Source organism: Camelus dromedarius, unplaced genomic scaffold, assembly GCF_036321535.1.
Source record: "Camelus dromedarius isolate mCamDro1 unplaced genomic scaffold, mCamDro1.pat HAP1_SCAFFOLD_121, whole genome shotgun sequence".
NCBI lineage: Eukaryota > Metazoa > Chordata > Mammalia > Artiodactyla > Camelidae > Camelus > Camelus dromedarius.
In genome coordinates, this window is record NW_026989801.1 from 1233622 (window position 1) to 1377800 (window position 144179).

The 144179-nt window shown below is 37.7% G+C and overlaps 3 long non-coding RNA genes across 5 annotated transcripts; 1 reads left to right on the plus strand and 2 right to left on the minus strand.

Annotated features, from left to right (window-relative positions):
• Positions 1 to 41192: 41192 nt before the first annotated feature.
• LOC135320789 (uncharacterized) lies at positions 41193 to 43580 on the minus strand. The gene is made up of 2 exons (XR_010380119.1): positions 43313 to 43580; positions 41193 to 42734 (listed from the first exon to the last, which is right to left on the minus strand). It is a non-coding gene; the product is annotated as an uncharacterized LOC135320789 (long non-coding RNA).
• A 10403-nt stretch (positions 43581 to 53983) lies between these two features.
• On the minus strand, positions 53984 to 100752 carry LOC135320782 (uncharacterized). 3 transcript variants are annotated; one of them, XR_010380114.1, is made up of 3 exons: positions 100506 to 100752; positions 63200 to 63249; positions 53984 to 55698 (listed from the first exon to the last, which is right to left on the minus strand). It is a non-coding gene; the product is annotated as an uncharacterized LOC135320782 (long non-coding RNA). The 3 variants fall into 3 exon arrangements; XR_010380113.1 differs by lacking the exon at positions 100506 to 100752 and having other exon boundaries at positions 63200 to 64120; XR_010380115.1 differs by lacking the exons at positions 63200 to 63249; positions 100506 to 100752 and adding an exon at positions 63109 to 63193.
• A 10362-nt stretch (positions 100753 to 111114) lies between these two features.
• Positions 111115 to 130056, plus strand: LOC135320774 (uncharacterized). The gene is made up of 4 exons (XR_010380104.1): positions 111115 to 111393; positions 112151 to 112258; positions 128578 to 128650; positions 130024 to 130056. It is a non-coding gene; the product is annotated as an uncharacterized LOC135320774 (long non-coding RNA).
• Positions 130057 to 144179: the final 14123 nt, after the last annotated feature.

The following is a 144179-nucleotide window of genomic DNA, read 5'->3' on the forward strand; positions in this document are numbered from 1 at the left end:
TTTTAAGAAGATAGAAATTATCTCAAGCATCTTTACTGACCACAATGCCATGAAACTGGAAATCAACAGCAGAGAAACAAAGGAGAAAAAAAGGGAAGCATGGAGATTAAACAATATGTTATAGAAAAAACAATGGATCAATGAGGAAATCAATGCTGAAATTGAAAAATACCTTGAGACAAATGATAATGAAAGCACAACCACTCAAAACCTATGGGACACAGCGAAGGCAGTGCTAAGAGGGAAGTTTATAGCGATATAGGCCTTCCTCAAAAAAGAAGAACATTCTCAAATAAACAATTTAACCCACCACCTGAATGAAATAGAAAAAGAAGGACAAAAAGCCCCAAAAAGCAGCAGAAGGAAGGAAATAATAAAGATCAGAGAGGAATTAAATACAATAGAGATTAACAAGACCATAGAAAAAATCAACCAAACCAAAAGCTGGTTTTTTGAAAAAGTAAATAAAATCGACAAAACTCTGGCCAAAGTCACAAAGAAGAAAAAAGAGAGAGCACAAATTAGCAAAATAAGAAAGGAAAATGGAGAAATTACAACAAACAAAATAGAATTACAGAATATCATATGAGAATATTATGAAAAACTATATGGAACCAAACTGGATAACCTAGAGGAGATGGACAAGTTTCTGGAAACATACTGTCCACCAAAACTGAATCAAGAAGAATCTGAACACTTGAACAATCCGATCACTAGGAAGGAAATAGAAACAGCAATTAAAAACCTCCCTACAAATAAAAGTCCAGTACCGGACGGCTTCACCGGGGAATTCTACCAAACATACAAAGAACTCATACCAGTCCTTCTCAAACTCTTCCAGATGATTGAAAAGGAGGGAATACTCCCAAACTCATTCTATGAAGCCAAAATCACCCTGATACCAAAACCAGGCAAAGACACTACAAAAAAAGAGAATTATAGCCCAATATCACTGATGAACATAGACGCCAAAATCCTCACCAAAATTTTAGCAAATAGAATCCAACAACACATAAAAAAGATTATACATCATGACCAAGTGGGGTTCATCCCAGGGATACAAGGCTGGTTCAACATACACAAATCAATCAGTGTAATACACCACATCAACAAGAGAAAGGACAAAAACCACATGATCATCGCAATCGATGCAGAAAAAGCATTTGATAAAATTCAACACCCATTTATGATAAAAGCTCTCGCCAAAGTGGGTATAGAGGGAACGTATCTCAACATAATAAAAGCTATATATGACAAACCTACAGCCAGCTTAGTACTCAACGGTGAAAAACTCAAATGCTTCCCACTAAAATCTGGGACAAGACAAGGATGCCCACTATCACCACTCCTATTCAACATAGTCCTGGAAGTCCTAGCCACAGCAGTCAGGCAAGAGAAAGAAATAAAAGGGATCCAAATTGGAAAAGAAGAGGTAAAAGTGTCATTATATGCTGATGACATGTTACTATATATAGAAAACCCTAAAAGGTCCCCACAAAAGCTACTACAGCTGATTGAAGAATTCAGCAAGGTAGCAGGTTACAAAATTAACATTCAAAATTCAGTTGCATTTCTTTGCACTAACGATAAATCAACAGAAGAAGAAAGTAAAAAAACAATCCCCTTTAAAATAGCACCCAAAGTAATAAAATATCTGGGAATAAATCTAACCAAGGAGGTGAAAGAATTATACACAGAAAACTATAAACCATTGATGAAGGAAATTAAAGAAGACTTTAAAAATTGGAAAGATATTCCATGCTCTTGGATTGGAATAGTCAATATTGTTAAAATGGTCACACTGCCCAAGGCAATCTACAGATTTAATGCAATCCCTATCCAATTACCCAGGGCATATTTCACAGAACTAGAAAAAATCATCATAAAATTCATATGGAACCATCAAAGACCTAGAATTGCCAAAGAATTACTGAAGACAATGAAAGAGGCTGGAGGAATAACTCTCCCAGACTTCAGACAATACTATAGAGCTACAGTCATCAAGACAGCATTGTATTGGTACCAAAACAGACATATAGACCAATGGAACAGAATAGAGAGCCCAGAAATGAACCCACAAACTTTTGGTCAACTCATCTTTGACAAAGGAGGCAAGAATATACATTGGAATAAAGACAGTCTCTTCAGCAAATTGTGTTGGGAAAACTGGACAGCAGCATGTAAAACAATGAAGCTAGAACACTCCCTTACACCATGTACAAAAATCAACTCAAAATGGATTAAAGACTTAATCATGAGACAAGATACAATAAACCTCCTAGAGGAAAACATAGGGAAAACATTATCTGATATACATTTAAAAACTTTCCCCTAGAAGAAATAAAAGCAAGAATAAACAAATGGGACCTAATGAAACTTACAAGCTTCTGCACAGCAAAGGAAACCAGAAATAAAACAAGAAGAAAACCTATAGAATGGGAGAAAATTTTTGCAAGTGAAACCGACAAAGGCTTGATCTCCAGAATATATAAGCAGCTCATACGACTCAATAAGAAAAAAATAAACAACCCAATCCAAAAATGGGCAGAAGACCTAAACAAGCAATTCTCCAAGGAAGACATACAAATGATCAAAAAGCACATGAAAAAATGTTCAATATCGGTAATTATCAGAGAAATGCAAATCAAAACTACAATGAGGTATCACCTCACACCAGTCAGAATGGCTGTCATTCAAAAATCCACAAATGACATCGTATATTTTTAAATGATTATTAATTCTACAGTTATCAGAGTATTATTTTACTTTAAGTCGTATGTAGCTTATAGATACCCTCATGTGTGCAATACGTATAAAAAATTCAATAAAAATTGTCACATATTTCAAAGTACATAGGTTCCCCTAAGTATACATAGAAATCCCACATCTCTTTCTTATTGCTTTAAATAGACAGGAACTGTATTTTTTAATTTAATGGAATAAAAATAAAACATTTAGATTTTAAGCTATATTTTGGCATATTTCAAAGGAGAACGCATTTTTATTTTGGTTTCATAATGAAATATTAATAACATAATAACCAAAAATACCTGGAATCTTGGTAACCATGAATAATTAGTGATTTAATCACATGTATTACAGAGACCTGGTTCCATCTAAGGATAGACACATGGAAAGAGTGTCATACTTATCAAAACATAAGAAAAAGCTGGGAAATCTGCAAAATCACACTGCTGCTGAACCCATCAGAGTGCTGACTTTGAACGGCTACCATCAGGGTAAAATTTGAGGAACGCTGGCATGAGCCTCCAGACAGACAAGACACTGGCAATCCCTCACCTGTCCCAGAGCACTGAAAGTGTTAGGTAGTTAGATAAGGGGGGAACCAGGCAGACAGGTGGAGGAGAGAGAGGATGGTGTGTATGATGGTGGCATGCCAGCCACCAGCATAAAGGGGCTTTACTTCTTTTATGTGAGTGCCAGCAAGAAACCAGTTAGAACTAAAAGGCTGGAACTTCATGGTAGTGACAAGGACCTAACCGGACATGACCCAGTTCTCATTCTAATATAATTAGCATTGAGGTTCTGGCCCCTCCATGGGTTTTTCTGTGTTCATCATGGATAAGGGCATTCACAAAAGGGAACAAACATGACTGAGCACTCCAGGGGTCAAGAGCCATCAATCAATCAAAAGACCACCTCTAAGTGAGGGTACAAGAGGAAGGAGCAAAGACCATTGCCGTCTGCACTTGGATCAGCCTGCCTCCTGTTCTTGGAGGGGTACTTCACCTTTCCTAATAAAATCTTTCACTGCACAATTCTTTCTTCTCCCATGTGAATTCTTATCTTTTGAGTAAGTCAAGAACTGTGGCCTTTTCCTTCCTCCTTTTAGGGTAACAGAAGGAGACAAGGTGGCTATGCAAACAGATACAAAAGTATCAACTAACTCCTTAATGAACTGCTCAAAGCTGAGCACTCCCAGTTGGGAGAGTATGGAGTCCTGGGATCACAGATGGTCGCAGCCCCTTCTCCATGGACCTCACTTTTTGCTTTTGAAAAAGCCTGGGGGCAGGAAAGAGTGGAGAAAGCCTCCCACAGTTGGTGTGTTCCTGTTGCCCTGGGATGGCACTGCTGAGGGAGAAAACAATTCTTACCTGGATGCTTTCCCCAGTGGAAAAATGTATTAAGATGCTGAAAATAAAGGGTAGTAAATCCTGTTACTTTCAGCGGTTGAAAACTCAGAGTTTGTTTAATGGAGACAGGCAGAAATCCTCCTAGTTTCAGAAAATTAAAGATTTCTTTTTACCATGGAGGGCAGGGCAGGATCACCAAGGAAACTTGGATCCAAAAACTCAGAGACACGTGAGATACCTAAGACTGATGCTAAATGAGGAAAATGTGGAAAGCCTCTTTGTTCCTCACCACCTGGAGTAACCAGGACCAAGAAAAAGCAACAGAAGACCAACCCCCAGCAGAGGGATAAGAGCACACAGGGACCAAGATACTGGGTCACAGGGAACATCTACAACTGAAGGTGGACCAAGCACATTCCAGAATAAAACTCAGATAGTCTATCAGTCTAGCTCCCACCCTAACCACAAGGTGACACTGAAGGAACCTGAGGTTGGCCACATATGGCAGGTAATTGAAACTACCAGCAAAACAGATACACAGCTCAGCTCTTCAATGAAAGCCTAGCAGGAAAAGAGGCATGCCTATTTCCAGCCTTAAACATTATTTACTTAGGCTTCTGACCCCCTACATGGAATATGTAGATTTCAACTAAAAGTTATGAGACCTATGAAATGGAAAGAAAAAAGAATCCACTGTTGAGAGATAAAACAAATAATAGAAGTGAAAATCAGACAGGGGATATAAAATCACTATGATTAATACATCACCTGCTCCAGTGAAAAGACTTGAAGACATTCATGAATAGATGTGTCATTTCAGCAGAGAAATGGAAACAATAAGAAAATGTCAAAGAGCAGGCTAGGAATAAATTTAAACACATGCCCAGCAAAGGGGATGAAGAATGTCTTTGACAGGCTCATCAGTAGGCCTGACAAATTCAAGGAAAGCCTTGGTGGACTTGAATATAGGTCAACAGACATTACTCAAATGAAAACAAAAGAGGAAATTCTTGGAAAATTTTAATAATTTAAATTTAAAAGAACAGAGTATCCAAGAGATGTAGGCCAATCAGTCTGAAATATATTTAATTGAAGTCCCAGAAGGAAAAGAAAGTAAAAGAATGAGGAAAAAAATTGCAAAATGAATGGTCAAGAATTTTCAACAAATAATGAATTAAAAAACAACCTAGAAATAAATTCATAATGCTAAAGGCCAAAGATGAAGGGAAGCAATAAACTCTGTCAGAGAAAAGTACATGATCATCTTTAGGAAATGGGGTGTCTCCCAGGTGTTTGAGACCAGGTGGAACCAGAATAAAGTTATCAACGTGCTTAAAAAAATGATGTATAATTTAGAGGAGTGAATGATCCGCTAAAGGGGTTAAGAGAAATCAGAGAAGGGAGGTGACAAGGTCAGTTATCCCATGTAAAGTATGCTTTTCCTGGCTAGAAGTTGGATCACCCAGTCATATATACTGTACAAATCAATGAATCAATTAATTAACTGTATGAACATATATAAATAATGAATAAAGACAATTTAAAATTATATTCTGATGATATATATTCAAATGATAAAACAAAATGTCTCGGGATTTGTACTGAAATAATATACATTTCTGATGATTTTTTTTAATGTAAGTATAGTCAGTTTACAATGTATCAATTTCTGGTGTACAGCATAATATTTCAATCAGACATATACATACATATATCCCTTTTCATATTCTTTTTATTATAGGTCACTGAAAAATATTGAACATAGTTCCCTGTGCTAAACAGTATAAGCTTGTTGTTTATCTATCTTATACATAGTAGTGTCAGCAAATCTCAAACTCCCAATTTATTCCTTCCCACTCGCTTTTGATTTGCTTTTCAATAACATTTGCTTCTTTCTTTCAATGTAATTTCAATAATTACTTTTCCAATATCTCAAGTTGATTTTAATATTTTACTAAGTTGAGCTTAATATTCATTGACAGATATTTTAAATTTCATAGATTCAACTGACAAATAATACTATGCAAAATGCACCCAACTTTACTACTGTGAATCATGTCTTGAATCAGAAGAGCTCTGGGACCCTGAAGGAAGCAAGCACATCAGTCAAGCACTAATCCAGAGGCAGGAACCATGTGGTACCTTGAATGTGGACATTTTAATTAAAAGTATTATCTATAACAGGGAAACATCTACTAAAATGTAAAGGGTCCTATAAAAAATCTAGAAATAACAGATAAAATAACACCCAGATCTCCTAGAGATGAGATCATGAACCACAGGGAGAGACACATTTCCTGAAGTGTGGAGAACACCCAGACTTCTTTTTAGAGGGTGGGTATATCTATGGCTCATGAGAGAGTGGAGAAGTTCACCGAGGCCACAAGCCTCCCAGGGAGTAAAGGAAGAAATTTTTAATAGGAGGTACCCTGCTGGAAAATCCCCACTAAGAAGCCACTGTGGATTTGGTGGAGAAATCTACCCCCCAGGAAAATCCTGAGCTGCTTATAAGTCAGGTACTTCTGGAGTCAAGGGACTGGAGGAGCTATGCCCTCTGCTGAGCTTGGAAGTTGACATGGTGCAGGAGCCAGCCTAGGAAAACACAGCAGACTTTGAAGAGAAACCCCTTTCTTACTCTAGTGTCTCTCTGTTACTCTACTAACAAAGCATGCCATCTGCCACAGGAGAAACATCTACAGGGTCCAAATATATTATTTCAGAGCAGTCATTTAAGGGTGGTTTGCAGCAGAGAGGCAATATACTGATAACAAGTATATTACATTTTAATGTCTCTCAAGAAAAATGCATCTGGAAAAAAAAACATGGTCAGCTATCTGGTGTAGTGTGAGCCACACATTTTGCAATACACGCACTTGCTATTCTAAGTATTTGCCAATAATAAGGGGAAAGAAATAGACAACACAGAGAAAACATTCAAAAGCATCCCAGAGCTGGTTATGTCAGTGTTTTCAATTTGTGAAATCTCATCAAGCTGTAAAGTTAAGTTTTATGCACTTGTCTTATCATTTATATATTTCAATAAAGACTTTTAGAGTAAAGCATATATGTGGCAAAGTTTAGTTTTTGATTATGTAGCACTCCATAGAATTCATGTATTTAGCTCTATTGGCACATGGATTTCTTTATATTTCAATTGCCAATTCAATTGCAAGGACTCTGAATTGAACATAATTTTATTTCCAGGCTCTCAATAAAGATTTTTTTTTTTTAAATTGAAGTATGAGTGTATTTTGGAAGGAAAGACTTATCAATCATGCAAAATATGTATTTTCCTTGACTTCTTAGAGGCTCCTAGTTTGCCTCTAACTGAAAGTTATAGTAATTATAAATGCCATCAGGAAGCTAGTAATTATTGTATGGTTATTATTTTATAGTAAAAAGCCAAATGACCCTCATTTCATTCACTAAGTTCTTTTATTTTAAACTGAAGTATTTTTGACTTACAATATATTAGTTCTGGTGTACAGCATGGAAATTTTATATTTTTATAGATTATACTGCATACAAAGCTATTATAAAATAGTGACTATTTTCCTTGTGCTATCCATTAGGTCTTTTTGTATCTTGTTTTATGCATAGTAGCTTGTATTCCATATTCCTGTATAATATATTTGCCCCACCCCACACCCCTCTCTCCTGACAACCAACAGTCCATTCTCTGTATCTGTGAGTCTGTTTCTGCTTTGTTGTATCTGTTCTAATTATTATTATTATTATTATTATTATTATTATTATTATTATTATTATTATTATTATTATTATTATTAATTACTGTCTTCACCCTTTAATGGAGAGTCAGTCCCTGTCTTAGAAGACAGGTCTTCAACAGTGTTATTAACAAGCGAATCACCTTTTGTGGTAGGCTAATTCCATTCATGGTCTCATTAATTCTTTTCTAAATCCTGTCATTTACTTTGTAATTTTCTGCTCTTCCCTTTGACAATGGACTTTTCTATGTTGCAAGCTCTGGTCAAAGCAATGTTAACAATTGTGATATAAGCTGAAAATTAATTGAAGATAGAAGAGTGCACTTTTGATTGTCCTGTTCATGACATGACCTACGCTCTCTTGAATCCTCACCATCAACCTGAGAATGAGCTGAGACTAGCTTCCTGGCAGCTAAGAGACCCCATCAAGCAGGGTTAAGTCACCCCAGCTGAAGCCAGCCAAGACTGGTCAGTTCATTACTGACTCATAAGCTTATTATACAGGAGAAAGAACCTTCAGCAATGTCAGTCCAACTCAATTCAGATTAGCAAGACCTCCAAACTGAGTCAAAACCTTGCAAAAAAAAAAAAAAACAGGTAGATGTGATTTTAAGTCACTATATTTTGTTATGTCATGGGAAAATATCTACATAGCATAACTTTTCACTTCTGGCAGAAGTTTTCTCTCTCTCTCAATGTTTTAAAATTTAAAAACAATGTTTTTTGTTTCCTTAGGAAATATTATTCATAGCACTCCTCTCGAGTTTTATGCATTGACAAGGAATTAAGAACCAGAAAAAGCACTGATATTCTTATATGAGATGGTCATGTGAATTTATTATAGTTCGAAAACATTTTTCTTCATCTCAGCAAGAGAAATTATGAATCTAAATTTCACTATAACTAAGATACAAAATATTACATACTATGAACTTGTAGGGTTCCTTGGGAAGAGTTAAAAGTTTAAAGTTAAAATCTACAAGTGTTGAGTCCACCAAATGAGAGAATTGATTAGAAACTAAGAATGGTTTTTATTAATTATTTTTGGATCTAGAGATTATCATATTATCTGAAGTCAGAGAAAATCAAATATCATATTACTTACATGCTGAATCTAAAAATGATACAAATGGACATATTTACAAACTAAACCAGACTTACAGACATAGAAAACATACTATGGTTACAAAAGGGGAAGAGGCAGTGGAGGGATAAATTAGGAGTCTGGGATCAACAGACACACAAGGTATAGCACAGGGAACTATATTCAATCTCTTGTAATAACCAATAATGGGAAGGAGTCTGAAAAATAATATATATATACTAAATCACTATGCTGTACAGCTGAAATTAACACAACATTGTAAATCAACTATACTTCAATTTAAGAAAATAAAACCAGCAACCTCTTGGTGCTGGTCATTGGCAAAACAAAAACAAACAAACAAAAATAAAACCAAAAAGACAATACTGGTGATCTGATTCCCTCATTAAGAGATGTTGCAAGAGTTAAGTGAATTTCTTTTCAAAATTATTTAGAAATATTTTACAATAAAAAAGTGATAATTGAATAAGTGTAGGCTTAATCATTGTTACACCAAGTGTGCGTGAACCCATAGGTTATTAAAAAAAACAGGGCAAATTTAATGACTGACAATCAGGCAATTATGAGAACAGCTGCCAAAACCAAACTGTCCCAAGTCCTGAATCATTGTGAAAACTAAGGGAAAGAACCTGTGACTTGACGAATAGCCAGTAAATATAATTTATGTGAGAAATGTATTGCTATATTTTATGAAGATTTGTGTGTGTGTCACTAGGTGATGCCACGTTTGGTCTCAGCTGTGATTCATGAGTCAAGAGAGAATGGGGAGCGTTGTTCTGCTAATTGCACACACCACAGCTAAAACATACATCATATTCCAAAACAATGACTCTTTTTTTTATTATTATTTTTATGTTGTCTATCTGTTTTGGAGACAAGAATAAACAAGAATTTTAAAAATGAAGAGCACTAAAAACATTCTGTAGGACTATTTTTTTGAGAAATGTTTATTGAGCACCTCATCTTTACCAGCTACTATGAGTCACAGGCAAAGACTGCCTAACTCTCCTTTCAGAAGTTGAATGGGAAGAAATAGTTTCCTTTTAACTAATCACAAAGAAAAAGATATAATTGATGTTGAGGACCTGAAAAAAGCCATCTGATTCTTATTCTACTTCTAATCTTAAATAATTTCAACTCTCCAATTTTATGTTTGTTTATATAGCTAAGAAGATACTTACAGTATTCTTGGATGATGATTATTTATCATCTCTAAATGTTTTTTTCTTTTGACCTATCCTTTCTTCTTCTTTGAGCTACATTGGATGATATTACCTACCCACATGTGTGCAATAATTTTCCCATGAAAATTAAGCTTCTTAGAGGAAATCTATTGTTGCTTGGGTTAACTTTACAGCACTTCAGATCCAATTATTTATTTAGGCCATTAAGTGTTTGAAAAATGAAGACTTAGATTTGAAACCCAATTTGGTCACTGACTGGTTTCAAGAAATTGGAGAAAATTATTTCCTTTCTCTCTGTTTTGATTTCCATATGTACAAAATTTGAATTAAAATATTTGCTCACTTTATCTCACAGATAGTTGTAAGGAGAACATGAAATGCAGTTTCAGAAAGAACTTAGTAAATTACAGTGAAACGTGAAGCATATTCTCTTAATGATAAGGAATTAAAAGTTCATAAATTGACATATTTGATTTCTCATGCACTGGAGATTTCTAAATGGGAGTAAACATGTTAGGGTTGTAAGGATGAAAGTTTTGTAATTACTTCTATCCATTCATTCCAATATCACATCCCTGTATTCTTTGTGAGGTTGGTAAATTTAAGATGTTCTGGGTTCCCTTATAAGTGAAGCTGCATATTCTTGCTTTCTCAGGGAAGGACTACTTTTCTAAGGGTCTCTTTCATTTTGGCTGTGAGGGATCAGACAGCTTCATTGTTCAGATGATAGCTTCACATTCAGAGAAAAATAGGAAGGAAAAGAATAACTGGAAATCAAGCTATTTTCACAATTTGGAAAATTTAGACACATTTCTAAATTCATGAAAAATCATACAATAAAAAGTCATGAGTATAAATCTTAAAAGAGCAATTCTAATGGGTTTCTAGACTGAATATATTATAATGCCTTTCTAGGAAATCATTAGTACATATCACTAAAAAATATTTCATATCTTAGGTTAACAGTTATAAGGGGGGAGACATATGGTACAATAAAAGAAAATGTCATGAGTGGTTTTTTTTCTGAGAGTTTTAAATTTTATATTAAAAAGAATATCTTATTGCCTCTCCAATTTTATCATCTGCCATCAGAGTTGGCCCAGGGAGGCCTCATCCAGAACCTCCAGCAGCCCAGGATCCTTGGTACCTTGTGGTCCACATATTTGTCAACTGGGATACACTTTTCAGAATATCTCCTACATATCCTTGAGACATTAAGTCTCTTCTGGGATAACATAAATTAGGTTCCCTTTGTAAAATCTATCACTTGGCATGTTGTTAAATAATTAAAAAAAAAAGTCCTGTGTTTGTGGTGAACATGAGTTTGTAAAATTCTGCTGAATACAATCCTCACAGGTATATTTTTATAGTTGTATAATGGGTATATTTTTGCTGAATATCTTTCAGGTTAAGAAATATTATGTTGCTTTAATTTCCTTAAATCAAATCACTTGTATATTAACAACTCTTCCTTATGTGGTGAGAAATATTTATTCTATTCAGCCAAGTTACAATAGGGAGCTGTTTCCTCCTCACTGGCATTTTTATATTTGACCCTTTGGGACTTTCACTGGCTGGTATGTTAGACAATGCACTCCCCTATACACAGAATCCCTCCCTGACATGATCTATTCAGCACATCAATCTTAGGTCTCTGCTCTTTTTGAAAGCATCCAAACAAGTTGGCTAATGTCCTATCACTACTATCATTCACATAGACAGAATTGAGTTTGTCAGGCTCCAGGCCAAAAGCCTATGTCTAATTTAAGTCCAACCATAGGCAATTGCAAAGGATTTACTTGAGGAAATTCACAGGGGAAAGCTGCTCAGCCCACCCAGACTCAGTGCCCAGCCAATGAATTGCAGTCTCAGAACCCAGGGCCCCTAGTCATGCATGTCTTTACACTTACCTCATTTCCTGGCCCAGGCCCTCCTCTTGGAGGCTTCATCATAAGCGTCTCACTGCAGAGGAGGCTCTCAGGCACCTCTGCCCAGAAAACCTTATCAGGGACCCTTGAAAATATTTTTCTCTGTGCTATCCTAGCCCTTACCCTTTGGCTCCCCACAGACCTCAGATCCAACGTGACAGGAGCATTTGGTTTGGAGGCTCCCGGGAAAGTAAGACAAATATTTTCATTGATCCACCTGACCATTGTCTTGGGCAATATCCTGGGGGAAAGCGAACCACCATGGGAGCTGGCACTTTCTCCTGTTTAACCTCTAACTGTGTCATCTCAACAAGTGATAGAAGGCTTTACTGTTACATTCATCTGGCCTTTTGTCTTGATCAACTACTTCAACATCTGACAGCTTATCTCTCTTTAGCTCAGCAGGCTCTGGGCAAGACACAGAGACAGTGCACAGCAACAAATGCAGCATGTAGTAATAGAGCCAGAGCTTAGGAAAATACTCTATGAAAATCAACATTTGGGGCCATGCAGCTGTCTTTCAGTTATACTCTTTTTGCGTTTACACATTTTGGAATACTCTAATTCTAAAATTTGAATATTCAAATTAGTTTCTCACCATTGTCCATTTAAGTCCAGAATAGCCACAATTCCCAGGACACAATGCTTCTCTGACTTTGAGGAGGAGGGTTACCATGGTCTCTCACTCTTTGCTGTGTAGGATACAGTTGTAAGAATAAAACAGGAATTAACATGTATTAAACAATCCTGTCAAATCTGTGACAGGAAAATCTTCTTTCTGTGTTATCCTTCCAAGGCTTAATTTCTCCTGTATCTTAAGTCAATTGCTCTCTTTCTGGGTCACACCTGCTACATTGCTTCTGTTTCCTGTGTGTTTAATATTTATGCTAATGGGTTTTTGACAGCATTCTCTCTTATGATCTTCCCCTCCCCTCTACTCCTCTTCTCTTTCCCTATTTTTTGGGGTTTGTGTTTTACAATTGTACTTGTTTGTTTCTTTGTTTATGCATGTATGCTTTCTGATGGAAAGGATAGTTCACCAACTTCTGTCCATTCTGCAATGTTACATAGTGTGAGAACTTAATGACAATACAATGGGGAAATGGAGAATGTGCACACAATCAGAAAAGTGAATCTTGTATCACTCTTGTTGTCATGCTTTATTCCTCTTGACACTATATTTTTTTATTCTGGAATTTGCCATGCATCAGTGTTTCATGTAGATTGATTGGGTGGGAGCGGTGCAGGGAAAAAGACACCATTTGTACCCTTGACTCATACAGCATGGTTCCTTGACTCTGTTGAGAAATTCCAGATACTGTTTTAAAATATAAACATTTTTCCCTAAGGGAAAAACTAGATTTTGAAAGGAATAAAATCAGAAGAATATATGTCCTATGGAAAAACATGATTGGCAGCTTCAGGTTTAAAACAAGAAAGAAAAGAAAATGGTAGAACAAAATGTATGGTTATCCATATTTTTTTTTCTAAAACTGAGTTTCATACTTGCTTCTATTTATTTACAATCCCCAAGTTTGAAATGGAGAATATAACTAGTCTCTTAAAATATTAATTCTCAAACAGTATTTTAATATTTTAAAGAAGAAAACATTTTGAGTTTATTCCTTTAATAATCTTACAACAATTAATTTTTGAATGTCCTAAAAATAGCTTTTAAATGCATCTGAAACTATATATATCAGATGTGTTATTAGGATCTGATAGACAGCATAATATCAATAGATGAGAAAGATCATCTGCAACCCTTCTTGTCTCCCTTTATGAGTATGGAAATGAGATACTGTCAAATATCTCTTTTCAATTATCTATTTTCAAATATCCATTGTCAATTGCTCAAAATTTTCACATTTTCCGGGTTTTTTTTGACTTGTAATAAATCACAATTGTAACAGATCCAAATTTTTCAAAAAGCAACTTCCTTAGAAAAAAGTGTTCCCAAACTTGTATTATAACCAAATAAATTAAACTGACTTTTTAATTTTCTTTGATGTAGGGTAGCTCTTAGAGGGTATTATGTCCCTTTGGAGAATTACTGAGGAACAACACTGATAGAAATTGAATACTGTTTGGAAGAAATCTGTGAGAATCAGATTTGTAAGAGGACAATAAAACATGTTTTACTACTGTATTATTCAGTAACCGTTTGGTTTAAAGTGACATTGATTCAAACTAGTTTAAGCCATAAAAAATTACTTATCAGTCCATACATTGAGAAGGATAGATACTGTGATAAGGGAAATAAGAATTATTATGGTTCTTAGTGAACTGAAAAAAAAAATTAATGAGAGACAGAAAGTGTGATATAAGCAAGGTTTTTATTAGTAAAGTAAAAAGGTACTAAAAGAGAGTACACTTCTGAGAATCGGGAGCAGGACAACCGAGGGGAAAAATGCTCATTTCAGGTAAGAATGGATTCCAGGCCTCAAATATGTAACTAGCAAACTTTATCATTTTCTGCACCTCATTTCTGACTTCTTTCTGAGACACCATCTCTTCATCATTATGAATGCTGCTCAGAGTTCCAGTTTAACAAAGAACTTATTTTTCAGGACCTCACATGCAGAGATATCCTCCTTTCCAAATTCCACGTTGAAAACTCCACATATGTCTACTTCTACCACCCAGAAAAAAGAATCAATCAAGATAAATCAAATTAATCAAGCAATCAGGCAAACAAGCAATCCCAATTCTGTCTTGCATAGCTTAAACCACATAATCATCCTTAAACCAATTGCAATCTGTGGAAGATACATTCAAACTGAAATGTTGGACTCTGTGTTTTGCAGTGACTGCTTCTTGACAAATTATCAAAACTTTTGTTGTGAAAATTCATTTTGCTTGTTGGTTCTGTGGGTCAGTGCTTCAGACAGGGAATGGTGGGGAAGCCTTTTCTGCTTCACTTGACATCTGCCAGGGCATCTCAGAGGCAGGGTTCTGAAGTAATCTGAAGTCTCTCTCACTCATATGTCTGCAGGTTGAAGTTAGAGGGAGTTGGACAGCTTAGGGGCAGAATAGACAGGAATCCTATGGCATCTCTTCCTTACTCCATGTGGTCTCATAACCTGACCTCAGTATGAAGCTTAGGGTAATCAGGATTTTAATGTGTCAGCTCAAAAGTTCCAGAACAAGAGATTCAGGTGGAAGGAAGTTGCATTTCCTTTTTCTTAGAGTCAGAAGTTATACAATGTAACTTCTGACACATTATATTCATTAGAAATGAGTCAATAAACCAGTCCATATTCCAAAGACTCATATGTCTTGTGAGAATTTGAGAACATGTTTGAAACAACCTCAATGTGCCTAATTTTGGGAATGGTAAATGACACATTTTGGTAGAAATTTCCACAAAGTAGAATAATAGATATCCAAAAAAAGGGGGTATATGTGTTTGTTACAACCATGTAAGAAATAAATACATAATAATCACAATCAATTTTAGTTTTAAAGGTCCAATATGCTATAGATATTATCTTATTAATTATAATTTGCTATTACAGTTGTAATAAAGTTAACAATTATTTATATCATCTCTGAATTATCACTAAGCATTGTTCATTGTTAGACATTTATTCAATCTTTCTATTTAAGAGTATTGATTTTCCTTTTTCTATCAATTGGTTAAAATAGATTTTTTTTTTTTTTAGGCAAAGTAAACAGGTTTAAATTCTTCTTGAGTCCTGTTTACTTTAAGTGGATTTTATCTTGAAAAGGAATATCTGATCATGAGCTTTTATTTTCAATATTAATCTATGGATGATGCTGTGAGTTTATTTTTTCTTCTATCATTTTGTGTTTCAAAAGAAAATGTGAGGAATATGACTTTGTTTATTTGCTATTTTTAGTATGAAGCTAACCTTTATCTTTGACTTTTCTGTTATATATTTTATGGGATGATTTTCCTTCCTCTCTCCTCTGTGTTTACATGTAGGTGTCTTAAGAATTATATTACATGTAATATAGGGAGCATTTCATTGCACATGCAATGATTTTTAAACATTTTTATTTGTCTAGAAAACATATCCACACTACAAATTTGGCTACCACTTCTTCCCTTTTTGTTCTGTTCTATCAGTAATCACCAGTAATCTGCATTTTAGAATCACCAGTTTACAGCTTCTATAGATACTTGCATATTTTTTCTTGTCCTGTGAATTCAGGGAAACCTTTTCAAATTGTTCCCCATGTCACTTAATCAATAACATTCTTCTGAGAATTCAAAACAATTTCCCAAACATTTTCCAAATTATGGAACAGATCATTTTCAGAATTAATACCCTCCTTTAAGTGTTTTGTATTTTGTTCAATATATTTGATTCTGCACTATACTTTCATGGCTCACAAGTTGTTAGTAACTATGTTTTTCTTTTAATATCATTTGAATTGTAATCCCTCCAACATTGTTTATCAAGAGGTGGGTTATGTTAACTTGATCTCTATCCTTCTGACAGTGCCACACCATCTTAAATAATGTAATTTATAGAAAGTTTTGAAATTGGGAAATGTGAGTCTTCTACCTTTGTTTTTCTTTTCCATTTTTGTGGTATCCTGGACCCTTGAATTTCCATATAAATTTTACAGTCAGCTTATCAATTTCTGTGAAAAAGTTAGGTAGAATTTCAATAGGGAATTCACTGAATCTAAATCAGTCTGGGAACTACTGATCCCCCCAAAATATTGTTTGCCAATGTATGAATATAAGATTCCTTTCCACTTATGTAAGTTTATCTTAATTTCTTTAAAAGAGGTTTTACAGTTTTCAGTGTACAAGTCTTATAGTTCTTTTGATAAATAGATTTTAAACATTTTATTCTTTTATATGCAAGATCATAAATGTATGAAATTTATCCACTGCTATTGTATAGAATTACAACTAATATTTTATACTGATTTGATATCCAACAATCTTGCTAAACTCATTTGTTACTTGTAATTGTGTTTGAGTGTGTGTGAAATACTTTGTAATTTCTGTATCCACTCACATGTCATCTGTAAGTATATGGAAACATTTTTATATTTGGCAAGGCATAACTCTTATGTTTTCCTTTAGTTCATTAAACATGATTTAATTTGATTCTTGGGAGATATTTGTAGAAGTTGATATAAAGTCTTTGTAAAGTGTATCCCACATCTAAGTTTTCTCAGGGACAGTTTCTTTACTCTTTTTTCCCTATTGTGTAGCATAGTTTCGTGATTCTTTGCATGTCTCATAAATTTGTTTGTTTTTTTTTTTTTTGAAAACTGAACATTTAAAGTAATATAATGTGGCAATTGTGGAAATAAGATTTTTTTCTTACTGCTTATTTATTTTTTTGGTACATTTCCTGAACAAATCTGTAAAGTCTGTGTTCAATATCACTTGTCACCAGAACTACCTCTTTTATTAGCTTAGCAGTCACCTAATAAGTGCATACATTTTACTTAAATGCAATGTTCCAATAAGTCTCCTGGATATTGCTGAGTGGTTTTATGTGCATGTTAGACACATCTTTAATGTTCCTTCAGTTTACACTATGCTTCATCTCTCACTTTGAAGTTTCAATATCAGCCAGAAGTGACATATTAAGATCTTCTTAGTTCCTCCTGGGCTTAAAAACTGCACTATACATGACCTTCTACATTCTCAGGAATATATCAGAGCTATTTAAAACCCCCTATGGATGTCCTATTTTCCAATTTTTCCTTTAAAGTCTTTTGGTCATCTTCCCATTTGCTCCAGGTGTTGTTATTGGCTCAAGCAGTTGTGGTACTAAACAATTATGGCTGATGGTCTTTAACATGTGTCCTGGGGTAAACATTTCCACTTTACATGCTGACTCATATCAAATAAAAAGCAGCTGTTGAATTTGGGTTTACAGGGGGCTGCCATGCCAAATAATAATAAAAGATATCTGTAGGAATAAGGCTCTATGGGGTAGTCCAAATCTATTCTACCCTATTGGGACACCAACTTCAGGAAGTGCTTTATATTTGTTTATATTTAAATAGATACATAAAAGTACTTAAAGAATATTATCCTATTAATGCAATGAACAGAGGGTAGCTATTTTAAGATTGTAAATGATATATAGCTTTCTGTAAAAGTTAAATGTACTAGAAAATTTTATATGGGTTTTTTTGGTATTAGTTTCAGGTATGCAGCATAGTGATTCAGTATTTTTGCAGATTTTATTCCAGTATATGTTATTACAAGATATTAGGTATAATTCCCCATGTTATACAGTAAATCCTTATTGCTTATCTATTTTATATATTGTAATCTGCATTTGCTCATTCCATATTTTCTTAAGATTGACAATAAGATCAGATCAACAACTATCACTACCCAAACCATCATAACTTCAGTGAAGTTTAAATTATAATTCCTGGCAAATTATTTTTAGTAAATACTCAGCATACATACACAAGAGCATCTATTTAATAATAGTTCAATCATTAAAAAAAAAAAAAGAACCTGGAAGACTTTTCCTACCCAAGAAGATGTCATATTTTAAAGAAACAAAACAATGTAGTACAAACATCACAGTAAACAAAGCAGCTTCTTGGAATAAAATGGAAATTTTTAAAATAGAAATAAAACACATATGAATGAATCTATTCTGTGATAAAATTATCACAAAAATTGGACAAAGTGCAGCTTGTTTAAAGGAAGGTATTGGAAAAACTGAATCATGGAGAAGATTATAACTTTGGATCTCTACATATCAATATACACAAAGAAATATATGGGAATAGTAAAATTGTAAAGGTAATAGAATAAAACCAAGGAAACTATATTCACCATTGTGTTCAGTAAGGGATTTTAATAAAGCATTTGAAAGCACATATACAAGGCCAAAAATTAAAAATTCTGGTTCAGTATTGGCAAATTTAATATTGTTGTTCAATCAAAGGCACAACTGAAAAATAAGCTGAGATAATAGAGATATGAAGGTATTTGCAAAATTAGTATCTGAAAAATATTTCACATCTACACTATACAAGTTTATATCAACATAATAAAAAATAGTAGAGACCAAATGCGAAGAGGACAAAGCTCACTAATAAGCAAAGGAAAGAGGGGCCTCTGTACATGATATGTCCTTTAGTGTATATTTTCAAGATGTTTATTACAGCATTCTATGTGGAAGCAAACAATTGGAACCATCCTTGTTACTGATTACTAAAAATAACAATGTAAATGTAGGATATGTGTAATACATACGATGCCATAAAAGGTAGCAAAACAAATATGTATAAACTAGAGGCCCTCAGAGCATTTTGATGGATCTTAAAACATGAAGTTGAGCACAAACAAGAATAAAAATAAAATGTCATTGTATTATCATTTCTCAATCACATTTATGCATGTAAACAATGAAGATATGCAAGAAAAATACATTATACTTAAAAGCATACATATATATTCAACATATGTGTGTAGACACATATATTCAATTTTTCATGCCCAAAGCATTAGAATATCTCTGTTGGGGGAACTGGGGATATTGAAAGCATGTATAAAGTAGAATGGGGAAATATGTACTTAATTCTTGTACTACAAGTCTGCAATAGTGAGAGGAAAAACAAAAATAGAGCTATTCTAACCTAATGGGTGAAACTTAAATCTTAACCTGTGATACACTGGTTTTATACTTTACCTCCTACAATCTCTTTTCACAATCAACCTATTATTTATATAATAAATAAACGTTAATTTCCTGGATGCTGATGCCCAATATCTTGGATGAGTTTTCCTATAATATCAAGATAATAAAGAAACCTAATTCATGGTGTTGTTTTAAAGATTACATGATTTAATATGTGAAAATATTTAGAACTATGTTTGAGACATATTAAACGCTCAGCAAAATTGCCTTCTTGAAATATTTGATTGTTTATATATATATAAACAAAATTTTAAAATAAATAAAAATATATGTATGCTATAATATGTACAATTTTTAGAATAAATGATATTGCAATGTTATTTCTTCATTATTAAGTGATTAGAAATCTGAATTCAGTATTGTTTCACTTACTTCTAAGGCTTATTGGTAGTCTCAATTTTGAAATTGGTCTTTGAAAAATTTGAGTTTTATAGTTAAATATAACTATATACATAATATATTTAATATATGAAATATTTGTAAATGTATATATACTCATTTAAATAAAAAGGTAACTGTTTAGATCACAGAGCAGAAAAGCTTAAAAGAGCCTTGGATTCTTTTGAATTTTAATTTCCACATTCACACATCCTCAGAAATTTTGCTTTATTTCTGTGTATTCTGTGATGTTTTGGGCATTTTTCTCCTTTGTGAGCCACTTTCACCATTAGGACAGCTCGTCTGATGAGTAAAATATATATAGGAGTTCCTAAAATCCCTATGCTACTCCAACCAGTCCAATATTCTGTTGTTCTCAAGGAGTTAGACAAAGCTTCTTTCCTTACTGCCTTAGCTAAGTGTTCTCAATGTCACATGACCTGGATTAGGTCTTGTGGTCATCTCAGAACTGAATTCTGTGGCTAGGAGAATAGGAGTCCTTCACGGAGCTTAAGATTAATCATTCCCATCGAACTCAAGGAGAGAGTGAAATGGGAATGCCATTTCACAAAAGAAAAACTGAGTGCTCTAGTTAGAATTCTAGGGAGTGAGCCTTAAGCAAAGAACCAACAAATAGAACCTTTAAAATGAATACACAATAGTTCCATGCATTCCCTCTAGAGTCTTTTATTTTTCTTATTATAAAGGATTATTCAAGATGAGTGTCTCCATTTAATCTGTTTTCCTCATGTTTTTAAAGACTTTCCCAATATGTCTAAGTTCTTGGCTTCTCCTTATGACAACATTTCAGATATTGACAAATCCATTGGTTTCATTTGTTCATATTGTTTGTGGAGTATTTAGAGGCTCTGCTGTAAAAGGCAAAAAAAGAAGAAGCAGCACATATATTTTCCTGAAAAAAAAAATTGTCCTACAAAGATATTCAATATTGTATTTCTTTGTTATTCTTTAGCTTTAGACGAACAAAACCAAGTGCGTATAGTTTGATGAAGTCTAACTGAAATTATCATGGTCAAGCTAAAGAATATAGGTTGGTTGCATCATCTAACTACATATTCAGTTTTCCCTACAGTGCAAGCATAAAATCACAGATGCTGACACTCTGAAAAGGCCCATCAACATGATGCTGAAGATGTGTCTGGTGAGGGAACCAGGATAATTTCAGAGGATGTATTATGCTTTTATTTAGAGGCATGATATATATTTGAGAATGCTTTCAGAGAATGTGTATAAAGAAAGAAATGGGTGTAGGGCTTTTCTCTCTCACCTAAAGGTGTCAGATTGCAGAAAAAACACAAGCAAAAGACCTCACATTTGGGGGATTGAAAGATTGTTTAGATAAAATAAAACATAACAACATAAATAACCATAATAAATTTATCTCTGACCACTGAATGGCAAGGATTATATTTTATCCAAGAAACTTGGATTTTTTTTCATGATTAGTCTAAGCTGCAAGTGAATATTTTACTTGATGTTGCAACATGTAGCATGAAAATCACTAATTCAGCTTGTTTTTCTCCTTTCACTAAGTATTTAATAAATAAAGAAGGTACAAAAATTAGAGGAGCATATCTCAGTGCTGCAAATTTTGCTATTTGAAAATAAAAGTTAGAATATATTAAGGTACAGATTTTAAGCCTTAGGCCATAGTTTATAAAATTCAAGTGTTAGATACAAACCTTCTACATCCCAGAAACAATGTTGTAAGGCAATAAAGTCCATCAGGAAATTTTCTAGAGAATCAAGCACAACAGGCCAGTACATATTGTTAGATTTCAAATAACAAGACTCCAAAACAATTTGCATTTAACTGTATGTATATTGTTTGAATACAGGACATTTAGAGGCAGGACATCATGAAACTGTATTTGTTGACATGCAGTGACATCAACAAAGACCCAGTTCTTCTCATCTTTCTCCTCTGCCATCCTGAGGGTGTTTGATTTGTCCAGCCCTCAGATGAGGCTAATGGCTGATGAACAGGAAGGAAGTTGCTGCATACTGATGTAGCCAAGGTGGGTAAATTCATCCTGCTGTAAAAATTTCTTTTTCTGAAGACAAAGTCATTGAATGTATCTAGAACAAAGTCCACAAGCTGGGATTAATAGCCCAGTGGCCTGCATTATCAAAAACTCATGAAAATGATCCCATAGTTCCTTACACAGCCAAATAAGCATATGAAAGACTGGGCTAGACTAACAATTTCAATGAGATTTGTGTCCTGAATGGATGAATTTTTTTTCTGCACCCAGCAGGGATTCCTACAGAAGTGAGAATTTTCTTAATAAATCTGAATAAGAATAATAAGCTTTCTCATCTAGTGTGATAATGGAGGCCATGAATGTGGTCATTCTTTGATCCCTATGTGTTCAATTCTGCTTTACAGATTTTTTGCTTGGCAAATTTTTGAAGCTGGCTTTATTTGTTTTTGTCTGGGAATAATTTTTCAAATGTCAAATCTGTGAGTAAATTTTAATCTATTTTGCTGATAGAAAATTTTAATTATTTTATATGTCTTGATGATTTCATTAGAAATGTAGGAGACTAATCTTGTGGGGGGGAAAAACATCCAATTTCAATTTGTTTTACTCTTTACATTATACCATGTGAGCGTTTCTATTTTATGCATATGGACATTAATATATTAAAAATATTTTGCATCAATATGAATATTTTGATCAGCTGTTTTATCTTAAATTACTTTATAGAAAAAAAGAACTGTCATTGATGGTAGTACTATAGGATATGTAATTACTGCTATTCATATAATTCATTAAGAGGAATCGATAACAATTTATTTTAATGAGTCTCCCAGACATAAATTTGTTTCAATCTACAAACTCACTTATGTTTTTGTGGTATATCCAAGTTAAATAGTCACTCTCTGATATTCTCAGAATTGTTCTTTCTTATAAAGTAATAAATAGAGCACATAGATCAAAACAATTTCTTTACTCAAGTTTTATAGCACTTTCAGGAAATTATTAACACTTCCGGCAAGCCTTCTACTTATGATTTTAAAAAACAATATTATTAGTTTCCATTCAATATGGTAAACTCAGACATCACTTTATGATGATGTGTAGTAGAACCATGAAAAGCCACTTATCTAAAGAGTCTTATTTAAAATATTTCATAATTATTTTACCCAAACAATTGCAGCTATCACTACATAAATGTACAAATGTTTAAACTAGTAAACTCTAGAGTAAACTGCGTGGATTGGAATTCTGGCTCAGGTATGTTCTATATATAATCAAGTAACTTAAAGCCTTTATGCTTTAGTTTCCTTATCTGTAAAACTAAGGATTAAAATAGTACTTTCCAAGTGAGTGATAATGGCAATTGATATTACAATATAGGTAAAATGCTCATTTAAGGCATATTATTTTAATTATTAAATATAATTCCTTATCTTGAATATATGAATATATGTGAAACATAGGATATATATTTGGTCTTTGCTGCCAGTTTCTGACACAGAGCTTCTAAGTCTCTTGTAACTTTCTGGATGATGAGAATATCTTTTGTTCTAATGGGTAAATTCTTGGTGGGCTTTTGGATAGCTTCAGCATCAGAGCTGGTCACGAGAAAGAACAAGCCATTATCAGAAGTTTGGAACTTTCAGCCTCATCCCCTGTTCTCCAGGGAGGAGAGATAGGCCAAAATTGAGTTAATAATCAGTCATTTCTACCTGTATCTCAGCAACTCCCTGTGTCTCAGGGCTGACAGCTTTTCCTTTTCTATGTGAAAAGAAGTGTTTCCTATGTTCTGTGCATTCTCTGAAAGGCAGAGAAGGGCTCCTTGTTTCCTTTTTTTCTGGACCACTACATATTTTCTGCTTCTAAGCAAAGATCACTCATGCTATTTAAACTTGAAAAGATTCAGTACCACTATCTTTAAGGTGTTAATAAGAAAGAAAAAAAAAGAAAAAAGAAAAAGATGGAGAGGACAAAAGAGAAATAAGCAAAGAGAATAAAAGGAAGGAAAGGAAAGGAAGGAAGGAAGAATGATATAGGGAAAATAATAGGCAACAAAAATAACACTTAACATTGTTTTGTTAGATAAACTATAGAATATAGGATGCAACAGAAACATCAGAATTCTTTGATATGACCCTTTAACATCAGATGAGAAAACTGAAGAACTGCTGTGCTTGTATCCTTGAGTTCATTCATCAGTGTTTATTTAGTGCTAATGAAAGTCAGGCTTTGGTCTAGATGCTAGAACAAAGCAGTAAATAAAAGAAAGTCCCTTTTCTGGCGATCTTCTTAGCAGAATTAAAATTCTTGTTCTGATTTCCCAATTCCCAATTATTCTGCCTACCTCAATACACTCATGCCATAGTGAAAGTGACCTCAATGATGTCATGAGCCTGGTGTGTATTTTTGGAAGAAGTGGCTACATTTAGCATTTTAACATGCTAAGAATCTCTGGTCCTAAAAGTAATTATTTAAAACACCAAATTATTAATTAGAAAATTATTTCCATAACATGTATTCAACTGAATGTGTGCTGGCCTCACTAAAAAAAGAATAAATGACTTGTGGTTGGTAGATAAAAGCAGCAAAGGGATCATTCTTAGAAAGTTACATTATTCTTTGTTTATGTTTCCAGTCTTTTAGTGTGCCACTTATTCTGGCAAACAAACAAGCAGCCCTAAAATACTGTTACAACACAGAAAACTTGCTTAGGAAAAGATAAAGTCTATATTAGGGAGGATTTTAAAATACTTGGAAATATTGCATATGCAAAACAGATAGAGGAGTTGCAGAAAATGCTACATTTTTACTTGTCTTGATTGGCATAGATAGGGGAATGTAAATTGCTTGTCGTCCATCAAAACATGGCAGGTGACTCAAAGATGCCCAATATGACATTGTACAAGCTAGACAATTTGTCACTAGAAACCTCTCCATTTTTGAGTGTGTCTTTGTTTGGAATCATATTGTTGAATTATCACATTTTATAGTGCATTCAGTATGCATTTATGTAAAAAATAAACATTATTCTGCAAAAAATATTTTCTGAGAAGAGATTAAAAAAATGTTTAAGAGCTTTGTAGCAGGAAAGCATAAACTGAACGGTCCTATGTCAGGGAGGTCTACAACCTTCTCCTGGTTTTACCTTCTTTTCTTATCAGAGTCTCTGCCTTTTCTTTTCATTTTTTACCCCCATGGGGAAATGTCTGTCTCTTTATCAAGGTCAAATTTAAATGTCAGCACATTGTGAGGCTGGTCTCACCTCCAATTCTGTCTTTCTTTTGTCAATCTCTTCCTTTTCTGCCATTCTGAATCCTTCACATTTACTTCCTTTATAGTAGTTTAGAAAGATCAGTCCTGCAGTGTTGATAGGATTAGAGTAATGAGATGAGGAGGCAGGAACACTAGTTAAGAGTCTGATTGCATGATCCAAGTAAGAATTGATGCTGACCTGATATAAAGTAATGTGGTGGAGATGAACAGAAAACAATAAGACAGGTATTAGGAAATATAAAATAAAAATATGAAATTAAACAAAGTAAAGCACAAAACCAAAAAACAAAATAAAGGCAAAAACAGAAAACCCGGTGAACTAAACTAACAAAAAACCCTTGATTCATCAGACTAAAGAAAAACAGTAGAATAATTTGGGTGAATATATAATATATCATCTGAATCAGGAAACAGTTTAGGGTGAAAAGGAACACTGTTGATAATTAAATCAAACAAGAAGCTTCTAACTAGAGCAGGCTTGTGAAAACCTGGGCATCTGGTCACCCTGAGGATAATGGCATCATTGCTGAATTATACATTGAAATGTATTTAAATCCTAATCTTAAATAATCACTAATTTTCTGGGAAAATTTTTGAAAATTAGCTAAATGATTTGAGGGTTAGTTTTATCTTGCCAAAATTGGTCTAGATGTACTGAAAATGGTGGGTGAAAAGGACTGAAATCTAAGCATCTAGCTATTTTTCTAAGATTGTATGAAAACAAAGAGGATAAAAGCTCTCCTTCCTCTCCCTTCCTTTCCCACCCATCCTCCAACTCCTGAACACAAATAAGCAAACAAGACCTCCTCTGAAGAAGCCAGGTGCTCACCATGATCACATTGTCAACCCATGGGAAGATGTTACTCCTTGCTAACCACACTCTTTAATCAAATGATTAAGTTCCAAAGCTTCAACACTGTGTTTTTACTGATGCTTTCAAAATATGTATCTCCAATCTCAATGTCTCCAACGAATGGAAGACAATATATTTTATGGGGCACTCACCTCAAATTTTTGAAAACTAGCATGTATTTTACACTTAAAATATCCCAATTCAGATACTAGATTTTCATCAATTACTTGATCTGTATTTGAATTTTATAAAATTTGCAGTTCAGAAAGTACAGTCACAACGTAAGTTGATCCAAATACAAGGAAAATTTTTCAGTGAGTTGAGTAGCAGCTTTAAATTTAAGTTTAACTTCAGTAGATTAAATAAAATGTAAAATTTGGTCTCTGCTAAGTACCAGAGGCTACCACACAAAACAATGTAGGAAAAACAGGTGTCTCAAAGTTACAGATTCACAAATTGCATGTTTACCCTACCCTCAATTCTGCTTCTCTCCTAGGCTTCCCGACTACAGTACCTGGCACTGTCATTTGCCTGTGGGCTAAGGTCAAAAAACTTGAAGTCAGACTTAACTCTAGGCTATTTCCACCCCTCATATCCAGTGTCCAGGAAATTGTGATACAAATGTAAAAAAAAAAAAACTGACCACCATTCACCACCTCTGCTGTTAAAGCTCAAATATTTATTAATTCTTCTTCTTTCACTTTTAGTGCCTATATGGTATTTCCCAGGCTAACTAATCCTTTTCATCTGAATGTGCTACTTAGTTGCTCAGAGTTCCTCAAAATATTTTCATTACTCATAAAAAAACATCCTGCAATCAAAAGTCTGCCATGATCTGGACTTTTCTCACTCTGTTGACTCATCCACCATCTGCAGATCATCCAAGGTGTTTTCTTGATTATGCCCTGACCACAGGAAGCACATCCCACAGTAAGGCTTTACCTTTGCAGACCCCTTTGAAGTTCTTTCTCATCTAGTTACTTGGCTAACTCCCTTATCTTCTCATTGAGGCTCTCCCATTTTTTTTTATTTTATTTCATTTTTTTAATTGCAGTATAGTCAGTTACAATGTATCAGTTTCTGGTGTAAAGCATCATGTTCCAGTCATGCATATACACATACCTATATTCATTTTCATATTTTTTTCCATTAAATGTTATTGCAAAATATTGAATATAGTTCCTTGTGCTATATAGAAGAAATATGTTTTTAATCTATTTTTATATATAATTGTTAACATTTGCAAATCTCAAACTTCCAAATTTATCCCTTCCTAACCCATTTCCCCCAGTAATCATAAGATTGTTTACTATGTCTGAGAATCTGTTTCTATTTTGTAGATGAGTCCATTAGTACCCTCTTTTTCCTTTTTCTTTTCTTTTTTCTTTTCTTTTCTTTCTTTTCTTTTCTTTTCTTTTTTTATTTTTTAGATTCCTCATATGAGTAATATCATATGGTATTTTTCTTTCTCTTTCTGGCTTACTTTACTTAGAATGACAATCTCCATATCCATCCATGTTGCTGCAAATGGTATTATTTTATTCTTTTTTTTCTTAATGACTGAGTAGCATTCAATTGTATAAATATACCACAACTTCTTTATCCAGTCATCTATCAATGGACATTTAGGTTGCTTCCATGTCTTGGCTGTTGTATATATTGCTGCTATGAACATTGGGGTGCATGCATCTACTTCCTTAAATAAAAACTCTATCACCTTTCACACACTAATTCTATTTTCTCTTAACAAGTTACACTCTAATTTGTTTTCAGAACTCTTCTTCCATGGAGAACTGTCATAGCATAGTGGTTAGGAGTACAGACATTTTGGAGCCATATTTTCTGGGTTTTAATTCTTAGTAGTTATGTGACCTTGAGCAATTTTACCTTACCACTCTGTGCTCTGGTTTCCATAACCCTAAAAATGAGGCTAATATTAGTGCCTTGATAGTGATAATGTTACTTTATCTAAGGGGCTTAAAACAGTGCCTGGCACATGGAAAATACCCAATGTTAGGTTATATATTTATTTGTTATTATTTATTTCTCACATTAGAGTGAAAGATACATGAGAAGAGGCAATTTGTCAGTTTACTTACACAATCTTCCTAGATCCTAGAAAAAATGCCTGGCCTATATGAATAGAAAGACCAGAGTTAAAAAATATACATACAGATGCAAGAAGACATCAACAAATAATTATAATTAAATAAGATAATGCCCAGAAGAAATATTCAAACAGGGAATTGAGAGAAGAGAGGATTAAAAAGAAAATCTATCTGTACTGTTTTGAATTAAATTAAATTGTTCTTTTAGCTTCATTCTTTTGTTAGCTCATTTCTGCATCCATCCTTCATTTAATATTTTACATAGGTAAGGCTAACTTGCCTTGGCTTATCAACAGGGCAAATCATGTGACATCAAAAATGCTCCATTTGAAAGCATGCCATGTAATGAAATTAAGAGAGGACCATGTCAGTAAATAGGAACCTGGATTCATTTCTTGACTATACCACCACAAGGGATTGATAGTGCTTTGTGTCTCTCATCTTACTTTTCTTATGAATGGAACTGGATTAAGTAGTTACTATTAACCATCTAGCTTTCTAATTTGTTGCATTTTTGTGGTATGCTCTGACTTTTTCCTGAATGTTTTCTATCTTTGTCCTCTTTCTGTCCTCAATTGGCACCAGTAGAAGGCATCAAAATAATTTTAATATCATGGTAAACAGAGCATAATTGCAAAGATAAACATAAGGCACAAAATTATATGCTATACATGTGTACTCACTGATAGTTGAATGTTATGCTATTTGGATTAGCATGGGTAATATTTCTTATCTTGCCCAACCAAATATGGTAATATGAATTGATGTTAATTGATAGGATAAAGCACATGAAAATGAAGCAGTAAAAGTAAGTGAAATAGAGAAAAGAAGGGTACCAGATAAAATTACAAGTGGACAAAATGAGGGCAAGCAGATACTATAGCCATCATAATTTATATATTTCCTATGGCTTCAAATTCTTTCTGGTTTCACAAATTAACAAAAACTGCTTCCTAGTGGAATAAGAGAATGGAGAAAATCAACAAATATGTGTAATCCTGAATCTGATTTCCAAGTGGGCATCTGATTCAGTGAGGATGTGTTGTCTTCAAGTTGCAGAAAATCTGAATAATTTTGGCTTCTACTGTAGGCACATGTATGCTTTCCTTTAATAGAGATTCTAGAAAAAGAGAATCTCACAAAGGGTGTTCCAGTGATGGAATGATGGAATCCTTTTCAAGCATTCTGCTGAATATTCAGGCTACTCCTCCATTCATCAGATGGTGCTGGGGTTTCAGTATCACATCCTCAGTTAACAACATCTGAAAGCAGCAAGGAAGAAGTGTGTAGAGGAGATCTTTCTTACTACTCTCCCTTTTCATCAGGAAGAAATAATGTTCCCTGAAACACCAAGTATTTTCTCTTATGTTCTCTTTGAAGACAATCCCTGGCAAACTAAGCCAATTGGGATGAATATTGGTCATTTCCTGAGTTTAAGGTGTCATCTGAAAACACTGATAACCTTATTAAGTTTATTTGTGGTTTTTAACACAGAAGTGGGAAGGAAAGACAGGCTGTTGGGATCAAAGTGTGTTTGTGTATTTGTAGTTGTTCTTGCTTTTCACACGTCCTTTAATAGGTAATAGTTCTAAACAAGGTCTATATTATTTTTGGCCTTGTATAGATTGTGCTCCATTTCTTTACCTTTTATTTTAATATGATTTTCCCCTCAGGCTGAATATCCCCACCGCCTTCCCAGGAGCAGGAGGTGAAAAGATGGAGTCCTTCTTTGGAGTTTTGCTGTAGGCTTTTGCATAAGTAAAGCTGATAATCACACATGGGAACATTCCTGGACCTAATATGTGGTGGTGCTCTTAATGCTTTTTAGATTTTTAAGTATCATAACTGCTGACTTCCATTGATCTTCACAAAATGAAAAATAGAAATAAGTTGTGAACAAATCACTCATAAACTCTTTAGCCACAGTTGAATCAGTCATTTCCTTGTGATGGCATTTTGGGAAAAGAGGGTTACCAATAAAGCAAAGTCCCTACGGGGAGAGTTTCAACCACCAAAACAACAAAACAAGTGTTAGATATGACACTGTCTTCTTAAGAAGGAGTCCTTAACATTGGCCAGTATAAGAATTTTTGTGTTAGTGTGTGAGTGTATTTGTGTCTGCATGTGTGTGTATGGACTAAATTATTAAATATCAGGGCTGCTGTTAATTCTTAGAATTATTTGTATTATTAGGAATAAAGAAGTATTCCATAAGGGCAAAGCATTTGCCATAATTTTTTGTGTCCTTTATTATAGTATTTTAATAATTTGTCAGAAAACTATATACCTATATATTTTTATTAATTATATAATTTATTGTAACTTCATAAAGAGTAACTATATAATTTATTACAATAATATTTATCATAAATTATTAGAACATTTTAAGGTGCTCAAATATTTTATTATTTTGATATATAACAGAAATATGTGAGAAATTAATATATTAAAAAATCAAATAAGGATAAAAATTAAAATAAATTCTTAAATGCTAAGTAGTACACAAATTTCATGTTGTCATGGTAACCTAAATATCAGCGATCAACTGGAGCATCAGACAGAATGGCAGGCAGCTTTAATCCGTTTGTTTTAGAATTTTTGCTTCATGTAGTGATATTTTATGCATTTAACTACAATTTCATTCATGTATTATCATCTAATGAGTAGTATAAATGACTCTCAATGAACCAGATATGTTACTGTAGAAAATATATTTTTAAAAGACATGAAATCAAAGTGAATATTGTACAAGTACCATAAATGCAGACTTCCTTCTCATCACACATTAATTAAAATATTATTATTAAAATTCTCTCAGTACAATGATTTTCAAACAGAAGAACATATATTCAGCTCTTAAAATCATCTTTATATGAGTGTCCTGTTTTCCTGTGGAGTTTCAAGTTAAGTGACCATTTCTTCCTCTTTTGCTGTCGTCAATCAGGCGCATATTCAAAACATAGAGCTTACACAGTCATTGTCAAATGAAGGGCCAATCCGAAGGAAAATAAAGAAAAATAATTATCATGGACATCCTTTGAAAGCAGAATCTACATAGCCAAAACTAATGCCAAGTAAATGCAAGGGTTTTTTTTTTTTAATTTTTTTTCTCTCTCATTACTGCTGTGTTTCCTCTGAGAGTAAAATTCTTTTTAAAACCGCTATATAATTTTAGTTTTATTGAAAAGTCTCCAATTGATTCTAAATACATGAGAATTTACATCAACCTATCTGAGACTGGCCTTTGGGGGTAGGAAAATTGATATTTCTGCCTCTTGAGGTCTTCAGGGTTTTTACGAGTGACAAGATGACAAATGCTAATGTCATTGTCCTGGATGAGCATATCAGTGATTTGATATATGACATTCTGTTTTGAACCACTTGTTTGGGATATTGAGATTGAATGCTATTGCATCTATGTGATTGAAATTTTATTAAACTTTATTCTCCACCCCCAATATCCACAATCAAATATCAGGGGAAATATTAAATCCGTGGTTATAGACTATTTCATTATGTTTCATTGATGGATTTCAGACAAACACATAATCCTGATACTTATCACAATTAAGTCTCGATAAATGCTCTATCCTTGGTCACACTTTGGGGAAAAAATATCAAAGTATTGTGAGAGAAGTCCTTGGGTTTATGAATACTAGCTTTACAATTGGTAGCCTCCACTCCAGTGTTTGTGTTTTAGTGCCAGTCTAGCAGTTGTACATTCTTAAATAATGTCCTAGGATTTAAATTTCCTAATGTCCAAAATTACTAATTTTTTGGCTTCAATCACCAAATATGTACTGATGCATCTCTCATCTTTATTTCCAGATTAAAGAATCTTTGCATTCATCTTAATTTAATGTTAAAATAAATAGCAAGGTGAGTTTTTAGATTTACCAAATTCTCTGTAACTTACAGGTTACTATTTTAGTGGGTCATTTTAGGATAAAGAATAAGAGACTTTGTTCCATTCTAAAGAATATGTTACTAACCCTTTAGATTTACCAAATTCACTGTAACTTACAGGTTAATATTTTAGTGGGTCATTTTAGGATAAAGAATAAGAGACTTTGTTCCATTCTAAAGAATGTTTTACTAACCCTTTAAAATAATAGAAAAATTTCAGTCTTTTCTCTTTAGAGCTTGAACTGAATGTAGGCATTAAGAAATAAAGAAATTGTGGTAACAATAGAAGTTACATATAGAAAAGTAAAGAAAATGATCACTTTTAATTCATAATTTTAATGACTTTGATAATGATAATAACATATCACTATAGTATAAAAGTCTAGTTGTTCCAATAATTTAATGTATTTTATCCTTTAAAGCCTCCCTGATAATTCCATGAGCTAGGTTTCATTATTAATCCAATTTTACAATCAAGAAAACAGATATTAAGAATTTAAGTTACTTGTCCAAGATCACACTACTTAGAAATGACAAACTTAGTATTAGAGCCAAAGGAGACCCAGGTTTTACACTAGGTTGATACTTCTTTCTCATAAATTTCAGACATCTTTGGTGTCCAAAAATCACAAATTTCTCCCTGCTTCTTCTTAGTCTATACATTGCTTTTATCCTGCTACCTTTTGAATATATATGAACCAGAGTTTAGTTCTAAGATTTTATATTCTCACCTTGTACCTAGTTAACTTGTTAATGTAACTAGAGTAATTTATTTCACAAGGCAGCAATCTTTTGGAGATTAAGATATTTTTACTCCATATTATTCAGTGGCTGCTGGAGGCATCTTGCCAATGATATTAAATCTTAAATGCGATTGAGCTCTGCAGTCATCACATAAGGTAATACAGGCAGACTTCCAAGTTTTCATGCTGTTGGGTGTAAGCCTCCTGGGAACCATGAGATATCTCTGCCCTGTTTGCCATCAGGTAGAATCTCATACAAATCAAACCCTTCTTGCATTTCATCCAAGAAAATTTGCAAAGACTTGTATACAAAAATTCTTCCCTTTAATGCATCAAGCTTGCAAATATCTTGTGAACATGTTTGATGGCAAGCTGTTTTCCAAGGCAGGGCAAACTTCTTCCATGAGGAAAATTCATTTTTCAAAAAAAAAAAAGCATAAAGCAATAAAAAAGATCAACTTATATCACCTTTAACAAATGGAACTAGGGGACTTAAAGTTTTTCCTTTGATGAATGTGGTTAAATTGTATGTCACATATCTAAGGACAAAATGATGAGTTTTCATTCTTTGATTTACAAAGGCCTCTCATCTACTTCTGCTCTTCAACACACATGCCACTTTCCCCTTCATAGGACAGTAGGGAAGAGAGTTCTGGATTTAGAAATAAGAGATCATGGAGTAATAGTCCTATTTAAAAAAAAGATCAACAATCGCTTAGGCTCCTACATATGGATATGTGTAATGCAGTCTTTCTTATACGCATAATGTGTTTTAAAAATAAGATACCAAGTGCATAGTTCACACATAAAAAAGGAAGTCCTCTATATAAGTTTACAAATATATATAATGGATATTTTGTATGTTTGCTTGTGGGTGTGTGGATGTGAAACTAAGTAAATGTATTCATATACACATATATATATATACACATACATATATATACACATATACATATATATATTTATATACACATATATACATATATATATTCAGTGCTGTTCCAGAAGGTAGATTATTACCTACATTTTTCAGACATACTGGAGGCACAAATACACTAATAAACATTTTTCAAAGACATTAATCCATGCATAAAGTCTCTACCAGTTTAGCTATTTGCTTAGTTTCATCATTTATATTATAGTGGGCCTCATGATGTTAGATATGAATGCAATATGGTCTATTATGTCAGGCCCCAGGTTGTTAAACACTCCCAGTGAGCTGGTAACCTTTTCAGAAAATTGCATTCTCATAATACTTGTCAACCACAAGCAAATATTAAGAACTTACTTCTTCATTGTGTATTGCTAATTGCAGGATAATTAGTTGAAGGGTTTTGTGACTTACAGAAGCAAAGTCCGTGATCTCTCTGGTATCATAGACACAGTTACATAACAGCCTTAGGAAATAGAGATAGGAAATGTTAATTAAAAATGAATATTTGGATAAGTACTAGAACAATATAAAACAGAAATCCAGGAAGCTTTTCATATAGAAACACCAGAGAAGAATGCCATAGAGGTTTGAAAGATTTGGAAAAAATTTGTAAAGTGAGCTGGAAATTTGACATATATTTTTAAAGAAGGAAGGGATATTGATTTGGAATTGGATCAAACATCTACCTTCTTTATGTGATTTAAAGGACTTTTCAAACATTTCTTCTTCAATGATTTGATGAACTTAACAACCACAAAACAAGTTTTCAGTAATTCCTGTTAATCCACTGAAGAACTTCATTCTAACTCAACTATCCACATATATATGAGTTTTATGTTGTTATTAGCTTGTACTAGCAACCATCACCCATAGCTGAATAAATAATTGTACAACTATTTTGATGTCACAATTTACAATATTCTCACTCTTACATTTGAACCTCAGTATAATGTGAGTTAAGGAGGACATGGTATATATTTTTTCAATTTTGCAGATGAGAAAAATGAGTATGGCATCTTGAATCAGATATACTTGATTTCAAATTCTGGCTTTATAACTTACCATCAATTTGCATTCCCATGCATTCTTCAGTATTTTTTAAATAAAATTGTTTTGAACAGTTAAATTAAATAGGGGAGGTAAAGCTGTTAATACAGTCTAACAGATTAAGAAATGGTAGTTATTTTGTTTTAAATTTAAAGCGAACATTTACTCACTCTGTCAAGTTGAATGCTAAATCTCAATCATTGAGGTATTTTAGAATTTTTGTATTCTAGACAGTGTATTCATAAATATTCATGCAATTTAACTTTTAAACCCTGAGCTGTATGTTTTGGCACATATTCTATTCCCTATGTAATGACAAAGACATGCGAGTCCCAGTCATTAAGTGGAGTTAGGTGAGGCAGAAAGGAGAAATGACACTGATAAATAATTCCAGGCCATTTCTGTGAACCACAGATGTTTACATCAAGCTGATTAATATTTTCATAATTCACAATAGATTAATTTATTGTGGGTTGCCACCTCCAGCTCTTTTATAAATCAAATTATTAAAATTGTATTTAATAAATCATTTTCATTTTCTAAAAATATGTAAAAAAATTAGCTGTCATATTAACATATATTGTGAGTCCACAAAGAAAGATTTTTTGAACTCTAACTCCCATAATACAGAAAGAGATTTCATATATTGAAATACAGACAGCCTTTGAAAACATTTGTACATCATTATTAGATAATAAGTTTAAGGCAGGTGTCATCTCTTCATCTTTATCAATCTGATCAAGTTTGTCCAAATATTGGTCAAAAGAAGAATCTGAGTCTATAATCTTATTCCTGTCTCCTGCCCTGACAAAGTTTTAGTTTAGTTTCTTTAGAGACCTCTGTTGGAGGTACATATTTCTTGTTAACAACCTTCTTTCATCTCTCTATATATTTTCTTCTCTCACATTTTATGATTACAGTTTTCATATTATCTTTAAAATTATGAGCAGATTATTCAGAATGATTTTGTAATCAAATAAGTTAATTATTCATACTTGACCCTAACTAGAAGCAAATCTATAAACTAAAAATGCTATTAAATAATTGATTTCCTGTCTTGTTTTAAGAGACCTGTTCAAACTGTGATTGTTAATTTTGCTGGAAATTTCAATTTAATTTCCTCTAAGATAGTATGCAGTTATTTTACTAGTTTCTTCTCTCCCCATCATAAGTTTTTAAAACAATTTTCTAAATGTATTATTGATGAACTTTACCTACCTATCTATCAATCTATCCCTTCCCTTCCTCAGCATTTAACTCATTTCTCATGTCCACCCTTCTGCTTATCTGTTGTGGACTGAATTGTGTCTTTCTAAAATTCATATGATGTCATATGATGTCCTAACCCCCAATGTGATTGTGGCCATACATAGGACACTTATGAGTTAATTAGTTAAATTAAGTCATTATGGTAGGACCCTAATCCCACAGGAGATCTGTCTTTATCAAAAGAGGAAAAGATACCGGTTCTCTCTCCATGTACATACAGAAAAGGGGACATATGAAGACACAGAGAGCAGATCATCATCTACAAGGCAGAAAGAGAGGTCTCCCAGAGACCAACCTGTTGGCAACTAGATATCAGACTGCCAGCCTCCAGAATGGTATGGAAATAAGTGTGCCTGTTGTTTAATCCACCCAGTCTGTGGTATCTTGTTATAGCAGCCTGAGCAGTCTAATCCTAAGCAACCAATTTCTACCACCCTTTCAGATTTCTGTGTAAATATCACCTTTTCCAAAGCCCTTTCTATCACATCCATTTTCATCAACACCACATTACTAGACTTGCTGAATTTTTATATGCCCTAGCTAATACTGTTTTGGATTTCTGTCACCTGTGACTGATTTAGAAGCTTCTTCAGTTTAGAGACCGTTTCCCACCAATTAAACATCCTTAAGACCTATCACAGTGAGTGGTGAATGTTAAGCTACAAGAAATATTTGTTGAAGTGCATTTTTGGAGACATATCAGTACCTGGAAGGCTACCTATCATAAAGTTGTCAAACAATTGCACATGTTCAATTTAACTTGAATTGAAATTCTAAAGACCTTTTTTATGTGATAAAATCATGGGGTTCTTCCCTCCAGTGAAGTAAAATAGCTACCAACGAGAGTTTTAATTATATTATGCTATATCAACTCAATATACATTTAAGTGGCCTCTAAAAATAATGATTATGAACTCTGTGTAGCATTGTGGAAACATTATAATAAAATGTATATGAATTGCATGTAACATAATAGAAACATTATAATAAAATGGAAAAGACAGGAGGTGAAATTGCTCATGAACTATGATTCCAAGTGTTAACAGATTGAAACATGAGAATATTTAGAGAATAATAGTTATAACATGGTGTCAATATGAATATTTTCTCCATTTTCCAAATTTCTGTGTTGTTTTCTATTTTCACCATTAAAATATTAAATTTACTTAAAAATGCAAGGAAACATGTGAGTAGCATAGATAATACATATTAGAAGAATATGTGTTAAAAAGGTGAATTAGCATGGCAGCTGGACTCGTGGGCATGGGCAAACTGGATGGGGTTAAATCTCATATTTAATGCTTACTAGCTTGATGATCTTGAAGAAGTGATTTGCATGCTCTGAGACTTTATCTCCTTGTCCTTTGAATGAGAAATGATATTAACATAATGCCCACCAAAGAACTAAGACTGCTGGAGTATCAGGAGTGCTCTTAAACGCCAGCTAATAATTTCCAATATAGTGTAAACTCTGTGAGGCTAGGGACCTGTGAATTCACTACTATAGATTAGTGCCTGGCATTTGGTAATTTTATAATACAACTTTACTTATAGATAAATGAATAAAAGGGTGAATGTAATGAAGCTAAAATATATAGAAAAGACTTCATAGAAAGTCTAGGAATTTTGAAGAAAAGAAGAGCAGGACTTTATATACATATACGTGCATATATATCTATAATTTCATTATATGCCTGATGTCTAAGCAGATAACTAAATAAACAAACACTTTTTGCTTCCTGAAGAGAATTAATCCAATTTTCCTTTAAGTTGTTTCCTGAGTAAGATAGTTTTTTTCATAAACTGCTTTAAACCATACCTTGTGATAATTTACTGTGTCTCTGTTCAGAATGATTTTCTTGTGATAGGTTAACTCAGGTTCTAGTAGAATCAGCCATGGTAAATATGTAAAATAAAATTACTGTAAGAAAGATGAATAACATTGGTAAGATCATTTAATATTTTTGGAAGAGAAAAAAAGCAGAAACTGCCTAAAACTTAGAATGCCCCTAGGAACAAGCTGCATACCCTGCTTTCAAAATCCTTCTTGCTACTTCTGCTCAGTGATGGCACTGAAATTCACTGATGCCTCGGCACACAGTTTTCTTTTTTCAACCTCAGGTCATATCACATTTACAGTTTACTGTCTTAAAAACACATCTGGAATGCACCCAGTGTATTGATTATCTCTCATATTTAAATTGAAAAATATAATGGACTTGGAAGGGAATAAACCAAGTGGTGGCCAGCTTTCTCTATCACTTTTTCTGTGTGTAGCACAGCAGATATATCTAAACATTTTCAGGATAAAAGGAGATTCAAGTGAGCCACTCAGTGATGTCATAATAAACTTCCTCCCCACGCACACATAGGAGTGTAACACTGACTTACATGTGTTCCAGGAGATAAACCACTCACCCATTCTTTAGGAAATAATTATGAATGGAGTAAGTCAAAGTGTGTCTCCCTGTCCCCTCTCCAGCCCTTATTAATATATTCATACATCTATTGATTCAAAAGGTTAGTCATTCAAATATATATACTATGTATTCATCACACATTTTCTCTATACTAAAGGGCTGTGGAATTTTTGCATTCCAAGAACTTACATTCTAACTGGGAGAGAGACACTGTAAATGAAAAAAAATAAGTAAAGTAATTTCAGAATGCAAAAAATAAAAATGTAAAGAAGAAATAAGGGGGCAGAGGTATAGAGTGAGGATGTTTTCATGGCTATTTTAGAGCTAGTGTTCTGAATGTCTTCTCTTAGGGAGTTACATTTCAAGCTGGGGTGTGACAAATGGACACTCAGCCACAACAGGATATTGGGAGAAGAGAATGTCAGGCTTAATTTCCAAGGAGGATTGTGGCTTGAGGTTTCCAAAGAATTGAAGAAGAAAGGGAAGGAAGGAAGAGGGAGAGAGAAAGAGAAAGAGAGAAAAAGATGAGAAAATGTTAGTGGGATTGAAGAAAACCATGACAAGTTTTATGGGGTGGATGTGAAGGAATAATATGGGTTCAATTTGGCCATGAAAAAGTCTTAGGTATTCTTCTAATTTCAATTGATCTTCAGTGGAGCATTTTCTCTAAGGCAGTGATATTATCTATTAGATAATTTCTTAAAAAATTTACACACACACACACACACACACACACACACACACACTACTCCAACATCTTTTGTCTTATGAAAAAGTTGTCTAGACACAGAGATAGGACACCATGTACTGAAAGATGTCCAAAGGAATCAATGTGAGAACTGAATTGTGAAAGCTTTGAGTTCCAGTTCAGATAAACAAGAGGAAAAAAGCACTTTTTAAGTATTTAAGTATTGGTGAATCAACTTTACACTTTTTTTAAACCCTTGATTTTGTCAAAAAACATAAATATCAGCAAGATGCAACTGAAATTTTTTGACATCCCTAAAATTTTAAACAGTCTAGACGTGTTTGCTTAAAGGTTGAGCAAAGGTTGAGAGGTTGACTTCTCAAGTATCTGCATATATTTTATTTTCTACAAATATAAAAGTTGTATAACAGAAACAGAATATGTTGGTGTATATTTGTAAAATATCTACCATTTATTGGACTATTACACTGTTCTGCACATATTTTAATTTTTTAAGAATTCAGATTTGAGGAGGGGGTTAGAGTTCAGTGGTAGAGTGCATGCCTAGCATGCACGAGGTCCTACGTTCAATCCCGGACCTCCATTATACAAACAAACAAACAGACCAAATTACCTTGGCCCCCACTCACCTCAAAAAAAGATTGTGTTAAAAAAAAATTCAAAATTTACATTGACACTAACAGGGAGCTATTATCATGTTCAATTTCCTGTTGAAGAAAATGAGTTTCAGGGAGGCTTCCCCAGCTCATTTCAGATGGCAAATGTCAGGGTAGGACTAGATCTGAGCTCAGGTCCACCGAATTATTCTGCTGTCCCACACAGTTTAAACCATGGCTTCTTTCAAAGCATGCTTGAGTATTCAGCAGTAGAATGTGGGTTTCTTTTACTGTGTGGCTTACTCTGAAAACAGTAAAAGCACATAAAATTATGAAAAAGAGGAAAGAAAACATATACATTGCTTTTTTGTAATTTTTTTAAACTACTCTATATCATTCTCCTCCTCATCCTCTTTTCTATTGTCCTTTCTTACTTAATGGCTTCAAACTTTCTTATGTCCCTTCTTCATGTCCTTTTTTGTACTGTGCTTTCTCTGTGGCATAAGCCTTTATTCTTAGATCTACAGTCTTATAGTACATTTGTGAATATATCTTATCTTTTTAAGAGAAAAATATGTAATATATATATGATCATAGAATAGCAAACTTTATACGACTCCTAAATCTATAATTTTATACAAATATTTTTGTCATTTTTAAGCTTATAAGCAAAATCTCCATGTGAATAGTATGTTTGCAAATACACAGACACCAAATATAAAATGATATAATTTGGAATTTTTATATATTAAAAGCTATGGAAATAAGCCAGAAGCAAAGTGCTTATAATTGTTGTCATGGCAGAGAGAAAGTTATGTAGTTTACATAGCCTCAGAGCATCTGTTATCTGAATATGAACCAAAAACACTCTTTAAAAGATCCTGGGCACATTAATGGAATCATGATTTCCCCTAAAAGTAAATAAACCTATAGATTAATATTACAGGAAACTGTGTAAGAGGATATAGTAAAATATTTATTCAATGTTATTTAAAAAATACTACTTCTGTTCTACCACGTGAAGACATCCAAGTATCAAGAATTTGAGTGGAAAGAACAAAGGAAGAAAAAGAAATAAGTAGATAAAAGGCTTGCAGTCAATTTTCCTAGAAGCAGTACATTTTTCCTGGGCTTGGCACTTTATAAAATACAATTGTCTATGCCTGCTCTTCAAATAGAATCATTTATAAACATTGTGCAAATCTATATTATAAATTTCATAGCTCCTGCCAAAATTAAGGATATTTTCTTACTTTGAAAAACACCTCATTTAATTGTTTTAACTGCAAAATTAATGAAATTCAGAACATCTAAGAAAAATTACAAAACAAATGACTAACATATTTTATAGCACCTCCTATTCAAGAGATGGAATCTGCATCTCAGTTCTGTGAATCTGGGCTTGTCTATGACTTGCTTTGACCCAGAGAACCTGACAGAAGTAATGGTTATCTTTTTAAGTTGTTAAGTTTCCAGGTGTTTCTTTCATTCAACACAAAATAACTGATACAACACTGACCAACATGAATTGGACAAAATTGTTTCAATAAATTTTCCCTGACAAATTAAATATCAAGTGATATCTAGATATTAAGTTCACTATTCATGCCCCCTGCCAGAATGTGGCTTTCTTCACCTGTCTAGAAATTCTAGAGACCCTGAGCTGCGGTTGCTTCTTTCTTAGAGAGGATGGATGAGAGTGGACTAGCCTGCTTATTGACCTTGTCCTCTGTCAGCCACATCTGAAGGTAGCTGCTCATCTAAAGGTGGGATTCTGCACTGTTCCTATTTATTATTTTCTCCAGAGCGGAAACTGTGGACCTATGGTTACATGTGATCACAGTCCATGGAAGGACACATCACCATGGTCTTTTAAATAGATATAAAATGTCAACAGGCCTGGCTTATTAACACATACAGGTCCTTAATAAAGGCTTAGGTAAAGATTGATCTTTGAGCTTCAAAAAAGAAACAAAGAGCTATTGGAGGTCATCAATGAGAGGATGTGACTTCAGCTGACTCATGAGCTGGACCCACCAATCAGAGCTCCTCAACCCCTCCACTGCCCTTTCCATGTACCTTCTGAACACCTTTCCCACAGCTGGAGCTGTTTTCAAGGACACAGCCTTGAGAGAGCAATGTATGATGGAGACCATCTGGAAAGTACATGTGACTGAATCCAGTAAAGGCCTCCAAATAAACTTTTAAGATTCTGCTGAGCAGGTTCAGAAGTCTATTTGTCTCACAGCCACCCAAGACAAACCTCATATGTAACTTCCCATGCTTATTAAACCTGCCACATACCAGTCTGGAGTGGTTTGCCTCTTTCTTCAGTCTCTCTTTGCACTCTATGTATGGGGTCCGTTTTTGAACCAACAAGAGCTGCTTCATTTCTCTAATGTGGCTATTGGCAGAAACCATAGATTGAATAAAGCACATCTGGTTACTACCTCCATCTACCTTAGAGGGTGGAGGAAGAGGGTAAAAGATAAAGGGCTCCTGAGTTGAGTCCATGATGTTTGTAGAGAGGAGATTGCTCACTGCTTGGTAGTGAGTTCTTGAGTGCAGTATCTCAGCTTTACTACTTCAGACAAAGGCAGTGATTTTCGTAGAGAATGGGTGACAGCTGCAGCACTGATTCCACCAGGTTTCCAAGGAAGAGAGGCTGAAGGATTATGCTTTTAAGTGGCTAGGTGGGTTGCTCAGAGTTTTTTATGTATTTATTTATTTTTTTAAGCAGTAGGTCTCCACGTGGAGTAATTCTTCCCTGGGACATTTGGTAAGATCTGCAAAGATTTTTGATTGTCATTCTAGGAGTGCATTGTTATTGCAATCTTGTCTAAGATGCTGCTAAAGGTCATAAAATGTACAAGTCAGCATCCCTCCTCACTCCCCCCCTACCACAGACACACACATAAGCACAATCCTGTCCAAAATGGCAATAATGCCAAAGTCCAGAAACCCTGGTCTGGAGGAGCCAGGCCTTCCTTCCCAGATCAGGAGCACGCAGGTAGTTTTTGCTCTCAGTCTTTCAAATTGTGTAATTAAATCCCAATGATACTACTATAATTGAAACAGAATGGTTGTGCTTAAATTTAAACTACTCTATTATAGCAAAATAATGTTATCCTATTTAAAATTTACAGGGAACAGATTTCAAATGATTTAGGGAAGAATCTGTTATTCAAAGGGAAACAATAGGCCCAGGTGCCCAGTGTGGGATTCCATGAAACAATTTACATAATACATTTACCATTTACTAAATGGTATTATTTATTATTATTATACAATTTTAGTTTTATAAAGAAGCTTTCATGTACCTTGTTATTAACAATAGCCCCAAATCACTGCTTAAAAAACTCACCTGTTACCCAAGTTGTAAATGAATCATTTCCTTGTGATGTCAGGGATCTCGGGGCCCATAAAAGGAATTTTTTTAGTGTCTATCAGAGTACACTACAAAACAAATATCATTAAGCATATGAAAAGCAATATAATGCCCTTATTTTTTGAGAAGACTTAAAAGAAAACACTTATTTAATGAGATCCTCACACTGAACATTATACAAAGATATGTGCAGCTTAATTAGGATTAAATTTAAGCCTTTTTTAAGTTGTAATTTAAATTATGCTTTTATGTTAACTTTTTAAAAATCTATTTACATGTATTTCTGAAATTTATTTGGATGGATATTTAGTTATATCATATTTACTCCTCTCATTCTTTCTAAAATAGAATCTAAAATAGGTTGAGGGTTGTTTATCATCTGAAAGTTAAAACTCAAACTATAGATGATTTTTAGCTCCTTACGCCGTTCATTATTTCCTCCATTGTGAACTGGCCAAATGCTGTAGTTATTTAGAAGTCTTTTCCATTGTCTCCTGGAGAGAGTGAAAAGAAAAAGAAATGGGATAGGAGAAATTAGCCTAACGCATTGACTTTAAGAAGAAATAAATGTGAAATCTGTTATTGTACACTTTTGCAGTTGGATAACTATTGTATGAAGTGACAGAAAACCAATTTTTATAGAAGTTTTATACCATTAAAAGTATACTTAATTTTTTTGAAATTCTTGTTTTTGCCTTTGTTACTTACAGATCAAAATTTAAAATGAGTGCTTTTTGTTATTTTTTCTTCTCCATGAAAGTCATTTTGATAATTAGTCCGTTTATTACTGTGTTCCTTGATTTTAAGTTATTTCTGCTTCTTCATTATCTTGATTACATTATCTTATACAGTGACCCAAAAAACTGCTGTTAACCCTTTTATTTACTGATTGATAAGGCAGTGAATATAGTTAGCAGAAATTTTGTAAAAACTGAAGTGTCTCATGTATGTGGAAGAATTTAATTTTATTTTTCTTGAATCTATATCCTGACATTGATGTTGTCATTCAAAACTGCTTTAAGCATTACTTTCTAAATTCTTACATTTATTCAACAAATATTGAATACATATAACACATCAGAATATCCTTAGACAAAGGGATATAATGATTAAAACAAAATATGCTTGCCTCCACGAAGCTTGCATTATAGCATCCTCTATCCTTCTGATTATGGTGTTTCTCTTGATTCTTTCTCAATCTATACATTCATCATTTTAACAAATATTTATGGTGTTCTTATGTGCTTGGCTTTGTTCTACATGTTTGGTACATAATGGTGAGATGATTACTATCTTCGTGGTTTTTAAATTAGAATGGGGAAATGAATATTATATAATAAAGGCAGACATGAATACAAAATAATGAGAATTTAAGTACTAAGAAAGAGACAAATGCTCTGTAAGAAAACAATCTGGGTAGCAGATTCTTGTATAGAATATGCAGCCCAGTATTGTCCTTAAAGAAGTAAGTCAACATGAGAGCTGAGTGAAGAGAAGGAAATAGCCATGCCCAAGAATTCAAATTCATGCTTTTCTGATAGAATATCATCACATTTAAGTACTGAGATGGGTAAAAGTCTCAGTCTTCAGTACACCAGAGTCCAGTGCAACTGAAATTCAGTGAATAAAAGGAAAGAAAGATATTAGAAGATGCTGGGTGGTGGCCATGATGCTGAAGATCAAGAAGGTGTATTTTGGAAATATAATTATCAGGAATTGGTGATATTTTTTATGTGAGGACTAAGGAATACAGAAGTATCAAGGATGACCCCTAAAATCTGAGCTTAAGCAGCAAAACAGGGGACATAGTTTATGGAAGGAGTGAGATGAGTTTGAAAAATGTGTTAGAGACAACTTTTCTGGCACTAAAGCAGAGATGTCAGGTGGAAAGCTGAGTATAGGTCAAACTTCAGAGGAGGTGATCAGATTGAAGTTAGAGGTACAATGAGAGGTGTCTTGGGCTGCAATTACAAGTCATAAAAACAGGTTCCCCAAAGAGTGTCTAGAGAAGATACTTCCAGTATAGATTCAATAGTAAGGTTTGAGTAGAGGAATAAAATCTTGGAGCATGCACTAGGAAATGGAGATACAGAAAAAATGGAACAAAGCTTTGACTTCTAGGGGATTAAGGTCAAGCTGAAGAGATATACATGTATCTGAATAGTTATATGATAAAGATATGTACTAGCTACTAATGGAGCACAATGGAGGAAACATTTAATTCTACTGAGGGTAGTTCAGAGGAGAGTTACAGAAGGATAATATAGAGCAATTCTGAAAAATCTTCAAAATAAATAACAAGCTAATAGGACAAGGGAAGAACATTCTGAGCAAAGGATTTGAGATTAAAAAATTCAAAGCATTTGAACAATTGTAAATAGTTCAGCTTAATTACACGGTTATAGCTTGTTTCACAATTCAAGATTTAGGTTAACCTTCACTGATGTACCTTTCCACCTTTATTTTACATTCCTGTAGTAATTAACAAATCATATTGCTTTTGCCCTCTCATTGTCTGCATTAACATTTTCTCTCCTGACTTGTCTTTAATCTGCACACTAAAAAGAGGAGCATAATTCCTTTTTATAAGCAAATGCTCATGCAGTTCTATGCAAAGAGCAGATGGTCTACAAATGTATCATTTTCTAAACAACTGTATTCTTGTCCCTTTGTCCTTGGTGGAGATGGAGGTAAAACTTTTAAATAGTGTGAAAACCAAAATAACAGTATCCAAAATATTACAACATATTCTATCCTATCTGTGATGCCCTGATGTAAGTAAAACAATTCAGTGATCTGAAATTAACCTGTAATTAAAGTGTTGAGAATCAATCAGTACAATTTAAGTTTCATTAAATTCAAACACACTCAAAATTGAATCAATTTGTTAAGCTTACTTATTTCCCAGTCCCCAACAGACACAATAATACCAACATGTAACAAGTTCAGACATAAACAGCTTCATTGTTCCACTTACAGAAGTGAGACTACAACTTCCCAATTAGAATAAGGTACACTCTAAATACACATTAAAAGCAAGACAAGACACTCTAAGTTGAAGATCTGCTTGCTGTTGGTGAGAATGCCTTGAAGTATTGTTCTTGATCTATATGCAAAAGTATAGGGACACACACTTCTCAAAAGAGAATACAAAATTCAATCTAACCAATCCATCTTGTGCAGATTTTCCCTTCATTCAGTGCAAGTTTAGAATGTATAAATTATTTTGATCAGAATTCAGCAATAAAATCTTAACTCAAAAACAAAAACAACAGAAGTGTCTTGTTCACACAATGCCTGTGTGTCTTTGAAAAAAGAAAACTACCTGGAAGCAGTCCTTTCTGTAGCTTTCTGTGAATTTTGATTAACAGATTCCCTCATCTTGACTTGGAGCAACTCTCTTAGAATCATAAATTGTGAAAATTAATTGCACATTAAAGGTTCTGGCACCCAAGAAACTTGAGTTTTCCAAATAATGTTTTTCAAGACATTTAACTAAATGCAACTATAGTGTAAGGAGAAGGTAGTTGTCAATATGAACACTTCAATAGAGTAGAAGTAGTCATGCTGAATTTTTTGCATTCAATTATTCATTCTATGTTATGTGATAACACATAATCTATCAATTATTTGTTAACTATCACAATTAAATTTGTCAGATTCTTTTGGTAAAACCACTACCAAAAATAGCAATGACTAAACATGCTTTTATAAGGATCAAGCAACCAATGCAGTTTAACACATGATCCATTAGAACCTCACATTTCAAAGCCTGGAGTTCTTTGACAGGTGGAAAAAATGTACACACTGTATACATTACAGAAGAGATCTTACAAACTTCTATCAATAAATATCCACAAAACTATTGCATGTCACTGCTAAAATTCAATTTCACAATTCAGTTGAAAAAATTCCATTGGTTACATATCTCATTTAAGTGTTGGAACGAATACTCAGTGACTTCTAAGAAATGATGGACAATCTGAATTAAATAGCTAATTAAATTAAAATCAAAACTATAATAAGCTACATATTTGATAAAAGTAATCTATATGTGTGTTTATCACACTAATATAATGTAGAATAAGATGGCTATAATTGTGGATGACTAGATATACAGACGTAGTAAAATGGTCCTGCTAGCTAGCAAATCTGATTATTAAAATCAGGACAGAATAAGAAGAAAGTAGGGAAGAGAGGGAGAGAGGAAGATGAGAGGGAGTGAATGAGAAAAAGGAGGGAAGGAAGGAAGGATTTGTAGTCAAACTGTTACATGTCAGGCCCTAAAATAAATTATTTCCTTAATTCTCCAGCACTGGTTCTGTTATCCCCAGAATTTAGTTTAGCTTTTTTTTTTTTTTTTCCCAAGGTGAAAACATCAAGGTTTAGGAAGATTAAATAAACTTTCTGTGAACACATAAATAATGAAGGAAGAAACAGGATTTTAAACTATTGACTTTTTATTAAATCTGGACAACACAATTTACTTAAACATAGACTGATTAAACAAATATTTACTACTATTTGTTTTTATCATTTATGTACTTTCCTATAACTGATAATCACCAGCAAAAACTTTGGATGTAATGTCTCTTTATTTCACCATTGTAGCAGGAGAAATAGAAAACATATTTTCTATACAAAACATTTGATTTTAAGATTATTTTACTCAGCATGCTGAAGATAAATTCAATTAATGGTAGTTAAAATTAATCAGCAAGAAACTGAATGGGACAAAGGGCCTAACTGTTCCTTAAAACATTTATTTCACAGTCTGTTCTAGATGTCATTTTTTATGACATCTTGTTGGGACATCTCTTAATAATAAAAATAGTTACTTTTTTGAGATACACTTTTGAAAGCTTGTGATAATATAATACAAATAGAATAATACTGTTTTACTAAACTTGTGTAAATGCAAATTCCAAAACACAAGCATAAGTTCAGCTTTGTTTCTCAGTACAAAATTAAACTATACTAAATTAAACTATGCTAAAGGGAAGTGCTTGGCTAAGGGAGTTTGGCCATCTCAGTAAATAACCATCATTTATGCAGTTTGCTCATTTCCCTGCAATTCTTTTGCATGTTAAATAAAAATTGATATGAGTGAAAGGATATGAAATCTCTACTAACAAAGTATAAAGAAAAAATAACACACTAACTTAAAATATACTTCAGCTACCTGTCATGAGCAAATTTTAAAAAGCCTTTAATGAAAAGAAGTGCAGTACTTGGCAATATCAGTACTTGCTTCTATAGATGATTCAGCTTATTTGAGTCTTAAAAAGGACTCAGATATATTCGTGTCTTCATATCTGAATGCTATGTGGTTTTCCTGTGGGATAAGGTGAATTATTTCCATTTAATAACTTTAGAAACAAAAGATAGGATATTTCCATATTAAATTTTAGATGTTGGTATTTAAAATAGCACCTTTGGCCATAGCTTGACCTCATATTTTGTTTCTCTTTATTTGATATTAATCTTGAGTCATCATTTGCAAAATTTTGTGCATCGTACTTCTTGTGAATAATTAAAATGGGTCAAACCAAGGAATTGTATTTGACTACTTTAGGGCAGAAAACTGGGAGAAAAAAGTTAAGAAATTCTACCAATTTACCAGGGATTGCTCAGCAAGGCTGACTGCAGGAGACTTTCAACTGCTTACCCATGCAAGGGTTCATCAGTAAACTGGCAATTTCAACTGTCTGTATTTACAAGTTCCTGCTGTTCAACATCAATAAACTCACTGACTGAATTCATGCAATTCAGCCACACAGCCAAGCACTGACTGCAACTGCAAGGAATGCCTTTGAAAAATTGAGATCAAAGATTGAATACTTGCACTTTTAAGTGTAGATCCATTCACATTCTTTATGACTCTTTAGGGAAACACAGCAGTGGACAGTCATATAACTGCTATGCACTTACAGTTGGTGTTATTTGTTAAGAAAATGTATGGCAGTTTGAAGACCAGAAAAGGGATTGCCAAGATGACAGAGTAGAAGGACACATAGCTCACCCTGTCCCATGAACACACCAAAAATTATATACAAATACAGAACAATTCACACAGAATAACTCCTGAAATTTGACATAATTTCTCTTACTTTGGAAATACAAGGAAAGCCCCACAAAACCAGGTAGAGGAAAAAAAGAAAGAAAAAGGAAATTGGTGCATGATATGCTTCACAGAGAGAGAGCAGCATAGAAAGAAAAGTGCCCTCACCCTGGGAAGCTCCCTCTCCAGCAAAGAGATCCACAGGGACAGAACAGGAGCTTCAGAGGTTTAGAGGAGGCAGCAACAGCAGCTTAGCAGAAAGAACTAAGAGAAACGAGCAGTGAGAGTCTCTGTGAACCCTAGCCTAAGATGCATGCCAGTGGGGACAGGCTGGGCTGAACTGCTGGAACTCAGGCTTCCATGGATGAGCCTGGGGAGGGGACTGGGGTTGACTGCACACAGGCAGCCTCAGGAGCCTGGAGTGTGGTGCGGGCTGTGGCTAGAAGAGAGTGCAAATCAATCTGGGTCCCTCCATAGAAAGCACCATTGCATGTGGGATGAGGGGTGCATTGCAATCTTCATAGCTGTCATCTCCACTAGTGCACAGGGTATTGCTCTGCACCAATGTTGATGAGCATTCTTGTGAGAAGAGAGGTGGGGTTCAGTCACAGCCATCTTCTCAGCTTGCTCTGGAGGGGTACAACTGCTGGTGCTTGTCTTCTGGGCAAAGGAGGGGCTGAAACATGAACTGTTACCCAGGGGCCCTGCAACATCACAGGCAAGACTGTCATTCTGGTCCCAGGCAGAGGTGGTTGATTTGCTCTTCTGGTGCATTTGTGGACCTGTGCCTCTAAGACAAATGAGTGGAGATTTGGTGCACATTGGGGATGGGTTTGGCATCAACCGTGGTTCTGTGTACCCTGCTTTTGATTTGTGGTTACCCTGTTTTTTAATTATGTTAGCCCATTAGTATATCTATTTGCTTTAGAATGGTAGTCATATAGGCTTTAACACATCCTATGACGAATGCAAAGAAAATTTACATTTGGTTTCACTGGGGAATTCTATCAAACATACAGAGAAGAACACATATTGATCCTTCTCAAACTCTTCCAAAAGATTGAAGAGGAGGAAATACTACCAAACTCATTCTACAAAGTCACCATCACCCCAATATCAAAACCAGGTAAATATACTACCAAAAAAGAAAACTATAGGCCAATATCATTGATAAACATAGATGCAAAAATCCCTCACAAATTATTAGCAAACAGACTCCAACAACACATAAAAAAGATCATACACAATGATCAATTTGGATTCATCCCAGGGATGGTTCAATATACACAAATCAAACAATGTGATACACCACATCAACAAAAGAAAGGACAAAAATCACATGATCATCTCAATAGATGCAGACAAAGCATTTGATAAAATTCAAAACTCATTTATGATAAAAATTCTTACCTAAGTGGGCATAGAAGGAACATATCTCAACATAATGAAAGCTATTTATAACAAACCCACAGCCAGCATAATACTCAACAGTGAAAAGGTGAAAACCTTCCCTCTAAAATCTGGAACAAGACAAAGATACCCATTCTCATCACTTCTATTCAACAGAGTAGTGGAAGTCCTGGCCACAGCAATCAGACAAGAAAAAGAAATAAAAGGAATCTAAATTCAAAGAGAAGAAGTAAAATTGTCACTAAATGTGGATTACATGATACTATATATAGAAAACCTTAAAGGCTCCACACAATTCTAATAAATCTGATAAAAAAATTTGGCAAGATTGCAGGATACAAGATTAGCATTGACAATTCAGTTGCATTTCTTCACACTAACAATGAAATATCAGAAAAGGAAAATAAAGAAACAATCTCTTAAAATCTCATCCAATTAAAAAAAATTCTTAGGAATAAATCTGACCAAGGAGGAGAAAGGTTTGTATCAGGAGGACTACAAAACATTAATTAAGGAAATTAAAGATAACTCAAAGAAATAGAAAGAAATCCCATGGTCTTGGATTGGAGACATTAATATTGTTAAAATGGCCACACTACCAAAAGCAATCATTAAAAAGTCCATGAATGATAAACGGAAGAGAGAGTGTGGAGAAAAGGGAGCCTTCACACACTGCTGGTGAGAATGTAGTTTGGTACAGCTATTATGGAAAACAATATGGAGATTCCTTAACAAAAACTAAAAATAAACTTACAATATTATCCAGCAATCCCACTCCTGGGCATATATCTGGAGATAACTCTAATTCAAAAAGATACATGCACCCCAATATTCATAGCAGCACTATATACAATAGCCAAGATATGGAAGCAGCCTAAGTGTCCATTGACAGATGGCTGGATAAAGAAACTGGAATATTTATACAATGGAATGCTACTCAGCCATAAAAAGAATAAAAGAATGTCATTTGCAGCAATATGGATGGACCTGGAGGTTATCATTCTAAGTGAAGTAAGCCAGAAAGAAAAAGAAAATTATATATGATATCACTCATATGTGGAATCTAAAACAAATTAAAAATAAAGACAAAAATGAACTTCTTTACAAAGCAGAAATAGACTCACAGACATAGAAAAAACTTATGGTTACTAGGGTGAAAGGAGGTGGGAATGAATAAATTAGGAGTTTGTAGATATATGTACTATTATATATATAATATATAAGCAACAAGTTTCTTCTGTATAGCACAGGGAAGTATGTTCAGTATTTTGTAGTAACCTATAATGAAGAATAATATGAAAACAAATATATGTATGAATACATATATGACCGAAACATTATGCTGTGCACCAGAAATTGACACAACTTTGTAAACTGACTTTACTTCAATTGAAAGATAAGAAAGAAAGAAAGAAAGAAAGAAAGAAAGAAAGAAAGAAAGAAAGAAAGAAAGAAAGAAACTAAAAAATTTAAAAAAGAAAAAGATGGCCAACAAATATAATAAACAAAAAGAGGAAAATTGGATTGGATTGTTTCAAAGTACCCCTTTATCTTATTATTTATAATTTAGTCAGTCCTCTATTCAACCATATATCAGTCGGTTATTGCCCCTGACATTCACTGACCTACTTTCTGTCTCTATCATCCTACTTATTCAAAACAATTCATATAAATTGTATCCAATATGTGGCTTTTTGTGTATGACTCCTTTCACTTAGCATAATCAGAACTACATTCTTTTTATGGCCAAATAATATTGTATTCTATGGATGTACCATATTTTATTTACACAATTACTTGTTGCTAGACTTTGGCTTGTTTCCATTTTGGGGCTATCATGAATACTGATGCTGTGAAAATTTGTGTACAAATTTTTGAATGTATTTTTAAAATTTTCTTGGGCATGACAGTGGAGTTGCTGGATCATATGATAATTCTTTCTTTAACTTTTTGAAGAACTAGCTGCCTTACAAATTGGCTTCACCATTTTACATCTCCCCCGACTCCAAGCAATGTATGAATTTTCCAATTTCTTCACATTCTTTTCTGTTATTGCCTGTCTTTTTTTTTTTTTTAATGATAGCCATCCTGGTAGGTGTGAAGTGGTACCTCAAATTGTATTAACTTTCTTAGCATTTACAAACTAAGTGATATATGTGTAGATATGAAAGTAGATTCATAGGGACATAATTAGATACATGATAGAAAGAGGTATACAGGCATATCTCAAAGATATTGCATGTTCAATTCCAGACAACTACGATAAAGCACATATCACAGTAAAATGAGCCACATAATGTTTTTGGTTTCCAAGTGCATATACAATTTATGTTATACTACATTGTAGGCTATTAAGCTTACAATACTATTATATCTAAAAAAACAATACACATACCTCAATTAAAAATACTTTAAAAACTGTTAGCCATCATCTGAGCCTTCAGTGAGTCATAATTTTTTTACTTGTGAAGGGTCTTGCCTCGATGCTGACAGATCAGGCTAACAGTTGCTGAAAGTCGAGATGTCTGGCAATTTCTTAAAATAACAATAAATAATAATTGATAGCAAAATATTGATTGATTCCTCTTTCACTTGAACACTTAGAGGCCATTGTAGGGTTATCAACTCATCTAATTTAAATATTATTGTGTCTCAGGGAATAGTGAGGCCCAAGGAAAGAAAGAGAGATGGGGGAACAGTCAAGTCAATGGAGCAGTCAGAACACACACAGCATCTGTGAATCTGGTTTTCATCTCATGTGAGTGGGGTTCATGGCACTCTGAAACAATTACAATATTAACATCAAAGATCACAGGTCACCATAACAAATATAATAATAATGAAAAAGTTTGAAATACTGGGAAAATTACCAAAGTGTGACAGAGAGATACAATGTGGAAAAATGGCAGTGATAGACTTGCCAGAGACCAGGTTGCCACAAACTTTCAATTTGTAAAGAAAAAACTCAGTATCTGCAAAGTACAGTTAAGTGAAGCACAATAAAATAAGATATACCTGCATATAGAAACTGCCAAACAAATTATGCAAATTCATGATTCTTTTTTTCTGAGAAAAAGCATACTCACAAGGTCAGATACACTTTTGTGAGAGGAATGACCCTTTTGAAGTCACTGGCATTGACTGGTTTTTGAAGGATGAACACTATTCACACAGAGTGAGAAGAGAGAGAAAACTCTTCAAATAGAATATTTAAAGTGACATTTTGGGAAGGCAAAATGTACAGGGTATCATTGTGAAACATTGGGTAGATCTACTTTGCTTGAGCACAGTTTTACAAGAGAAGAAAATAAACCTGGAAAAATATATAACCATCACAACTAAAATAAGGCAACATAAATAATTAGAGTAATTACATACATTCAATATTTTGAAACAATGCAAGATGATGATAAGTTTAAGTGGCATCATGAGTGAAACATCATAATTAACATGATGTGCACTGAAATTTTCATAAGAGTTTCAGAAAGGGATAGTATTTGAATGGACATAGACACATCCCAGGTTGGTCCAATAGCAGAAGGAACTATTGAGAATTAGATAAGAGATGGGCAAAGCTGTGCCTGCTATTCATTTCTCCCCACAAGCCTTGTGCTGTACCATGATATCCCACTGAATCTGGGCTTTCTGAGGACCCTAGAGCTAAGGTTGCTTCTGATCTCCATGTATTTCCATTCTTTTGAACCCAATTTGGCTACTAGTTACATTATGTTTATATAAATGAAGTGTTTTATGTGAGGGTATTAATTAGCTATGTCAGCACTGGACTGCACCCTGCAGGTCTACAAGCCCTGTACTTGCCCAGCTTCAAGACCTGAGAAAGATCCCAGAGTCAGCAACAGAGATAATCAATAGTTTAATGATTAGGGTGATCTTACACATCTGAAGCAAAGTCCTGGAGCAACATCCTGCCATGTGTGGGAGCTGGAGGGCAGGACATGATGGCAGTCTTTGCTCCTGGTGGGGAAGAAGTGGTTACCAGTCATAGGGGAGTTGATGTCAGGTTGGCTCATTGGTTACGAGGGTAATCAGCACAGGGTCATGCCTCTCACCACCCCTTGGATAAGCATAGTGGTGAGTTCTGATCTAAATCTAGAACAGTCATTAGCTGGGGCCTGGGGTGAATATGAAGGAAGATCAGTCTTATGAGTTGTGTGTAGGTGAAGCAGGCACCAGTCAAGCAGGAGATGTATAGAGAGAAGCCATCTTGAGTGGCCTGACCATACAGCCATCATCAGAGGTACATGTTATTTATTGACTGAAAATAAAGAATCACGGAGTAGTGACATCAGAATTCCCATACTCTCTTAAGGTTATAATTGCTTGTTCTCACTGTATGGGCAGAACCCTTGCCCTCAAGTTTCTGTTGAAACTCAGGTTTCAGGGAAGTGTCTTCCAGAATAATGTTCCTTGTATACAGGAGGTGGAACTGGAAATTAAGAGAATGGTTAGGATATCAGAAAACTAGACAAAATGATGACAAAGGGATGGATATCCATTCAGAGGAGAACATGAGAAAAGAGAGGGGAGAATGGAAATCTGATAGTGGACACTTAAAATAACCAACGTCAGAAAACAACTTTTGGGATGACATTTTACTTTTCAACAGGAGGAGATCACCAAAAAGGAAATCATAAAGTTGGCTTGGAATGTGTGCCATCATCCTAAATAGTCTTAAGACGTGTGATGTGATATGTCGAGTTCTCTGGTGAGTGGAGTGATTAAGCTGTAATGACAGCTCCACAGGGCACAATGTCAGGAACCAGTCCCATTGCTTTTCTGTTGAAGAGGGCAGTAGGGTGGAGGTGGTCTTCCATTTTCAAGTTCCTTCAATATGCTGGTCCTCAAGCCAGTGCATATGTATCTGGGGCAGCTGAAAAGGAGAAGGATGAACAAGGGCATTGAAACCCTTTAAAATTGTACTCAAAGAACAAGTGACACTTATTTTATATGTGACTGACTACAATTTAGTCACTAAATCTGGCTACAAGTCATGCTGGGAAATGTTCCCAGATAAGTACAAGTATCATTTCTACCCAGGAAAGGAGCAGTGGACATTGAATGATAGATAACTGGCAGTCTGGCCCACATCTCCTTTAATAAAGAATCAGTGTAAATCCTCTTATAAACCTGTAGTTTTATGACTCTCAACCCTTGTCTCACAGAAAAGAAAAGTGAGTTTCAGAATCAAGAGTAAGCATTTGTGTCCTGCTTTCCTCTGCTCTAACGTCACTTGCTCTCAGTAAGTCAGCTGCTCATTCAGAGGAGAAAATATTTCTCAGATGCCAAAAGCAAAATTGATCTATTGTGAAAGAGTTGAAGTGTGTTCTAAAGAAACTTTAGACACTGCTCAGTCCTCGACACTGAAGGCCTTCAGGATGTTTTGTGATTGTTATAATTATTTTTGGTTCCTTTAAGTTTGTGCTTAGAGCATGGGACAGGTAGCTGTATTTCATTTTAAATATATTTGGATGATGCTATTCATTGAGTAAATGTTGGTCGGACTTAATGCATATCAAGATCTGTGTTAGTCCTGATAATTCCTTTAGAAGAGAACAAAATATAGATCAAATTGTGATGTGTTACAGACCCCCAGACACTCATAGTACAATGAGAAAATGACAAGTATTTCAACAACCAGCATGAACAACTTTACCACACATACACATGCCACATATAGAATATGTTATGTTATACATGCTACAACATATATGCTACATATTATATTATACTATAGTGTATTATACTATACACTTTACTGTAGAGGTGAGTAATACATTCTTCCCATTTTCCAGGAGATAAATCCTTAGTAATTTGCATTCAAAGGGTAAGTAGAAGAAGAAATGTTTCCACTTGTTTTGGGAAAGAGACAAGGTGTAAATATACTCAATCAATAAGACAAATGATTTGAGGGTACTTCCTTTTTTTATGTGTTCCTCAATACATGTACTTTCTTGCAGAAGTGTACTTGAGCATTTTGATCACTAACATATACATATCATGAAGATGCTGGGTGAAGATAAGTGTTTCAATAGGAAACTCCATAGCATACTCAACTGGAGAATTCTGCCACTGGCTAGAATGACAGATTCAGTGTAAATGTCTAAGCACAGCACTAAGACGATTTAAGTTTCCCTTTTGTATGTGAAACACTGAGGTCATGCTTCTTACATGCAGCATGCTTGCGAGGTAATTGGAGTAGGTGATCAGGGCAATCACACTACCTGTGGATGGCTGGAGGGGATGGTGGGCACAGAATGCTCTGGAATATGACACGATAGATCACTACTCCTCTTACAATGTGTACCCCCCCAAAATAAGCTACTTTTTAGTATTATATATATAATAGTATTATAGATATATATAATATATCTCCTTAGGTATTTAGTTTAATTCAATTAAACTTTTGGACAAATTATGCAGTGTTATAGTCTGTCAGAAAACCTGATGTTACAGGTATATAGAATACAAATTTAACACATTTTAATTCCCTGTGTAGAAAAAATAGAACATTTTAACATGAGAAAATTCACAATTTCAAAATTTTCATATGAATCTTTAAAGGCCACTATCTGCTTTTAGCTTGGGGAAGCAAACAATGAGGGCTTTTGTGATTGAAACAACGTGGTTTCCCATTTTCTCTATGACATATTGTCATTATTCAAATCTAATTTAATCAATCCATCTTATTAGTGTTTTCTGATATTAAAAAGGATATAAAATTATATTTTATTGAATTATAAATGTGAGTAAAATAGCTATTAATATTTCCTGTGGGTTGATGTCCATGCACCAGAATGCAATTGTACTATTTTATTAAATTCAAAAATGTTTCTGTTTTTGCTGCCATTTGGTTTGCACATTCTGTGTCTTGAGTGATGTTCATAAAGTTTTCTTAAGATTTGTTTCTGCCATTGCCACAATACAACACATTTTTATAGTAATACATTCCTTTCGTATTTTAAGACAAAAAGATGTAGTATTTTAGAAATATGGTTATGTTTCTAACAATCCTTCCTATGCTCTGGCAATCAGAGGAAGTCAAATTCTGCATTTTCTAAATGTTTATAAAAGCTTTATAGCTACCACAAATAATTTTAATATGAGGGAACATAAGACAGAATAAAATGATGCTGACAATATAAAAAATAGTATACACATATAATATTTTGATAAAAAGTGCATTTAGACAACATAATAATATTTAATTTTCATAACATTCTGGTGCAGGAATGCTATTATCTACAATTGAAGAGAAGTGAGTCCGAGAGGTCAGTAAACATGTTCAAAGTTGCACATTTTAGATTTCAGATTCAGAACCACACAGTGAATCTTGTGACTCCAAATCTCTTACTCGTTCTGCTAGACCATGTTACTTCCAGAAATAGATCCAGGCAGCCCAGATCTATCTCCACAGTTTACTTTCTCAAAAGAAATTTCAGGTAGGCCAAATTAAATAAAAAATTGAACATCTATTTTTTTCTCATATTTAATTCAAGATCAAACTCCCTCTTCTAAATGTGTCTTTATATTTGACCTTCACTTCAAATCCAAGTGCCTTTTTAAATGAGTTTAAATTTATTGTCTCTAGTTTATCTTTTAAACTAACTAAATAATTTTCAACATCAGCCTCTACTACCAATTGAAACTGGTTAGTAAATATGACTTTCCTTGTGGTCATATTTTTTAAATTTTGTTTTTATGGGGAGGTATCTTTCTATCTATCTATCTATCTATCTATCTATCTATCTATCTATCTATCTATTTATTATTTGTTTGTTTGTTTGTTTATTTAAATGAAGATACTGGGGATTGAACCCAGGATCCTCTGTATACAAAGCATGCACTCTACCATTGATCTAGAATTTTGTTATAGAATGAACTGTGTCCCTGTATAATTTGTATGCTGAAGTCTAAAACTTGGCTGCCTCAGAATGTGACCTTATATGGAATACAGCTGTTGAAGGTGTGATTAGTGAAGATGAAATCATGGTGGGCTAGTGTGGGTCTGTAACCTAATACGAACGGAGTCCCTGTGAAAAGGGAATATTAGAGCATGGATACACATGGACACAGGGAGAATGCCACGTGGAAATGAAGGTAGAGATCAGGGCAATGCTTCTTCACACCAAGGAACGCTAAGGACTGCCAGAAAAGCACCAGAAACTAGGGGAGAAACCCTAGAAGGAATCAGCCCCACTAACACCTAGATCTCAGACTTTTAGCATCCTAATCAATAAATCGCTGCTTAAGCCATCTAGTTTGTGGTATTATACAGGCCTCATCGTTTAATACATAGCCTTATCCTTTCTTTATCAAATCCAGTATTCTTGTCAGGCTCTTTCATCTTTATTATGTCTCTAAAAAATTTGGATTTACCATCCCCTATAATGCCTAAAATGCTGGTCTTCTTAAGGATCGTCCTTTATATACAGTTTTGGAATAATATCAAAAGCTGTGGTTTAAACTAGTACTCATTTATATACCAAAATTGCATATGTCTTCTAAAATCAGGCACAGACTACCCAACATATCTAAAACTGAATTCAGTACACTTGGTGCATTTCCCTATCTTCTTATCTCTTCCCCACTCTCTATTGCTGTAAGTCACTCCTTTGACTCAGTTACTCCAGCAAGAATCTTGAATGAAGGTCAATCTATATTTGCCAACTTCATGTCCTACTTTTAAATAGTACATAAGCCCATCAATTCTATCTCCTTAATAATTCTTGAATAAATCCACCTTTTTATAACCCTTTACATTCTCTCCTGGTCAACTTCAGTACTTTCCTAGCTAGCCTTTCTGACTTCTGCCTTGTGTACTTCCCCCAACTCATTGCTGTTCTGTTTAAAGACCCATTCTGTTCTGTAAGATATAATACAGTGTATTGTGACTTTTTAATTTTATTTTTCATTTAACTCAGGAATAATTGACAAATAAATTGAAATTGTGATTCTTTTTTTTATTTATTTATTTTTTATTTTTACCAGTGTTCAGCACAATTTTTCAGTTATTCATGGACATATACACACTCATTGTCACATTTTTTTCTCTGTGAGTTATCATAACATTTTGTGTATATTTCCCTGTGCTATACAGTGTTGTCTATTCTACAATTTTGAAATCCCAGTCTATCCCTTCCCACCCTCCACCCCCCTGGTAACCACAAGTCTATATTCTCTGTCTGTGAGTCTATTTCTGTCCTTTACTTACGCTTTGTTTTTGTTTGTTTGTTTGTTGTTGTTTAAAGCATTACTGAAGAGAAAGAAAGAGGCTGGAGGAATAACTCTCCCAGACTTCAGACAATACTATAGAGCTACAGTCATCAAGACACATGGTATTGGTACCAAAACAGACATATAGACCAATGGAACAGAATAGAAAGCCCAGAAATGAACCCACAAACTTTTGGTCAACTCATCTTTGACAAAGGAGGCAAGAATATACATTGGAATAAAGACAGTCTCTTCAGCAAATGGTGTTGGGAAAACTGGACAGCAGCATGTAAAACAATGAAGCTAGAATACTCCCTTACACCATATACAAAAATCAACTCAAAATGGATTAAAGACTTAATCATGAGACAAGATACAATAAACCTCCTAGAGGAAAACATAGGCAAAATATTATCTGACATACATTTAAAAAATTTTCTCCTAGAAGAAATCAAAGCAAGAATAAACAAATGGGAACTAATGAAACTTACAAGCTTCTGCACAGCAAAGGAAACCAAAAATAAAACAAGAAGAAAACCTATGGAATGGGAGAAAATTTTTGCAAGTGAAACCGACAAAGGCTTGATCTCCAGGATATATAAGCAGCTCATATGACTCAATAAGAAAAAAAATAAACAACCCAATCCAAAAATGGGCAGAATACCTAGACAAGCAATTCTCGAAGGAAGACATACAAATGATCAATATGCACATGAAAAAATGCTCAATATCACTAATTATCAGAGAAATGCAAATCAAAACTACAATGAGGTATCACCTCACACCAGTCAGAATGGCCGTCATTCAGAAATTGTGATTCTTAATACACATTAATGAGAATAACAGTTTTTAGATGCAGTTCATTTATGCAACACATCTTTCTATTTTTAGCATCTAGGTTTCTTTAACCTTAATGCATTTTGATTTCCATTCTTTGTAATGATGAAACATTGCAGATTTAAATAAATTTACATCAGTGTTTTTATTATGTGTTAAGTTTAAAACACCATAAACAAAGCCTCTTATTTCCCTGTCTACTTCACCTTCAAACCTCCTGCCCCTCCCCAAAAACATGCATAAACATACACACACACACACACACACACACACAGAGTCATCACTCTCTCTTTTTTTCTCAATTGTGTCAGCCACATTACATGGATATAGCAAACATATTTCTTGGTTGGTCTTTTTGTGAGTCTGAATGAGGTCCTTATGCATCTGTAAGTGATTGATTAAAAAGAAATTTTTGATTTCATAGAAAAAGTGGTAAAATGCTTTGGAAAGTCTTTCAAAATAGCATTCCTAAACTTGAAGTGGAATTTTGACATTTTGGCATTTAACATTTTAAGTTTTATCCATTTATTAAGCAATTTAATGTGTTTTTGTCACCTGGCCTTTTCTGTCTTATTCATATATTTCCAGATGGTACAAATTTCTTCCCCAAAGAAAGTTCATAATGGCAAGAATCTTAGTTATATTCTTGATTTTGTGTTCTGTAAGGTTTTATTGAACCATACAATTCTAATAGCATCTTTTTTCTTTTTTGGTGGAAATGGGAGAATAAAAAATCATTTGTATCATTATAAGTCAAATACTACTTTCTTTCAATAATTAAATATTTTAAGTAAACTGACCTATTAACAGTTTAACTTTTTAATTTTTTCTTGTTCATTTCCCACCATGAAAATCCCTAATTTTTAGCACAGTAAGCAAAATTTCCTTGGGTGACTAGATCTTAGAAATTGGAAAATGCATTTGCTCAGGCAATAAGGGCTTTACTATATCTACATATTTCTGCCATGCTTATAAAATCATTAAGCTGACACCTTTGGGAAGATTTTAATTAATTACAAAATGTCAATTAATTGATGGAGTAAAATGAACAAAGGTAACATGGAACAGATTTAGCAGTATATGAAAGAGTTGGATATCTTCAGTCTATGCTTGATAGAAAGTTCTAATTTCCCTATCTTGAGAACAAAGGACACTGGACTTAGACATCTGTTTCCAATTTTGCTGTTAAGGAGATTTGGGCCCAGGTAGGTCACTTAACTGATGGACATCTCTTTTCTCATAAATGAAAGGACAGGATCAGAGTAGGTAACTTCTAAAATTATTTCCAGCTCTAATATTTTTTTTTGTCAAAATCTATCAGCCTCAGTGATACATGTTGTCAAAGACTAGAGATATAGAGAATGATGATGATGATAATGATGATTTTGATAATGTCTAATATTATTGAGTGTTATATGCCTGCATTTGATTCCCTAATTGTTCTAATAGGGGAATATTACTGCCTTCCATTTTATTAATGAGAAAATTGAGGAAAAGATAATTTAACTAATATGACCAATATCATAAAGCCCTATGCCAAAGTCAATTATTTCAAATATTAAGCTTTATGGAAAGAATATTATCAGTGTTCATCAGTATCCTTTCTGTGCACCAGCAAGACTACATTATTTATCCACTTGAAGATCATTAAGGTCATGTGATTAGCTTTGTCCAATGGCCATGAGTCAAATTTACATGTATAAATTTTGGCACAAAGCATGGAAAAACCAGCAATGGCTCTGCAGGTGCCTCTTTTTCTGAGATGCCCATCAGGAGGCAGTAAGCTCCATATGATGTTGCTTCAAGATGGTGGTACTTTCCTTTTATTCTGAATCACTGAGTTGCTGGTTTTGGGACAGTTCATCTTGCTTCTTATCTGGATACAGACTTTGCTAGAGTAAATTCTAAATCTTTGTTGTTTAATCCACTGAAATTTGGATTAAATCCACACACACACATATATGAGGACATTTAGCCTATATACAAAATCAGGACATTTTCATCTTCAATGAAAGTTAAGGGCATGAAGCTTTGAAAGTTTTCCATGTTATCAATTATACCAGTATTTCCTGATATAACCAGCCACCTGGTAGTTAGCATTGGCTACCATAAAAATATTCTTAAGCATGAATCATTCTCTCCTGCTAGATTATCTCCTTTTTTCTCACTTCTATCTCTCTTGAAACCTCTTATTTCTTGCTCCCAACTTCTTTTTTCAGTAAATACATACCTTAACAACTCCTCTTTTTTTTTTTTTTTTGGAAATACTCTTTCTTTCAAGATTGAGAAATAGTATGAAATATTTGATTTTCAATACTGACGTTTAATAGCAGTGTGATCTCATCGAAGTTATGTCTCAGTCAGATTCAATCTGAAAATGAAAACAAATATGAGTATTATGTGAAAAGGGGTTAGATATGTGATAGCACTTCCCCAAATTGTGTGTATTGCTGGGGTCATAAATTTCTAAAAGGGAGAATTGGAGGCTCATGGAAAAGACAATAACCAACCCTTTGAAGTAAAGCAGTTTGGGCTGCCCAAGTGGGTCTGCAAAGGAGACCTGGTGCAAAAGATTATGGAAAGCTGCTGTCTCCACATATCTGTTGGGTCTCAGTGGCTCTTGGTCAGCAAGATTTTCATTTGGGAAGATGATGTGGGTGTGGAGACAAAGACAGCAAGAACTAGCTAGAATCCACATGTATCTCTTTGTTACTCGTACCTCTAAATTAACAGATTTCAGATGAGCTGCTTTATTTTCCCCTTCCAAAATTTGTAAAAAGAATTTCTTATTTGGGCCAGTTAACAAACTATCATACAGGATAGGGGATTCTTGTAAACTATTCTAGCTTAGCCAAGATGACAGCATAAAAAAATTGCTGCAAGTCAATTAATTTTCCTGTCCTTTAATTTCTTTATTTCTAAAATGCTTGATTTTGCTTCAGCAACTCAGTGTCATAGTTGTTGGAATCACATGTGAATATACACTGAAAATTACAATAATGATAAAAATTATTGTTGTTTCAAAGTAATTGTGACAACATATTTTAAAATGATTTGCCTAAACACATCAATCTGTGAAAATAAATATTTCATACATTTTAAAAATAGAAGCCTCTTGAAACAGTGTGGGCTTAACTTGTCTTGTGTATATCTGCTTGTTCTATAGTCTATGATTGTAGATTTCAAATTTTTACAGTGCAGTATGCACAATTTACATAAAAAATTCAATAATCATCTGTTAACTAAATCTTTACTTGTGACTTATAAGATAATACATTAATAATTAAATGTTCATGACACATACAGACAAAGAGGTGGATAGCTTACAAAATCTATTACATGGAATTCTGAAGTTCTTATACTACCAAGAAAATTATAAATATAGATTTGAATTTTATGTAACTGCTGCTCTGATAAAATTAGTTGGAAGGAAATTCAGTGCTTTGAGTTTTTAATAGTTATGATTTTTAATACTTATTTACTTCAATTTTAGCTAATGAACAGTGGAGACCAACACACATTTAAGCTGGTAATTTCTACTTCTGGCCAGAAACACATAGGAACTGTGTATAAATAAATGCAAATGCCATTAATGTATAGATTTTTAAAGTTCTACTATATTTTTCTTGGAAATGAAGAGAACTTTCAAAATTATCTTTCTTAATCCTATCATTTGATAGATAAAAAAAGAAAATTACCCAGATAAAGTAAGAAAAATTATATAGATCATAAATAAACTTTTTGTATATGTTACTGAACTTTTCATGTGCCTGCTTTGTTTTATTATTGCTTTTTGTAATACAACTGACTACTTACACGAACCACCAATTGGTATATATGTTACCAATTGTGCACATATTTCTATGATTCAGTCATACAAATGTTGATTATGGTTTGTTCCAAATTCATTTGGATTTGCAAACCTAATCATAACTAAAACAACTGAGGAATTAGAAATTCATTTTAAACAAAAATCAAAGGAGACCTTGCAAGATACTATCCCAATCAAACCTATGGCCCTATTGCAGAAAACAGATTTTAACAAATCTGGGCTAGGCCTTGTTATGTACATGGTATATAGACTGAGGTTCAAACCACAGTGCCTGATGTTGGGAGTATGTGGTCTTATTAAGATAGTGAAAGACATGTAGTCAGTAGTTACAGAGCAGTGCAAGTATTTGACAATGACTGTTTCATAGGAGAGGCAGTGAAGAATTCATTTCTGTGTTTTCATCAGAGACATAGAGTTCAAAACAATGACTTTGGTCCTAAACTTAGGAGATTTTATACTACAATAAATAGTAGTAAGGAGGATGTGTGGATACATTGTGTTGTGCATGTGGGGGCACACACACACATGCCTGTTGTGGGCAAAGGTATGTGTTATTGGCAGGGTTAGCTCGTTTAGCCAATACTAAAAACAAGGGGTGGGACATAGATCCCAAGTGACTTTGTGATTTTTACTATTAATAATTCTAAAGAAAAACACTGGCAAAATAAGTAAAAATTACAGAGTTTTTCTAGTTTTTAAATCCAAAATCTGTTTATTTTTTCAAGCTACTGTTATTCTTAGTGAAGCGGAATAACAGTTCCTGCCTTTTACAGTGAAGGAATAAAGAGTATTCATGATGTGACTTTTCATTAAAATATGAAATTTTCCATCCTAAGGTCCTCAAAAATGAGTTATTCTACCCTGATCAGAAATGGTCCTCTGGGCATTGGCTCATATGGGATAATTTAATGGAATTTCACATTCTGTAATTGAGACTATATGTTCATCTAATGATGCCAAGCATATTTTAAAAACCCCTCAATGCTGAAGTTTCAGTCTCCTGCCATGATTGTTCATACCTCTCAGTTGATTAGTAATTCTAAGTGACAATGCAAATCAAAGTGAATTTTCATATTGTGTTTACACCATTAGTGAAAATCTAATTAAATATCTAATAATTAATGCAACTCCTTCCAGGAGAGTTAATACATTAGAGAATGTCAATGGGGAATATCCATTGGGAATATTACCTTCATTGTTGTGTTTCATATTGTGAATTGTGTGAATTATAGTGTATATTATACTTTATATGCATATTTTTTTAAAAACTGTGTGGGCAAGACAACCCAGTTCTTGGTACAGTAATGTAACTTTCTTTTAGTTGGACATTATTATATTGATGTCTTACACCAGGTCACCCAGTCAGCTTAGCCAGTAAACATTTAGAGAGTGCCTAATATGTGACCAGCACTGTGTTAAATGTTAGTGATATAGAAAGTGTTAATATAGAGACCTTTTTCTCAAAAGGATCTTTTCTTAAATTACTAACCATTATAATTAACTTAAGCTTCTAATTTTCAGTGGGGAACTTTTGAGTGGAATTCAGAGAAGGTTATGGTGTGTATTAGAATATCTTTTGGCATTCTATTTCCAAATGAGGAGTATTTATCTTCTCCTACTTTTGGGCTTGAACTTGTAACTTGCTTTGGCCCGTAGGCTATCAGCAGATATGACGTGATGCAAGCCAAGGCTTGAAATGTGCTTATGCACTGGGCTTTCTGTCTTGTACTCTACCTCTACCATGAGGACATGCTGAGTAGACTGATTGGCCTCAAACAATTCAAAGGCACTTAAGATTAGACCTGAACTGAACCCATGTCCTGGAACTAAACCTAAGTGAGGGCATCAGAGTTCTCAGCAGAGCTGGCCCAGTGGGTCAGCAGTTTGAGGTAGAACCCCAGATGAACAATTAGTCAGTGCATAAGAATACTTAGCTTTATAAGCCTCTAAGCTTTGGGATGTTTTGTTGCAGACCCATAGCTGACAGACACAAATGAATCTGTGGTTTATAGTGATTGCAATAACAGATCTGTTTTTCTTTTTAGATCTTGTATTTAAAAATATTTACAAGAGTATAAATATGTGTTCTCTGTTTTAAGGAAACAGAGGCTTCATCATTATTTAACTACAATTTAAGAACCAAGCAACAAAGGCAGAAACAGTGAAAACATCAATGGTATAAATGTAATAATATGAATGATTCTATTCTGCCAAATGTATCCATGACAATTTCTTAAGTGAGCATCAAAGTATAGGCAAATTATTCTCCTCAGAAGGCTCTGTAAGCTCCCTGTGTAGTTAACCAGCTTACATAAACATGGAAGACAGTGATGGAGTTGCTTCTTGATTTAAAAAAAAGTTCTGTCAGCGTGTTTAGGTAATTTTTTAGAGTTGTGTTTGTGTTTCATCTGAGTTGGCTCAAAAAATGACAAATAGGCAACATAAATATAAAAATTCAAGGACACTAAGAGAAAGAAATATGTGCTAGACTTAAAGCCATTAATATGCAATTGTTAACTCCTTAAAATAAAGCACACTCTTATTTTATATTATACACCTCTAGTCCTTAGAGCTATGTCTTTCATGATGTTGGTATATCATGTATGAGCAATAAATAGTATTATGTGACTCAATGATCACACATAAATATATTACTAATGAAAAGTTAAAGGTTAGGGACCTTTGTATTGTTAGTCCTTGTATAAGTTACTAAATTTACTAAAACAACCTTTTCATGTACATATGTACATTAATAATAGAAAGTCATCTGGCATAAATTAACTGTATTTTCAGTGATTATAGTCACACCTCAAATCTCTGGAAGCAGTTATTTGGTACACTTTGACATGGACCTTTTAAAAACTAGATTAAATTATTAGTAGCTGTAAAATCTCTGACAAGAAAATGCTTCTTTCAGCACATTATATATAAATATAAAATTGAAAGAAGGACGTACCCTCCTGTGAGAAAAGCAAATGTAAATATCCAGTTGTGTGGATTAGGTGAAGCAAGGCCCTAGCGTTCACTCTACATACTTTTATAGTGGGCGTTTTTTCACCGTGACTCTTTCACCTCAGGTTGACTAAATGTGACTTGTTCACAACTCAAAATTTAAATAGTTTGAGCTCATGTACGCCTTATGAAAAAAGCGAGATTCAGCATTGCATATTTAACTCTTAAAGTGTAAACTGTCTCATATTTACTATCACACAAAAGAACAGAACAAAAATAGGTAAATACAGTAGAAAAATATAAATCTGTAGGCAAAATTGACCTGTAAAAATAAATGGGATTATTCCAACAATGCAAATTAGTTTGCCTGTATACAATAAATTAATGTAGTATGGCACATTAATAGATTACAAAACTACAAGGGGAAAAGCAATTGATCATTTCAGAAGATGCAGAGAAAATACGTGATTAAAGTCCAATACTGGTCCTAATAAAAAGCTCTTAGAAAACAAGAAATGAAAGAACTTCTTTATTCTGACAAAGAATACCTGAAAAAAAAAAAAAAACAACAAAGTAAACTATTGTGATGAATACAAAAAAGGTAAAAATATTAACTTCAAAATTAGAAACAAGTTAACAATAACCTCTATGACCTCTTCCATTCATCATTGTAAGGGAGGTACTTAAGACCTTAGTAAGAAACAGAATCAAGTGTATTATTTACTAGAATCTGAATGAAATAATCTAAACTGTTTATGTTAAAAAAACCAAAAAGATAGGTATAAAAAGAGTAGTTTTCAGAGACTAAGTATCAGGTGTATTTCTATGCCTAGAAACAAAATGTTAGAAATGCAATAAACACATACAATTTTAAACACAGAAAAATATGAAGAAAAGAAATTCACCAAATAAAAGTCTTGCATGCCATCCGAAAAAAAAAATATGACTGTGTGGAAATGCATTAAAGATACAAAAGTAACTGGATAAATATAGCTTCTTCATGAATATGGAAAGCCAATATCTTAACCATATAAAATCTTACCAAAGTGATTCAGATTTAATCTCTATGATTAAATTCTGGCAGAGGTTTGAATGGTACTCAACAAACTTACTCTAAAATTTATATGGAAAAAGACACAGCCAATAATAGTCAAGTTATTCTTGAAGAAAATTAGGTGAGTGTAAATTCCAGCCATAAATATTAGCCAGTAACACAGCAGAAAAGATAGAAAAACACACAAATGTGAAACTTTAAGTTTAAACTTTAAACTTTAAGTACAAGAGATGTGGTGTTGGGGCAAGGAATAGCGACTTTATTTGGAAAGCTGGCAGACCGAGAGGATGGCTGACTAATGTCTTGGAGAACCATCCAGATCCAGTCACAATACAGGCTTCTTTTATACAAAACAAAAACAAAAACAAAAAACAAACAACAAAAACAAGGGAGGGTGTATGGTTGGTTGTTGCAAACTTCTTGCTGTAGAAATTCTTTGTTCTTACAGCTGTCCATGTGGGTCAGTTCATGGTGTCCCTGTAAACCTCCAACAAACAAGTGTTATTCTCTATTCTGCAGCTTCTTATCTTTATGTGAGTGCAGAGCTAGCAAGACTAAGCCTAGGAAACAGGGCACAGTGGTCAAAACTAAAGGAACAGATCTAATAAAGAGTCAGATTTGTTCTCCTCTATTACATTAACTTCAGAAAATTATAATATCCTTATAAATTAAAGGTGTACACACATGAACTCCAGCAATTTTTTTCCTATGTTACCTTCAATCTTCTGCATGTGTTCTGTGTTCACCAAGATAAATATACAAGTATGTTCATAACATCATTGCTTATAGTAATCAAACATTGTAAATAACTCAAATATCCACTTTTTGGAAAATGGATTAATGGAGTAATTTCTAAGTTGCATTCTAAAAATTTCAGTTTTATAAAAACTAATAATTCTAAATATAAAAATTGTAGTAAAGTGAATGTTTCGGGGGAAATTGAACAAAAATATAACATTTAATAAATATAAATGGCAACTTAAACTAAATGATATCATTTTATTGATATATATGTGTGTTCAAGAAATTATAAAGAAAAGCAGGAGAATGCATTTTAAAATCTCAGGATACCTCCATAGTGAAGAAAGAGAAGTAAATAGGATAAAAATAAAAGCACATTAGGGGCTTTAATAATAAAGTACATGCTTTAGTTAATTTCAAAAAGAAGGTTCATAAATTTCAGTTAGCCAGACAATTATCCACTTTTGTTGTTTAAATTTTATCTTACTTATTTTTGTGAAAATAGTACAACTTTAGCCTTAGGAAATTTGTGGACACTTCCTTTCTGACTTACTACATAGTTACTTTTTGTCATTTTTATATGTACCTTTAAAAATATATATTCTGTGAGGTGTACAAATTGTTAGACAAAAGTTGGAAACTCTATAAGAAAATCCTCTCTATAACTTTTTTGTCTAATTAATCTACAAAGTTTCAAGGGATTTGTTTGTTTTTATTACTGTAAATCCTCTCACTTTAATTTTGAGTTTCTCAATATCCCGACATTCTTTTTTATCAGTCTACCCTATATCTACATATATGAGAGGACCAAGACCCTGATGCCACAATCATTCTTCCCAGAGGAAGCCCATGTCCTGGGATCTATAGGACCCAGCAGCATATATAAATATATATTTATCTACACTGGCACATTATAATCACTCATAATTACCTTTGGACTCACTTTTGGTGTTGAATACTCTATATGTCTGGACAAGTGTACAATGGTATTTATCCATTATTACAGTACCACACACAATTGTTTCACTGCCCTAAAAATCCTCTGTGCTTTACCTAATCAATCTTCCCTTTCTCATAACACTTAGCAATTTTTCATCTTTTTATTATCTCCATAGTATTGTTTTTTCCAGAATATCATGAGGTTGGAACCATATAATACATAGCCTTTGTAGATTGGCTTCTTTCACTTATCATTATACATTTAAGGATCTATATTATCTTTCTATGGCTTAATAGCTCATTTCTTTTCAGAACTGAATAATAATCCATTGTCTGATTGTACTATGGTTTATCCATTCTCCTACTGAAGGATATTTTTGTTGCTTCCATGTTTTGATAATTACAAACAAACCTGATGTAAATATCCTTGTGTAGGTTTTCATGTGGACATAGTTTTCAACTCCTTTATGTAAACTGCAAAGAGTTGACTTGAAGGATTTTATGGTAAGAGCACATTTAGTTCTGTAAGAAACTGCCAAACTATCTTCCAAACTGTTTTAATCATTTTGTATTTCCATCAGCAATAAATAAGATTTCCTGTTGCTCTACATCTTGGCAGGATGTTTGGTGTTGTCAGTGTTCTAGATTTGGTTAGTCTAATAGGTATGTAGTAGTAACTTCTTGTTTTAATTTGTAGCTTCCTAATGACATATAATGCTGAACATATTTTCATATGTTTGCTTGCTATCTGTTATCTTCTTTGGTTAGGTGTCTGCTCAGGTAAATTGCTCATTTTTTAAATCAGGTTGTTTAATGTTCTATTGTTGAGCTTTTTAGAATTCTTTGTATATTTTGGCTAATAGTCTTTTATCAGATATATTTTTTGCAAATACATCCTCCCAATCTGTGGCATGTCTTATCATCCTTTTGACAATGTCTTTTGCAAAGAAAACAAATTGTGATTTTTTTAAAAGTTCAGCTTTGAAATTATTCCTTTCGTTGATCATGCCTTTGGTGCTTTATCAAAAAGAAAAGTGAACAAAGTCAAAATATGGACTAGATAATCCTTTAAATAACAGAACCAAATTTCCAAAGATGGAGCAAAATACCATAATGTACCTATAATATAAAAACCAGTTAAAATGACTAGTTTCTTGATATAAAGTAGAAAATACATAAAAATATATAATTAGAAAAAATTTAACTACAGAATAATAACTATCAGGAAAAAACAACAAACAGGTTGTTTTTTATATAATATTGGCAAAACTGGATTAAAGAAGACAGCTTCTTGAAATTTATGTTTTGTGGAAAAGTCATCCTGAATTTTATATTCTAGAAATAGCCAAAATATTATACAAGTATGAAATAAATGAAGTTATCTTCAGTGATATAAAGAATGAGGGGTTTAATGCCTGAAAAACACATCTGAAGGAAAAACAAAAGAAAGTCACACAAAAAAATGAAAATAAATGAACAAAGTTTTATGTGGAAAACAAAATAGACAGTCATAAATAAATTAGTCAATAATACATATGGATAAGCCTAAATTGAGTCAATTTTCCTATTAAAAGACATTAAAATGCATAGATTCTCAGATATTTGGGGGGAATCTCTATGATATTTGGAAGAGGAACACTTAAACATGCTACAAAAATTATTGAAAATAAAATATGGAAAAAGAAACACCAGAAAGAAACACCTATTACTATAAAAAGTAGTTATATCAGTTTTAGATTTAAGCAACATAAAAGAGCAAGGGTAAATATATTGGAAATGTCATGTTTTATTTCTCAGTTTGGGTGGTAGAGTAATGGATATATATTTTATAATCATAACCTGTATGTATCAAATGTTTCATAATTTAGAAATGCAAATAAAAAAATATAATCAAATCTTACTGTAATGTAACAAATAATTAAACATTTTTTTGCATGTAATTCCTGGGTATTAGTTATGTGTGTGTATGTTATATATATGAATGTTTTTGTCCTAGAATCAAATTATGCACACAATTTTGCTCTATGAACATTAGACATTCTATATTGAGAATCCCTTATGGTTTTAAAAGACTTTAAATATAATTAATAACAAAGTAAATTTTTATTTGTGAAAACCATAAGAAATATAATTACTCAGCTTTACTGATGCTGTTACATTGTTTTTAATGCTTCACACTGGCATTTTTCTATTAAAATAACCATTCTAATATCTCTTTATTTATGCATTTGAAACGACTTTAACTTTGTAATTAAATTCTCAAAAATCTTTAGTGAATAATATAAGTTATGAAATTTAGAGACAGAAAAAATATTACTCACAAGCCCATAATTAACTAAATTTAATCTTTGATATAGAGACTTCCAGAACGGAATCATTAAAAATATACTCAATATTGTAATCATAAATTTTGCACAGAAATTTTAAAATGTTTTACATATCCAAGAAGTCATTAACTCTGTTTTCCTTTTCTTCTTTTTCCCCACTACTTATACCTGATATGGATCAGTCTTGAAGGGATCATCAAGAGGACATGACTGCTGGAATGTGTTTCACTTGCCTTCTCTGAAGAAGCCCCACCAAGTACTCAGCCTTGTGACAGTAATGTGCTTGTTGCCAAGACTACCTGGACAGTATTTTAAGGCTTCTATATAAACTTTTAAGATTCTGGTGGGGTTGCGAGGAGACTCTTGTGGCTGCTCAAGACAAGTCTCATAAGTAAGTTATCTTGCTGAAACGACCTGCCACCCACTAAACTGCAGTGCTCTGCTTCTTCCTATGGTCTCTCCTTCCCCTCTGTGTTGGACCAGTTCGTGGATCATCAAGCAGACTGGGCTGAAGTACATCCTCCAGCAATTCTCTCTGTGAAGATGTCTGGGTGTAAATTTTTTGGCATCCTTTTTATTTCTAGAAGTATATTTGGTTATCACTCTCACAACTCCTAATTTGTCCAGATGCATAGTTTTAAGCTTAGAGTGATTTATCTTCCATTCATCATGATGAAAATGTCTCTCCTTACACAGATTCATTATCACGGTGGCCCAGTTTTTTTTTTTTTATTTCAATTCGAAATTATATAGGCAGAGGTATCTTTTCATCAATTGTGACATCAATGTTTTGAACAATTTTAATATACATGCTGTTTACTGAAATAAAATTGTATAACGTAAGAGTTGTGGGTTAAGTTTTATTTGGGGCTAAATGAGGACTATAATCTAGGAGACAGCACCTCAGGTGGCTCTGAGGAACTTTTCTGAAGAGGCAGGGGGAAACTCAGTATTATATATGTAATTTTAGTGAAGGGGAGTATGTGCAGTCAAACACACATTGAGTTCTTTTGCCAGTTATGAGGAGCAGACATCACTGTTAATGAATTTAGTGTTCTTCTAGATATAAGGAGATGCAAGAATTGGGGCTCATAAAATTTTCTCCTGAAAACATCTATCTGAATCTCTATTTTGTCAGTTTTCCCACAGCACAAAGTGCCCCATTCCTAATCTCCACCGTGAACTTTCAGGGAGTGTTGGAGGTCAGCGGCTACAGTGGCTCGTGATTGGTTACAGTACCAAGCAGAGGTAGATGGCAAATGGTATAAATGATTATTCTCCTTAACATTTTTATTTGAATTATTTTTGATTACTTTTTTCTCCATTATAATTTTATATTTTACTTGAAAATATAAAGACTTATGATTGATAAAAATTCACTGTTAAATCTTTTATTTGTAAATATTAGAAAAGAAAGTTATTTTTGCTATCTCAACTTTTTTATACATTTTCTTTTAATTGTATCTGTGTTATTAACCATATAATAATCAATAATGCAAATTGATATAAAGTAACATGCATTTACAAAATCAAACAAGTTAGACTGAAATATCATTTTAAGAATTATTTTTATTTATTGGCATTTATTTTGAAATATTTTCAAAATAGACGTGATCCTCACTTTGTCTACCTGTAGATTCAATACCCTTTAACATAGCATTTATATAATCTTGTCTTACTTCTTACAATTTAAAAAATGTATCCTTTTCTTAGTACTTACTATTATTTTTTTAGGATAAATATATAGTTACCATTCCTTCTGATTCTTTGAATGTCTTAGTATTACTTTGGCTTAACTACAAACATAACAACCTTAGTGGTAACACAATTATAGAATTATAATATTTTCCTCAAAGCTTTATAGCTATTTCCATAATATATTGTGGCTAGTCAGTCTTTAATAGAAGAAGACAAGGCTATTCTTTGTTTTCTCTAGAGAAGTAATTTTGTTTATTTTTTTTCTGGTCCACTTTTAAATTTAACATTTTGAAATAGATATAGATAAATATCTATTTTGCATTATAATTAAGCTTTAAACATGGTATATTCTTTTACTTATGTTGATATGCCTATTTCCCTGCCCTGGGAACAGATCTGGGTATCCAACAGTTTGGCACATTTTCTTGGTTGTTCTCTGATTGCTAAGAGTCAGGTCATACCCATACTTTAGCAACTGCACTGGATGACTGAATTTCTAATGTTATTTCCTTTTGAGCTGCAGTTTCATTAAATTTATGTATTATTTATTGTAGAAGCAAATAAAAGCTTATATTTATAGGTAAATGGCATAAGTTTTAGTGGAATGTGGAGGTCACAATACACATGTTTAGTTGATATAGATCTTTACTCTAAATAATGATGAAATTTTTTGATGTTAAATTGCCTTCCTGCTTTCCTTCCCTCTTCTTTTCTTTCTTTTTGATTGGTATTTTTTGCTCTAAAGTTTATTTTTTTGGCAAAATCTTATTTGAATTGATACAGAGATGAAGGATACACACACACACATAAATGTCTATATAAACTCTACTAAATAAATAATCATAAAATCCCTGTTTCTCAAATCAATTCAAAATATTTTAAGAATGCTGCTTTCCTTGAATTAAACTTAATTCTTCTCCTCACTTATTTATTAAGCAGCATTCCTTTGTCATGCAGTGACTATAGCCTTGTTCTTCCTGTAAGTAATTGTGTTTTATAAATTTGTAAGCAACCAGAGTGATTTCAGAATTTGTTAAAGATTTACAAAAAATTGACATGATCTTAACCACATGCTGCTATTGCCAATATGCCCTTTAGAGTGATGTTTTTACTAAAAGCAATGTCTGACTCCTTCACATTCCTACAATAATGGCCTTATTATTATACTACAAAAGATGACATCTTCAAACAAAAAATGTCTAACTCTATAACAATATTCCATGAATTCACTTATTACACAATATTAACAAACTGCTTAAAGAATGAATCAAAACCATATAAGATATTATTTCTCATGTATTGGAAAAAAATTATACGATGAAGTAAATTAAATCCAGTAGTGTGAAAACATTCTAAGCCTTTCTAATGATAAAAACTTTAAACATAAAATATTCTACTTCAAAAATGCTTTCAGAGATTGTATAAATGGTGAGAGGATGTATATATCATATATAGTTTTCTGTTTATGAATTTGATTATATTATAGCAATGGAACAGTGTAATATTAAATTTTAAAAAATGCATATCAATTGAAGATATAAATTAACCTCAAATTTGGGTTGTAAATAATTTTATATTTAGCTTTCAGTTTTCTTTATGTGTTTTTATATAATTTCAGGAAAATAATTATCATATATAAATGTACACATCTGAGTCTTTATCTAATATGTCTCAATCTCAAGAGTTCTAAAACCCCTCAATTTCCTTCTTTCCTTCCTTCCTCTTTCCTTCTTTCCTTTCTTCTTTTCTCCCTTCTTTCCTATTCCTTTATTGGTAATTTGGGGTATAAAAGTTAATTGTTGGCAATATTTTATCAGAACTTTTAATGTGAATGAAGGATGAGAGATATATACATATATACACACACACATATAGTGATGATCCAACTTGGAATAAATATTCCCATATTTCTATGAAAAATTATGAATGCATTTAACTATAGTATGTTATTCCTTAACATTTTTCATAATATACAGTATATGTACTTACAACTTTATACTGTGAACTTAATTGTTTAATATCTACCTTCATGCATGGAAGAGTTTTTATGTTATTATAACGTATACTTTAATAATGTGATAAAGGAGAATGACATGGTGTTAAGAAATTATGTTAATGTAATGGGCTTTATGAATTCACAAATTAGCTGAGCACTGAGAGTGATTGGAATTAGATAGGCAAATCTCTTGAGGGGAGTAGGGCATTGATGTGTAAAAGATTATTTCTGAGAGTGAGAATAGCATGTGTATGGCCCTGTAGCATGAGGGAACATAGTAAGTACGAGGATTGTAAGACGTATATCTATGGTAATGATCATGAAGGTGAACAAGGAGTGATTTGAGGCAACTAACAAGGGTAAGGCCAAATATATAACAGTCAGCATATTACAGCAGGCTGTCCGGCGAGCCGGCCCTCCGCCCGCGCCGCGGGGTGGGCTAGCGCCCCGCGGGGGTCTCGGGCTCCCAGCCCACTGCCCCGCCTCCCCGCCACCCGCTAGGCGTCGTCCGGGGACGCCCCTTGCCGAGAGAGACCCTCAATCACAAGTCACCCCGCCCTCCCCACCCTCCTCGCCGTGCCACGCAACCCCGCCCCCGAACCGCCCTCCCGATCTCCGTGCAGTACCCCTCGCCCCTCGCCGGGAAGAAGTGACTCCAGCAGCCGTGGCGGCTCTTTGGGCCCAAGGGGCGGGCGCGGCAGCCATTGGCGGAGGCCGCTGCCTCCGGCTGTCAATCCCGCGGCCCGGCCCCGCCCCACCGGCGGAGCGTGGCAGGACGCAGGGCCGCGGGGGCTGTCGGGACGGCTCCAAGATGGCCGCGCGCTTGGGGTCCGCACCTGCTGGCGGCCTCGAGCCCCGTTAACTGCCACCGCTGCTGACCGGAGCCGCCAGTCGGCCTGGCGACTCCTTGGGCTGTCCCCGCGGGGCGGGAGGCCGCCATGGCGACCCTGGAAAAGCAGGCGAAGGCCTTCGAGTCCCTCAAGTCCTTCCAGCGGCCGCCGCCTCAGCCCCCTCAGCCGGTACCGCCGCCGCCTCAGCCCCGTCAGCCAGCACCACAGCCGCCGTCGCCTCAGCCGGCACCGCAGCCGCCGCCCCCTCAGCCGGTACCGCCGCCGCCGCCGCCTCAGCCCCCTCAGCCGGCACCGCAGCTGCCGCCGCCTCACCCGGTGCCGCCGCCGCCTCAGCCCCCTCAGCCGGTACCGCCGCCGCCGCCGCCTCAGCCGGCACCGCAGCCTCCACGGCCGCCGCCGCCGCCTCAGCCCCCTCAGCCGGCACCGCAGCTGCCGCCGCCTCACCCGGTGCCGCCGCCGCCTCAGCCCCCTCAGCCAGCACCGCAGCCGCCGCCGCCTCAGCCCCCTCAGCCAGCACCGCAGCTGCCGCCGCCTCAGCCCCCTCAGCCGGTACCGCCGCCGCCGCCGCCTCAGCCGGCACCGCAGCCTCAACCGCCGCCGCCGCCTCAACCGCCGCCGCCGCCTCAGCCCCCTCAGCCGGTACCGCCGCCGCCGCCGCCTCAGCCGGCACCGCAGCCTGAACCGCCGCCGCCGCCGCCTCAGCCGGTACCGCCGCCGCCTCAGCCCCCTCAGCCGGTACCGCCGCCGCCGCCGCCTCAGCCGGCACCGCAGCCTCCACCGCCGCCGCCGCCGCTTCAGCCCCCTCAGCCAGCACCGCAGCCGCCGCCGCCGCCGCCTCAGCCGGCACCGCAGCCTCAACCGCCGCCGCCGCCGCCGCCGCCTCAGCCGGTACCGCCGCCGCCTCAGCCCCCTCTGCCAGCACCGCAGCCGCCGCCGCTTCAGCCCCCTCAGCCGGCACCGCAGCTGCCGCCGCCTCAGCCCCCTCAGCCGGCACCGCAGCCTCAACCCCCGCCGCCGCCGCCTCAGCCGGTACCGCCGCCGCTTCAGCCCCCTCATCCAGCACCGCAGCCGCCGCCGCCTCAGCCGGTACCGCCGCCGCCTCAGCCCCCTCTGCCAGCACCGCAGCCGCCGCCGCTTCAGCCCCCTCAGCCGGCACCGCAGCTGCCGCCGCCTCAGCCCCCTCAGCCGGCACCGCAGCCTCAACCCCCGCCGCCGCCGCCTCAGCCGGTACCGCCGCCGCTTCAGCCCCCTCATCCAGCACCGCAGCCGCCGCCGCCTCAGCCGGTACCGCCGCCGCCGCCGCCGCCTCAGCCCCCTCAGCCGGTACCGCCGCCGCCGCCGCCGCCGCCTCAGCCGGCACCGCAGATTCAACCGCCACCGCCGCCCGTCCACCGTGGGTCAGGAGCCGCTGCACAGACGGTGAGTCCCTGCGGGTCCCTCCCCAGCCCTGCGCGGGTCTCCGTCCCTCCCTCGGCCTCCCCCGAAGGCCCCGAGGCGGTCCGGGCCCCAGGCCTCTGCTTTCCCGGCTGCGAAACTCGGGAAGGAACGGGGCTGTGTTGTGATCCGAGGCCGCGCGTCCCGTTCGGCTTCCTCTGGGCCACTCCCCACCCCTCTCCTTCTCCAGGCCAGGTGTAACATTTTGTCTTCCCTTTTCAACTGAGGGTTTAAAACAGTGTTTCAGATAACTGTCAAAACGCTATGCATGCAAAACCCTAGGTTAACTTAAGGGAAGGATTAGGAGAGAAGAGGGGAAGGAGCGAAGTTCACTGGTCACTTCTGTGGGGGTGGGTTAGATGGTCACAGTGGTGAACGCTTAACTGCTACATGGCCCTGTGCGCTTACCGGCATAGTCGTTACTGTTACTAATCCCGGACAGCACTGGTGTTAAGGAGGCATGACCACGGACCGTGTGCTCATTGAGCTTAATTTTACACAAACTAAGATTTCCACAGAATCAAGACAGGCAGTAAACGCCAGCTGCAGAGGACAGCTTGTGCAGGGTTGGGGAACAGCATGGCATGATCAGAACTTTAGTTTGACTGGCTTGAAATGTAGAGGGAAAGGGAAACTTCACACTGATGAATCAGAGAGGAGATAGCTGTTTTTATTAAACTAAAATGGTTAAATGAGCCTTGTTGGTTAATGATTTGCCTTAGCAATGTGAATTTGGATTCTGCAAGTATTGTATAAGTTCTGTAAGAAGCTTGTTTTAAAATTTCAAAACTCTTAAGATATTAGAAGTTCAGTTTTATTTTATAAGAATTTTTAAAAAAGTGTTTATTTAACTCAATTAGAACTGAGTTCCTTTAACATAGACTTTATTATCTCATGTATTAATACCCTCTAGAGGTACACAATGAAAAATGTGATTTATAAACAGACACATACAGACACAAGGAAAACAGAGTATGTAGCTTCAGTAACAGTTTAAGAGAAAAGTCAGAAACAGAAATTTTCCCTGGTCAAAATATCAAAAAAAGCATCTGGGGCTTATATCCTTTAATTGATTTGAGCTCTAAATGGACAAATACACAATTTTTTTTTTTTAATTGCTAAGAACAAGATTCTTTTTCACGTTGAATAATGATTTTGGAGTTTAAATAAATACCAACAATAGAGCTATGAGGGAGGAAAAATATAAAATACTGATTTTTTTTTTAATCTCACCGTAAGGTGCATTCTTAAATACATAGGAGAGAACTGTCATGATTTGCGCAACTCGCTTGCAAATAGTTCAACAGTATTAACAATGATTGAATTTAGATGGTGGGCATATGGGAATTTATCATCCTATTAAACAGTTTTCTGTACTTCTGAGACTTAGAATAAAACATTGGAAAGAACCTGTTAGACATAATGCTCTATGTGAAGTAATTTGTTCCCTTTGTGAAATTCTAGGAAGGTTAAATTGCATGTTCATAACATCAAGAAAATCACAAGCATTTACGATGTAATCAGAACTACCTGAGGATCTGTGAAACTTGGTGAGTTGGTGGATTTTTTAAAATGTCTTAAAACATTTTGTTTTTACAAAGATTACAGGAGTAAGAGAAGATAAATTTTAATCAACTCTTAATATTTTTTTCCTGGTTGATGTGATATAATTAAATGTGGGGAAAAAAAGGTAAATTCTAAAAGGAGACACTACCTTGATGGTTTTCTATGGAGGAAACTCAAGCAGGAGGAAGTTTAATTTAAAAACATAAATTACTGCTCTTTATAATACATTCTAAGTTGTCATTCTTTTGAATGCCTTCCTTTCCAAACAGGTGTGTTATTCTGGGAGATCATCAGGACTTCTGGGTATTTGGAGGTACTGACCTAACCAGTGGAACTGCTGATTTATAAGAAGTTGTCCAGAATTTTGGAAAACTGATTAGTAGAGGTAAATAATATTTCCTTGGCAAGTGATGACAGAAAGTGACTTGAGTGAATTTTCCTTTGTTTTTAGGCAGATGTACCTAACCATGTATGTTAACAATGATTACAGGCTGGAGACCGAGAAGAACTACCATTTTTGCCAGCTGGGATGCAGAAAAATTTGGACCTCTGGGTTCCACAAATGGGCTGAGGTAACTAAGACAGAAAACGTATCTTCTTGGTCAACATGTATCTCAGGGTAATCACAGATGTGTTCCATTACCTGATATTGTTTTAATTTGGATAAATACTCAAGAAAATTTAAGAAATAGAGTTTGCTTTTGCTTTTACATCAGTTTGGTAAAACAGAACAACCTCTTAATTACTAAGTACAAACCAAGTTTTTCATTATTTTAAAAATATTTTAGTTTCTATTTGTATTTGTTTTGTGATAAGTAAGTAAAATCTGTAAGCTCAGAAAATAGTCAAACCTAGGAAGCTGCTTCTGACAAGTGAATTAGCTTATTGAAAATCTGATATAGATCCTTGTCATTAATTTTCAAGTTTTTACAGTTTCCTTGGATTTCTTCTATCTAGGAAAACAACATGCTCTTTTAAGATGACTATACTCTGATTATATTCTCTCCTTTATGGATTCCGTACTAAATTGTAACCATAGGTATATTTTACCATTTACAAAAGTGCCTGATTGGGAAGTATAATACAATCATTTTGTAAATTGAATTACTCTAAAATTTCAAGGATTTATTTTTAATTCAATTATGATTAATTTTCATTTGTCACTGGCTCTTACTGCTTTATTTTAAAGTGTCTTTCATAGGCCCCCTTCTTTCGTCTTCTTCCCTTAGGCTCTCTGTCCTGTAACTCTAAGTTCTTACATGTTCATGGTAGGCTTGTGTGTTTTTTTTAAAGGCAGGTGCACCAAAAAGCACTTTCCTGTGACTATCCTCTGTTTTGTTCATCATTTATGAGTCCAAATTTTATAGAATTGATTTGAAGAATGTCATATCTTTCTTATCATTGTGTCTGGTTTTTAAAATGCTTTCCTTCTGACTCATTTCTGCATACTTTAAAATAATAATATGAATCAAATAAGTATGGGAATAAAATCACAGTTACTTGTATCACATTTGATTCCATTTATATTGCAAAGTCTTATTATTATGTTGGTGTTATGAACATGCATTTCATAATACACTTATTTAGATGAATCAGATCTTATTCATTAAGGTCATTTACTTTTAGAAATATGTAATTTCTTGTGAATACATGTATATAGAAATACATGTGTCTTTCTATAATTTAAGCAGCTTAGAATACAGATAAAATAAATCCAAGATACAAGATAATATGCCTTGCATTAATTTAAATTCATGTGTGTTAAAAGACAATTTGAATATTGTTTCCCATTTTCTACTAGCTTCTTGATCATATTCAGCAGCACATTTACCTTTACATATAGTTAAGGAATCTTTTTTATTTCTACTGTAGCTCTGTCATAATGGAAACTCTGCAGCAGAATCAGCTGTCATCTATCCCGTGTGGCCAAGTGCAGAGGTGAGAATTCTCATTTGTGGGATGACCACTCACAGCTTTAAATGTTTTTACTGTAACTGCTCTTATAAGGTAGCAAGCTAGAGAGAGAGAGAGAGAGAGAAACAGAGAGAAGAAAAGAGTTCTCTCTGCATATTCCCATGTGTGTGATGGCATTAGTCTTCTTCTGCTGTATTTTTCTAGAATGTGTGTGCGTGTGTGCATGTATGTGTGAGAGAGAAATGTCTTGTCTTTGTCCTAATAGCCACTCTTCTCTCCCTCTAGTTTTTTCTCTATCCTCCCCTCCTTTCTTTTTCTTTTTCATCAATACCTTCTCTTTCAAAAAATTCTTGATAAATCAAATTTCCAACTTCCTCACTTTTAATATGGTAAAGTTACTTGGATCCCCAATGTCAAGGGATCTCATACTTTAATGTCTGTAAGGATTGCCAGGGACACCTTTTAAAAGTACAGATTTCCAGGCCTTACTTTGAGCAGTTCTCTTCCAGTAGATCCAGGGTGAGGCTGAGCATCTCCGAGCCTTCCCCCTTCATATTATGGTGCAGGGGATCAGGGGCAGTTTTCCTCTGGGTCTCCGTGCTGTTGCTATGAAAAGTGGCTACAGCATCACTAATATTTTTCTTTCTTGTTTTAATTGCATTAATATTATGAAGCAGTTAATAGCATTTTATTAAAATTATGGTCAAAGGCATAGGCGTTTGATTTATAATGGTATCTGCAAACCACTCTTTTACTGAATTAATTTGTTTGTTTTGCTTGTATTTCCACAATTGTAAATGCTGTGAGTTAAGTGACTGCTTTGCTTCAACTACAGGAGAATGTGAAAACACTCCAGGAGAGAGAGGTTGCATATATCAATGCAGACTCATACACAGAAGGTAAATTTTATTTCAGATTGTCATTAAATAGTATACCAGTATTTAAGTCTATCAACTCCAACTCATAAACTAGGATTATTCTCTTTCTATGAGATGCCTCAATAATACCTCCATTTCTCCATTTTACCAGAGAGAACATTATTATGATTCAAATGAATCAATATGATTCATAACTAAGCTATTGATCCTAATTTCTTTAGAATATTTACCATTTGCCTATCTTGGATTACTACTTAAAACTTTAGTACTTTTGACATTCTTCCTGTGGAGCTATTTTTAAAAGTTGGGGTAAAATATTTCATACAGAAATAGTTCCTGTATGTATTGGACCAACTCTGAAATAAGCACCCACTACAGACTTCCTTTTGACCCTGACATGTGGCATGTGCATCTGTAGGCTTTCATCATATTATGGTTATTTCTAGGTAAGTGTCACAGGACACATGTTAGTTACTGACATGCTCTAGTCTAAAGTCTTGATATTGAATTGAATGAATGAATAAAAACATGAACATTATGGCCTTACCACTTCCTTTGCCAAAGACCCCTAGGTGTTGCTGCCGTAATGAGCAATGGCCCTTACTGTTACTGCAGGAGCTGCGGCCTTAGCAGCAGTCTGCCTCTGCAGTCTCCTATCCCGAGTGTGTGCTGCAGCCTCTCTGGCTCCTGAAGAGTTATTTCCACCTTGTGTTTTAGTTTTAGCCAGACTGTTTGTCTGTCTATTTATCTACCTACCTATCTATCTATTCTAAAATCTTATTTATTTGTTTTTACTGAAGTACATTTGATTTATAATATTAGTTTCAGGTGTACAGCAAAGTTACACAGTTATATACATATACATATACATATACATATACATATACATATACATTTTTAGATTCTTTTCCATTATAGGTTATAATAAGATACTGAATATAATTCCCTGTGCTATACAGTAGATCCTTGTTTATCTGTTTCATATATAATAGTGTATATCTGTTAATCCTGAACTCCTAACATCTCTCTTCCCTTCCCCCTTTCTCCTTGGGTAACCATAGTTTCTTTTCTATGTCGTGAATCTATTTCTGGTTTGTAAATAAGTTCATTTGTATCATTTTTTTGTTTGTTTACATTCCACATATAAGTGATATAATTTGATATTTGCCTTTCTCTGTCTGACATACTTCACTGAATATGATAATCTGTAGGGTCCACCCTATTTTTAATTCTCCAGGAATGATGCCTTCAATTTGAAATCTGTTATATCTTGTTTATAATTAGAAAATAAAGTTAGAATTAAATACAGGTTTGAAGTCCATTTGGAGGTATTAAAATACTCTCTTATTTATTTTGCAGGCAATTATACCCTCAGAGTTGACTGTACACCTCTTCTTTTCCAGTTGGTATATAAACTGACAAAAGAGGTATGTAAATAGATCTGTCATAATGTTTTCTGATGAGTAGATAAGTCAATAACTTTTGTTTTCTAAATTACTAATATTTAAACTGGTGACAGACATAGCTGATTTGTATAAATAACAAATCAGCACGAGCTTTAATACACTTCTTATGTGACATAACTATGAGAACAGTAGTGCTAGTCTCTGTTCTAATAATAGTTCCTAATAATTGTATACATTTGTTAAAATGTGCAGGGTCTGTTGTTTCATGGGGCAGAGTCTCTTTGATGTAACAGAAAGAATACTGAGCTGGGATGGGGAAGCCTTGGCTGTGAAGATTGCCTTGGCTATTCATTCATTCATTCATTCAGCAAGTATTTATTGTGTGGTTACTATGTATCAGGTCCTATGAAATGAATTCTAGCAGCAACAGTGATAAAAGGACAAGGTTACTGAATCCAAATACTTTGTAATCTAGAGAGGCCACAGACCTGTAAATGAGGACTCATACTTCACTTGAATATTGGATACTATATACAGTGGAGGACAATTGCGGAAGAGAGAAGCTAAGACCCTGGGGTAGCTGGTGAGGTTGGAAAGCATTAGAAGGTGTTTACAGAAGGATTAGTGGTTAGGCTGTAAAATGGAAGGATGTGAAAGTGGGGAGAAGGTTTCTCCTCAGAGGACACAAGAGCTAATAAAGACATGGATGTGTGAAAGAACATTTCCTGACCTCTGGGTAATGCAATATAACCTAAATGTAAGGTGTTGGTGAAAAAGCTGGTAAGAAACGGGGCCTGACACATAGGCCTAAATGTTCATAAATCTGGTGATGGAGAAATTAAAGAATCTTTAACAAGTTTGTACATTATCATTTTTATTCATTAGAAAAATTACTCTGTATCAGTGCAGTGAATAGGTTAAGCTGTAGTAAGTCTAAAAGCAAAATGGAAATAATTCCACATACTTATTTAGCGCACAGGAATTTATAAATACTAGTTATTGATGTAAAAAGTACTCTGAAAATGCTAATGCACTCTGAATCTCTAAAGGTTATGTGATCTACTCTTTGAGAATATGTGTGCTTCATTTAAATAACCCCCCATTATAGAATTTAACTGTAGAAATGTTTCTTTCAAGTAGGTATCACTTAGATGACAGTGGGAAGTATCTGTCACATCTCTGTGGTCCTGTTTCCCAATTGCCCTTCATCTTGCCCTGTCCTTTTCACTGTTAGTGTCTTTAACATCTCATCCCAAGTGAGCATCCTCCCATGCCCATCACAACTCCCACCATACTGGGAAGCTTAGGTCCTTGATCCTTTTATTGAAATGTCCCATAAAAACATCTTATCTAAAAGCACGCTGTAAAGACAGCCCTTGTTGGGGAATCCTTCTCAGGAGATACATTTACACTCTGTCCTACAGAGGAGGCTCCTGCCTTTATAGGAGGGGTAGTAAGAATTTTAGGACCAAGAAGGAGAAGCTTAGGTCTATCCCCTTTGTACATTTATTTAATAAGTATTAAATGTGTAAGTGGTTACCATAATGACAGGATAAATCAAACAGAGATTCTGCTATTAGTGTGTTACCTGTGTAGCCAGGAGAGACTATGATCAAGAATTTTCAAATCCAAGATAGAGATTAAAATCACCAAAGTGAATACAGATAAAAGTGTGGGAAGCAAAAAATAAATATCTTAGTTTATTATTTTACATGTTGGAATTAAACAGCCTGCTTAATGGGAAATTGCAAATTTTTTTCCAATTTTAAAGCCTGTTTTATGTTAATTTGAATTTAATTTGCATGCCACTTGTATTAGATACAATACATTTGTCTTTCAGAGTTTTTGTTTTAGGTAGTTTTTTAACAGTTTAACTGGGAAATTAAAATGTATCTTTAGAAGTTACATTATCAGGATGAACTAATTAATTGTCCAGAAGAGAAGAGTGAGATTTTATAATCTTTTTTGATTTGATTGTCAGTGGAGGAATCAGACATCATTCATCTGGAGAAATGCTGTTGGTTGCTGAGGGCTCAATCCCGAACTGGATGATTTGACTTAGAGACATTTGGCCCATTGGCTTCACCGCCAATTTGTCCATCTCTGAGTGAAGGTGGGAATCCTTCTATTTTCTACAAATGTTCTTTGGTAAACACGTGAGCCTTGTTCCACCTTTGAAGCCTTGTGTAAGTCGGTTTACCTTTCTGCACCTGAATATTCTCATATATAAAATCAGTTTGACCAAGACAATCATTATGAAACTGTGCTCCAGTGCGGTGCCTCAGCATCTGGTGCAAGGTCAGGGTGGTGGACACTGAATAGGCAAAGCTCTAGCTTCCACACGTGACCTCACCTCTTCCTCAGCTGAGTAGTGTCTATTGTATTTCTTTTATATAGAAGAAGGTTCCACTGCTGTATCCTTCCCCCACCCTTAAAAAATTAAGAAACCACTGGACTAGACCATCTCTAAGGTCCCCACTTAGCTCTAAACTTTTCACTACTATATATATATATATATATATATATATATATATATATATATTAAATGAGGTTTACAAGGAGTAGTTGTGGCTGATAATCACAAAAACTGTATTTGAAATCTGAAAGCTTGGGTTCTGCTTCTGATTCAGACCTTTTTAAAAAAATTTCTTACTTTTAGCAAGTCATTTAACTACTTCTTAGCTTCAATTTTCTGCTCTTTGAGGGCACAGAATTAGATTCTTGAAATAGACAGTCTGTATTCTTCAGGTTTCTAGTGTGTTTTAGTAATATTTGTTAGGGGAGCTAGAACAGACAGGGCTTCCACTTCAGCAGTGCAGTTATGTTTTTACCTTTTTAGAATTAGAGATTGAGAAATCATTTCATTTGAAAACAAAATGATTCCATTTATTTTTTATGAAAAGTTTAAAAACCACAAGATTAGATTATAAATTGCCCTTTATTTCTGAAATTTAATATATTTATTTATACAGATTAAGTGGTACAATGAAGACTGCAGTACAGAATTTCTTTCTCTTATAGTGTGTTAGTTTTCTTTGCTTCATGAAGGAGTTGTATGAAGCTTGTTAATAACAACACAGTATATCTTTGATAGAGTTCAACTTTTCTTCTTCTTTTTTCTTTTTTCTTCTTAGTCTTTCCAAATTAGGATAATTGTGGTCTCTGACTTTTTTCCAGTTAAATTTTTAAAATATATTTTAATTTTTTACATTCTACAATCACTTTTGACTTTTGGAATTAATATAAGATAGAGACAGGTAGGCAGACAAAACCAAACACTAAATGATAGTATTTTCTTCTAGGAAGTTAAATTTTGGTTATAATTATTCCAGGGGGAAAAAAAAAACTTCCTAAGACAGTGGAAACTACTGATAACTTTTAAAAACTAAGTCAGTTTATGCGAGTCATGCCTCCTTTCATAAGCATGTCATTATTAACAGGAAGTTTGTTGGCTGTGATTTATTCTGTGTTCCTATTTTACAGGTTTATTTAATGCTTTTGGTGAAAATCATGACAGCCACATGGATTTTAAGGAGATATCCTGTGGGTTATCAGCTTGTTGCAGAGGACCTCTGGCTGAAAGACAGAAATGTAAGTGTGTTAAACATCACAAAATTTGGAAGCTATACAGAGAAAAAAATTAGCATCCATTCATGTAAAAAATCATCTGATTAAGGCTTGAATTTTCATCCCTTTGGCAAATAGCAATCTCTTGCTGAGGTTTTACTGAGGTCAGTGTAAAGGTTCAATCATCTATTCTTTTTTACTGTGGAGTAATTTAAGATCTTTGTTATTAATAATGGTTGATTTTCCAGATGAATGTACAATTCATGATAAATGAACTACATCATTCATGATGTGTTTGAAAATGTTAAGCATATAGAAAATATTTTCTGGTAGTCTATATAGAAAATTTGTCTTGCTTAACTTGAATTCCAACTTATTTTCTAGCACTGTGTATATTGATATTGGCAAAATTAAATTTATGATAAAACAATTTTATTAAATACTAAATTTATCTTTTAAACCTAGCTAAAATATTATAGCGTAATTTATAAGCATATTACATTAATAAATCTTAACCATATTTGGTTAGGAAAATGCAGCAGTTTACATTTAATTGGAACCTAATTCTTATATATTCACTAGGGTCATTATCTCTGCATATTTCTAAAATACAGCTTCACAAATACTGCGTATTTTGGGTATGATACTTATTAGTTCAATATTCTTTAGTAATGTTGTACTGTGATGTACTCAGTTAATTTAATAGCATAATTAATACATAATTATTACACACACGGGTGTGTGAAGTAGATAATTATTTAATCTTAAAAATTTAGATTTCTTTTATCTTCCCTGATAGTATACCATTACTCTAACCTGGCTTTGTGATAGATTATTTGTTCACATTAAAGTTCTGGTATTAAAGAGGCTGAAGTCTTTGTTTCTCAATTGAGGTTAATTATTGTCTTAAATTTTTTTTTAATTTATTTTTTGCCAGTGGACTAGTGGAAGTTAACCAACTAGACTAACTAGCAATTTTGCTGATATTGATGTTAATTAGCAAAGTGCTGATATTTCGGATTTTTAGCTTGTTGTATATAAACTTCATTGAAGATTTGAGATTGTTCTTAGGCAAAAATATTGGGTGCACATTAATTACACTGGAGAGGCAAAATCTTTATACAGTCATCTCTCATTATCTGCTGAGGATTGGTTCTGAGACCCCCTCAGATACCAAATCCATGGATGCTCAAGTCCTTATGTAAAATGGCATAGTATTTGCATATAACCTATGCACATCCTCCTGTATACTTTCAGTCATCTCTAGGTTACTTGTAATACCTAATACAATGTAATTATTTGTAAATACAATGTAAATGATATGTAAATAGTTGTTAGTGAATAGCAAATTCAAGTTTTGCTTTTGAGAACTTTCTGGGAAAATTTATATATATATATTTATATAATTTTTGACCTATTGTTTATACCTGTGAATGCAGAACCAATGGATACAGGGGGCTGACTGTACCAGCTTTTTGTTGATTCTTAATGTAGATGGAATATTTTCAACATTGTAAGAATCAACTCTGAAGTGATCAGTTTTAAATATTAGAAATTAATTTAAAAGCTTGAATTACCTTCTCAAAATCTGTGAGATATTGTATAGTAACTTGGCCCTTCTTTTTCAGTTTGCAAGAAATTTAACTTTAGATTTAGGTGAAGGATAGAGTTCTCTAAGCTGGCTAATGATATAAGGAGAGAGACTTGTGAAGTGTACAGGAATTCCTACAAGTTCAAAGGACTTTAATGACACAATCTCCTCCAAATAAGAACTTAATCCAGAATGTAATTGTTTGAGGAACTAAGTAATTTTACTAGGGCGGCTTGTAATAAAATGTATTATACTTCAGAATATGAAAGTAATTTCCCTCCATAAGAGTTTCTTTTCTTTAGTTTGCTTCAAGGTATTTGATGTTGACGGTGATGGAGTTCTCTCTAGGGTTGAACTGAGAGACACGTGGTTGCACATTTAGAGGTCTGGAAGGACAACTGCACCGATGATACCCTGGTAAAGTCTGATTGTATACATCTTCTTGAATGTAAACTTCCAACAGGAACATAGAGTGAAGAATTTTTTAAAACAGGTTAAGAAAAAGATTTCTTACTACTTCTAGGTTCTATATTATGCTACTCAAAATATTCATAGCCAAAGATGCAAAATTGGGAAGAGAATTTCCCTTAGAAAATTTAATAAGCTGAATGTATTATATTAAAAAAATGAAACCACTGGAAAATTGTCATAAATTTTTAAGGCAAACAAGCAATCTATTTCTGTAATTAAAAAAAGAAAAAAAAAGTTGACCGAAAATACTTTATACTTCAGCTACTGGCTAATAAAAATGATACCTTCTCTATCCTAACTACTGATTTGGGTTTCTGGTTTTAAAGGAATTACATGTGGATGTATCCAACATTGTAGAAGACACATAGAATGCACATGACACCACAAAGGTGAGTCTAGCAGAGACTAATTTATTCTTTTCTAAAAATACATTATATTCTGAATTGCTATACATACCTTACGTATACATACTTGAATCTCTTCTACATCATCCCTGCTAAATGCTTATTTGGACCTGTGGTTACAATACCTCCAAGTTGTCCCTAAGGAAAGCCCATTCCACCTTTAAACAACTCCATTAAGTGTTATTTACATAAAAATATTATATTTTATAAGCTAGGCATTTTATAAAAATTAAGTAGAGACAGCCCTTGACATCTGTAGTTTATAATCTTTACTTCTCCCATTTTAATACATTATGGTAAAACAAAGCTTATATTGAGCAAAAGAAGCCACAGAATAAAAGAACACATTGTACAATTCAATTTATATGAAGTTCTAGAACAGAGACAACTCATGTTAATAATTGTTACAATAGTGATTTTGGAGATGGGTCATTTAACTGGGAAGGACCATAGGATATCTGGGATGATGGAAATTATTTTTTATCTCAATCTGGGTGGTGTATATAGTTTTAAAATTTTTTTTTTCAATAATATTGGTGAGGGTCTGTTCTAAGTTTTTTAATAGCAGCCAGAATAAGTGTATAATAGCAGAAACAAGCATGTACTTTACAAAGAATAAAGCCTTGAATTTTTTTTAGTTTCACAACATTTATTAAAGATATTATAATAGGTTTGCCTTAATGTCTATGTATCCCTGTGAAACTGAAGATAATCCATATATGTGAGACACATATGAGTTAATTTGACCCTTTGTATTCAAATGTTGACATGTACCAAGTAGCAGATGGTAGGATGTAGACCATAGTGGTCTTATACAGGCTTAGAAAAATAAGTAACTTTTTTTTTTCAATCACAAATCCAGAAGAAATCATCATAGTCTTATTAACTGACACTCAACAGAAATAAATAATAGAAATGAATTTTTCAGGGCTTGATCTTTGTTTGGCAACTCAGATAACCATCTTCATTTACTTTTCTGCCCAAAACTAAGGTAGCCATTTCTATTTGGTATATATGAAAACAGAAACATAGGAAAGTTTCTGTTAGGAAATACCTTATGTAGAGATACAATTTCCATTGCCTTTTTTCTGGGTGTTTGATAAGTATGGAGGTTATCATCGCTGTCTATTTTTATGTAAGACCGTGTTTCTTCTTATGGCTGTACTTTTGAACATTAAAAAAAAAGATCATTTAGCTGCTCCATCTCCGTGTAACCATAATAATGAAATGGTAAAAATTTAGAATAGAATTTGGACCTTTCAACCAAACCTATTACCCATATTCACTGGTGACTAGACTGTGACAGTATTACCCATTATTTTGTACCATTACATTGGTATTAATATACTTTTATGGAAGTTGCATCATGAAAGCCAATAATTACCATCATAGTGCTTTAAAATCTTTTCTTATAATACATGGTATTATATATTGAATGAATACATGAATATCATTAATAATAATTATTAAATATCATTAAATAATAAATCATTAGATAATAAAAATATAATTAAGTAATAAAAGCTAAGAACATTATTATTCATCTAGGATTGTTAAGGTGATTGTTCAAAACATGAAGTAAGAAGCATTTGGTTATATTTTTGCCTGCCAAGAAATATTGTCTACTGTATATAAATGTAATTTTTGGTACACTTTGACACCAAAAAAAAAAAATACTGCTTTATTCAACTTGTGAAAGTAATGTTAAATTTTATTTTGAGGAAATGTTAATATAGATACTCATTTATTATATATATTTAGTTTTTTTAAATCTCTTAAGAAGTCTAATAATATTGCCAGATGTTTTAAAGAAGATCTTAGAAAATTGTTAGGGTCAAAGGGCATAATCCAGAGAGTTTGGAAAGATGCTTTCAAAGTTAGTAAATAGTCCTTTTTCTCTAACCAGAACCTTTTGTGGGTTCTGTTAGTAAACTTCACCTTGAACCAGAAGATACTGTGAGTTATTTCCCAGGTCTTACTGGAGGAAGAAGATTTTTGGTGATAAATTGCCCACGTTGTGACTGACTACTTCAGAGTTTGGTTACTTTTGAACTTATTCTTGCTGGCCTACTTTCAGATGAACACATAGCATCTACGTTAAATCATTAGTTTTCTTTCAGACAAATGACCATTGCAAGTTTAATAAAACAGATTTTATTCAAATAATATAAGAAGATGAAGATTTAAGATATACTTAAATATTGTTTCTCTTTCAGAATGGCCATCTTAACTCTAGAGGAATATCATATCTGGAGTGTGAAAAATGTTCTTGCCAATGAGTTTTTGAATCTACTTTTCCAGGTATGTTTAAGGTAAATGACAGAGACCGAGGGCAGTGGTACCAGTAGTTCTACATCTTTTCCATTATGTAGTAGTTAGACAACTAGACTACAAAACCATATATTGTCAAAAGAACTGCATTAACCTGTACACCACCTGCAGATGGTAAGTTAGAGCGTGCATGCTTCTCAGAGTCACAATGTGCATGATAGGAAAGTAGAGTACAGCTGATAATGTTTATCTTAATAACTCATGATAGAGCAGATTGTAGACACAAAGAAAAGAATTTAAAATGTAAAAGCCATTATAATTTGCTATTTTTTTTTACCTTTTTTTTTTTTTTTAAGACCCTTCCTAACAAGTAAGGCAGTGTGGACAGAGACATAGATCATAAGTCGGCAGCTGTAAATTTTTCACAAAGTATACAATCTTTCCAGTTAGGAGGTTATTTTAGATGCAAATCTGTTTCTTAATTTTCTTTTATTCTTTCTTTCTTTCTTTTTTTTTTCTTTTTTTTAATTTAATTCTTTAGAAGGTCCAAAAAAGATTGAAGGAGAAAGGAGGAAAAAAAGCTGTCAGGGGTGAACATGAAATCATAAAACTTGCCAGATTTTAACTATTTTCCAGTTAAAGTAGTTCTCTTTGCTCCAATTTAAAGAAACAACTTATAGTTTCCCATTTTTCATAGTTCTTCATAAATATATGTTGATTTAATAGTATTTTACAGGGTGTGAGTAGGGACAGACTGGAAGTTCAAGATTTGTAAATACTGACAGGTATATATAGAATAGATAAACAGGTTTATACTGTATAGCACAGGGAATTATATTCAAAATTTTGTAGTAGCTCATGGGGAAAAAATATGAAAACAAATATACGTATATTCGTAAAGTACTGAAAAATTGTGCTGTACACCAGAAATTGACACAACATTGTAAATGGACTATAACTCAGTAAAAAAATAAAAATAAGATAAAACTGTTAGAACACTATAAAAAATAGTATTTTAGATTCTTCTTATTTTATTCTCCTTTTCTTATAAAAGCACCCCTATGAAGATCAATAAGACTTGATATCTTTATATCTATCATGATTCTCCATTGTAAATAGAGTAACCTGCCTGTGACACAGCTATGTTAGAATAAATGAAAATTGGACTCTTCCTGACAGCTAATAATTAATGTATATTTAAAGCATATGAAATCTGATAAGTCTATGATACCCATTTAAATCAATCAGTTGCTCCACTGTCAGTTATCAGCCAGGATCTAAGTTGATGTCTTTATAAAATATAAATACATATAAAAATAATATAAACCTACTATAAACAGAAATGTCTTGCTTAGTAATATGAAAATTGAGCAGCTATTTTTATCTCATTTAAAATGATGTCCTCAATTACTTTGTTATCATTAATTATATAAACATTTTGACCACTTAAGTTTGTGTCTGAGTCACCTTGCAGCTCTTACATAGCAAAGCATTTTGAACTTTTATATTGCCTTTCCTATTTTCTCATGTTTATCAGGGACTTGCATAGGCACTATTTTTTCTAGGACTCTATAAACAGATGTATGCCTGAGATTTTCTTTTGTGTCTGTGTTTCTAGCATTATATTACTGACAGATTTTTTTGTTGGTTATCAATCTAATTTTTTTTCTTGGTATATATAGTCCTTTCAGCCCTTTCAAATATATATGTAGTCAGTTTACAATGTGTCAATTTCTGGTGTACAGCACAATGCTTCAGTCATACATGAACATACATATATTAATTTTCATACTCTTTTTCACCATAAGTTACTACAAAACAGTATTGGATATAGTTCCTTGTGCTATACAGTATGAACTTGTTTATAAATTGGGAGTTTGAGATTTGCAGGTACTAAATATTAACATTACATTTTATGATGCTTACTTTATCCCATATTCAGACATGCTTTTAAAACTTAATTTTCACTTAATATATAAGTAATCAGACTTACTCTAAATTGTTTTATTTTCTGTCTGTTTCTAAAATAGAATTAGCTAGTAAATTCAGTGATAAAAGCTTGAATTATACTTTTATTTTATTTGCCAAGATCCCACTCCTGGCTGACCATTTTGGGTATTTAAGTATAAAGTAAGTAAATGTCGGTAGAATTAGGAAACCATTCCTGTGGTAATATTATTTTCAGTCCTTTCAAATAAACTCAGTGCCCAATATTTTGCAGAGGAAGCATTCTAAACATGATCAGGATCTTCTATCTTGTATGTTTGTCAGAAAGCGTCAAATGTTAAACAGTTTGATAAACAGAATAGTGCACCACACTGACCCCTACCTATATCCATGCTCTAATCCTGAAATCTGTGAGTATGTTATTTTACATGGCAAAGGGGATTTTGCAGATGTATCAGGTTAAGGACTCTGAGACAGGGAGATTAGCCTGGATTATCTACATGGGCCTAGTCTAACAACAGGAGTCCTTAAAAATTGAAAATCTTTCCCAGCTGTGGTCAGAAAGATATGACTTTGGAAGAAGGATTAGAAAGCTGTAAAGCTGTTAGCTTTGAAGATAGAGGAAGGGCCATGGGTAAAGAAATGTGGGTGAACTCTAGAAGCTGGAAAAGACAAGGAAATATATTCTTCCTTTGACCTACGGAAGGGCATACAGCCCTGCTGACATCTTGATTTTTAGCCAAATGATACCTGTTCCTGACTTGACCTACAGAACCATAAAATAATAAGTTTGTGTTGCTTTAAGCTGCAAAATTTGTGATAATTTGTTACAGCAGTGATAAAAATAAATATAGGGGAGGTAATCCAACTTTATGGATTGGAGGGCTCAGCATTTTAAAGATGTCAGTTCCCCTTCAACTGATTCAAAGATTTATATGTGCACATCAAAATCCCCAACAGTTAATTGTTGTTACTGTTTTTTTGTAGAACTTGACAAGCTGATTCTAAATACATAGAGAAGCGTGAAGGGCCAACAATAGCCAAGATGATATTAAAGAACAATGTTAAAGGACTTATAAAACAATATTAAGTCTATGTGATAACTACCTAAAGTTAGACATATAGACCAATGGAACAGCATTGAATTAAACCCTGTACCATACATGAACAGTAACTTTAGATAGGTTATAAATCTAATATATTTGAAACATAAAGCAAAGCATCTGGGGGAGGGTAAAGCTCAGGTGGAATGTGTGCTTAGCATGCATAAGGTCTTGGGTTCAACTCCCAGTACCTCCATTAAAATAAATAACCTAATCCCCCAACAAAATAAAGCATCTAGAAAATAGTGTAGGAGATATTTTAATGACTTTGAAGTGGCAAAGAGTTCTTAAACCGGACAAAGCATGAAACATAAAAGAAGAGTTTTAAGTTGGACTTCAGTAAAATTAAGAATTATTTTTATCAAGAGATACCATTAAGAAAGTGAAAAGCTAAGCCACACGGTGGGAAAATATATTTGCTATACCTATATCCAACAAAAGACTTGTATCTAGGGCATATAAAGAACAAAAACCAGTGGAGAAAAAGGCAGAACCTCAATATTAAAATATGCAAAATAATTGAACAGGTGCTTCACACACACACAAAAAAATCCACATAAGCTATGAAAAGGGGCTGACCTCTTTAGTAATAATGGAAATACGTACTAAAACCACACTTGGAACACCATTAGACATCCACTAGAATAGTTAGTTGTTAAGTGATATGAAGCATTGGTGAGGGCAACAAGCAATGGGGACTCTTACACATGGCCAGTGGGAATATAAATTCTTACAAATACTTTGGAAATAGGCTTTTTGAATGAAAGTTATATATGTGTGTGTGTGTGTGTGTATATGTACACACACACACATACACATACACACAGACCCACACCCTATTACCAAGGGTAAGCCATGTGTGTACCCTTCAGAAACTTCTACATCTGAGCACCAAAGGACATCCAGAAAATTCTCATAATCACTATTTGTTATACCCCCAAATAGAAAATGACCCAAACACTTGTCAACAATAAATACATAACCATAAGTGGTGGCACATGCATACAAGTTGTATACTTTAAAGCAATAAAAAATATACTAGTTTACAGAAAACACTAGTGGATGAATCTTACATAATGTTGAGTGGAAAGTACGGGACCAAAAATTTCAAAAGCAAAAAAACCAATCCATGGTGGCTGAATTTAGGATGGTGAGTCCATCAAAGGGGTGCCGTAGTAACTGGGAAGAAACCCAAAGTGGAACAGCAATGTCCTGTTTCTTGACTGGATGAAGGTTACATAGATGTGTTTACTTTGTGAAAAATCACTGAGCTGTATACTTAAGATGTGTTCACATTTAAGCATGTATACTATATTTGCATTTTTAAAAAAAAGTTTGCTTGCAAAAAAAGATATCCAAAGCCCAAGTATTTATCAGTAGGAGAATGGATAAAACAAATGATAGTATATTCAAACAATGGAATACTACTCAACAATAAAAAAGAACCAACTACTGATAGAAGGATGAACCTCAAAAGCCTAATTTATACATTTCATTGTTAGGTAAATTTTAACTCAGAAGGTAAACAAAACTGTAAACAGGCATGTGCCCTGGGGGGAGGGGTGCTGTAGCCTTTGTCTCCTCAGACCTGTGCCATTACTGGCACATCTCGCAAGAAGAGAGGCAGGGCTCAGCCACAGCTACCATCTCCTCCTGTGCATAGTGCCTGGGCGGGGGCGGGGCTGAGGCCTGAATCTGCACGTGGGGGCTCCACAACCTCCTAGGCAGGACTGAGACTTGTTTATAGCCCGAGGCAGAGAGGATCTTTCTACCCTGACACCTCAGAGAACTTGTGCTGCCAAGAGAAACAAGGAGCTAAGATTTGGCACAGAGCATAGGTGGGGCTGTTCCGCAGTCTTCCCCGAGCCCACCTACAGACCGCCTACCCGAGGCAGAGCAGGCAGCTGCACAGAGCAGCAGAGTGACCAGCACGAGGAGAGAGCAGGTGGGCAGCCACCCACCTTCCTGGCAGGAACACAGCACCTGACCACGGTGCTGGGACGGGGTGTGATCTGCCCACCTGCCTCCCCCTGATCACAGCATCTGACTGTGGCATCAGGAGGGGGAGTGACCTGCCCGCCCACCGGGTAAGAGCTCAGCTCCTGACCTAGTGTTAGGAGGGGACACAATCTGCTAGCCAACAGCCACTGAGAGCAGCACAGATGAGGGCGCCAACAGAAGGCCTATGAAACAGCAAGCTGAGTTCGCGAAGCAGGGTGAAGATACAAAGACCTGTCGATCAAATCATTAAGGGCACACCATCTCCAGGTTAAGTAGGTAACTGATACTCCTTAAGCCACGGTGCCAGAGAGATATGAGCAATGTGAAGAAGCAGAGAAACCACTCCCAATTAAAAGATCATGAGAAATCCCCTGAAAGCATGATCAAGGAAATAGACATTGATGGCCTACTAGATCAAGGTTTCCAAAAAAGAGTGATCAAAGTACTGAAGGAACTAAAAAAAATAGTGTTTAGGGATATAAAATATGTCAAAAATGAAATAGAAACTATAGAGAAGAACCAAGTAGAATTAGTAAACTCATTGTCTGAGATGAGAGCTGACCTAAAGGCTGTGCAAAGCAGACTAGAAAATACAGAAGAACAAGTATGTGATCTAGAAGACAGGACAACAGGAAGCAACCAATCACAACAGCTGAGAGAAAAACAAATAAAAAACAAAACAATATATGGGACCTATGGGGTAATATAAAGTGTGCCAATCTATGCATAATAGGAGTTCCAGAAGGGGAAAAAGAACAAAGGGGATTGAAAAGGTATGGGAAGGACTCATGACTGAAAACTTCCCAAACCTAAAGAAGGAATCATATCCAAGCACAGGAGGCTCAGAGGGTCCCAAACAGGAAGAACCCAAACAGACCCACACCAAGGCACATCCTAATCAAGATAGCCAGAGTCAAGGATAAAGAAATGATCCTAAAGGAAGCAAGAGAAAAACAGAGTGAGTTACAAGGGAACCCCCATAAGGTTTTCAGCTGATTTCTCTACACTATTTACAACAGCTAAGACATGGAAACGACCTAAAATGTCCATCAACAGATGACTGGATAAAGATGTGGGATATTTATATGATGGGATACTATTCAGCCACGAAAACTGACAACATAACGCCATTTGCAGAGACATGGATGCTCCTGGAGAATGTTATTCTAGGTGGAGCAGAACAGAAAGAGAAAGAGGAATACCATATGAGATCACTCATGTGTGGAATCTTAAATATATGCAATGTCTTGTGGTAACTCACAGCAAAAAAAAAAAGTGGCAATGAATGTATGTACGTTCATGTATAAATGAAAAATTGTGCTCTACACTGGAATTTGTCATAACATTGTAAAATGACTATTACTCAATAAAAAATGTTTAAAAATAAGTAAAATAAAATATAACCTTTAAAATACTGTATAATGAGAGGTGTGATGTTCTAGTATCTGTTCTAAGAAGTACGTTAGACACACATAAGAATAACCAATGGTCAGAAAGATCACATGTTACCAGCTACCACCCCATGCGAATTAATGGCATTTAGGAGATATTCATATATGTGTGTACATATGTAAAATATGTATTAGTATATATGTAAATCAAATAAAATATAATCTAATGTAAAATCATATCAGCAAAAGCACTGTGCTGACATAAGTATCTTGGTGTAAATAGATTACAATTTTTTATTGAGTTGTCATAATGGGAATATTGTGAACCAAGTGGAAGTTGTAAAAAAAAAGTCATCCAAAAAAAAAAAAAATCCTGACTACATGAAAAGATGCACAGTTACTATAAGGCCTCTCCCCTTATTTACTATCAATGTGAGAAAGTCTCTTGGAATAAGTTAGGAGCATTAAAAACTCTTAACAAGACACAAAAATGCACTCTCTGTTAAAGAAAATAAACCAAAAGAAAAAACAAATGAATGGACAATTAAGATCCTACAGATAAAAATACCAATTTTTATGGGAAATATAGCCTTAAAATAAAAAATGAGATTATATTCTAATTTCACCTTTTGAATAAAGATATACAAAATTTAGCTGAATTCCTTCGTATTTTGCACTTACGAAGAAAAAATATATTTGCAATGAAAAAACAGCCATTATCCTGCCTTTTGAGTATTCTAAAGTTTTAGGTTCGAATATATTTCATCTTAAATGGTCTTAAGCACTATGCAGTGGTTGGTGTTTTAAAAATACCACTGTGTGTGGAACTTCTAAAAGTGATTCAAAAAATTTATATTTTTGTAATAATTTAGTAATGGCCCGGATATTATTTTTAACAAGACTACTCACCATGGAATGGTGCAAGAGTTTTTCGATGAGTTTATATTCACACATGTTGAAGATTGTCACAATATTATGAGAAAATGTCAACCATGGCAGTATTTTGACTTGAAAATGAGATAAGCTGAGAAGCATATTTTAAGTATAAAATAAATTATTGCATGCCTTTAAAGACAAGAAAGTAAAAGCACGATAAAGTCTGACTTTGACACACTTAAAATATAAAAATTAACATAATGTGATTTACACACTTCTCTTTAACTCTTTCAGTACTTTCTCAGCCCCTTTCCCATTACACCTGCGTCCCCGCTCCTGACCCGCGCGGTGTACACACCACTGTTCACACGGTGGGGGGGGACCCGGGCGGTGAGGACCAGGGACGCGGACACTCACCTGCTCCCTGAGGGCGAGAATAGTCGAAGCGGGCCCGCCAGCGCACCCATCCCCTCCTGCCCAGCCGGCCGGGGCCCCAGCTCGGTCAGGTCCACACACACCCCGGCAGGAAGCGGGCGCAGGCAGTGGGAAACCGGCGTAACTTCAGACAGCGGGCGGGGAGCGTCCTCCTCCCGCGGACACGCAGGCAGCGCTGTCCTGGAGCCTCCATGGCGCCGCCCGCTCAGTCCTGAGGAAAACAAGCTCCGCCCCCAGGGAAGACGCTGGCTGCTTACGCGATCTGCGCATGCGCACCGCCACCTAAGACACGCTGGCTTCGCGCGCCCCCTGCATTTCCTCGAGGGCGGTGCAGGATACTCAGAACTCACTGTAGAACACATGACCCCTCCCAGCCAGGATGCTAAATCACTGGAAATCTCAGTGCCCTGGCCTCTTTGTTGATGGCACTGGCGATGCGCTCATCCAGCCATGCCTGCTCTCTTGCCTGGCACATGCCTCAGTCTTTGGAATCCCGCCTGAATCAGATTCTGTTCTAGAGGAAGGACAGGTGCAGAAGAATCTCAAAATTCCAGACTTAGAAGGTGATCAGGAACCCAAACTCAACTCTGTCAACTCCCTGGGGTCCCCTGAGGAGTCTGGTTTTCTCAGAACCATCTGCCCTGTGTCAGGAGCAGACCAAGCCTCAGGTAGCTTAGAGAGGCTATCATGCAGCACATGCTTTGGACGGTTCTCAGTTCTGACCTGCATGATTTTGAGACCCTTTTGTAACCCCTAACACTGTTTTCTCATACCTATAGTGATGGTTATTGACGACTGAGTTAATCCTCTTACAATGCTGAGGTGCTATTGTTCCTTGGAAAACAGAATATTTTGAAGGGATCAACTTTTTATCACTTCCCCCTAATTAAGTATGTTTTTAAAATTAGAAATGTTTCAGGGAGCACTCAGGTCCTCCTCTTGCACCAGTTCCTGGTGTTGGCAGTTTCTGCTCTGAGCTCCAGATCCTGATCCTGCCGGTGGTCTATGGTGATGCCAGTGTGTGCATGCTCTTCCTTGTGCACCGGTGTGGAAAGGAGACAGCCCTTCCCCTACATGAGGCTGCAACATTCTTACACTCAAAGCAGGCACAATGAAGAATCAGCTAGAGCCCCCGGTACCAGCTGTCCCAGGTAGAAACATCACCTTCACCACAGTGTTCCTGTGCTCCTATCAGGCCTTCACTACTCCCAGCAGGCCATGCATGAGCAGTGTGACAGGTGACTGCCTGTCCCAGCACAGCATGGTGGTGATGATCCCACCTTATCTGTTTGTCTTTGGAGTGTCCCCACACCTCTCTGAGCTTCACTTTGCTCTTCTCACAGGCAGGGTTGTACAGGCATGAACCTCACAGTGTTATGATAGGTAGTCATGGTAGCTGCTCACCCAGTGGCAGGCTCTGCCGAGAAGGCTGCTGGGAGTGCTGTGTGTCTTCACACTTGTCCTTCACTCTCCCCAATGAAAACACTCTTGGCCTTATCCTTCCCTGGCCTGTGGCCTTTCTGTGTTTGCAAAAGAACATGGAAACAATCTGTTTGCAAAGAAGTTTTGAGGTTCTGTCCATCTGGTCCAGGAAATGCTGACTCTGCTAGATGTGCTGTTGGGTGGGCTCTCATGGGAGAGGCTTGGGCAGGACTTCCCTTGGCAATAAGCTGCCCCACCCAAGCCTTTCCATGATCCAGACTCCTGGGACCAGGGTGCAAATCCCCAGCTCCCCACTTGTCAACAATGTGACCTGGGCAACTTTCTCAAACCCAAGCTTTGTCCACCCAAGGTCATCAGAGATGGGGGATAACAGGATGTCCTGCACAGAGTGTCTGTGCAGATTAAGTGAGGTAGAACAGACAGAACAGTGGTGGGGCCTGGCCCATTGGTTGGCAGAAGGGAGCTCACCATGTGCAGCAATTTCTGCGGGTCACCCAGCAATCTGCCCAGAGGCTTAGCCACTCCATCACTATCATGTGTCTGAAGTCCACTTAACCACATGGGAGAGAAACAAACATATTCTGAGTGTAGCTGCCACAGGGAAAAGTGTATCTGAGCGGGGAGTAATACCAGAGGGTGATCAGGATGGTGGAAGATGCCCCCTGAGGTTGAGCAGACTGGAGCTGCCCTCCAGAGCCTGGGGTTAGTGAGGATGGGCTTGTAGAAATGCCTCTCTCCTTTAACCATCAATGCTAGGTCCTGTGGGTACTGAGTCCCACAATCGGTGTGCTGCTAGTGCCCTCAGCACAGAGAAAAACCCAGGGGTTCCCACAAGGCTTCGGCCATGTCCTCTGCTTCCTGAACTCCCATTCTGGTGACCCCACCTGGGATGCAGAGATGAGGTGAGGCAGGGGCTTGTGCTGTCAACACCACTACTCTACCCTGGGAATCTGACACACAGTAGGTGCTCGGTAAGTCATTGTTGAATGAACAGCAATACTGGGCCAAGTTTCTGTGGGTGTCTGTGCCCCCAGATCAGGGACCCCTCAGGGCCCACCTCACAAGTGACATGAAAATAATAATGCCACCAGGAGCAATAACAGTTCCTCAGAATAAGTGGGCTTTTCCAAGCACTCTCCACCTTTTGCAAAGGCCTCCCAGCAGGGAAGTGGGCTGTCAGGGGCAACACTGCACTCTCCACTGTAACAAGGAGAAAGCCAAGGGCCACAGAGAGGAGTGCCTTTCCAGTGTCACTGCTCACTTTCCCACCTTTTGGGAGACTGGGAGGCTTTTCTACTACATTCTGGCTCTGAAGCCCCAATACTGTTTGGACATGCCTCCCTCCCTGGAGCAGGGAACCACTAAGTGACCTGTCACTTGTCACCAAGCAGACAGGCTCATTTCAGCTCATTGTGCCACCTGCAGGTTGTACTAGTAGCAGGATCCTCTGGGAGACATCACACTCTCCCAACCTGAAAACAGGTGAACAGCTCACAGGTTTCCTGGAGAGGATGGTCACATGGCCTTGATCTGGCCAATCAGCATTTTCCATCCTCCCTGGCCACTGTGATTGGCTCAGGGCTGGGCACCAGCCCAATCAGGCTCCACAGAGGTCAGGCCTAGTTACTGGAATCCTGGGAGCAGAGAAGTTCTATTTCAGTTGGGAGTTGAGGGGTGATGATGTCAGCCTGTGGCAGTTGGTGACTATCTTGCTCTCATAAAGGCAGAGCCATGTGAAGATGACACCAGTGGCAGAGCCCAGAGGTGGGGAAGGATGACTTCTGCTGATGTCACTGAGCACAAGGTACAGCCCTGCCTGAAGCTATCTCCCTGTGGATGTCTCAGTTAGGTAAGTCATTCTCTCCTGCCCTGTTTGCTTCTTTAAGCCACTTTGGTTTTCTGTCACTGGTTTTAAGAAAAAGATTGACTATTCCTTCAAGCTGGCTAAATGGAGACCCTGGAACTGCAACAGTGTAGTGACAGGCAACAATGTGGCTAGTAGACTCCAGAGGCCTCTGTTCAAACAGGGGATTGTAAATGACAAGGGAGAGTACACATGGCCTCAGTGAACAGATTTGCTAGTGGTAGCTCGCAGTTCCTGGATATTAGAGTGCATGAACTCAGCCAAGTCTCAGCTCTGCTCTCACACCTGCTAACTCATACATCTCCTCTCCCACCTGCCCGGCCTAGGGGGGCTGGACACCCCCGGGCACCTGAAACAGCCCAGGGCTTTGTGTTTTAATTTACACAGGCTGCCCCCACTTCTGAGGGTGAGGGTGACTGGGTTCCAGTTTACAGAGAAAACAGACTAGACGGTCTCACTGGTGAGCTGTGGGGGTGGGACCCCAATCTACCATCTGACCTATGACTTCAGAGTGGACAGCCTCCCCACCCTCAGCCAGGATGCTTGCTAAGCCTAGGGGCTCAGGAGTTCTGCTCCCTCCAGCACCCCTCCTGGAGGTGAGAGTGGGGGGTGGCTCTTCCCTATACAACATTCACCACTGCAGGGGCACACATGTGACCTCACAGTCTGTCATCCCTTCCTTATGACCTGGACCTCCTTGGCAGGGCATGAGAGGTGCCTTGATGTGTGAGAACTGCAGTTCATGGGTGCATACGTGGGCAGGTGCACCATGACTGAGAGGACAGCACCCCAATTTAAGCCCCCTCCATGCTCAGATGATTACATCCTGGAATTGAGGGGTTCCCTGGTGTCAGGTGGCCAATTCTGGCCTTAGGGGCAAATTCTTATCACCCAGGGGGCTAATTTTTAAATTAAATTACACATTTACAATTCAATAGTCAAGCCCCTTTCTCAGCAGCCTTGTAGCCTCTCAGCTTTTACCCCTCGCTGTGACCATGTTCTTAGCTTCAAATTGAGTGCCATTATGGACATGAATATGTCCCTGTCATGTGTCACCTTCAGAGTAAGGGGCCACCCAAAACTCCCCTCCCTTCCCCTTGTCGATACCTCCACACAGGGAGTAGGGCCCTTTCGATGCAGTTGTGCAAATGTGTGAGCTAAGGGTTTAGAATGACCAGGCTAGGAGTGGTCTGCCCCACATGGCAGGGCAGGTGGGCTGGCAGGGGGTGATGGTTCACTTGTAAAACTCAGCTGGTGTCAGGCAGCGACAACAGACTGGCAGCCAAGGGCTCAGCTGGTGCAGAGTAAGCGGATTAAATGTGTTCACCCAGACGCCTCGGGGATGGCAGCCCTAGAGTAAGACTACAAGTGAGGAAGGTGGAGGGTCCCCAGTGCCTGGACCTCCACCTTCTAAAAATCAGGACTGAGATGTGGCTTTGAAATCAGAACACTGGGGTTCAAAGCTTCCCCCACCACTTGGTCAATAATTCAAAGCAAATGAGCCTCAGTTTTCTCATGTGTAAAATCGGAATATTGAACCCTCTCCCTCTGAGGGTGTGGAGGGAAGTAAATGCGGTGACAGCAGAGCACAGGAGCTGTCTGGGCTGAGCCTGCACACAGGCAGGCCGTTGTTGCTTCCATGACCACCGTCTTCCAGGGCAGTGTCTGCACACTCTCCCTGTGAAGGTCCAGACAGTAAACATTCTAGGCTTTGAGGGACCTACAGTCCCTGTCACAACTACCACCCTCTGCTGTTGGAGGGCAAAGGCATCTCCTGCAGTAGGTAATCCAGGCTCGCACCCCCACTTCCTGGGATAAGTATTCCTGAGATACAATTGTCACATAACTTTGTTGGCTTTAGGTGTGCAGCATAATGACTTGTTACATGTGCATATTGTGAAATGATCACTGCATTAAGTTTACTTGACGTCTGTCATCACCCATAGTCACACACTATTTTCCTTGTGATCAGAAATTTTAAGAGGTACTCTCTTAACAACTATCAAATGCACAGCGCAGTATTGTTAACTACAGTCACCTTGCAGTACATTATGTCCCCAGGACTTGTTTATCTTCTAACTGGAAGTTTGTACATTTTGATTATCTTCCCTAATTTCAATCACCCCCTGACTCACCTCTGGCAACCACCAACCTGATCTCTGTTTCTATGGGTTTTGGTTTATTTTGTAGATTCCACATATAAATGAGATCATAGGTATTTGTCTTTCTCTGTCTTATTTATTTCACTTAGCATAATACCCTGAAGGTCCATCCAAGTTGTCACAAATGGCAGGATTTCATTTTTTTAATGTCTGAATAAGATTCCATTATATATACATATATATGTGTCACGTTTTCTGTATCCATTCATCTGTTGATGGACACTTAGGTTGTTTACATATCTTGGTTATTGTAAATAATGATACAGTGAACGTGAGGGTGCAGTTGTCTCATTGACATAGTGATTTCATTTCCTTTGGATATATTCCCAGCAGTGGACTTGCTGGATCATACGGAAGTTCTAATTTTAAATTTTGGGGGAGTCTTCTTACTCTTTTCCAGAGTGATGGCACCAATTTACATTCCCACCAACATTGCAGAAGTTTCCCTTTTCTTCACACCACCACCATCACTTGTTATCTCTTGTATTTTGATGACACCCACCCTGACAGGTGGGAGGGGATATCTCATTGTGGTTTTGATTTGCATTTCCCTGATGGTGAGTGATGTTGAGCACCTTTTCATGTACCTGTTAGACATCTGTGTGTCTTCTTTGGAAAAATGTCTATTCAGTTCCTCTGCCCACTTTTTAAATCAGATTGCTTGTTTTTTTGCTGTTGAATTGTAAGAGTTATTTATATGTTTTTGGTGTTAACCCCTTATCAGATACATAGTATGAAAGTACTTTCTCCCCTTCTGTCTGTTACCCTAACCTGCTTTCTGGATGACAGGGGTCCAGGCACTTGGAAATCTCTGCTTCTCACATGTTTCCAATGGTGGGTGGGTGAGGGCTGTGTTGTGATAAAACTGTGCACAACCGTGGGTCACTACCCCTTCTTTTAGAAGGTGGGCTCTGAAGAGTGCAGTGTGGGCAGGGATGTTTCCCTGAAGTCATCATTTGGATGGTCATGTGCCCTGGAACTCACATCTTCTAGCCCGGATGTGATAGGGGAATTTGCAAAGGGAGGACCTTGCAGCTAAGAGACTTACCAGGTGCTCTTGTGTCTTGTTGGAAGGACCTGGAAACAAAGTTGTGTGGAACAGGGACTCCTCCAGGTCACAAGGCTCAGTTCAGACTTCTGGGATGCAGAGACCTGCTCTGAGCCACTGTCACTGAGGAGGGAAGGGCCTCAGGCAGGAGGGAGGGGTTGCTAGATTTCACTTGCCCTGTTTGTCAAGTATCAGCTCTGGTGATGTGTGGCACATGGGCTTAGCTTTGGGCATGTAAGAGGAGAGGTTCCTGGGGAAGGGCTGGCTTTTTCCTCTGATTGAGGTCCTACTGTGTGCCAAGCACAGCAGTCCTCTGAGTCAGAGCTGGAAAGCCAGGCACAGAGAGATCAGGGAGTTTCCAGGTCACACAACATTAGGGGCATCATTAGGGTCTGATGCAGACCTGACGCCCAGCCTACATTCTCTCTCCTTTCCCAGGACCATCATGATCCCACATGTCAGCATCATCCAGAGAGGCCCAGGTATGGGCGCTGGGACCTTTCCTGCCTAACATGCCAGGAGCCTTAAGAGGGAGGACAAGACACTTCCTGAGTCCATGATGCCCAGAGGCTGCTCTCAGCGAGAGGCCCAGCACACACTCTTGGATGAATCCTAGCTCTGTCCTGAGTCCCTCTGTCCTCCCTGCCTCAGTCCTTCTGCCCACATGGGGCTGGAAACAGCAGCCACTTCACAAAGGTCTAAGGAAACTCCAGGATCCTGGAAGCAGCGCCCTCACACAGGGAGCACGGTGGGGTCAGCCTCCATTGTCTCCTTAACTTTTCCTCACCTCTTTGCTGGATGAGGAGTCCTAGCGGGGCCCTGGCTTGTCCCAATTCTCACCCCAGATCAGGGTCCAGCAGGGGGTGGTGTCCAGGCTGGACTCTGTCCTCTGCCCCTTCTGGGCACCCTCATTCCCTACACCTTGGCTGCCTGGACACTGTCTTCCAGGGGCCACTCTGTGCCTCCCACACCTACCTAGCATCCACCCACCCTGGGTTACTCCATCGCCCTCTGGCCCTTGGACACACACCTACTCCGTGTTGAGTGGAAATGAGGTGACGGACATGCTGGGCCTCCTGGACAGTCTGGGGGAGCCTGATATCCCCATCCTGCCCACCGCCCCAAGAGCCCAAGTTGGGGAGAGGGTGTGCCTCCATTCATACTCTGATTTGCTCAGATTCTCAGCACCTACCTTGCTGGGTGGATATGGGGGCAGAGGGATGATGTAAAAGCAGGAGACCTGGACAGCAGAGCATGAGAAGGGGGCTAGCCCAGGCTGGTCTCATAACCCCCTTAGCCTTGGCTTTCTCATCTTTAAAGTGGGACAGACTATTGTGAGGTGAGCAGGATCCTTACCCATAGCCAGGCACTGTCCTACACGCATAAGAGAAGATCACTGACTCCTCATGATAATCTGTGGGGCAGGGACAGGCGTTATCAACCATTTCTGCAGAAGAAGTAACTGAGGCACAGAGAGAACAGGGGAGGTGACCACCCCAGATTACAGAGCCCAGGCCATCTGGTTCCAGTGTCCAGGCTCATGGTCAGTGCCCACTCTGGGTTTCCTTCCTCCCTTCACCCTCCACTGGGACCCATGGCTGCAGCCTCATCTCAGTGTGATTGTTCAAGGGGAGCAGGATGGGGGCACTGAGGGCCCGTTTCTCTGAGCACTGCTTTCCCAGAAGGCTCAAGGAGTTGACTGTATTCACTATTGGACACCCAGGCCTGGGCCCAGGCCAGCCACACAGCAAGGCCTGAATCAATGATTGTTGAGTGAATACCTGGACCTCTGCATGTACCTGCATGTTGCTCCCATTTCCTCATCTCCACAGCTGGCTACCCGGCCAACACCTTATGTCATCAGGCCTCTGCCAGGGACAGTCAAGGGGACCAGAGCTGCTCATCTGGGGACAGGGAGCCTCAGGGGCCCTGTGTCTGTCCCAAGCATCTCCTGGGCCAATTCACAGGGAAGCCCAGCCAGCTTCCATTAACAGCAATCAGGTCCCAATCCCAGGGGTGTAGAGTAGGTCTTGAGGGGTGTTTCCTGAGACTGACTTTGTGTATGAAGGGGTCCTGGGGGTCAGGCTGCTTTCAACCTCCATTCCAGGCCCATACCCCTGCTGGCAGTATGGAGCTAGTCATAAAGGACACAGGCTGTGGGGCCAAGGCTATAGCAGGGCTCTGCTCCCTCTCTGTGGCTCACTGTCCTCATTTGTAACAGAGAACTAGTAACAGGGCAATGGGAGGTCTCACTGAGACCCTCCTCTGTGGCTTTGGTTGGACACTGCCCTCTCTCTGCTCAGTGCCCTTCTCTGTAATAGAGAACTAGTAACATTTTTCTTAGCCCCTTTTCGCCCCATTTTTTCTGAGTCTCTTTCCACATTGAGCCCAGGGCTTTCACAGAGATCACAGACTTGGGAGGTAATCAGAGTGTGGTCTCAGCCCTAGTGGTCCCAACTGAGGCCAGAGGAACTTCAGGAGGGGTGGGAATCCAGAAGTGCTTCATGGAGGAGGTGAGATCTGAGCTGTGTCCCCAAGGATGAGCTGTCATCCAGCTGAGGCCTGGCACTGAGCAGGACCCATGTACATGGTGAATGAGGGTGTGAATGAATGAATGGGCACCCCTCTAACAGAGAGTGAGGGGGAAGTCCCCCAGGCCAAAGCAGGAAACACAGGGCACCCTGGGGGAACAGAGGGCAGGGCTGCAGTGTGATGCCTGCCTCACCCTTTATGGGTGTCTTGCCCCCACTTTAGCCTGTGTTCTGGTGGATTGGGAGCCCTTGCCTCTCCTCTGCTTCAGGATCCTGCTCTTCATTCCCAGCAACACCCACCTGTGTCACCTCAGTGTCCCCAAGTGTACCTGGACCTGTCTTGTGGGAGATTGTGAAGAGGGATTTGGTGTGCAGCCCAAGACTGAAGTGGGAGGGAGAGGATAATAGGGACCTCCAGAGGGGATCATGGGCTGGGGGAAATCGGAGGGGTGGGGAAGGCAGAGACTCAGGGCTGAAGGATCCTGCTAGTGGTGGCTCCTTCTCAAGGGGCTTCACAGGGAGGAAGCATTCATGGGGTAAAGGCAGAGCTCAGTTTGGGGCTCGCTGACATGGAACAGCTCATCACAGAGACGTCCAGAGTAGCTGGATATAGGGAACAAAGGTGCCACTGATATCAGGGTCAGAGCCTGAGACCCAGATGAGGTGGGGCGGTGGTGCAGGGTAAGGGGCTTGAGGATGTCAAGATGTTCATTCATTGGGGTCCTCAGGGTGGGTACCTTCATGTTCATTTCACATGGTGCCTGACAGAGCTAGACTTAGGGAGCTCACTGAGTAGACACGTGCTGACAACCTAGAGTCTCCTGTTTCCACATAAAGTCGCTGGTGTGAAACCAGCTGTCACTCTTTAGAGACATACACCCTCACCCCTGGGCTCTCTGTGTGCCTAGAGCCCAGTGGCACCTTACCTCCCACTCCCCACTGCAGGACCCTTTGCACACCTGCATTTCCACAAGCTATAAAACATCTTCTCTTGCTGTGTGTTTACCCTATGAAAACTCATTGCCCTAGGAAGAGGCCTCACATCCTGCCCTTATTAAAGTGGTAAAGCCTGTTGTTCAGAGAAGCCCCTGTCAGATCTCACAACCAACCAGGTACCTGTGCAAGAATTGATCATGCAGCCCCCTCCTCCTTGTGTGCACAGCACCCCCCCAATAACAGACCCCACACACTCAACCTTGGCCCTCGTGTAGGCACCTCTTGCCTGTGTGGCCTGATGTTGCCTATAGCAGTGTCCCTATTAAACTTTCCTAAACCCCTCTCAGACGCTGGTAATTCTTTACCAACCCAAGTAACTAGCCCGCCATTGTGCCCACAACACCTGAAAGAGAATTGGCTAAATTATGCAGATTGATGATGCAGGTTAATTTGCTATAAAGGTGAAATCAAGGTTTACAAATAAAAGCAACATACATACTCACGGCAGGACTAAGAACTCACACGGATAACTAAGACCCTCCATGCGCATCCCACTGTGGCCTCAGGGCCTTTGCGCTGGCTGCTCTTTCAGCCAGGATCTCTCTCTGCCTGCTTCTTAAACACCTCCAGGAATCTGCTCAAATGTCCTCCCTGACCTTATTTTTCTCCATGGAACATATCACCTCCGGACACTGTGCATATTTTACTTAATTTTCTCTGTGTCCCCCACCTGGCTGTCTGCTGCATGAGAATGGAGACCTGCCTGCTTCACTACCTGCTGTGCCCGGTATCTGGAACCCGCCCAACACACAGTAGGACGTCAGCGAATGTGTGACGGGTGTGTGATCACTGTAGGCCACAGACAAAAGTCTTCCCAGCAGTGATGGTAAGAGTCATTCATTCTCTACTTACTGAGCCCTACTGTGCACTGGATACTGACCTGGGTGGGAGGCATGCAGTGGATGAGACACAGTGAGCACACACTTCATGTTAGCAGGGACACGTGCTCTGGAGAGCACACAGGGCTGGGGGAAGTCAGGAGTGCAGGAGTGGAGGAGAAGAGGGCCAGGTGGAGACAGTGGTGGCAGAAGAGACAGAGAGGTGGGGCCCAGGTCTTGCAGGGCTTGATGGCTCCTGTGAGGGCTTTTCCTCAGGGCAGCGGAACCATGGCTGGGCGTGGAGCAGGGGCCCGGGTCCTGAATGCTATGCAGGAAATGGAGAAGGTGTCTGCTGGGGAGATGTGCGTGGAGGAGGCTGTCCCTGTAGACTGTGCAGGCAGGGAAGGCTCCTCTGAGGGGGTGACATCTGAGCTGAGCCCTTGTATGGACCGTGTTTCCACCTTCTGTAGACTGGATTCTTTTGTCTGCCCTGCAGGCCTATGCAAGACACACCCTTTTCTCAGTCACCTGGACTTGGCCTCCTGCCTCCCTTGTGGGCCCTCCCACCCCAGAAGGAGTCCTTCTAGATCTAACGCACTACCTCCTCCACTGGACTGGGACTCACACTGAGCCACTGTCCACCTGCCCAACTCACCCAGAGTCAAGTCCAGACACTTGGGGGAGCCCCTCCACCCTAGAGCCCATGAACTTACTCAAATGGCCAGTCCTCAGCCTGCTCACATGCCTCACCCTCCCCTCCTGCAGAAACCCTGTGACAGATCCTGTCCACAGCACCCTGCTCCTCCAATCCTGACCCCAGGCTTTCCCATGGTGTGTGACCCTGCATGGGGTGCAGTCCCCTCCTCCAGTCTGGTGAGTAGAAACTACCTTTTCTTTGTTCTTTTGTTAATATATTTATTTTTTAATTTTTATTTTATTGAGTTATAGTCAGTTTGCATTGTTGTGTCAATTTCCAGCATACAGCATAATTTTGTCAATTGTGTTCACTTTTTCAAGAAACCATCTCTTGGCTTGATTTTTTCAAATTTTTCTAATTTCTCTATTTTATTTATTTCCTCCCTGATCTTTATTATTTCCTTCCTTCTGCTTACTTTTGTTATTTTTTGCTCTTCTTTTTCTAATTCTTTTAGGTGGTAAGTTTGATTGTTTATTGCAGTTTTTCCTCTTTTTTGAGGTAGACCTGATTCTCTCGCTATAAACTTCCTTCTAAGCACTGCCTTTTCTGGATCCCATAGGTTCTGTGTGGTTGTGTTTTCATCATCATTTGTCTCACTGTGTTTTTTTATTTCTTCTTTGATTTCATCATCCACCCATTTTTTTTTTAAAGTAGTATGTTGTTTAATCTCCATGGTGTCATTTATTTCTCCTTTATTTTTCTGTAGTTAATTTCTAGTTTTATAGTATTGTGTTCAGAAAAAGTTGCTTCAAATATTTTCTATCTTCTTTAAATTGTTAATGCTTCTTTTGTGCCAAAGTATATGATCTATCCTAGAAAATGTGGTACGTGCGCTTGGGAAGAATGTATATTCTATTTTAGGGAAATATAATGTTCTGAAAATATTAACCAAGGCAAATTGTTCTATTTTATCATTTAATTTCTATGTTGTCTTATTAATTTTATGTATGGAAGATCTGTCCAGTGATGTTAATGGATAGTTAAAGTCTTCTACCATGACTGTATTCCGATCAAATTTTCCCTTTTTATCTGTTATGTATTTAGGTGCTCCTATGTTGGGTTCATATATGTTAATGAGTGTAATATCTTCATCTATGACTCCTTTAATCATTATAAAATGTCCTTCTTAATCTTTCTTTATAATCTTTGTTTTAAAGTCTATTTTATTTGAAATCACTGTTGATATTCCTGCCTTCTTGTCATTTCCATTTTTGTGGAATATCTTTTTCAATCCTCTCACTTTCAATCTATTTGTGTCCTTCTCCCTAACGTGGGTCTCTTGTATACAGTGTATTGTAGATACTTGCTTTATTATCCACTCTACACTCTATATCCTTTGATTAAAGCATTTAGTCCATTGACATTTATAATAATTATTGATAGATATGTGTTTATTATATTTTGAACTTTGTTTTGCAATTGATTTTGTATTTCCTCTTTGTTCCTTTCATTTTCTTTTTGTGGTTTGATAATTTTCCTTTTTATTATATTGGTGTCTTCTTAGTTTTGTGACTCTGTTGTAACTTTTTGGCTTGTGGTTACCCTACTTTGTACATATATTAACCCATTACTATATCTGTTTGTTTTAAACAGATAGTAATATAAGCTCAAACTCATCCTACCAAGAACAAAAGAGAGAGAGAGAGAGAGAAAGAAACCTGTACATTTTCTTGTTCGCCTCCCCCACCCTTAATGATTTAGATGTCCTCTTTTATGATTTCATGTTTATTCTGTTGTAATTCATTGTAGCAATCACCTTTCCAATCATGGTTTTCTCCTTTTTGTACCATCCTGCTTCTTTTCTGTTTAGAGTAGGTCTTTCAATATTTCCTTTAGCATAGGTTTAGTGTTGCTAAATTCTTTTAGTTTTTGCTTGTCTGTGAAGTTCTTTATCTCTCCTTCTATTCTAAAGGATAGCCTTGCTGGATAAAGTATCGTAGGCTGCATCATTTTTTCATTCAGGACTTTGAATATTCCTTGCCCCTCCCTTCTGGCCTGTACTGTTTGTGTAGAGAAATCAGCTGAAAATCTTATGGGGGTTCCCTTGTATCTCATTCTTTGTTTTTCTCTTGCTGCCTTTAGAATCATTTCCTATTCTCAACCCTGGTCATCCTAATTGTAATATGTCTTGGTGTGGGTCTGTTTGGGACCTCCTTGTTTGGGACGCTCTGTGCTTCCTGTACTTGGATATCTGATTCCTTCTTTAGGTTTGGAAGTTTTCAGTCATGATTTCTTCAAATACCTTTTCAATCCCCTTTGTTCTTTCTTCTCCTTCTGGGACCCCCATTATGAGTAGGTTGGCATGCTTTATGTTATTCCATAGGTCCCTTATATTGCTTTCATTGGTTTTTATTTGTTTTCTCTCAGCTGTTCTGTTGTCCTGTCTTCTAAGTCACATATTCATTCCTCTCAATTATCTAGCCTACATTTTACAGCCTTTAGCTCAACTCTCATCTCAGCAAATGAGTTTTCCAATTTTCACTGGCTCCTCTTTAGAGTTTCAATTTCGTTTTTTGACATATTCTCTGTCTCTATAGACAATCTCTTTTAGTTTCTTCAGTACTTTGATCACTCCTTTCTTGAAATCATCTAGTAGACTATCAATGTCTATTTCATTGATTGTTCTTTCAGGGGATTTATCTTGTTCTTTTAATTGAGAGAGGTGGCTCTGCTTCTTCATCTTGCTTATATCTCTCTGGCACTATGGCTTATGGAGTATCAGTTATCTACTGTCGTCCTTTAGGAGTTTATTTATTTATATAAAGTGGATGCAGAAATAAAACTAAACACAAAGAAATTAGTTTTAAAAGCAGTATAATCAATAACAGAAGAACATATTGAAACAAGATAACAATTGAGTTGGGATGAATTTTTAAAACATTAAAGGAAGAAAAATATTTGAGAACAGAGTATCATCATAACAGAAGAACAAAACAAAGATAAAAATGAAATTGGACAAATTGAAAGATAATAATATTAGTATTTTAAAAGAAAATTTTAAAAGGGATTAAAAATAGAAATATAAAAATTATTTAAGAAGTAACATTTAAAAAGTAAAAGAAAATGGAACAGAAAAAGAAGAGAGGATGTTCCCGTGGAGATTGTGTGCCCTTAATAATTTTATCAAGAGGTCTTTCTTAAATAAGTGTGGTTGCCAAGTCTTACTTCTGTGCCTTTTGTCTGTTATCCCTTTGGTTACGGATGTGGCCGTTAACCTGTTAACCAGAGCCTACCCTGGCTATTGAATGGGGACTCCTATTTGTTTTGTGGTTGTCACAGCTCCTGCCCCTGCCTTGTTTCATGAACTCAGCTCATTGGTTCCAGAGACCCTCTGGTCACACCCTTGGTCTGTGCTGCTCCCAGTGCCTGGAGGTAGATATGTCACATCTCCTCCCAATGCTGCATCTTGGTGCTGCTCTCCTGCATGGTAGGTGGGCAGGGTGTGCCCCTTCCCAATGCCATGTCCAGGTGCAGCAGTCCTGCACAGTAGTTGGGTTGGTTGCTACCCTGTTCAGTGCTACTCCCCACTCCACATCTGTTCCACACTCTGTAGGTGGGCTTGAGGCAAATGGCCACACCAGCCCTAGTCCCTGCTCTTTGCCAGAACTCTGCTCCTTGTTCATTTGTCTTAGAGGTGCGAGTTCATAGACGCACCAGGACAGAACCTTCCTATATGTCTGGGGATGTAAACAAGTCTCAGTCCCACCTATGAGGCTGCAGAACTGCCAGGTACATATTCAGGTTTCAACCCTGCCTCTGCCTGGGTGGGTATGATGGCTGTGGCTGAGCCTCATCTCTCTTCTTCTGAGAAATCACCAGTTATGTTGCTGTGGGTCAGCAGAGACAAAGGACAAATCTCCCCTTCCCTCAGGCAAGCCAGCAGTGTTGCTTTGCTTTATTTTTTTTTCTTATTTTATGGGGGCCCCAGGCTGTTCTGATCTGTATACAATCCAAGCAGTTGTCCACAGCACACTGTAGTCCCCCAGGGTTACCTCTGTACAGTCAACCAGAGTCTGCCTGGATCCAGCAGCCTGTCCCTTCCCATCCCTAATTCACTTCTAGGTTTGGGGGTTGTTGACACACTTTGTGCCCATATAACTTAATTCTGTCAGTCAAGGGCGGTTCTGTACACATCTGAGCCTCAGAGGTTCCCTGTCCATCCTGCTGACCTCTCTGTTGGAAAGGGGGAGACCCAGCCAACCAGCACTATCCCTCGTTTGCTGCTCCCTCTTCAAAGGACCAACCCCAAGCCATTTTGCATTTCTTCCTTCTTTTTTCCGTTTCTCCTACCAGATTGGTGGCACATTTTGTCTCTTGAAAATGGCAATGTTTTATCAAAGTTCAGCAGATGTTCTGAGTGGATGGGTGTGTCTGTGAATGTCAGTCTTGGTGTATTTATTGGAGAGGATAAGATACAAGTATCCTTCTACTCCACTATCTTGGCCTTTCTCCAAGAATATGCACTCTTAATAATTTTGTCATAAGGTTGTTTTTAATTATGGGTGGTTGCCAAGTCTTCCTTCCATGCCTTTTGCCTGTTATCCCCTTTGTTGGTGGTGTGGCTGGTGTTCTGGTGACCTGAGTCTGCCCTGGCTATTGAGCAGGAGCTCCTTTTTTTCCTGTGGTTGTCACACTCCTGCCCATATCCTGCTGTGAAAACTCCACTTGCTGGTTCCAGAGGCCCTCCAGTCGTGCTCCTGGTCTGTGTCCCAGCATCAGTTTGTGGGTGGTCTGCACCCCCACCAGATGTCTGGTCCCAGCACCACACTTGTGCAAGGTAGTTGGCAGGTAGCTCCCCTGCCACATTAGGTCCATGCATCATAGGTGGACTCAGAGAAAACAGCTGCACTAGCCCTCACCCCTGCTCTGTTCCAGAACACTGCTTCTTGTCCATTTGTCTTAGAAAAGCCAATTCAGAGAGGCATCGGTGTGTAATGGTCCCCTCTGCTTGGGACTGTAAACAAATCTCAGTCCCACCTATGAGGTTGTGGAGCCCCTAGGTAGGGATTCGGCTTTTGACCCCTCCTTCACCTGGGAACCATGAACCAGAAAATATGGTGGCTATGGCTGAGCCTTGACACTCTTCTCCCAAGAAGTCTCCAATAATGGCACTGTGGGTCTGTGGACACAAAGGCTACGGATCCCCTTCCCCCCAGGGCACACCAGCAGTGTTGCTTTGCCTTTTTTTTTTTTTTTGGATTTTATGGGGGACCCAGGCTGTTCTAATCTGTATACTCTCCCAGCCATGGCACACAGAACATTGCAGTCCCCCAAGGTTTCCTCTGTACAGTCAGCCCGAATCCTCTGCTCGACTCAGACAGCCTGTCCCATCCCTCCTCTGCTGGTTCACGTCTAGGGCTGGGGATCATTGGGACTCTTTGTGCCCAATTAACTTAGTTCTGTCAGTCAAAGGCTATTCTATACAGATCCGAGCCGCAGATGTTCCCTCTCCATCTTGCTGAACTCGCCATTGGAGTTGGGTAGACCCAGTGTATTAATGCTATTACCCTTTTGCAGCTCCCTCCTCATTGGAATGGTCCTGAACTATTTTCCTTTTTCTTCTTTTCTCCTACCAGATTTGTGGAAAATTTTATCTTTTGAAGAAGGCAATATTCTGTCAAAGTTCAGCAGGTGTTCTGGGTGGTGGGTGTGTCTGTGGATGTCACTCTTGGTGAATTTGTGGGAGAGGGTGAGCTCTGAGCATCTTTTTTACTCCACCATCTTTCCTCCTCCTTCACTTTTTCTTTTGATTGGAACACTTAGTCCATTGACATTTATAGTAGTTATTTTATAGATGTGGTTTTATTGCCATTTTGAAATTTGTTTTCCAGTTGATTTGGTATTTCTTATTTGTTACTTTCTTTTAATTTTTTTTTTTCATTTTTGTCATATGATAAATTTCTTTTCTATAAGCTTGGTTTCTTTTTGGGTTTTATGACTCTTTATATACTTCTGATTTGTGGTTATCTTGTCTTTCAAGTATGGTAACCCCTTACTTCATCTGTTTGGTTTTAGTTGATAGTCATGTAGGCTCAAGTGCATCCTAAAAAGAAAGAAGACAAAAAGAAAGAAGAAAAAAAAAAAAGGGAAAAAAATCTATATTCTCTTGCTCTCCTCTTTCACCTTTTATGATTTTGCTATTCTCTCTTTCTTTCTTGCTTTCTTTATTGACTTACTGACTTATTTATATCTTCATGTTTTCCCTTGCAATTCACTGTATTTATTGCATTTCCAATTATGGTTTCCTAATTTCTATAGCTTCCTGTTTATGTTTTATTTAGATTAGAACTTTCAATTTTTTTTAGCATAGATTTAGTACTGCTGAATTCTTTTAGTTTTGCTTGTCTGTGAAATTCTTTCTCTCTCTGTTCTAAAGGAGAGTCTTTCTAGATAGAATATCCTAGTTTGCAGCCTTTTCTCATTCAGGACTTTGAATATATCTTGCCACTCCCTTCTGGCCAGAAGTTTTTATGTAGAGAAATCTGTTGAATGCTTATGGGGCTCCCTTTTAACTAACATTTTGTTTTTCTCTCACTGCCTTTAGAATATTTTCTTTATCTTTAACTTTAACCATTTCAATTATAATATGTCTTGGTGTAGGTCTGTTTGGTTTCTTCTTGTTTGGGACCCTCTGTGCCTCCTGTACTTGGATAATTCTTTCCTTCTTAAGGTTTGGAAAGTTTTCAGTCATGATTTCTTTAACTATCTTTTCAATCCCCTTTTCTCTTTCTTCTCCTTCTGGGACCCACTATTATGCATAGGCTGGCGCACTTTATATTATCTTGCTTTAATTGGTTTTTATTGGCTTTTATGTCTGCTGTATTGGGTTATTTCTTTTATCTTGTCTCCTAAGTCATTTATTCATTCCTCTGCATTATCTAGTCTGTTTTTGATTGCCTGTAGTTGAATTTTCTATTTTTAACTAGCTCTTCTTTATAGTTTAAATTTTCTTTTCAAAGTTTTCTGTCTCTATTGATAGTCTCTTTTAGTTCTTTCAGTGTGTTGATGATTCCCTTTTCGAAGTCTAGTAGACTATCAGTCTATTTTACTGTTTGTTCTTTCAGGGGATTTCTCTTGTTCTTTTAATTGAAAGTGGTTCCTCGGCTTCTTTATTTACTTATATTTCTCTGGCTCTATGTATTTCTTCTAGACCCGTTTCTGAGCTGTGGTGTGTAGTAGGCAGGGTGGGAGCACTTCAGTTGTGAAGAAAAATAGGCAGGAGATTTCCACTGGGGAGTTCCCTCTGTGGTGTTGTCTGTCACTTGTTATGCAGACTTACAAAGTACTATTTGTTGATGTTGGCTTTATCCCTGCTTTAGCTTTGGGAATGTCAGCCACCTACTCTGGTGCCCCTCAGGTTCTGAGCCCCAGGAAACATCAGTGCAGATCCAGCAGTGTCAGTCCCTTGGACCTGCCTTAGCAAGTGTGTAGTCACACACATGAATTTGTGGTCCACTACAGGTTCAGCTCAAACCCCAATCCCGCATCCACATATGGAACCATACACCACCCCGTTTTAAATACCCTCACTGGCCACCCTTCTTGAGTCAGAACTCCACTCACTACCTGTAAGTCCCAGAGGTGTGGATCCACAAAGTGACCAGAGAGAGCAAATCCACCCTCTCTGCCTGGGGCTGTAAACAAATCTCAGTCCCGCCTGTGAAGTTGCAATGGCACAGGATATGGATTCAACATTCAGCTCTGCCTTTGTGCAGCAGTGTTGGCTATGACCAAGCCCCATTTCTCTTCTCATGAGAACACACCAACAATGGAGCCAAGTGGAGAAATTGACTTTGGCCCAGCCATGCGTCATTCCTCCCCCATTATACCAACATTGGTGCTTTTTTATGAGAGTTTCAGTCTGTTCTGTTCCACACACACACACACACACACACACAGCCAGAGCTCACACTGACCTCTAGTTTCCTGATGCTGCCTCTCTGCAGTGTGACCCAGCCCTCTGCCTGGGCTCTTCACTGACTCCAGTAGCCAGTCCTGGCTCATCCCTGCTAGTTCATGTCTAGGGCTGGTCATCACAGGGACCCTCTGTGTCAGTATTCCCCAGTTCTGCCTGCCATGCAGTTGCCACTGTCTCCTCCAAACCTTGGAAGCTCTGCTTCTTTCCTAGCTGATCTCCCAGCTAGAGAGGTTGTGTCCCAGTGTGAGGGTGCCTTTCTTCCTATGCTACTTTTTCCCTGCAGGATCAGTCCTGCACTGAATTTGTCTTTCTTCTTTTTATTCCTTACCATATTTTGTGAGAATCTTCCTGTATTTCAAAATGAGAGACACTGTGCCAGAGTTCAGGAGGTTTCTGTGCAATTCAATGTTCTTGTAGATGTAATTCTTTGTGTATTTGTGGGAGAGGTCAAGCTGTGAGTCTGTCTACTCTGTCACTTTGGCTCCTTCAAATTTTAAAATAGGGCTAGGTCTTTCTTAATTACTCTCAACAAGCTGTTGTAGTTTCCAGTGTACATGTCTTGTAATTTTTCCTTGCCTCTATTGGATGCTGATTCAGAACATACACAACCTTCTAGAGAAACCTGTCCCACCCTGCCATTTGCTGCCAACTAGCTGGCCTGTGTCTGAGTCACCAAAAGGTTTTGTTCTTTATCTGATTCTTCATTCTTTAGAATTTATCATTTTACTCTCATAAATGCTGATGGTACTTGTAACAAATACTTTAAAATAAAAATAATAAACTTTATGCTGTGGATTCAATATGAATGAATCTCAAGTAACATATGCTTTAAATACCTTAGAATTAGTAAAGCAATATAGATACATTATGAACACTTGAAATGTTGCCTAAAGGAAAAGTGCAGAGATTTGCAAATCCCACCCCCAGAAGTGACCGTCATGAATGGCTTGGTGAACATCTCTCAGTCTCTATCTCTCTTATTCTCTCTGCCTCTGTCTCTCACACACCACAAGATTCATTTACATCTATGATGATTTGACACATATGTGGTCATAGATGGCATCTGGGATGTAGATGATGGATTAACAAGCATCCAAACTGAGGGCTTCCTTGACATCAGGTAAAGACCTAGCACTCATTTTTCCAGCTGCACAACAATCATTCCTCCATGTGAACCAGAACTGATGAATCCCACCCCGTCTCCATGAACATTAGTGTTGCTTCCAGTCTCCTACTAGTTAAACCAGAACTGTGATCAACATCCTTGAAAAGACGTCTTTGAAAAATTGTGCAAGAATTTTAGTATGATCAACACTAAGCATCAGCACTACTCGGAAAGGGGTGAACTTGTGGAACTGTAATTCATCCTGCATACTGTTCTCCCAGAGAGGAGTGTCTGCTCACTCTTCCCTCCAGGGGATCTACTGTGGCCTCTGCCTCCTCATGTTGTCACTAGAGCTGGTTGTCACCAGGCTAAAGTCCTGCCAGTGTGATGGTGACCAATGCTGTCTCCAAAGTGTGTACATCTGTATGCATCCTCACTTGAGAGGTCAAGCACCTCTAATATACACTGGCCACCTGCATTGCCTCTTGTTGGAATTGCATGTGTTTTTTCTGTTTCTGTTTAGAACACAGTGTTTCAAGAAGTTTTTGGACCACAGGGATGTGAAACCTTTCTCTGACTTTAGGTTATGAAAAATGATTTTTCCAGGTTGTGGTTTGTCTTTCATGGCTTTTGAATATTATTATTTTTTATTTTGTAGGTTATGTTTTGCCACAGGAAGAGCTAAGCATCTCCCTTCTGGCTCTGGTTTCACATATAGAATAGCAGTGCCTATCTCGAGATTATGCACATAGTTTCTAAAAATTTTCATTTTGTACATCTCATGTTTAATCCACCTGGGTTTCCCTTTCAAATAACCAAAATGCTACTTCAAGTAAAAAAAAAAAAAACCAGTCCCTTGTTAAAATATGAGAGCAGACACAAACAGCCACCTTTTGTATGATTTCATTGATAGGGAACATCCAGGGTAGGGAAAGACACACAGAAAGAAATAGGATTAGGGCTTGTCAGGGGCTAGGGGAGGGAGAAAAGAGAATGTGTGGTTTGGATACAGGGTTTTATTATGAGGAAAGAAACAGTCTGAAACTAGACAGTGATGATGGTTACACAGCATTGTGAATGCACTTAATGCTCCTGAATTGCACAATTTAAAATGGAAAAACATCTAAATTTTATTATTGTAAACTTAAAACATAAAAATAGATGATACTCTAAATGACATGAAAGAAAACAAGGAAATTACAGAAAAAACAAACAAAAATGATGCCAGGAGAAGGGAAGTAAAGTTTGGGTCTGGGAGTGGGTTGATTCTGAGAATTAGATGACAGTGTTGGTGTTTGCAGAGGCATCTCAGCCCGTAGGGGTGGTGATGCCTGAATTGGCTCTGGGTCTCATAGAAGTGTGTGTTTAGGTGCAGGAGGAGCTACAAGATCAGGCTCAGGGTCTCCCTGCAGGACTGGTAAAGTAACCTGTCTCTAGGTCTCCTGTAGGGCTAGTCTTACAGTCTCCCTGCAGAGCTGGTGGGATGTGATACGGTTCTGTGTTTTTTGCAGGTGCAGGTTCGGGTTCCCCTGCAGAGTTGGTAGAATGGGACCCAGTCCTGTGTCTCATGCAGGATCCAGCTCAGGATCTCATGCAAGACCAGGCTCAGGGTCTCCTTGTAAGACTTGTGGAATGAGACCCCATCCTTTTTCTCCTGCAGCAGCAGATTCATGGTGTCCCTGCAAGGTTTTGCAATTTCACCCTACTCTGTATCACCTGCAGGAGCAGGCTCAGACTGTCCCTGCTGGGTTGATGGAATATGACAAATCTCTGATTCTCTTGCAGAAGCAGGCTCAGGGTCCCTCTACAGGGCTAGTCAATTTTGTTCCAGTCCTAGGTCCCTTGCAGGTGCAGGATTGGGGTCTTCTTTCAGGGCTGGTGAAATGTGACTTAGCTGTTGGTCTCCTGCAGAAACAGGCAGAGTTTCTCCCTGCAAGCCTTGTGGAATGAGACCCAGTGCTGGGTCTCCTACAGGAGCATGCTCGGGGTCTCTATGCAGGTCTAGTGGAATTGGACCTGGCTAATGGTCTCCCTGCAGTGCTGTTGGAATTGGTCCAATTCTTAGGTGTCTTGAAGGTGCAGGCTCTAAGTCTCCCTGCATTGCTGGTGAAATGTGAGCCAGTTGTGGTTCTCCTGAAGGAACAGTCTCAGGGTTTCCCTGCAGGGCTGGTGGATGGGACATAGTCCTGGGTCTCCTGGAGGAGCAGGCTCTGGGTCATTTTAGAGCTGTTGCAATATGACCAATCTCAGGTTCTCCTGCAGGAGTAGGCTCGGGGCCTTCCTGCAGGGCTAGTGGATTTGGACACGGCTCATGGTCTCCCTGCAGTGCCATTGGAATTGGTCCAATTCTTGGGTCTTTTGAAGGTGTAGGTTCTAAGTCTCCCTGCATTGCTCATGGAATGTGACCTGACTCTGGGTCTTCTGCAGGAGCAGGCTGATAAATTACCTGTAGGGCTGGTGGAATGTGACATGGCTCTTAGTCTCCTGCCAGAGCTGATTCAATGTCTTTCCACAGGGCTGGTAGAATTGGCCCCAGGCCTGGGTCTCCTGCATGTGCAGGCTCAGGTATCCCTGCAGGGCTTGTGGAATGTGACTGGGTTTCTGTTTCCTTCAGGGGCAGGCTCAGACTCTCCTTGCAGTGTTGCTGGAATGGCACATGGCTCTGAGTTTCCTGTAACAGCAGTCTTATGTTCTTCCTACAGGGCTAGTGGAATATGACTCAGACCTTGGTCACTTGCAGGAGCAGGCTAGTTTTCTCCCTGCTGGGATGGTGGAATCAGACCCTGTCCTGGGTCTTCTGCAGAAGCAGGCTCCAGGTCTTCCTGCAGGGCTGTTGGAACATGACCCCATCACTTGTTCTGCTTCAGGAATAGGCACAGGGTCTTCTTGCAAGGATAGTGTAATTGGACCCAGCTCAGGGGTCACTACAGGGCTGATGGAATGTGACCTGGCTCTGTGGTTCCTGCAAGTGTAGGTTCTGTGTCTCCCTTCAGGGTTGGTTTAATGGGACACATTCCTGGGTCTCCTGTAGAAGTAGGCTCAGAGTCTCCCTGCAGGGCTGATGGAATGGGACCCATCTCTGGGTCACCTGCCAGAACAGATTTGGACTCTACCTTCAGGCTGGAGGAATTGGGCCTGTTCTTGCATTTCCTGCAGGAACAGGCCTTGGGTCTTCCTGGAAGAATACTGTAATATGACCCATCTCTGGTTCTCTTGCAGGAGAGGCTCATGGTCTCCCTAGAAGGTTAGCAGAATTTGTCCCATTCCTTGGTCCAAGGCTCAGGGTATCCCTGCAAGGTTGGTGGAATGGGACCTAGTCCTGTGTCTCCTGCAGCAGCAGGTTCTGTTCTCTTTGCAGGGCTGGTGGAATGTGACTCCACTCTGTAGTATTTTTTGCAGATGCAGGCTTAGGGACCCCACCAGAACTGATGGCTCTTAGTCTCCTATGGGAGCAGGTGAGGGATTCCCTGCAGAGCTGGTGGAATTCGTCCCAGTCCTCAGTCTCTTGCAATTGCAGGCTCAGTGTCTCCCTGCAGGGTTTGTGGAATATGACTTGGCTGTGGGTATCCTGCAGGAGAAAGCTCAGTGTTTCCGTGCAGGGTTGGTGGAATGAGATCTAGTTCTGGCTCTTCTACAGGAGGAAGCTGGGGTTCTCCCTGGAAAGGCTGATGGAATTGGACTGGGATGTCTGTCTCCTGCAGGAGCAAGCCTAGGGATTACCTGCAGAGCTGGTAGAATGTCACACAACTCTTGTTCTTCTGCAGGAGCTGGCTCATGTTCTCTGTGAAGGGCTTGGTCTCCCCCAGGAGCAGGTTTGTAGTCTCACTACAGGGCTGGTGTTATGTGACCCGCTCTGTGTTTTCTGCAGATGCAGTCTCAGTGTTTGACTGCAGGTTTCGTGGAATGGGACGAAGTCCTGGGTTTCCTGGAGTAGCAGGCTCACAGTCTCCCTTCTGGGGTATTGGAATGTGACCCAGTCATGTGTTTCCTGCTGAAGTGGCCTCAGGATATCCCTGCAGGGCTGTTGGAATTGTACTTTGCTCTGTATCACCTGCAGGATCAGGTTTGTGCTCTCCCAGCAAGGCTGGTGGATTTGGACCTATTCCTGGGTCTCCTGCAGGAGCAGGTTTTCAGTCTTCCTGCAGGGCTTCTGGAATATGACATATCTCTAATTTTCCTGCAGGATCAGGCTTGTGGGTCACCCAGCAAGGCTAGTGGAATTGGACCCACTTCAAGGTCTTAGTGCATGGTTGATGGAATGGGACCCAGTCCGGGGTCTCCTGCAGGAATTGGCTCAGAGTCTCCCTGCAGGACTGGTGAAATTGGACCCATTCCTGAGTCTCCTGCAGGAGGAGGCCCTGCATCTTCCTGGAGGGATGGTGGAATATGACAGAGATCTGGTTCTCCTGCAGGAATAGGCTCAAGGTCTCCCTACAAGGCTAGTGGAATTGGACACATTCCTGGATCCATTGCAAGTGAAGGCTTGGGGTTCTTCCTACACAGCTGGTGGAATGTGATTTGGCTCTGAGTCTCCTGCAGGAATAGGCTCAGGGTCTCCTTGAAAGATTGGTGAAATGGGACACAGTGCTGTGTCTCTTGCAGTAGCAGGCTCAGGTTCTCCCTACAGTGTTGGTAAAATTGGACCTGGCTCTAATTCAACTGCAGTAGCAGACTGAGGGTATACCTGCATGGCTGGTTTAGTGTGAAGGAACAGCAAGTCTTAATACATTGGCCCACTACTGGGAAAAGTATAAACAGGGCTTGGTGCATGGTCTCTTGTATTGTCTGAAAAAGCCCCTTGAGATGTGTTGATTCTGATGACATCTTCCAAGAACTTGAACACTTTTAGAATCTCTGCCAACTCATCTTGTTTAGACTGAAGGAATCTGCCTTTCATCAGTTCTTGGAATAGAGATCAACACAAAATGAAAGAGGGAAGAAAAAATTACCAATCTATCTATTGAGAAATCAGCTGAAGACATTAGAAAGTTCTCTTGCAATGCACTTGTTTCTATTTTGGTGCATTTAGAATCATTTCTTTATTATCAACTTTGTCCATTTAAATTAGTATATATATTGTTGTAGGCCTACTGGGGTTCATAATGCTTGGACCCTCTGTGCTTCCTGTGTTGAGATAGCTGGTTCTATCTTTGGTTTAAGAAAATTTCAGTCTGATTTCTTCAAATATCTTTTCAAACCATTTGTCTTTCTTCTTTTCCATGTGGGATCCCTATGAGTCATAGACTGGTATGTTTTCTCTTATCCCAGGTTTCAGTTGCATTGCTTACATTGGTTTTCACTTGCTTTTCTATGTCGTGTTCTGACTGAGTGATTGCGGTTATCCTGCTTTCGAAGTCACTTATTTGTTCCTCTGCATTATCTAGTCCGATTTGGACTGTCTTTAGCTTAGCTATTCTCACCGTTGAGTTTTCTGATTCTATTTGGCTCATCTAAAGTGTTTCTCTTTCCATTTATACTAGCCTGCATTTGTATTCATAGACTCAAGATTTCCTTCAGTGTTTTTATGTCCTCCCTTTTCAAGTCATGTTCTAGTAAATTTTGGTCTAATACATTGTATGTTCTTTCAGGAGACTCCTGTCTTTTGAAAATTTGCAATGGTTCTTTTAATTTTATTATATCTCTCTATCGCTATGGGTTAAGGATTATCAGTTATCTATTATAGACTTGAACAGCTTTTGTAAGTGAAATCATTTCTGTGCACATTTAGTATTAATGCTGTGAGGATTGTTTTTGGTATGTAATGATGCCATGCATTCCTTCTGTGTCTGTTGCCTGTTATATCTATGATTGCTAGTGTGGTTTTTGTTGTGGTGAATACAACCTATTCTAGTAAAGTTAGCAGAGTGTCATTTTGGTTAAATGCTTATCATAGCTCTGACAGTGCTGGGACTAGTAATTTTTGCTGGAATAGAGGCTTCCAAATGGTTTCTGGGCTGCCGGCTGGATATGTGGATGGGGAATGGTTCCAATACACTCTCATGGAAGTGCATTCGTCCTTACTATTGCCACGGAAAAGTCAAAATTTTATAATGGGTTCCCTCAGGTTCTCTGCAAACAAAAACAAAAGTGGAAACAAATCTAATGATGTCACACATTAGAACCTGTTGAAGCATGCAGTGCCACAGTTGGATCCTTAGTGTAGTACTGGGTCAGCACCACAACTATTGTTGCATTAGCATGTGGTAGTCAAGGCTGATGGAAAGGTTTCAAATTCACCTATTGTTCAGCAGATCTCTGCTGCAAGAACTCTTGCAATAAGGCATTGGTACTCAAAGGCAAGCATGAGGCATTTCAAAAACCTCTGCTTTGGACAATAAGAAATTTCAATCCTGCCTATGAAAGTTGCAGATCCTTGGGCTATAGAATCTGATTTCAACAATAAATTGCCCTGGATTCTAGAAACTAGATGAAGATGGCTCTGAATGAGACCCATTTCTCCTTTATGGAGAAAATGAGCAATTATACCGTGGATGTGGAAAGACTGTGACTAAGGCCCTGGGTTACTAAGATAATCCACAACACATATGCCAGCAGATTTAATATTAAGAGAGGACCCAGGCAGATCTGTTCTCTAGATAGTACCAACCACAACCCAAAACAATCTCCAAACCCCTGGGAATAAATTTGTGACATCAGCCACAGCCCTAACACACAGATTCCACAGGCAGTCCTAGCTCAAAATTAACAGGTGGAGTATTGGTCTGGGAATGAATTGCAGAGAAATTTTGTGATTATTGCTTTCAGATATGTCAACCAAACGTCCACTATGCACTCTTTTAACCCTCAGCACATTGTTTTCCATCTCAAATGGCCTGTCCACTTTAGAGTGTGCATTCCAGTAAAACACAGTTTCCCCTTTACTTTAGCAGATCCTAAAGCTTTTAATACTGATTTCAAACCCAAGGGCCACTGAATCCCTCAGACCAGATGCACGGCTTCTCTAGTTGAGCCCCACACGTGCTCTATTGGCAAAATGCCAAATTGATCCTGGGCCTGCAAGATGCAGTGAATGTGGCCATGGCACATATCGAAAAACTCAACCTCACACGCCAATGTGGTTGCTTTCTTACTGGGGTAACAGGTCGGTTTGCTCTATTGATAGAACCCACCACAACCCACAATGCACTCCAGATCCCTGAGACTCAGCGTGTGCCATTACCTGTAGCTCTATACCTCATTTTCCGCTGCCTCTGCTAGCTCAAATTGGCAGATCGGATCTTGGTCTCAGAATCAATTGTGGGGATATTTTGTGCTGATTTCTATGAGTTATGTCAGCCAAGCATCTGCTGTGCACTCTTCTAACACTCAGTGCATTACCTACAGTCCCATGTGTGCTGTCCGCTTGAGAGTGTGCGTCCAAGTAAAACAGAGTTTCACCTTTGCTGCTCCATCAGCAGAGGTCAGATCCTGCACAGATTTCCATTCTCTACTTTGCCTTCTCCTGCTTCCAGGTTTTCTGAGGAATCAGACTGTCTTTGGAAGTGACAGACCACTCTTCGGAAATTGTCCTGTGCCAAGGGCTGGGTGAGTGGAAGTTTACATTGCTGTGTACATGGGAGGGAGTGAGCGCAGGTTGCACTGGTTCTCTGCCAACTGGGCATCGATAAATCAACACTTTCCAGATGTAATTCACAGAAATATGATGTTTGTTTACCTCTGTTTTCTATAAAGCCATGGTTGGAGGGATTGTCCGAAGACTCCAATTTTGACATTGTGTTGATAACACAGTTGCAGTTTTTAAGAAGGTCAATAGAATTGATTTACATGTTTTGGGATTTAGATGAAAATGAAGTTAGTGTTTGAAACGTACTAAATTTACCTAGAAGTCAGACTTGTCAATTTTTGTAACATTATGTCAGCTCTAAGAAAAATGTAGACAGATAGAAAGTAAAACTGCAGTCCATAATGTTGAAGGGGACATGTCAACTCTTTACTATTGAAGCCTCCAACACCAACAGGAACAATGAAGTACCTATTGAAACCATGAAATAACCGAGAGACTGGTTTTCCGTTGTGCATGTGGTGCCCTATACTCCCAAAGACACATAATGTCCAATGTTGGCATTTCAAAGGGTAACATTCCTCTCTAGGAAAGTACAAGAAAAACCAAACAAAATATATACATTTAGGCTTGATTCCAAAAACATATACAGGCATTTTAGCTGTGAGAACCCTGCTGCAGTTATGCTAGGCTATTGAAAAGCAGGGGTTCTTCTATCAGTGATGAGAACGAATAATCATCCGATCATGTTGGGTAAAGCAATTTAACACAACCAAGTCTGCACCCCCAATATTTCGTGCACCCGGTGCTTGGCTGTAGAAAAAGACGGTCCACCAAAACTGTGTCTTTAAAGGATTTCACGGCTTTTACAGTTCAGGTCACTATCTGACATAATATTTACCTATACTGTCTTGAAACACTGAGGCCTAGTACATATTCAAGTTCAGTCAAAGATTCCTCTCACTTACCACACTCCCTTCACCCCAGACAAGACATAAACCCAGCATTTGCTGAATCTAGGGGAAGGTCATCATTTCTTGGTGTGAGCTAAGTATTCAATTCCCAACTATTTTAGGCGAGAGTATTTGACCTTTCAGGAGTTCACTGTTGTTCACAGAGTGTGAAGATGGAGGAACTCTGATTCTAGGAGGGGCTTGCTCTTCTCCTACTGGCTTCATTGCAGCTCAGGTTCTGATCATTTGAAATGGATGCCTGAGTGGAGGGAAGGGAAGAGCAAGTGCTTGATAGCAAGGCCCAAACCTGGGAAAAGGCTTACCTGGGCTTGGTGCATTTTGGTCTGAATGGTTTGTAAATGCCCCTTGGGACCTGTGGATTCTCATGACCTCTTCCAAGAACATGAGCGCTTTTATCATCTCTGCCATCTCTTCTCTTTTAGACGACAGGAATCTTGGAGCTGTTCTTGGAGCAGACAATTGAGTGAATTTCTCAAGTGCACGTTGACACTCCGAATGTTTCTGCCAGTAACACAGATGTTCAGTAGGTCTCATGAATGTCTTTCGAGCCTGGTATTATCTAGAGATGTCTCCATGCCGGTATTCTCCATTGTAGAGGAACAACTCTCATCAATATTTTCGCATCTCTCCTCAATCCGTGCAGCCAGCTTTTCTGCCAGCTTCTCTTCGTGTCTCCCATAAAGTCGACTTCAAAAGGACTGGGCAAGTCAGAAAGTACCTCGGAGCATCACCAGTAAGATGATGACAGGCAGATCTTCCACTGTCTGCCCTCTCAGGTTCTGGAAACTTACCCGTGAACTTAGGTCTTTGGGCAGCAGCATTATCTCGAACTTACACAGCGTCCCGAACAAAAGAACTAAGCCAATCTCCACAAAGGGCGGCAGCCCCTCCATCAAACTGATTCACCCACAGAATTCTGCCCAGTTACCTTGGATCCACCAGCCACAACAAGCCTCGCGGTACACACCAAGATTCCACCTAGAATCCAACCGGTAACTGCCATCCCCAATGGTTGCTGAATATTGTCAGTGTTGGGGGAGGGGCTGCATCAAACGAGAGGTTCCTAAGTTAAATGTGATTCTATCCACTAGCGTGTCACTGTCCTTTTATCTTCCCTCTTCCCTTTGGTTCAGATCTGTATATACAGAACACACGGAGGGAAGTGTGTCAATTTTTAGTTTATGGTATCACACGTCTTGAAACTTTCTAACAGCTCACAGTACACAGAGACCCCACTAAAGGAAACTCATGTTTGTGTAATATCCATTCAACCAGAATATATATCCGTCTGTTACTTTCTGCTGAAACACCCACGCTCTCAGTAAATGGATCCACTTTTTCATGGGGGCTGAAATTCCGAGAAATGAAACCAATCCCAATTTGCACTTTACTGTCTGACTCGTTTGCTCTTAGTACAGTTTTGCAGAGCTACTTGTCTTTGTTATAGGCTTATGCCGTTTCTTCTCTACTTAGGGTAGAATATGGCATTCATTCTTGCTGTTGGAAGAATTGTAAGTCTATATCACGGACTATGACCAAATCTTATTCAAAATCGGCATTTGGGTTAGGTCACGATATGCTCTTTTGAATCAATATTTATGAATATTAATGCACGCGTCTGTGTTCTGAATACAAGTGTGTTGAGTACATTTAAGCTGCGATACTGGGTCGGTGCGTGCTGAATGATCCTTGACATCACTTTGAGTATTTTGTTTTGAATACTCATGGTTTCTTTGTATATGTCAGCCAACCGTACCCTTTTGGTGTCTGTTTGTTTGTTTGATTGTTTGTTTGCTTGTTGTTGGTTTTGCAAACACTTTATACCATGCATCACTCCGTTTTCTTCAATCAGAAAGTCATATATGTGAATCAATTAAGATAGTGCTTAAAATCACCTATGATTTCCTGCTACCCTCTCCCATCTTATGGCTTTGATGTCCTCCTTGCCTTCTTCTTGTTTCTTGTTTGTAACTCACGCTCTTCTTGCCTTTCCCATAATGGATTTTCTTATTTCCATTTCATCTAGCTACTTTTGTATTCAGGGTAGAATTCTCAATCTTTCTTTTAGGAAAAGTTTTGAACTGCTGAATTCTTTTAAGCTTTGCTGGTCTGTGAATTTCCCTAGCTATGCCGTTATTAGAAATGGCAGTCATGTGGCATAGGCTACCCATGATTACAGCTTTTTCTCATTCAGGATATGGCCTATGTCCTTGCACTCCTCCCTGTTCTGCAATATTTCTGCCGATATATGAGTTGAAACCCCTCTGGAGGTACTGTTGTGACTAAATTGCTTTCCTCTAGATGCATTTTAAATCACTGGGGTGATCATGAACTTTGTTGATTTTAATTATACAGATGCAAGTAGGTCTATTGGGATTCCACCTCCTTTGAACGCTGTGTAGTTCCTGAAATCGTATAGATGATTCTTTCTTGTATTTCAGCATGTTTCAGTCTGACTTTTCTACAATTATCTTTTCAGGTTTTTTTTTGTTAATCTTGCTTTTCCATCTGGGACTCTTACGAATCATACTCTTTCATGCTTTGTCTTACCCGAGGCTTCAACAGCAATGTTAGCATTGGTTTGCACTTCCTTTTCTAAGCCTTATTCTGATCGAGGGATTTCTGTTCCCCTGTCTTCACAGTCTTTCACGAGTCCGTCTGCATTATCAAGTCTGCTTTGGACTGACTTTAGCCCTGGTATTGTCTCATCCTTGGGTTTTCTGGTATTATTTGGCTCGTTTTTAGAGTTTCTCTTCCCCTTTCCCGGTATACTGCCTTTTGTGATTCTGAGACACTGTTGTACTTCATGTTTTCCTCACCTCAGTTTTCAATACTTGCTCTGGTAGCGTTTTGCAGTCTGGATGTTTGAAAGCTTAATTTTTGGGCCTTCAAACTCTTTGGAAGTGAAAATGGTACTTCCTATTTCTTTTACTATACTTCTTTACATCTACTAGTCAAGTAATATCAGGTATCAAATATAGATTTCTAGGGCTTTGTTAAGTGAAAATTTTAGACCATTGTGTGTACAAACTTCCATGATATTTCTGTGAGGACAATTTTCCCTAGGCATTGATGCCATCCCCTGATCCTGTGTGTGTTGTCTGGTACATCTCTAATTGCTGGTGTTGCCTTTGTTGTGATGAGCACACCATATTATTTCAATTAGTAAAACTTCGTTTATTGCACTTACCTCACAATTCTGAAAGTGCAGAGTACACTTCCTCTTCTGGAAATGAAGCTTAAAGCTTTTCAGCTAGGCATTCTGCTGTACGTCAGATTGGAATCTTTCCAAAACAGCAAACTGAGAGTGCGCTTGTGCTTTCTATTGCCATGGGAATGTCCCAATGTTACCAGTTCTTCCCAGAGCTTCTCTGTCTACAGGAACACCAGTGGAAACGTATGTATGGATGTCATACATCAGGGCCTGCTGGAATGATCCCGCAGACCGCTCTTTGTGTCCTCTGTGCAGTACCATGTCAGTGCCATCCAAAATGTAGCATCTGCATTTGGGAGATAATGCTGAAGGAAATGCTTCAACTTCTCACGTTGTGGACTTTGACCACTCTTCCTTGATCCCTCATCCTTTGGTCATGGGTGCACGAATGCAACCACAGAGATGTACCGAATATTCCTCCTCAAACCAATCCGTAATCCCTATCCAGGTTAGGACTGTAGCAGATCCTAAAGCTTTTAATACTGATTTCAAACCCAAGGGCCACTGAATCCCTCAGACCAGATGCACGGCATCTCCGTTTGAGCCCCACACGTGCTCTATTGGCAAAATGCCAAATTGACCCTGGGCCTGCAAAATGCAGTGGATGTGGCCATGGAACATATCGAAAAACTCAACCCCACACGCCAATGTGGTTGCTTTCTTACTGGGGTAACAGTTCGGTTTGCTCTTTTGATAGAACCCACCACAACCCACAACGCACTTCAGATCCCTGAGACTCAGCGTGTGCCATTATCTGTAGCTCTAAACCTCATTTTCCGCTGCCTCTTTTAGCTCAAATTTGGCAGATCGGATCTTGGTCTCAGAATCTATTGTGGGGATATTTTGTGCTGATTTGTATGAGTTATGTCAGCCAAGCATCTGCTGTGGACTCTTCTAACACTCAGCGCATTACCTACATTCCCATGTGTGCTGTCCGCTTGAGAGTGTGCGTCCAAGTAAAACAGAGTTTCACCTTTGCTGCTCCATCAGCAGAGGTCAGATCCTGCACAGATTTCCATTATCTACTTTGCCTTCTCCTGCTTCCAGATTTTCTGAGGAATCAGACTGATTTTGGAAGTAACAGACCACTCTTCGGAAAGTGTCCTGTGCCAAGGGCTGGGTGAGTGGAAGTTTACATTGCTGTGTACATGGAAGGGAGTGAGCGCATGTTGCACTGGTTCTCTGCCAACTGGGCATCGATAAATCAACACTTTCCAGATGTAATTCACAGAAATGTGGTGTTTGTTTAGCTCTGTTTTCTATAAAGCCATGGTTGGAGGGATTGTCCGAAGACTCCAATTTTGACATTGTGTTGATAACACAGTTGCAGTTTTTAAGAAAGTCAATAGAATTGATTTACATGTTTTGGGGTTTAGATGAAAATGAAGTTAGTGTTTGAAACGTACTAAATTTACCTAGAAGTCAGACTTGTCAATTTTTGTAACATTATGTCAGCTCTAAGAAAAATGTAAACAGATAGAAAGTAAAATTGCAGTCCAAAATGTTGAAGCGGACATGTCAACTCTTTACTATTGAAGCCTCCAAGATCAACAGGAACAATGAAGTACCTATTGAAATCATGAAATAACCGAGAGCCTGGTTTTCCGTTGTGCATGTGGTGCCCTATACTCCCAATGACACATAATGTCCAATGTTGGCATTTCAAAGGGTAACATTCCTCTCTAGGAAAGTACAAGAAAAACCAAACAAAACATATACATTTAGGCTTGATTCCAAAAACATATACAGGCATTATAGCTGTGAGATCCCTGCTGCAGCTATGCTAGGCTATTGAAAAGCAGGGGTTCTTCTATCAGTGATGAGAAAGAATAATCATCCGATCATGTTGGGTAAAGCAATTTAACACAACCAAGTTTGCACCCCCAATATATCGTGCACCCGGTGCTTGACTGAAGAGAATGACGGTCCACCAAACCTTTGTCTTTAATGGCTTTCACGACTTTTACAGTTCAGGTCACTATCTGACATAATACTTACCTATACTGTCTTGAAACACTGAGGCCAAGTACATATTCAATTTCAGTCAAAGATTCCTCTCACTTACCACACTCACTTCACCCCAGACAAGACATAAACCCAGCATTTGCTGAATCTAGGGGAAGGTCATCATTTCTTTGTGTGAGCTAATTATTAGATACCCAACTATTTTAGGCGAGAGTATTTGACCTTTCAGGAGTTCACTGTTGTTCACAGAGTGTGAAGATGGAGGAACTCTGATTCTAGGAGGGGCTTGCTCTTCTCCTAATGGCTTCATTGCAGCTCAGGTTCTGATCATTTAAAATGGATGCCTGAGTGGAGGGGAGGGAAGAGCATGTGCTTGACAGCAAGGCCCAAACCTGTGAAAAGGCTAACCTGGGCTTGGTGCATTTTGGTCTGAATGGTTTGTAAATGCCCCTTGGGACCTGTGGATTCTCATGACCTCTTCCAAGAACATGAGCGCTTTTATCATCTCTGCCATCTCTTCTCTTTTAGACGTCAGGAATCTTGGAGCCGTTCTTGGAGCAGAGAATTGAGTGACTTTCTCAAGTGCACGTTGACACTCCGAATGGTTCTGCCAGTATCACAGAGGTTCAGTAGGTATCATGAATGTCTTTCGAGCCTGGTATTCTCTAGAGATATCTGCATGCCGGTATTCTCCATTGTAGAGGAACAACTCTCACCAATATTTTCGCATTTCTCCTCAATCCTTGCAGCCAGCTTTTCTGCCAGCTTCTCTTCGTGTCTCCCATAAAGTCGACTTCAACAGGACTGGGCAAGTCTGAAAGTACCTCGGAGCCTCACCAGTAAGCTGATGACAGGCAGATCTTCCACTGTCTGCCCTCTCAGGTTCTGGAAACTTACCCGTGAACTTAGGTCTTTGGGCAGCAGCATTATCTCGAACTTACACAGCGTCCCGAACAAAAGACCTAAGATAATCTCCACAAAGGGCGGCAGCCCATCCATCACACTGATCCACCCACAGAATTCTGCCCAGTTACCTTGGATCCACCAGCCACAACAAGCCTCGCGGTACACACCAAGAATCCACCTAGAATCCAACCGGTAACTGCCATCCCAAATGGTTGCTGAATATTGTCATTGTTGGGGGAGGGGCTGCATCAAACGAGAGGTTCCTAAGTTAAATGTGATTCTATCCACTAGCGTGCCACTGTCCTTTTATCTTCCCTCTTCCCTTTGGTTCAGATCTGTATATACAGTAGAAACGGTGGGAAGTGTGTCAATTTTTAGTTTATGGTATCACACGTCTTGAAACTTTCTAACAGCTCACAGTACACAGAGACCCCACTAAAGGAAACTCATGTTTGTGTAATATCCATTCACTCAGAATACTTATCCTTCTGTTGCTTTCTGCTGAAACATCCACGCTCTCAGAAAATGGATCCACTTGTTTCATGGGGGCTGAAATTCCGAGAAATGAAACCAATCCCAATGTGCACTTTACTGTCTGACTCGTTTGCTCTTAGTACAGTTTTGCAGAGCTACTTGACTTTGTTATAGGCTTATGCCATTTCTTCTCTACTTAGGGTAGAATATGGCATTCATTCTTGCTGTTGGAAGAATTGTAAGTCTATATCACGGACTATGACCAAATCATATTCAAATTCGGCATTTGGGTTAGGTCACGATATGATCTTTTGAATCAATATTTATGAATATTAATGCACGCGTCTGTGTTCTGAATACAAGTGTGTTGAGTACATTTAAGCTGCGATACTGGGTCGATGCCTGCTGAATTATCCTTGACATCACTTTGAGTATTTTGTTTTGAATACTCATGGTTTCTTTGGTATATGTCAGCCAACCGTACCCTTTTGGTGTCTGTTTGTTTGATTGTTTGTTTGCTTGTTGTTGGTTTTGCAAACACTTTAGGCCATGCATCACTCCGTTTGCTTCAATCAGAATGTCATATAAGTGAATCACTTAAGATAGTGCTTAAAATCACCTATGAGTTCCTGCTACCCTATCCCATCTTATGGCTTTGATGTCCTCCTTGCCTTCTTCTTGTTTCTTGTTTGTAACTCACGCTCTTCTTGCATTTCCAATAATGGTTTTTCTTATTTCCATTTCATCTTGCTACTTTTCTATTCAGAGTAGAATACTCAATCTTTGTTTTAGGATAAGATTTGAAGTGCTGAATTCTTTTAAGCTTTTCTGATCGGTGAATTTCCCTAGCGCTGCCGTTATTATAAATGGCAGTCATGTGGCATAGGCAACCCATGATTACAGCATTTTCTGATTCAGGATATGGCCTATGTCCTTGCACTCCTCCCTGTTCTGCAATATTTCTGCCAAGATATGAGCTGAAACCCCTCTGGAGGTTCTGTTGTGACTAAATTGCTTTCCTCTAGATGCATTTTTAATCACTGGGGTGATCATGAACTTTGTTGATTTGAATTATACAGCTGCAAGTAGGTCTATTGGTATTCCACCTCCTTTGGATGCTCTGTAGTTCCTGAATTCGTATGGATGATTCTTTCTTGTCTTTCAGAAAGTTTCAGTATGACTTTTCTACAAATATCTTTTCAGGCTTTTTTTGTTAATCTTGCTTTTCCATCTGGGACTCTTACGAATCATATTCTTTCATGCTTTGTCTTACCCCAGGCTTCAACAGCAATGTTTGCATTGGTTTCCACTTCTTTTTCTATGTCTTCTTCTGATCGAGGGATTTCTGTTCCCCTGTCTTCACAGTCTTTCACGAGTCCGTCTGCGTTATCAAGTCTGCTTTGGACTGACTTTAGCCCTGGTATTGTCTCATCCTTGGGTTTTCTGTTATTATTTGGCTCGTTTTTAGAGTTTCTCTTCCCCTTTCCCGGTATACTGCCTTTTGTGATTCTGAGACACTGTTGTACTTCATGTTTTCCTCACCTCAGATTTCAATACTTTCTCTGGTAGCGTTTTACAGTCTAGATATTTGAAAGCTTATTTTTCAGACATTCAAACTCTTTGGAACTGAAAATGGTACTTCCTGTTTCTTTTACTATACTTCTTTATATCTACTGTTCAAGTAATATCAGGTATCAAATATAGATTTCTTGGGCTTTGTTAAGTGAAAATTTAGACCATTGTGTGTACAAAGTTCCATGATATTTCTGTGAGGACAATTTTCCCTAGGCATTGATGCCATCTCCTGATCCTGTGTGTGTTGTCTGGTACATCTCTAATTGCTGGTGTTGCCTTTGTTGTGATGAGCACACAATATTATTTCAATTAGTAAAACTTCGTTTTACTGCACTTACCTCACAATTCTGAAAGTGCAGTGTACAATTCCTGTTCTGGAAATGAAGCTTAAAATTTTTCAGCTCGGCATTCTGCTGTACGTCATCTTGGAGTCTTTCCAAAATAGCAAACTGAGAGTGCGCTTGTGCTTTCTATTGCCATGGGAATGTCCCAATGTTACCAGTTCTTCCCAGAGCTTCTCTGTCTACAGAAACAGCAGTGGAAACATATGTATGGATGTCATACATGAGGGCCTGCTGGAATGATCCCGCAGACCGATCTTTGTGTCCTCTGGGCAGTACCATGTCAGTGCCATCCAAAATGTAGCATCTGCATTTGGGAGATAATGCTGAAGGAAATGCTTCAACTTTTCACAATGTGGACCTTGACCACTCTCCCTTGATCCCTCATCCTTGGGTCATGGGTGCACGAATGCAACCACAGAGCTGTACCGAATTCTCCTCCTCAAACCAATCCGTAATCCCTGTCCAGGTTATGACTGTAGCAGATCCTAAATCTTTTAATACTGATTTCAAACAGAAGGTCCACTGAATCCCTCAGACCAGATGCACGGCATCTCTGGTTGAGCCCCACACGTGCTCTATTGGCAAAATGCCAAATTGATCCTGGGCCTCCAAAATGCAGTGGATGTGGCCATGGCACATATCGAAAATCTCAACCTCACACGCCAATGTGGTTGCTTTCTTACTGGGGTAACAGGTCGGTTTGCTGTCTTGATAGAACCCACCACAACCCACAACGCACTCCAGATCCCTGAGACACAGCATGTGCCATTATCTGTAGCTCTATACCTCATTTTCCGCTGCCTCTGCTAGCTCAAATTTGGCAGATCGGATCTTGGTCTCAGAATCAATTGTGGGGATATTTTGTGCTGATTTCTATGAGTTATGTCAGCCAAGCATCTGCTGGGCACTCTTCTAACACTCAGCGCATTACCTACAGTCCCATGTGTGCTGTCCACTTGAGAGTGTGCGTCCAATTAAAACAGAGTTTCACCTTTGCTGCTCCATCAGCAGAGGTCAGATCCTGCACAGATTTCCATTCTCTACTTTGCCTTCTCCTGCTTCCATGTTTTCTGAGGCCTCAGCCTTTCCGACCACTCTTCAGAAAGTGTCCTGTGCCAAGGGCTGGGTGAGTGGAAGTTTACATTTCTGTGTATATGGTAGGGAGTGAGCGCAGGTTGCACTGGTTCTCTGCCAACTGGGCATCGATAAATCAACACATTCCAGATGTAATTCACAGAAATGTGATGTTTGTTTAGCTCTGTTTTCTATAAAGCCATGGTTGGAGGTATTGTCCGAAGACTCCAATTTTGACATTGTGTTGATAACACAGTTGCAGTTTTTAAGAAGGTCAGTAGAACTGATTTACATGATTTGGGATTTCATTTAGATGAAAATGAAGTTAGTGTTTGAAACGTACTAAATTTACCTAGAAGTCCGACTTGTCAATTTTTGTAAAATTATGTCAGCTCTAAGAAAATTGTAGACAGATAGAAAGTAAAATTGCAGTCCAAAATGTTGAAGGGGACATGTCAACCATTTACTATTGAAGCCTCAAACACCAACAGGAACCATGAAGTACCTATTGAAACCATGAAATAACCGAGAGACTGGTTTTCCGTTGTGCATGTGGTGCCCTATACTCCCAATGACACATACTGGCCAATGTTGTCATTTCAAGGGGTAAGATTCCTCTCTAGGAAAGTACAAGAAAAACCAAACAAAATATATACATTTAGGCTTGATTCCAAAGCACATACAGTCATTTTACCTGTGAGAACCCTGCTGCAGCTATTCTAGGCTACTGAAAAGCAGGTATTTTTCTATCAGTGATGAGAAATCTTAATCATCCGATCATGTTGGGTAAAGCAATTTAACACAACCGACTCTGCACCCCCAATATATCGTGCACCCGGTGCTTGGCTGAAGAGAAAGACGGTCCACCAAACCTGTGTCTTTAAAGGCTTTCAAGACTTTTACAGTTCAGGTTACTATCTGACATAATATTTACCTATACTGTCTTGAAACACTGAGGCCTAGTACATATTCAAGTTCAGTCAAGATTCCTCTCACTTACCACACTCCCTTCACCCCAGACAAGACATAAACCCAGCATTTGCTGAATCTACGGGAAGGTCATCATTTCTTTGTGTGAGCTAATTTTTCAATTCCCAACTATTAAAGGCGAGAGTATTTGACCTTTCAGGAGTTCACTGTTGTTCACAGGGTGTGAAGATGGAGGAACTCTGATTCTAGGAGGGGCTTGCTCTTCTCCTACTGGCTTCATTGCAGCTCAGGTTCTGATCTTTAAAATGGATGCCTGAGTGGAGGGGAGGGATGTGCAAGTGCTTGATAGCAAGGCCGAAACCTGGGAAAAGGCTTACCTGGGCTTGGTGCATTTTGGTCTGAATGGTTTGTAAATGCCCCTTGGGACCTGTGGATTCTTATGACCTCTTCCAAGAACATGAGCGCTTTTATCATCTCTGCCATCTCTTCTCTTTTAGACGTCAGGAATCTTGGAGCCGTTCTTGGAGCAGAGAATTGAGTGACTTTCTCAAGTGCACGTTGACACTCCGAATGGTTCTGCCAGTATCACAGACGTTCAGTAGGTCTCATGAATGTCTTTCGAGCCTGGTATTCTCTAGAGATGTCTCCATGCCGGTATTCTCCTTTGTAGCGGAACAACTCTCATCAATATGTTCGCATCTCTCCTCAATCCTTGCAGCCAGCTTTTCTGCCAGCTTCTCTTCGTGTCTCCCATAAAGTCGACTTCAACAGGACTGGGCAAGTCTGAAAGTACCTCGGAGCCTCACCAGTAAGCTGATGACAGGCAGATCTTCCACTGTCTGCCCTCTCAGGTTCTGGAATCTTACCCGTGAACTTAGGGCTTTGGGCAGCAGCATTATCTCGAACTTACACAGCGTCCCGAAAAAAAGACCTAAGCTAATCTCCAGAAAGGGCGGCAGCCCATCCATCACACTGATCCACCCACAGAATTCTTCCCAGTTACCTTGGATCCACCAGCCACAACAAGCCTCGCGGTACACAACAAGATTTCACCTAGAATCCAACCGGTAACTGACATCCCCAATGGTTGCTGAATATTGTCAGTGTTGGGGGAGGGGCTGCATCAAACGAGAGGTTCCTAAGTTAAATGTGATTCTATCCACTAGCGTGCCACTGTCCTTTTATCTTCCCTCTTCCCTTTGGTCCAGATCTGTATATACAGTACAAACGGTGGGAATTGGGTCCATTTTTAGTTTATGGTATCACACATCTTGAAACTTTCTAACAGCTCACAGTACACAGAGACCCCACTAAAGGAAACTCATGTTTGTGTAATATCCATTCACTCAGAATACTTATCCATCTGTTGCTTTCTGCTGAAACACCCACGCTCTCAGTAAATGGATCCAATTGTTTCATGGGGGCTGAAATTCCGAGAAATGAAACCAATCCCAATGTGCACATTACTGTCTGTCTCGTTTGCTCTTAGTACAGTTTTGTAGAGCTACTTGTCTTTGTTATAGGCTTATGCCGTTTCTTCTCTACTTAGGGTAGTATATGGCATTCATTCTTGTTGTTGGAAGAATTGTAAGTCTATATCACCGACTATGACCAAATCTTATTCAAAATCGGCATTTGGGTTAGGTCACGATATGCTCTTTTGAATCAATATTTATGAATATTAATGCACGCATCTGTGTTCTGAATATAAGTTTGTTGAGTATATTTAAGCTGCGATACTGGGTCGGTGCGTGCTGAATGATCCTTGACATTACTTTGAGTATTTTGTTTTGAATACTAATTTTTTCTTTGGTATATGTCAGCCTACCGTACCCTCTTGGTGTCTGTTTGTTTGTTTGATTGTTTGTTTGCTTGTTGTTGGTTTTGCAAACACTTTAGGACATGCATCACTCTGCTTCAATCAGAAAGTCATATATGTGAATCACTTAAGATAGTGCTTAAAATCACCTATGATTTCCTGCTACCCTCTCCCATCTTATGGCTTTGATGTCCTCCTTGCCTTCTTCTTGTTTCTTGTTTGTAACTCACGCTCTTCTTGCATTTCCAATAACGGTTTTTCTTATTTCCATTTCATCTTGCTACTTTTCTATTCAGGTTAGAATTCTCAATCTTTCTTTGAGGATAAGTTTTGAAGTGCAGAATTCTTTTAAGCTTTGCTGGTCTGTGAATTTCCCTAGCTCTGCCGTTATTAGATATGGCAGTCATGTGGCATAGGCTACCCATGATTACAGCATTTTCTCATTCAGGATATGGCCTATGTCCTTGCACTCCTCTCTGTTCTGCAATATTTCTACCAAGATATGAGCTGAAACCCCTCTGGAGGTTCTGTTGTGACTAAATTGCTTTCCTCTAGATGCATTTTAAATCACTGGGGTGATCATGAACTTTGTTGATTTGAATTATACAGCTGCAAGTAGGTCTATTGGGATTCCAACTCCTTTGGACGCTGTGTAGTTCCTGATTTCGTATAGATGATTCTTTCTAGTCTTTCAGCAAGTTTCAGTCTGACTTTTCTACAAATATCTTTTCAGGCTTTTTTTTTGTTAATCTTGCTTTTCCATCTGGGACTCTTACGAATCATAGTCTTTCATGCTTTGTCTTACCCCAGGCTTCAACAGCAATGTTTGCATTGGTTTGCACTTCTTTTTCTATGTCTTCTTCTGATCGAGGGATTTCTGTTCCCCTGTCTTCACAGTCTTTCATGAGTCCGTCTGCATTATCAAGTCGGCTTTGGACTGAGATTAGCCCTGGTATTGTCTCATCCTTGGGTTTTCTGGTATTATTTGGCTCGTTTTTAGAGTTTCTCTTCCCCTTTCCTGGTATACTGCCTTTTGTGATTCTGAGACACTGTTGTACTTCATGTTTTCCTCACCTCAGTTTTCAATACTTGCTCTGGTAGCGTTTTAGAGTCTAGATATTTGAAAGCTTATTTTTCAGACCTTCAAACTCTTTGGAAGTGAAAATGGTACTTCATGTTTCTTTTACTATACTTCTTTACATCTACTGGTCTAGTAATATCAGGTATCAAATATAGGTTTCTAGGGCTTTGTTAAGTGAAAATTTTAGACCATGGTGTGTACTAAGTTCCATTATATTTCTGTGAGGACAATTTTCCCTAGGCATTGATGCCATCTCCTGATCCTGTGTGTGTTGTCTGGTACATCTCTAATTGCTGGTGTTGCCTTTGTTGTGATGAGCACACCATATTATTTCAATTAGTAAAACTTCTTTTTATTGCACTTACCTCACAATTCTGAAAGTGCAGAGTACACTTCCTCTTCTTGAAATGAAACTTAAAGCTTTTCAGCTCGGCATTCTGCTGTACGTCATCTTGGAGTCTTTCCAAAACAGCAAACTGAGAAGGGGCTTGTGCTTTCTATTGCCATGGGAATGTCCCAATGTTACCAGTTCTTCCCAGAGCTTCTCTATCTACAGAAACAGCAGTGGAAGCATATGTATGGATGTCATACATCAGGGCCTGCTGGAATGATCCCGCAGATCGATCTTTGTGTCCTCTGGGCAGTACCATGTCAGTGCCATCCAAAATGTAGCATCTGCATTTGGGAGATAATGCTGAAGGAAATACTTCAACTTCTCACGTTGTGGACTTTGACCACCTTTCCTTGATCCCTCTTCCTTGGGTCATGTGTGCACAAATGCAACCACAGAGCTGTACCGAAATCTCCTTCTCAAACCAGACCGTAATCCCTGTCCAGGTTATGACTGTAGCAGATCCTAAAGCATTTAAAACTGATTTCAAAGCCAAGGGCCACTGAATCCCTCACACCAGATGCACGGCAACTCTGGTTGAGCCCCACTCGTGCTCTATTGGCAAAATGCCAAATTGATCCTGGGCCTGCAAGATGCAGTGGATGTGGCCATGGCACATATCGAAAAACTCAACCTCACATGCCAATGTGGTTGCTTTCTTACTGGGGTAACAGGTCGGTTTGCTCTCTTGATAGAACCCACCACAACCCACAACATACTCCAGAGCCCTGAGACTCAGCGTGTGCCACTATCTGTAGCTCTATACCTCATTTTCCGCTGCCTCTGCTAGCTCAAATTTGGCAGA